The sequence below is a fragment of the Phyllobates terribilis genome, unplaced genomic scaffold (assembly GCF_046119375.1).
Source record: "Phyllobates terribilis strain yellow unplaced genomic scaffold, ASM4611937v1 Scaffold_12__6_contigs__length_324123572, whole genome shotgun sequence".
NCBI classification, from domain to species: domain Eukaryota; kingdom Metazoa; phylum Chordata; class Amphibia; order Anura; family Dendrobatidae; genus Phyllobates; species Phyllobates terribilis.
In genome coordinates, this window is record NW_027362772.1 from 115345308 (window position 1) to 115489486 (window position 144179).

The 144179-nt window shown below is 42.9% G+C and overlaps 1 protein-coding gene across 3 annotated transcripts; it reads left to right on the plus strand.

Moving 5' to 3' along the window:
* The first annotated feature begins 24554 nt into the window (after nucleotides 1–24554).
* LOC141172249 (myocardin-like) lies at nucleotides 24555–119896 on the plus strand. 3 transcript variants are annotated; one of them, XM_073656244.1, is made up of 14 exons: nucleotides 24556–25143; nucleotides 79438–79503; nucleotides 86773–86831; nucleotides 89600–89675; nucleotides 90317–90466; nucleotides 91493–91650; nucleotides 91978–92103; nucleotides 94162–94415; nucleotides 94528–94693; nucleotides 111109–111762; nucleotides 116017–116154; nucleotides 116316–116373; nucleotides 117855–117941; nucleotides 118080–119893. In XM_073656244.1, exons 1-14 carry the CDS (start codon nucleotides 25089–25091, stop codon nucleotides 118322–118324), a joined length of 2292 nt encoding a protein of 763 aa, XP_073512345.1. In that variant the 5' UTR covers nucleotides 24556–25088; the 3' UTR covers nucleotides 118325–119893. The 3 variants fall into 3 exon arrangements, with proteins under 3 accessions (XP_073512344.1, XP_073512345.1, XP_073512343.1); XM_073656243.1 differs by having other exon boundaries at nucleotides 24555–25143; nucleotides 116041–116154; nucleotides 117855–119896; XM_073656242.1 differs by having other exon boundaries at nucleotides 117855–119894.
* Nucleotides 119897–144179: the final 24283 nt, after the last annotated feature.

Below are 144179 nucleotides of genomic sequence, written 5' to 3' on the forward strand. Positions count from 1 at the left end.
ATTATTTCAAAAATGACCATTTTTCTGGTCTTTATTAAAATGAAAAGGTTGATCGAAAAGTTTGGGGGATCAAAGAGTGTGGCAACCCAGTAGTCATGATTACTTCGAATTCTGACAATATGAGGGTCATGTTGCAGGTAGTGCAGCAAGAAGGCACTTATGTGTCTTGCGCATCTCGGAGCCCCAAAATTATTTTCCGGCCTAGATGCAGCTAAAAATTATTATTAATTTTAAATCTGGTGGAGCTTAGTATAGATGGGCTAATAGGATCAGTGCTGCACACTGCTACAAAGCCCAAATTATTTTCCAGTCAAGATACAGATAAACATGATTAGTAATTTGAAAGCTTAAAACGGTTGGTAGGGTGATTTTAACCAATCATCAAGCTTTTACTCTCCCCAGGAAGACACAGGGGTAGAAAAGTCGTTTCGGATCCATGATTTGTTCATCTTTATGAACGTGAGTCTGTCTACATTATCAGTGGAGAGCCGCGTGCGCTTATCTGTCAGCACACCACCAGCAGCGCTGAACACACGTTCAGACAGAACGCTGGCTGCGGGGCATGACAAGATCTCCAAGGCGTAAGTGGCTAGCTCCGGCCATTTATCCAGATTGGAAGCCCAAAAAGAGCAAGGGTCCAGTGACACAGTCATGGCTTCAATGTTTACTTGGAGATACTCCTGTACCATCGTCTCTAGGCGTTGACTATATGTCAGACTTCTTGTCTCCTGTGGCCTTGCAAAGGATGGGCTAAAAAAGTGGTGAAATGATTCCGCAAAATTGATGTTACCAGCAGATACTGTGGTTCTGTTACGGTTTGAGTGCTGAACACTTGACGGTCCCACGGTTGGCAAGTTGGAACTGTGAGATTCACTACGTGCACCACTGGTGTTTTGTGGAAAAGCACATGTAAGATTCTGCAACAGTCTCTGCTGATACTCCTGCATGCGTGCATCCCTTTCTATGGCAGGAATAATTTCTGCAAATTTACTTTTGTACCGGGGATCTAACAGTGTGGCAACCCAGTAGTCAGGATTATTTCTAATTCTCACAATTCGAGGGTCATGTTGCAGGTAGTGCAGCAAGAAGGCACTCATGTGTGTTGCGCATCCAGGAGCACCAAGTCCCTGTTGTGTTGGTGGCGAGGTAACAATCATGCTTCCTTCCTCTGTCCTCTCCCCCCAACCTCGCACAACAGAAATGTGATCAAGGTCTCCCTCATCTGATGAGTCTTCCATCAGTTCGTCCTCCACTTCTTCCTGGGCTCCTGCACCTTCCTCACTAGTTTGGCTGCTACCATGCGCCCTGGTTAAACCATCTCCCCCACCCTCACATGCCTGCCGCCTTGGTGCTGCCGACCGTCTGGACCTTGCAGATGTTAGCCCTTCCGCATACAACTCCTCCTCCTCTACTTCCTCCACCTCCTCTTGTGCCACCACCTGACTCCGAATTCTGTTTAACATGTGCTCCAGCATGTAAATCACCGGAATAGTCATGCTGATAATGGCATCGTCAGCACTAAACATCTTCGTCGCCATTTCAAAACTGTGCAGAAGGGTGCATAGGTCCCTGATCTGAGACCACTCCTCCAGCGTGATTTGCCCCACCTCCGGATCTCGTTGGCCCAGGCTATACGTCAGAACGTATTGCACCAGGGCTTGTCGGTGCTGCCACAGTCGCTGCAACATGTGCAGAGTTGAATTCCACCGGGTAGGCACATCGCATTTTAGCCGGTGAAGTGGCAGGCCCAACGACTTCTGTAGAGATGTAAGTCGCTGAGCTGCGGGATGCGAACGGCGGAAGTGAGCACACAGCGACCGTGCCCTCTGCAGAAGGCCATCTAGTCTGGGATAGTGGGCTAAAAATTGCTGGACAACCAGGTTCAACACGTGAGCCATACAAGGCACGTGTGTGACATTGCCCCGGCGAAGGGCCGCACCCACCAAGTTTGCGGCATTGTCGCACACGGCCTTCCCTGGTTTCAGGTCCAGTGGAGACAACTATTCATGAAATTGGTTCTCCAGAGCTGACCACAACTCCTCAGCTGTGTGACTCACATTTCCCAGACATTTCAAAGTAAAAACCGCCTGATGACGTTGAGCCCTACTGCCAGCATAGTAAGGAGGTGTGCAGGATCCCTTCTGCGCAGTTAGAAAGCTTGTGGCATGACCAGACAGGCTTTGGGTGCAGGTGGAAGACCGAGAGGAGGTTGAGGAGGCAGAAGCAGTAGAGGAACTTTGACATAAAGAGGATTGACGCACAACTCGTGGGGACGGCAAGACTTGGACAGCAGCCCCTTGTCCTGCTGTCACCATAGTTACCCAGTGCCCAGTCAGCGACATGTAATGCCCCTGTCCATGCCTACTCGTCCAAGTGTCTGTGGTGAAATGCACCCTGTCACACACAGAGTTTCTCAAAGAAGCGGTGATGTTGTGTGCGACATGCTGATGGAGCGCAGGCACACCTTTCTTTGAGAAGTAGTGCCGACTGGGCATCTGGTACTGGGGCACTGCGACGGACATAAGGTCTCGAAAATCCTCTGTGTCCACCAGGCGGAAAGGCAGCATTTCTGTAGCCAAGAGCTTGCAGATGGTGAAATTCAACCTCTTAGCTTTCTCATGGCTAGGAGGAAATGGTCTTTTACTTGTCCACATCTGAGGGACCGAGGGCTGGCTATTGTGCTTAGACGGGGTTGATAAGGGTGTCCCCGGCAAACTGCCGGTCTGTGAGGAAGATGCAGGCGGACATGTTAGGTTGCCTTGATCCAAAGGAGGTGCTATCGATGTCGGACAGCGCTCAACACCAGCTGGTGTTACCACCTCCAAAGAAAATGATGACCTGCTAATCACGCTGGCTGTTGCGGGTAAAGAGGTGGCAGGTCTGCGCCCCAAAACAGGTGTGACTGCTGTCCCCCCAGTCACAGAGGATGAAGAGGCCGTGGATGCACAAGATATGGCAGACGGTGGTTGGCCCGGCCGGCTAGGCCGCATTGTAGCACACTGAGCTTCCCACTGCAACTTATGCTTCATGTCCATGTGCCGGTTCATGCATGAAGTACTCAAACTATGTATTTTTTGGCCTCTACTTAGCTTTTGCAGACAAATGTTACAGATAACACGAGTTGGGTCATCTTTATCGATCTGAAAAAATGCCCAGGCTATGCAAGGCTTAGCACCCATGGGACCTGAAGAGCCACCACGACTTGTGGTGAGAGGCAGAGTTGTGTTTGAGGATGCAGTTGTTGACGTGCTTCCAGTACTACGTCTCTGTCCAGGAAGGCGCAGCCTGACCTCGTCGTCACTAGCATCTTCCTCCACCTCCTCTGCTGACCTCATCTCTTGGCTGACTGTGGGTTGACAGTAAGTGGGATCTCCAACCTCATCATCATCACCCTGTGCGTTATCACACCCGTCGTCCTCAGAGCCAACCTGTTCCTGCCCTGACAAAAAACTAAAGTTGTCGCTCCAATCAGGTATTTGAGTCTCATCATCGTCTTCCTCATTGTCTCCACCAACAGGAGTTACAGTTTGGGAATGAGGGTCTACATTATGGTCAGAACCTTCTGCGTCTGGTCCTGGATCCGATTCATAAAGATTCTGGTCATCAGTGCAGATCATTTCCTCGTCTGGATTCACAGAAGCGCTGGAGTCGACCTCTGATTCCCAGGCTATAGTATGAGTAAACAGCTCTGCAGACTCAACCATCTGTTCTACCTCATACTCAGACGGGCAGCTGGAGATTTGGGAGCTGTGAGGAAGCAAGTGCGATTGGTGTGACACCTTTGAGGACTGGAGTATTTGTGATGTTGAAGTTGATGTGGAGGAGAGCCCACTTAAAGGAGCACTTGATATCCGTTGAAGCACCTGCTGTTTTTGTGCCTCATCTGGAATTTGTAGCGATTGGCGTGGCCGTAAGAAAGGGATCTTATCACATTGTCCGCTAAAAGAAGTAGACATTTTAGTTTGGCTAGAAGATGGTCTTTCTTCTGCAGATGTTACTGTTGCTTTAACACCTACCCCACGGACACAACCTTTTTTCCCCTTCCCAACATGCCTATTCCCCTTTCCACCAGCAGCAGGCCTTTTTCCACTCATTTTGAGGTTAACTAATTCACAACTCTGGAGTTGTTTGCACAAAAAAACAATGGATGGGAACCGAGCAGAGTTGAGTGGCCAAACTGTGGTATTAGGCCAAAACTATTGGCTGGGTTAGATGCAGAAAAAAATTATATTCAATTTGCAACCTGATGGAGGTCAGTATAGATGTACTAATAGAGAAAGTCCCACACACAGCTAGAAGCCCAAATATTTTTTCAGAGGTAGATGCAGAAAAAAAATATATTCAGTTTGCAACCTGATGGAGGTCAGTATAGATGGACTAATAGAGAAAGTCCCACACACTGCTAGAAGGCCAAATATTTTTTCAGAGCTAGATGCAGACAAAAAATTATTTTTAATTTGCAACCTGATAGAGGTCAGTATAGATGGACTAATAGAGAAAGTCCCACACACTGCTAGAAGGCCAAATATTTTTTTCAGAGCTGGATGCAGATAAAAATTATTTTCAGTTTGCAACCTGATGGAGGTCAGTATAGATGGACTAATAGAACAAGTCCCGCACACAGCTAGAAGCCCAAATATTATTTCAGAGGTAGATGCAGAAAAAAATTATATTCAGTTTGCAACCTGATGGAGGTCTGTATAGATGGATTAATAGAACAAGTCCCACACACAGCTAGAAGCCCAATATTTTTTCAGAGGTAGATGCAGAAAAAAAATATATTCAGTTTGCAACCTGATGGAGGTCAGTATAGATGGACTAATAGAGAAAGTCCCACACACTGCTAGAAGGCCAAATATTTTTTCAGAGCTAGATGCAGACAAAAAATTATTTTTAATTTGCAACCTGATGGAGGTCAGTATAGATGGACTAATAGAGAAAGTCCCACACACTGCTAGAAGGCCAAATATTTTTTCAGAGCTAGATGCAGACAAAAAATTATTTTTAATTTTCAACCTGATGGAGGTCAGTATAGATGGACTAATAGAGAAAGTCCCACACACTGCTAGAAGGCCAAATATTTTTTCAGAGCTGGATGCAGATAAAAATTATTTTTAATTTGCAACCTGATGGAGGTCAGTATATATGGACTAATAGAGAAAGTCCCACACACTGCTAGAAGGCCAAATATTTTTTCAGAGCTAGATGCAGAAAAAAATTATATTCAGTTTGCAACCTGATGGAGGTCAGTATAGATGGACTAATAGAACAAGTCCCACACACAGCTAGAAGCCCAAATATTTTTTCAGAGGTAGATGCAGATAAAAACTATTTTTAATTTGCAACCTGATGGAGGTCAGTATAGATGCACTAATAGAGAAAGTCCCACACACTGCTAGAAGGCCAAATATTTTTTCAGAGCTAGATGCAGACAAAAAATTATTTTCAGTTTGCAAGCTGATGGAGGACAGTATAGATGGACTAATAGAGAAAGTCCCACACACTACTAGAAGGCCAAGTATTTTTTCAGAGCTGGATGCAGATAAAAATTATTTTTAATTTGCAACCTGATGGAGGTCAGTATAGATGGACTAATAGAGAAAGTCCCACACACTGCTAGAAGGCCAAATATTTTTTCAGAGCTAGATGCAGACAAAAAATTATTTTTAATTTGCAACCTGATGGAGGTCAGTATAGATGGACTTATACAGAAAGTCCCACACACTGCTAGAAGGCCAAATATTTTTTCAGAGCTGGATGCAGATAAAATTTATTTTCAATTTGCAACCTGATGGAGGTCAGTATAGATGGGCTAATAGAACAAGTCCCGCACACAGCTAGAAGCCCAAATATTATTTCAGAGGTAGATGCAGAAAAAAATTATATTCAGTTTGCAACCTGATGGAGGTCTGTATAGATGGATTAATAGAACAAGTCCCACACACAACTAGAAGCCCAATATTTTTTCAGAGGTAGATGCAGAAAAAAAATATATTCAGTTTGCAACCTGATGGACGTCAGTATAGATGGACTAATAGAGAAAGTCCCACACACTGCTAGAAGGCCAAATATTTTTTCAGAGCTAGATGCAGACAAAAAATTATTTTTAATTTGCAACCTGATGGAGGTCAGTATAGATGGACTAATAGAGAAAGTCCCACACACTGCTAGAAGGCCAAATATTTTTTCAGAGCTAGATGCAGACAAAAAATTATTTTTAATTTGCAACCTGTTGGATGTCAGTATAGATGGACTAATAGAGAAAGTCCCACACACTGCTAGAAGGTCAAATATTTTTTCAGAGCTGGATGCAGATAAAAATTATTTTTAATTTGCAACCTGATGGAGGTCAGTATAGATGGACTAATAGAGAAAGTCCCACACACTGCTAGAAGGCCAAATATTTTTTCAGAGCTAGATGCAGACAAAAAATTATTTTTAATTTGCAACCTGATGGAGGTCAGTATAGATGGACTAATAGAGAAAGTCCCACACACTGCTAGAAGGCCAAATATTTTTTCAGAGCTGGATGCAGATAAAAATTATTTTTAATTTGCAACCTGATGGAGGTCAGTATAGATGGACTAATAGAGAAAGTCCCACACACTGCTAGAAGGCCAAATATTTTTTCAGAGCTAGATGCAGACAAAAAATTATATTCAGTTTGCAACCTGATGGAGGTCAGTATAGATGGACTAATAGAGCAAGTCCCACACACAGCTAGAAGCCCAAATATTTTTTCAGAGGTAGATGCAGATAAAAATTATTTTTAATTTGCAACCTGATGGAGGTCAGTATAGATGGACTAATAGAGAAAGTCCCACACACTGCTAGAAGGCCAAATATTTTTTCAGAGCTAGATGCAGACAAAAAATTATTTTCAATTTGCAACCTGATGGAGGTCAGTATAGATGGACTAATAGAACAAGTCCCAGACACAGCTAGAAGCCCAAATATTTTTTCAGAGGTAGATGCAGAAAAAAATTATATTCAGTTTCCAACCTGATGGAGGTCTGTATAGATGGATTAATAGAACAAGTCCCACACACAGCTAGAAGCACAATATTTTTTCAGAGGTAGATGCAGAAAAAAAATATATTCAGTTTGCAACCTGATGGAGATCAGTATAGATGGACTAATAGAGAAAGTTCCACACACTGCTAGAAGGCCAAATATTTTTTCAGAGCTGGATGCAGATAAAAATTATTTTTAATTTGCAACCTGATGGAGGTCAGTATAGATGGACTAATAGAGAAAGTCCCACGCACTGCTAGAAGGCCAAATATTTTTTCAGAGCTAGATGCAGACAAAAAATTATTTTTAATTTGCAACCTGATGGAGGTCAGTATAGATGGACTAATAGAGAAAGTCCCACACACTGCTAGAAGGCCAAATATTTTTTCAGAGCTGGATGCAGATAAAAATTATTTTTAATTTGCAACCTGATGGAGGTCAGTATAGATGGACTAATAGAGAAAGTCCCACACACTGCTAGAAGGCCAAATATTTTTTCAGAGCTAGATGCAGACAAAAAATTATATTCAGTTTGCAACCTGATGGAGGTCAGTATAGATGGACTAATAGAGCAAGTCCCACACACAGCTAGAAGCCCAAATATTTTTTCAGAGGTAGATGCAGATAAAAATTATTTTTAATTTGCAACCTGATGGAGGTCAGTATAGATGGACTAATAGAGAAAGTCCCACACACTGCTAGAAGGCCAAATATTTTTTCAGAGCTAGATGCAGACAAAAAATTATTTTCAATTTGCAACCTGATGGAGGTCAGTATAGATGGACTAATAGAACAAGTCCCACACACAGCTAGAAGCCCAAATATTTTTTCAGAGGTAGATGCAGAAAAAAATTATATTCAGTTTGCAACCTGATGGAGGTCTGTATAGATGGATTAATAGAACAAGTCCCACACACAGCTAGAAGCACAATATTTTTTCAGAGGTAGATGCAGAAAAAAAATATATTCAGTTTGCAACCTGATGGAGATCAGTATAGATGGACTAATAGAGAAAGTTCCACACACTGCTAGAAGGCCAAATATTTTTTCAGAGCTGGATGCAGATAAAAATTATTTTTAATTTGCAACCTGATGGAGGTCAGTATAGATGGACTAATAGAGAAAGTCCCACACACTGCTAGAAGGCCAAATATTTTTTCAGAGCTAGATGCAGACAAAAAATTATTTTTAATTTGCAACCTGATGGAGGTCAGTATAGATGGACTAATAGAGAAAGTCCCACACACTGCTAGAAGGCCAAATATTTTTTCAGAGCTGGATGCAGATAAAAATTATTTTTAATTTGCAACCTGATGGAGGTCAGTATAGATGGACTAATAGAGAAAGTCCCACACACTGCTAGAAGGCCAAATATTTTTTCAGAGCTAGATGCAGACAAAAAATTATATTCAGTTTGCAACCTGATGGAGGTCAGTATAGATGGACTAATAGAGCAAGTCCCACACACAGCTAGAAGCCCAAATATTTTTTCAGAGGTAGATGCAGATAAAAATTATTTTTAATTTGCAACCTGATGGAGGTCAGTATAGATGGACTAATAGAGAAAGTCCCACACACTGCTAGAAGGCCAAATATTTTTTCAGAGCTAGATGCAGACAAAAAATTATTTTCAGTTTGCAACCTGATGGAGGTCAGTATAGATGGACTAATAGAACAAGTCCCACACACAGCTAGAAGCCCAAATATTTTTTCAGAGGTAGATGCAGAAAAAAATTATATTCAGTTTGCAACCTGATGGAGGTCTGTATAGATGGATTAATAGAACAAGTCCCACACACAGCTAGAAGCACAATATTTTTTCAGAGGTAGATGCAGAAAAAAAATATATTCAGTTTGCAACCTGATGGAGATCAGTATAGATGGACTAATAGAGAAAGTTCCACACACTGCTAGAAGGCCAAATATTTTTTCAGAGCTAGATGCAGACAAAAAATTATTTTTAATTTGCAACCTGATGGAGGTCAGTATAGATGGACTAATAGAGAAAGTCCCACACACTGCTAGAAGGCCAAATATTTTTTCAGAGCTGGATGCAGATAAAAATTATTTTTAATTTGCAACCTGATGGAGGTCAGTATAGATGGACTAATAGAGATAGTCCCACACACTGCTAGAAGGCCAAATATTTTTTCAGAGCTGGATGCAGATAGAAATTATTTTTAATTTGCAACCTGATGGAGGTCAGTATAGATGGACTAATAGAGAAAGTCCCACACACTGCTAGAAGGCCAAATATTTTTTCAGAGCTAGATGCAGAAAAAAATTATATTCAGTTTGCAACCTTATGGAGTTCAGTATAGATGGACTAATAGAACAAGTCCCACACACAGCTAGAAGCCCAAATATTTTTTCAGAGGTAGATGCAGATAAAAATTATTTTTAATTTGCAACCTGATGGAGGTCAGTATAGATGGACTAATAGAGAAAGTCCCACACACTGCTAGAAGGCCAAATATTTTTTCAGAGCTAGATGCAGACAAAAAATTATTTTCAGTTTGCAACCTGATGGAGGTCAGTATAGATGGACTAATAGAACAAGTCCCACACACAGCTAGAAGCCCAAATATTTTTTCAGAGGTAGATGCAGAAAAAAATTATATTCAGTTTGCAACCTGATGGAGGTCTGTATAGATGGATTAATAGAACAAGTCCCACACACAGCTAGAAGCCCAATATTTTTTCAGAGGTAGATGCAGAAAAAAAATATATTCAGTTTGCAACCTGATGGAGGTCAGTATAGATGGACTAATAGAACAAGTCCCACACACTGCTAGAAGCCCAAATATTTTTTCAGGGGTAGATGCAAAAAAAAATTATATTCAGTTTGCAACCTGATGGAGGTCTGTATAGATGGATTAATAGAACAAGTCCCACACACAGCTAGAAGCCCAATATTTTTTCAGAGGTAGATGCAGAAAAAAAATATATTCAGTTTGAAACCTGATGGAGGTCAGTATAGATGGACTAATAGAGAAAGTCCCACACACTGCTAGAAGGCCAAATATTTTTTCAGAGCTAGATGCAGAAATAAATTATATTCAGTTTGCAACCTGATGGAGGTCAGTATAGATGGACTAATAGAACAAGTCCCACACACTGCTAGAAGCCCAAATATTTTTTCAGAGCTAGATGCAGAAAAAAATGATATTCAATTTGCAACCTGATGGAGGTCAGTATAGATGGACTAATAGAATGATGCTATGCCCAAAAGATTTTACTTCACTAGGTGCAGTAAAAAAATTGGTATTCTATACACAGGTGGTATATCTTGCAACACAGATATGCTACTCCACTGACTAACACACTCTGCAATAGGCCAAAAAGGATTAGCTTTGCTAGATTCAGCCAAATGCTGTGAAAAAAACTTGCACAGCACTGGCACAGACCTGCCTGGCAAAAACTGATAGGAACTGATGTAACCTAGTCCTGAAAAGGACTGCAATTACAATTAGTCTTTACTCCCACAATCTATCTATTTAAGAGCACAGACCTGCCTGATAAAAGTCGTAGTAAATGCTGTAACCTAGTCCTTAAAAGGACTGCAATCACAACTATTCCCTACTCCCAAGCTATCTGTAGATTTGTGCGAAAATTGGCTTGAAATTAACAAGGTATAGCGCACACAGCAACAGCGGTGCCGTCTAACACGCAGCTGCAGCAGTGAGAAAATGGTGGCGACGGGGAAAATGGCTTGGTCTTATAGGGCAAGGACATGTGACATACACTGCCAATGACACATGCCCTTGCTTGTGTGAAAAAAGCACTTCGCTCCGTGTGTGCGCTGCTGATAGGCTGACAGATTGCACCTCCCCACTGTAAATGCGGGAAAGAGAAAAAAAAATGGAGATCTTCATTATTCCTGCAGAGATCCATCCCCTGCCCCTCCCCCCATCCCGCTGTACACTCAAACTGCGTATTAACATTAATTTTCATCATTACTGAGAAAAAATCCAGTTATGATTTTGGTGCACGAACAGTTATCGAACATAACCTCGAACAGCCGAATTTTTCTCAAATCGTTCGTGTTCGCCGAACGGCTCGTACACCGCCCAAAACAGCTCGAATTTGAGATTGGCGAACAGTTCGAGTAGAACAATGCTCATCTCTACTCAGTAACGACATGTTTATACAAAGGAGCGTTTCTGCTATACAATTATAGTGTATGCATTGAGTACAATGGCTGCCAAAATTTGGGAAAAATCCCAAAAGCAAATTAAAGACACATAGAGGTGGGCCTTAGTAACAACATGTTACCATTAGAAATTAGTTGTTCTGTTACACAGTTATAGGGTATGCATTAAGTACAACGGCTGCTATTTAGAAAAAAAAACATTTCCAATTAAAAGACACATAGAGGTGTGCGTCAGTAACTACATATTCGTACAAAGAAGCGATTCTGCTATATACTTAAAGGGTATGCAGTGCGTACAATGGCTGCTAAAATTTAAGAAAAACCTCACTACTCACTACTCGGGATGCTCGGCAAGCACCGAGCATTTTCGAGTTACTCGGGCGGGAGCTTGGTTCTCCGCCCTGCATGTTTGGCGCTCTTTACAGAGCCAATGAACATGCAGGGATTGCCAGCCAGTCACTGTAATGCTGCAGCCATGTTGGTTGTGGGCATTACAGTGATTGGCTGGCTGCACAGCGTCACCTCGAGTATTTAAAACCAGGCGCCGCCATCTTGGACACAGTCACTCCGGATCAGACAGTGTAGGGAGAGTGCTGCTGAGCTAGGGAGAGATTTATACTGCGAATTAGGTAGTGTAGGGTCTCTAAAGCCTGCAAAATCAAGCAAACAGTCCTTCTGAGGACTAATATCCATCCCAGATATCAGGCAGGCAGGCAGTATAGGAGACACAGTGGTTATACCAACAAACACTGCATTACAGTCCTGTGTGCTGCTTCTCAAATTGCTAGACTTAACCCCAGGTCTCAGGGGCCAGGAAAAATCCTTTTTTTTTCATCTAAATCGTCTTTTTTTTTTTCCTCAGTCAGACTGTACAAATACCCGTCTTATTAACCTTTTGGTATTCCCTCACCCCCAAAATAAAAAATTGAGTGTGTCTGTGAGTGTTCAGACACAAATATATCTGTTTAAGAGATTCTGGTGCAGGCCAGAGAACTAGAACTGTGGTTTTCCTCTTCCACGGTTCAAATCTGGGTGTAATCCACCTTTTTGCCTTTTTTGCATAAAAAAAAACAGTTTGAGTGTCTCGCTGACTGTTCAGACACGAATATATCTGTTTAAAAGAGTCTGGTGTAGGCCAGAGAAATAGAACTGTGGTTTTCCTCTTCTACGGTTCTAATCTCCTTTGTATTACCCTTTTGCCATTGATAGTGCGAGTGTAAGCTATTTTACTTCATTTACAATGGGCAAGGTGCGTGGCAAGGGACGTGGAAATGGACGTTCTGGTGATGGTGCGTGCAGAGGATGGGGCCAAGGTGAAAATGTGCCACAACTAGTGTTGAGCGAACATGCTCGACACTGCTCGGTACTCGCTCGAGCATCACGCTACTCGGGATGTTCGGCGAGCACCGAGCATTTCCGGGTTACTCGGGCGGGAGCTCGGGTCTCCGCCCTGCATGTTTGGCGCTCTTTACAGAGCCAATGAACATGCAGGGATTGCCAGCCAGTCACTGTAATGCCGCAGCCATGTTGGTTGTGGGCATTACAGTGATTGACTGGCCCCACAGCGTCACCTCGAGTATTTAAAACCGGGCGCCGCCATCTTGGACACTGTCGCTCCGGATCAGACAGTGTAGGGACAGCGCTGCTGATTTAGGGAGAAATATAAACTGCAAAATAGTTAGTGTAGGGTTTGAAAAGGCTGCCAGATCAAACAAACAGTCCTTCTCAGGACTAATATCCATCCCAGATATCAGGCAGGCAGGCTGTATAGGAGACCCAGTGGTTATACCAGCAAACGCTGCATTACAGTCCTGTGTGCTGCTCCTGTTGCTGAAATTGCTGGACTTAGCTCCAGGTCTCAGGGGACAGGAAAAATCCTTTTTTTTTCATCTAAATCCTCTTTTTTTTTTCCTCCTTCACACTGTACAAATACCCGTCTTATTAACCTTTTGGTGTCCCCCCCCCCAAAAAAAAAGCGTGTCTCTGATTTTTCAGACACAAATATATCTGTTGAAAATAGTCAGGTGTAGGCTAGAGAAACAGAAGTGTTGTTTTGCACTTCCACGGTTCAAACCTCTGTATTATCCACTTTTGGGCCATTTGTATCTAAAAAAAAACAGTTTGAGTGTGTCGCTCACTGTTCAGCTGCAAATATATCTATTTAAAAAAGTCTGGTATACCCCAGTAAACAATAACTGTGGTTTTGCCATCCCACGGTAAAAAATCTCTATTATTCAGGTTTTGGTATATTTTCCGTAAAGAAAAACAGTAGTGTCTCCTGACTGTTGTGACACAAAAATATATCTTTTGAAAATAGTCTGGTGTAGGCCCGACAAATCACAGTGTGGTTTTGCAGTTCCATGGGTCAAATCTCTGTACTATCCAGTTTTGGGCCTTTGGTATCTAAAAAAAAAACAGCTTGAGTGTGTCGCTCACTGTTCAGCCGCAAATCTATATATTTAAAAAAGTCAGGTATACCCCAGTAAACAATAACTGTGGTTTTGCCATCCCACGGTAAAAAATCTCTATTATTCAGGTTTTGTTATTTTTTACGTAAAGGAAAACAGTAATAGTTTCTCCCTGATTTTTCAGATTGTTTAAAAGAGTCGGGTGTAGGCCAGAGAAATAGAACTGTGGTTTTCCTCTTCCACGGTTCTAATCTACTTTTTAATACCCTTTTTCCATTGATAGTGCAAGTGTAAGCTATTTTACTTCCTTTAACATGGGCAAGGCACGTGGCAAGGGACGTGGAAGTGGACGTTCTGGTGATGGTTCGTGCAGAGGACGGGGCAGTGGCCAAGGTGAAAATGTGCCACAACCAGCAGCCGCATCTTCTCGCTCCCACTTCTTGACCGAATTACTAGGGAAGCACAGAACAATACCAGTATTGAGAACTGATCAGTGTGAACAGGTTATTAATTGGATAGCAGATAATACTTCCAGTTAGCTGGGCACCACCACCTCCGGTCTGTCTTCCACACGGTCAACTCTTAGTAGCCGTGAGTCTCGACCGCATACTCCTCCTCACCCTGATGCTCCTTCCTCCCACCATGCCGAGTGTCGTCAGACAGCAATGGATCCCACAGTTGGACACTCTGAAGAGCTGTTCACTGGTCCATTTCCATATTTGTGCCCCTCGCCTTATACGCTTGAAGTGGTGGAAGAGGAGATCCCATGTAGCGATGCGCAAATATTTGAACAGCCATGGCCACAGGAGTCGATGCTGGCAATTTGTCACAAGAGGTGGACGATGACGAGACACAATTGCCAAGAAGTGAGGAGGAGCATCGTGGTGCGCAAGTGGAAGAGGAGGAGGTGGTGGATGATCTAGTAACTGACCCAACGTAGCAGGAGGACATGCAGAGTGAGGCCAGCAGCACACAGGGGGAGGGAGGCAGAGTACCCCAACAGGCAGGAAGAAGCTGTGTGGTGGCCGCAGACAGAAGGCGGGCAACCGTTCCCCGTAACACCAACACGAGGGACGTTGTCAGTACAAGCGGTAGGTCTTCCAGAGTCTGGAATTTTTTTAAAGACTCTGCTGATAACCCCAAAAAGGCCATATGTTCCACCTGCCATGCCAACATCAGCAGGGGTGACAAAACTACCAGCCTGACCACCACCAGCATGATCAGGCACATGGCAGCAAAGCACCCGACTTTGAGGGGCGAAACCCAGGGTCCACGACCAGTGTCAGCGGGTGTCACCACTGCTTCTTCCACTGTTGTGCATGCAATAGAACCCCCTGTTGTGTGTGCAAGGCAATCCCCTGTCCATACTGCATGTAAAGATGCTCCCTCCTCTCAGTCTTCACTTGTTATGGCAGTTTCTCAAGAAACAGCATCAACGTCCACGTCCACGTCCCACCGCAGCGTTCAATTGTCCATATCCCAGACCTTTGAATGAAAGCGGAAATTCGCAGCTAACGCCCCACAGGCCACAGTCCTAAATTCGCACATTTCACGACTGCTTGCATTGGAAATGCTGCCTTTTAGGCTGGTGGAGACGGAATCCTTCCACAATCTTATGGCGGTGGCCGTCCCTCGGTACTCGGTCCCCAGCCGACACTATTTTGCCCGGTGTGCCATCCCCGCACTACACAAGCACGTGTCCCAAAGCATCTTCTGTGCCCTCAACAACGCAGTTACTGGGAGAGTCCACCTGACAACGGACACGTGGACAAGTGCTTGTGGCCAGGGACGGTACATCTCTCTGACGGCACACTGGGTAAACATAGTGGAAGCCGAGACCCAGTCGGACCTTGGGACGGAACACGTCCTCCCCACACCGAGGATTGCGGGCCCTATGTCAGTCATAGTTGCCCCCACAGTGTATAGCTCCTGCGCATCATCCTCCTCCTCCTCCTCCTCATGTTCAGCCTCCATCTCAGATATCACCACATCAGTTACAAACTGGAAGCACTGCAGTACTGCCTCCGCCATGCGGCAACAGGCTGTGCTTCCACAATATTAACCCAGTGTGAAGGCATCAGTGAGATGGACCATACCTGGCCACATTCACTTGTCCACCTGTATGTGGTTAGGCTGTCCTTCCCACTAAATGCACTGGGGAGGGCACAGGTAATGTTTTGGTATGCGCGCTTGTGAATAAGGCACAACGGGACAAATAGGGGCGGCTGGGGACCGTTTATGGAGACCCGGCCGCCCCTAGGCGGCTGGGGACCGTTTGTGGGCAACTGGCCGCGGGGCAGCTGGGGACCGAGTATGGACACCCGGCCGCCCACTGGCAGCTTGGGACCGAGTGTGGACACCCGGCCACCGGGCGACTCGGGACTGAGTATGGATACCAGGCCGTCGTCGCAGCCATGACATGGTGGCCAGCGTCTGCCTCCACAAGCCTAAAAGGCCTCACTTCGAGTGCAAGCAAGCTAGCAGTATGGTATTGCTGCCTGGGGGTGGGTGGGTGGCAGGCTGCACACTTACGCTTGCATTCCAAGAAAGCAAAGCAGATGCTAACTTCTATCATCATCATCGTGCTCCTCACCTTGGCACTCTCAACTCCCCTGATGGAGAAGCCAGGGCCCACCGGAGAAGTCTGGTTGTCTGGTGGGCTCGGCCAATGTTGCCCTAAAGCAGGCCAGGCTAAGAAAAGTGTGGGGAAGGTTACCGGGACAAATAGGGGCGGCTGGGGACCGAGAGTGGACACCCGGCCGCCGGGCGGCTGGGACTGAGCATGGATACCAGGCCGCTGACGCAGCCAAGAGATGGTGGCCAGCGTCTGCCTCCACAAGCCTAAAAGGCCTCCTTTCAAGTGCAAGCAAGCTAGCAGTGTGGTATTGCAGCCTGCGAGTGGGTGGGTGGCTGGCTGCACACTTACGCTTGCATTCCAAGAAAACAAAGCAGATGCTAACTTCTATCATCATACTCCTCACCTTGGCACTCTCAAAACTCCCCTGATGGAGAAGCCAGGGTCCACCAGAGGAGTCTGGTTGTCTGGTGGGCTCGACCAATGCTGCCCTAAAGCAGGCCAGGCTTAGAAAAGTGTGGCGAAGGTTACCGGGATGAATAGGGGCGGCTGGGGACCGAGTATGGACACCCGGCCGCCCCCTGGCAGCTGGGGACCGAGTGTGGACACCCGGCCTCGGGGCGACTGGGGACCGAGTATGGAGACCCGGCCGCCCCCTGGCAGCTGGGAACCGACTGTGGACACTCGGCCTCGGGGCGACTGGGGACCGAGTATGGACACACGGCCATCCCCTGGCGGCTGGGGACCGAGTGTGGACACGCGGTTGCGAGGCGGCTGGGGACCGAATATGGACACCCGGCCGCGAGGCGGCTGGGGACTGAGTATGGACACCCGGCCGCCCCCTTGCGGCTGGGGACCGAGTGTGGACACCCGGCCGCCGGGTGGTTGGGGACTGAGTATGGATACCAGGCCACCGATGCAGCCTTGACATGGTGGCCGGGTCTGCCTCCACAAGCCTGAAAGGCCTCATTTCAAGTGCAAGCAGTATGGTTTTGCAGCCTGGGGGTGGGCGGGTGGCAGGCTGCACACTTACGCTTGCATTCCAAGAAAACAAAGCAGATGCTAACTTCTATCATCATCATCATGCTCCTCACCTTGGCACTCTCAACTCCCTTGATGAAGAAGCCAGGGCCCACCGGAGGAGTCTGGTTGTCTGGTGGGCTCGACCAATGCTGCCCTAAAGCAGGCCAGGCTAAGAAAAGTGTGGGGAAGGTTACCGGGACAAATACGGGCGGCTGAGGACCGAGTAAGGACACCCGGCCGCCCCCTGGCGGCAGGGGACCGAGTGTGGACACCCGGCCGCGGGGCGGCTGGGGACCGAGTATGGACACCCGGCCACCCCTTGGCGGCTGGGGACCAAGTGTGAACACCCGGCCGCCGGGCGGCTCGGGACTGAGTATGGATACCAGGCCGCTGACGCAGCCATGACATGGTGGCCGGTGTCTGCCTCCACAAGCCTAAAAGGCCTCCTTTCAAGTGCAAGCAAGCTAGCAGTATGGTATTTCAGCCTGGGAGTGGGTGGGTGGCAGGCTGCACACTTACACTTGCATTCCAAGAAAACAAAGCAGATGCTAGTGACTCGCCCCCTGGGCCGCGTGGGGAACCCGGAACCGGGCCTTTTGTGGGATGCTGGTGGTTGTAGTCACTGTGGCGATGACCCAGTCCCGTGGCTCAGGGTGGTCAAACCAGTGGCAGTCGATTGATATGGTTTTCATTATTTTCGAATGTCCGACTACGCCACCCGTGGATTGCGGTCAGGATGAACCGCCGCTGCAGGGCAGACCGCTGGGGCTGGTGTTGGGGAGCAGCACAGAAATGGTATATCTCCCCACGGGAAGAGTGTAGCCCCAGGGCAGTGTAGGTGAACGATGGGGGTGATGGTGAGCGGAAATAATAACTCAGAGTCTCTGTAATGCAGTCCAGGATCTTTACTCACAGTTCGTTACTCCACGTTACTCCGGCCGGCTGTAACTTCCCGCGACGCACCATGTTCACCAGGTGAGGGGGCTCGGCCAACTCTCAGATAATAATTTTGGAGCGCTTCGCAGGACCCCCTTCTCATGTCCTTCTTCTGGCCTGTCATACCCCACCAGTGACCACGCTTCTGTCCGGCTGCCTCGGGTCTTCTCTGGGTAAACTTCGGCGCCAGTTTCCCTGACCCTATGTGGTGCCTTCCTAGCGGGTGTAGCGAGGGGCTGCACCATGTAAAATGTCACAGCCTCCGGTTTCTAGTTGAGGGTAGTTCCCCACCTCCACTAGTTTCGGGGACCGGTCTCCCCCTTAGCTTGACCCCACTACTCAGGGAGATACGGGCGTATGGTGGCTATCAGCCGGTCCACACCCCTGGGGTCCCTTCTCTCCTCTGTGTTCCTGGAGCCTCCTTCTCTCTTCTTCATCTCTTCTTCCCTACTCTCTCTCTCTCCTTTCAGTGCTCACTGGGTCTCGCAGGTTAGACCCGCATCCGGAGCAGAGCTCCACAGAGTCCTGCTCTGTCACATCTTCTCTCTGACTCCACTGAACCGACTTCTCTCTGAACTAAGATGGTGCCCACCTTTTCTACCTCCCTCTAGGTGTACCCAGGAACTGCTTCCTCCCTGCTCCTGCACTACCGGGTTCCCCCTTTCCTAGGTGTTCCCTCCCCCCACTCCAGCCAGGGACCGGGACTGTCGTGCTCTACTTGGAGCATATCGGTCGCCCTGCCCCCCGGACATGTGGTGTAGTGCATGCAGGTGTCGGGGCCCTGGTCCACACTCCATCCTTATCTGAGAGTGAGATATCGCACGTCTGGAAGAGATGCAATACCTCTGCAGCAACCCAACCCCCAGGGTGCTACACTAACTTCTATCATCATCATCATGCTCCTCACCTTGGCACTCTCAACTCCCCTGATGGAGAAGCCAGGGCCCACCGGAGGAGTCTGGTTGTCTGGTGGGCTCGGCCATTGCTGCCCAAAAGCAGGCCAGGCTAAGAAAAGTGTGGGAAAGGTTACCGGGACAAATAGGGGCGGCTGGGGACTGAGTATGGATACCAGGCCGCCGATGCAGCCATGACTTGGTGGCCAGATTCCGCCTCCACATGCCTAAAAGGCCCAATTTCAAGTGCAAGCAAGCAAGCAGTATGGTATTGCAGCCTGGGGGTGGGTGGGTGGCAGGCTGCATACTTGCACTTGCATTGCAATGAATGGGGGAGGTACAATTGAACACTGCCCTGGGACAAGGACTTGAACGGGGATAGTTGCAAGTCTGCATCTTCTGATGCGGCAAGGATCACTTCTGATCACTTCTGATGGGCACACTTTTAGGCAGTGACCTGGGTGTCAGAGATGCTTCCAGGGGTCTTCCCCATGCTGTTCCCATGTCTTTTCAGCACTGTATGCATGTGTCACACAGCACATGGCCAGATAAGGTTGTAAAATGTTAAAATGGCATTTCCCGGTGAAGGCATTTGTCACGGTTGAAAGCAATACAAAAGTGCAAAAACACATAAAAAATGCTACTGGTGAACATAGCCCAAGGTATGGAGGAATATTTTTGTTTTTGGTTATTTATTTTACCTTATACACAAGTTTTACCATGGAAAGGATGTTCCTTAACATATTTCACAGGAAAACAGTTTCACTTTCGTTTTTATACGTAAAAGTGGCTTAATACCTCTGACCATGTTGATGACAGCAGTGACCTGGGGATCAGAAATGCTTCCTGGGGCGATCCCCATGCTGTCCCCATGTCTTTTGAGCAATGTCATTATCGTTTTGGGCACTTTTTAGGCTTTTTACAGACTGCCGGGGGTGCCGCCGCAAAAATGCTCGGGTCTCCCATAGACTAACATTGGGCTCGTTGCTCGGGTCGAGCACCCAAGTATCACGGTGAGCTCGGCCCGAGCTTCAAGCACCCAAGCATTTTAGTGCTCGCTCAACACTAGTGCTGAGACATCTAAAGTAGGAAATATGAACGATTCTTCCCAATGAACTTCCTGTAAAATTCTTATAAGATGGGCAGAGTCTTGTAGATGGCTTGGCAAGTTTTTAACATATCTCTGTAAGATATTGTCAAAATAATACGATAAATTGCTAGTGAGGGATCCATTTCCTGAAATTATAGGGCGGCCGGGGGGATTTGTTAAAGACTTGTGAACCTTTGGTAAATGATAAAGGAATGGCTTGATGGGGTCTGTAATGGTGAGGAACTTTTTTCCTTTTTATTTAATATGCCTTTGTCAAAGGCTATAGGGATAAAATTGGTATAATTCACTTGAGTAGATGGAAAAGGATCTCAGGGTGTCATGGAGTAGTGGTCAGGACTGGATAATAAGTTGTATGCTTCTTTCAAGTAGTCTTTTTGATTCTGTGCAACGATTCCGCCCCCCTTGTCAGCTTGTCTAATGACAATTTTTCTATTTCTTTTGAGAGGTAATATGGCTGATTTTTCTTTTGAGGTAAAGCTGTGTTTAAGATTCCTAGATGTACCTTTATTAATGTTTTTAAAATCATGGAGAACTATGTCGAGAAAAGTGGTAAGGAAATGTCCTTGGTTCTCCAATGGATAGAAGTAACATTTTGGATGTACGTCTACATGGAAACCTGATGTTGAATCATTAGGTTGGGATGGTTTACTTTTGTTTAACTGGAAATGTCTTTTGAGGGTTAATTTTCAGACAAAGGAGTGTAGGTCCAAAAAAAACATGAAATTGTCAGGTTCATTGGGTGGACAAGTCCTTTGGATAAAATTGCAGATTGTTCACTTAGGCTGTCAGTTGCTCAGATGTGATTTTGCCTTTTTTTGTCTTTGGTTTTGTTACTCCCCCATCTTGTTGCCCTTCTAGATTTTTTCTTTTGCTTGCTTTTGGGGCAAAGTAGTTTTTTATGGATGATGGTGGTAGATTAATTAGAGGGGTAGGGTTGGGAAGGATTGTGGGCAGAAAAGGAACTGAGTTTGTGTTGCCAGCTTTAGTGTTATCCAGTATTATAGTTTTATTAATGTTGTTATTAATATTGGGGGGGCTTTCAACTTGTAATTCAAGGAAAGTTGGTTAAAAAATCTATGGATGTTTCATGTATGGAAAAATCTAGCTCTTGGTCATTTTTTGTGTGCATTGATGGGGTGTAGGCTTGTGAAGTGACCCCTTGGTTAAGGGGGATTGGTGTAAGGGGGGTCAGAGGTATATCCTCCTGGATATTAGTGGATAGGAGGTCAGACGGAAGTTGATAAGAGGGAATATTTGTAGCTGGGATATGAATATTATACTCAGTGCATAACCTGTGTATTTTTTCCTTAATTTCCTGTAAATATCTCTCCGTGTCACAGAGCTGTGAGGAGACAAGTGGAGAAGGTGGAACAGGATGGGGATCAGATGGTAATATGGTACTTCCTGGTGTTAGTGTAATCTTATGATCTAAAGCGATGTCAGTATTGACAGAAGGAAATTTATTGGATTATAGGTTGAATACCTTAAAGCCTCATTGACTTAATGAGATCTCAGAAGTTTTTATATGAGGGAGGTTGGCAAGTCTATGGATTATTATTTTTATAAGAGGTTTTTTTTTTAATGTATTTTAATATTTTTACATATAATATTTTTCATTTATTATCATATTGTATTCTCTAATTGTCGTTCTTAATTTTTTTTATTTATGCTTACCAGTGCAGATTCTCTTTGGTTTTATGAGGGTACACAACTTTTAACAGAAATTTAGAGTAGCATTATTTTTACATATTTTTATATATTTTATATTGTTATTCTATATGCTAATTCTGTATGACTTTTTGATATTGAGCCACTTTGTCGCAATTTTCACTATGTATACAGTATATCTTCCTGTACTTTTATATTTTATTTACTTTCACCACATTTGCACTAACTTCATTTTTGTACACAGTCTTCACTATAACCCCATGCTAAAACTCTGGAGCACTTCCTCTGAAAACAAGCAGAGTTGTGTTTGTTTTTTTTGTTTTTTTCACTTTTCCTTTTCTCTTCTCAGCTTCACACTGGATTCTCATATAGCCACACACCTAAATCTCCTGACTTTGGTTAAATCTATCCCACTGTGAGACAAGATCTAATCTCGGTTGTCTCACTTTCTTGTATTTTTTAATTACTCTTTATGTTTATCTGCCCTCACAATTCATATCTTTTTATTACCCTTTTTTTTTTTTTTACATATCAGTCTGCTCGATCAAGGTTTAACCTTGTTCCCTGCACCCCTTTCCTATTTATTTATTTATTTATTTCTTCTCTGCTTTGTTAACCACTCTACCTCCCTTGTTCCTTGTGTCAATGCCTTTTTTTTTTTTCTCTTTCTCCTTGCTTCCTCCCCCATCCCTTTTAGGGGCGTTCCTTATGCTTTTTGGAGCCATTTTCTCCTACTTAAAGCCCTCAGTTGTTGTGTCCTGTTCATTTGGTTTTTATACCTTGAGAAAGGCACCGGTTCGGCGCAGAAACGCGTTGGTATTAATAAAAACCGTCTTGGAATCCCAAGCCTCTTCATTCCCGCAGCGCAGCCCGCCTAAACGTGCCAGCTTCCAATTTTTGTCACGAATACCTGAAGACACTCATTATTGAACCGCGCTCCAGCCCCAACAAATTGCCTTCTATTACAGCCAAATATTTAAAATTACAGTTTTATCTTGTTTCCATACTGAAGGTGCAACTTTTGGGCTTCAATTCATCCATGAAGACAACTGCTAGCCAGACTTCTTTGAGTAATAGATGGGTGAAGCTGGGTCTCACTGGTTTTTACCAGTTCTAAGCTGATCGCACGGCTGGATTTTTCTTATTTTAACAGGAAATAACTTGATTTTCAGTAGTAAGCATCATGTACTAAGTTCCTTCGGTCCTCAAAATTGCCCATTTCTTAGTGCTTCTTCTAAAAAGCTTGTACAGCACATCTTGAAACCACAATCTGCTTTTAAATTGCAACTTTTGGCGCAATTATTAGAAAATGGAAGAAACACAAGATGACTGTCAATCTTCCTCGGTCTGGGGCTCCATGCAAGATCTCTCCTTGTAGGGTAAGGATGATTCTGAGAAAGGTCAGGAATCAGCACAGAACTACATAGGAGGACCTGGTCAATGACCTGAACTGACCTGGGATCACAGTCTCAAACATTACCGTAGGTAACACACTATGCCATCATGGATTAAAATCCTGCAGGGCACGCAAGGTCCCCCTGCTCACACCAGAACATGTCATGGCCCGTTTGAAGTTCGCCAATGACCATCTGGATGATCCAGTGGAGGCATGGGAGAAGTTCATGTGGTCAGATGAGACCAAAATAGAACTTTTGGTATCAACTCCACTTGCCATGTTGGGAGGAAAAAGAAAGATGAGTACAACCTCTAGAACACCATCCCAATCGTAAAGCATGGTGGGAGAAACATCATACTTTTGGGGTGCTTTTCTGCTAAGGGGACAGGATGACTGTATTTAAGGGAGGATGAATGGGGACATGTATCTTGAGATTTTGTCCAAAACCTCCTTCCCTCAGTAAGAGCATTAAACATGGGCCATGGCTGGTTCTTCAAGCATGACAATGACCCGAAACACACAGCCAGGGCAACTAATGAGTGGCTCCGTAAGAAGTATTTCAATGTCCTGAAGTGGCCTGACCAGTCTCCAGACCTGAACCCAATAGAAAATCTTTGGAGGGAGTTGAAACTCAATGTTGCCCAGCGACAGCCTCGAAACCTGAAAGATCTGGAGAAGATCTGTATGCAGGAGTGGGCCAAAATCCCTGCTGAAGTATGTGCAAACTTGGTCAAGAACTATAGGAAATGTCTGACCTCTAAAATTGCAAACAAGGGTTTCTGTACCAAGTATTAACTTCTGTTTTTCTATTGTATCAAATATTTATTTCATGCAATAAAATGCAAATTAATTATGTAAAAATCATACAATGTGATTTCCTGGATATTTTTTAGATTCTGTCTCTTACAGTTGAAGTGTACTTACAATAAAAATTACAGACCTCTCCATTCTTTGTAGATGGGAAAACTTGCAAAATCGGCAGCGTATCAAGTACTTATTTTCCCCACTGTATATGTGTGTGAATATGTATGTATATGGTATATGGTTTTCTTCAGCTTTCATTCCACATCACATGAGAACACGCTTTTAGTTTTCCCTTTAATGTATATTGTAGTTTACTGAATATGATGGAGAGATGTAACAACTGAAACCTTTTTATTTCTCTAAGTAAGCCTTAGTGCAACAATAAACTCAGAAGAGAAATGTGTCAGTAAACTTGGGGCTAGACAGGGGTGTGTGAGCCTATGAGTATTGTATGAAAGAAGAACCCTGCTGATGCAGCACTGCATGCCAGCTGTAGAATTGTGGGGTGTCAAGTGTCAAAGCAGATGGCATTTTAGCACACATGGAGGGGACAGCTAGGCAAAAGGGGAGGGCAATAGGCCTTGGAGTACAGAGAAAACTTCTGTATCTCATAGTCAGTGAGAAGGGAGTTCTTTTCACTAATGACTACATCTTGCTCCATAAGCAAATATAGTTTGGGACTCTCTTTGGACTCACTCCCTTCACCTTTCATTAACTTTTCGTTTCTGCACATTTCCCGCGACAGGCCACTGATCGTTCCTGGAGACTTTGCAAGAAAAAAAATAGACACAATCAAGTAAGCCAAACACGAAGTTGAACAACTGAAGCAATTCCCTACAGGAAACAAAAGTCAAGCTTTTGAAAAAATAGATCTTATAAAGGATTTTTAGGGCCTTGTCAAAACATTCTTGAGAACAATATTTATTTTAATTTATTAGAAATCATAATATTATAGAACTATTTATTTTCCACCATACTTATTTATCTTTATTTTCCACTCTCGGAATTTTTTTTCTTTAGTAAGCTTGTTATTTAAAGGGAGCAATTACGTCTGTTTCTATACCTTTTATTCCGTCCATTGGGACAACCAGGGTTTCTCCACCAAAAATGACCTTGTTAGCGTCGGAGCGCTCGCTACTCATCAGAAGCAAATTCCGGTCAGGTAAAGTATTTTCTTTTTCTATACTAAAAACTTACCAATTCCAGAAACATAGCCTTTCTCTCTTATCATGAATTCTTTGTTTTTACAATGTAATCTGTTCTGACTTTTAAATAACAATTGATACCTACTGATTTTGCTATCAATATATTAAGTATATGTCATTTCAGCGTTTTCACCTCTTGTTAGAATTATTTGTAGAAAATTACATTTCAGAGCTGATAACTGCTGGCAACTGTTAAGTTCTTTTTTGCATGCAATTGCATAGGGTTTGGTGCAGCTGTCTGAAAACACAGTTGAGTAGGTTTGGGTTTTATGTTTGGCATGTATGCCGGAAGATTTTAAGTGTATAAATTGAATGCTCAGTGAGAGCGGTGCAGACAGATCTTAACTAGGAAGGAATAAATAAACATATATAGTCTATATGTAAATTAAAAAAAAAAGAAAAACTAATTCTATATCCAAATAAGAAATTATCTGCATGGAATTTGCTGAAACCACTATTAGGCTTAGTAGCTTTACTGAAGCAAATTTTAACAGCTGCTCTCTGTTGCTTATAGGAATGGCTTCTTTCCCTCTAGCTGCAGTTGTCTTAGTCTGAGGTCAGACAAGTGTATGAAAAAAAAATTGCCTTTTACTCACAGAACTCAGACAACAATTTTCATCCATATTTTCATCCTTTTTTCCATTTTACGTCTATGGGACTTCCATTTTGTACATCAACAGTTTAAAAATGTACCTGATGTAATACAGTATCTTAGGTTACAATAATGGCAATGTATCCGCAAAAAATGGATGCAATATGGATGGTTCATAATGGGATTTAATTTTTTTTTTGCACACCCATAGACTTGAATGGGTGAATCTCATCACATACATGGCAGAGAAAAACTGTCATCTGAACAGCCCTATTGCATTACATTGATCAGTGAGCTGTTCAATTTTTACTAATCCGTATTATGTGCTTGTCAGAACAAGCTCTTATAGACACGCTGGACCTGATTCATTTACGTCAGCTGATTTGTACGGTAGAGTTTAGAGGAGAGAGTAAAATATGCCAAATTCATTATGAGCCAATGTGCCGCCCTTAATGAATTTGGCTCATCTTTCACCTGCCAGGTGCACTGTGTATGAAACATACTGTAAGTTTCTTATGGTGGCAAGAAAACAGTAAATCTGCAGCATTTAAAAGCTGCCTTATTGTGATAATTGAGTGCATTGTTGCTGGACTCCTTCTGCGTTTTCATGACATACTAGGGATGAATAACCTTACAATTTTAATAATCTCTGATCGAAAAAAAGACAGTAAACTTAACTTCATGAATGATTTTGCACCTCTGGGCAATGAACAAGACGGGGAATGGTGTACAAGAGGCACTAGTAGCCCAAAAATGAATGAGAATATGAGACAGCTGGCATGCAAAAGTCAATGATAAACTTTATTAAATGATCATGGTGAACAATTAGGCATTAAAAACATTTAAAAAGCAACAAAAAGGGTGGGGGGAGATTTTCTATACATCAGATCTTCCATATTGCAATATATAGAGAGATCAAGACAAACTCCCTATAGCCCATGAATAAGGCTGAACATAATTCTAGATATGGATTAGGAGAAAAGATGGCTGAATATTGCAAACACTGCAAAAAACAAGTCTCCAATAACAATAAATAATGACTGTAAAATACTTACTGTACCAAATTCTGAATAAATCATAAAAACATCAGAATAGAAATGATGAAAAGCCAAAAGAAGCAATCATACAGTGTCCCATACGGTATAGACAGAATAAGCCAAAATATTGCAGGCACAGCAGCAATAATAATAGATGGCTATAGTATGCTAACAAGTCACAGAAAAAAACGAGTATAAAAAGGATTGAAAAGGTATAAGTGTTAAATCAACATGAAAAACTATATCAATACTTGATGAAAAGATGGACTTGTGACCTGTAAGGCATAAACCCTAATATGAATAAGAGGGAATGAGAAAGGACCCCACGCGTTACGCCACGGCTTCTTCAGGCGTTCTCTCAGCAATCTGTTTGCAGCACATAAACAATTAGAAGTAACTAAATAAATAAGTAAATGCATGCAGCAACATTCTTCATGGTAGATCCAGATTGAGTGTACAATTGTCATAACATAACAAAAATACAGAATAATACTAATATAACAGACTTTTCCTACAAAGAAAAGTATATTATAAAAAGATTTAACATGTAACACAATAGAAGACAAATTGAGACGGGCTACAAAAACTAACATTGCCCTATATCAATTTTGCATATATATATATATATATATATATATATATATATATATATATATATATGTATATATATATATATATATATATATATTTATTTATTTATATATACAGGGTGTGCCATTTATATGGATACACCTAAATAAAATGGGAATGGTTGGTGATATCAACTTCCTGTTTGTGGCACATTAGTATATGGGAGCCTGTCTAAAAGCCGTGCCTGCCTGTCTATCAGCCGTGCCCGCCTGCCTGTCTATCAGCCGTGTCCACCTGCCTGTCTATCTGCCGTGTCCGCCTGCTTGTCTACCCGCATCTTCTGCCTGTCTACCAGCCGTGCTCATCTGCTGTGCCTGTCGGCTTCAGCCATCAATCCCGTGGGAGTCGCCTGCTCTCACACAAAGTCAGTCCCAGAGTGGCACCTTGTCCACCTTCCCGATCCCTCCTTGGTTCACGGAGTCGACTAAGCTGCTGTGTGGCCAGGGTCGGTCTGGGTAGGCACTTAGTTACTCCCCTCTTGTCCCTCCTTGTATCACAGCACAGAGGTTCCACCACCCGGATCCATAACAGTTTGTGAACACCTTTCACCTTTGGTGTTCATGTGTAGGCATTAATATATTTAATAGTTGCAAATACAAAGTGTGGCACACTAAGCTACCTGCTTATAGGTATTACAAACCAGATTCATTCAACAGGGCCTGGAGGCTGTGTGATACTTTTCACGTCCACATAGAGTCTGTTGGCACGCAGAAAAACAGCTGTCTTTCACAGGTTGTTCCTTTTTAAAGGGAATGTGTCACCCCCCTGGGCGATATCAGACCTCTACTATGGGCATAGAGGTGATAGAAAAGTAAATCTATACATACCTGTATGGCTCATAGTAGAGGTCTGATTGCAGAGAAAAGCACTTTAATCAATTCTTTCTTCCACAGTCTTGGCGTCCGGGGTACGCCAAGCAATCTCCGCTTATCTGCTTATTATTCCTCTAAATCCCCACCTCTCTGTTTAATTATTATATCCCCCCTTACCGGCACGTCACAGGGTACTGTGACAGGCCCTGTGACGTGGACTGTGCTCTCTGACTTCCGGGCATGCGCAAAGCGCCGCTCACATAGAGCGCTCTTTGCTTCATGCCGGTCCCCTCTACCTGTGCTCTGCGCACAGGTTTCTATTGTGCAGGCACCGGAAAGTGACAGTGACCCCCTGGCGCCTGTGCAATAGAAACCTGCGATGCATACAGTAGGTAGACAGGGCTGGGATGAAGCAAAGCGCGCTCTATGTGAGCGGTGCTTTGCGCATGCCCGGAAGACAGGGAGCACAGTGCATGTCACAGGGCCTGTCACAGGGCCCTGTGACGTGCAGGGGAGGGGGGGGTATGAAAATTTAGCAGAGAGGCGGGGATTTAGGGGAATAATAAGCAGATAGGCGGGGATTGCTTGGCGTCCCACGGATGCCAAGCCTGTGGAAAAAAGAATTGATTAAAGTGCTTTTCTCCGCAATCAAACCTCTACTATGGGCCATACAGGTATGTATAGATTTACTTTTCTATACCCTGTATGGCCATAGTAGAGGTCTGATATCGCCCAGGGGGTGACACATTCCCTTTAAGCCAAACTCATTAACCTCAACCAGTCTTCCCTAAAACATGAAGGTTAATAACCCACTGTGCCACAGGAGTATGATCCCAGACTACCATGCATTTGCACAGGAAGATTCTAGTGCTTGCTTTTAAAAGACACCCACTGGTTTCAAGTAGTAGAACATAGTCAACAGTATACCACATGAATTACCTTTATCTCCAAGAGATGAGTATTAACAGACCAAATTAAAGTCATTACAGATTATATTCACCTTTTACTGCGAAAATGTTGTACCTTCACTATCCTCAGGAAAAAGGTTTCTTTCTATAATCCACTTTCACTTGCAAGGACGCCTTGCTCTTGTCACACAGTTCTCAGCCAACCTACTTCCTTACAGGACCAAAACAAACATAGGACACCTCTCAGGCCACTGGGTAATCATGACCGGGTACAGCCAGTACGGCTTCTTACCGTATTTACCTCATTTCGCCTTCTCCAACACTACACCTTACCTCCCCGAATAAAAACAATTCACCAATGGATTCTTTGGATAAATTTGGCCACAGCGGCCATTTTATTAACATACAAACATTAACATATTGACAATAATAATACCAGATAAAATAAGAGGGGAGGGTTTTTGGAGCTAATAATCCAGCCGCCATCTTACCCTCAGCCGTGCACCACCAGCTCGAGGGCACCATACTTCCTCAATACGTGAAAGATTAATCACCTAAGAGCTCCCAGGGTAAAGCCCCATCCCGAACCCTGACCAAAAATTGCCAGACCACCTCCCATGTAACTTCAAACTACCTGGAATTCTCGCAAATTTCTTGTCCTTTCCCTTTCAATCATTTGCTTGCTCTAAAGTTCTCACACAGTCGACTTGGTCCACTTTTCCTCACTGTGGCTTCAGTTAGGACTAAAGGTCTTAAACAACCCACAGAGTCCCACTAACACCCTCAGGTCTAAAGCATTACACAGCACACTGAGACACTTCCCTCATCTAACTCACCAACTGTATATTGGTGACCATACTTTCACCTTGCTACACCACTTCTCCATCTCTGAGTCTTTGTTAGAATTGTGATTGACCCAACACACAACTAATTGGGCACACTGTTGCTCATCCAGCATCAGTATGCAATCAACTGGTTGATTCTTCAGTAGAAAACGTCAAGACAACTTTCCCTCACAGGCCAACAACACATATTGTTGACACCTCATCCACTTTCTAACTATTTAGTGCTAAAAACTGCCCTCAAATAACCTTCCACCTGTCTTTTCCTTAAAGGTGCTGAGTTTTATAACATTCACTCTTACATCATAATCAAGCTCTACTTTGAACTATATTGAAACTGGTACCTCTCGCTGTTTGCTGGAACTTAGTAAACTACTATTCTTATTGCCCAAGTAGCCTGACAGGGCATGGCAGCTCTGTTGTGTATTTTATCTGATCAGCACACCTCATTGCAGATCTGCCATGGTGTGTGTATTTCATATGACCAGACTACCACATGGCAGCTCTGCAATGGTGTATACTTCATCTGACCAACCCACCACAATACAGTAAACAATGGACCGTACAGGAACACAAAAAAACAAAGCATATTCATGACTAGTGATGAATGAGCACTAAAATGCTCAGGTACTCGTTACTCGGGTCAAGCAAATCGTAATGCTCGGGTTCTCGACCCAAGTAACGAGTATAATGTAAGTCAATGAGAAACTTGAGCATTTTTCTGTCCCCACCCCAGAGGTCTGGAGGGGGTCTAAAAATTGGTCAAATCAATGGAAACAACATTGAAATGGCATGGGAACAGCATGGGTAAGACCCCTGGAAGCATCTCTGAATCCCAGGTCGCTGCTGTGAACAATGTTGTCAGAGTATTACGCCACTTTTACAGACTGACAATAAAGCATGTGAAAACAATGACAAAATGGATTTTCCTTGAAAAAATGTTAAGAAACATTCTTTCCAGGATAATGACTTGTATAAAAGGCAAAATAAACATGTAGTGTTTTTGCTGCATTTTTGCACGTTTGCAATGCTTTTAACGGTGAAAAATACATTCACCAGTAAATGTAATCTTAACATTTTACTGCCTTATCTGGCCATGTGGTGTGTGAGACATGATCAGACAAATTCTGTTTCATTTATGAAGGAGTGACTCTGAAACTCACAAATCCTGCGCCTGACAGGTTTTCTCCTGTCAGATACCTGCGCCTTCACCGAAATCCCACTGCCGCTCTCCGTTACACTCCCATCTTTTGAGGTTCACTGTGTGCACATCTACTTCCCCTCTAACCTCCAACTGGTCATCATTTACCGACACGTTCAATTCTCTCCTCCGTCCCCCAGCACCTCCTACCTCTCCTTTCATCTCAGCCGAAGACTTTGTCTCATTCTTCAAGCAGAAGATTGACACCATCAGACAAAGCTTTTCCCTAAAGTCCCCACAGCCCCTACTCATATATACTCAACTTTCCTCCTCCAAACCCCAATTCTCCACCATTACAGAAGTCCAAGTTTCTTCTTTACTCTCCAAGTCACACCTCACCAATTAAAAATCATTAAGGAGTTGGTCTCCTATACTGAGGAGGATCAGGGTGAGGAATATGTGGTCCACACTCACGGCTACTGAGACTGGACCGTGTGGAAGACAGGGTGGTGGTGGGAAACTGACTGGAAGCATTATCTGCTATCTAGCCAATAACCGTTTCACACTGGTCTGGCTTCAAGAGTGGTGTTCCGCGGCCCCCTAAGTTAGGTCGATATGATGTGGGTGCTTGGTCTTCAGGCACAGTTTCATCTTGCCAATGGCCTCGGCCTCTGCCAACACCATCCGCATCATGTTCACTTCCCTGTCTCATACCAGGCGCCTTGCCCATTTTACATGGAGTATAATATTTTTTTAGGTTCCAAAAAATGTCAGGATTATTACCGCAGTAATATTTGATCACCTCTGATGACTACGTTTTTAGGCAGTGGCAGTATAGCAATGCTATTGGTCAATGACCAAGTGTGGATATGTTTTGAATGCACAACTGACACACTTTAAATGGAGTATAAAATTTGGCAGCTTGCAAAAAAATTCAGGATTATTACAGAAGTAATATTTGATCACCTCTGATGACCAAGTATTTATGCATTGGCGGTATAGCGATTCTATTGATCAGCGACCAAGTGAGTATATGTTTTGAACGCACAACTGGCACACTTTAAATGGAGTATAATATTTGTCAGCTTGGTAAAAAATTTTGGGATTATTACCATATTAATATTTAATCACCTCTGATGACCAAGTTTGTCTGCAATAGGGGTAGAACGATGCTATTGGTCAGCGATCAATTCTGGATATGTTTTGAACGCACAACTGGCACACTTTAAATGGAGTATAATATTTGGCAGTTTCCAAAAAAATTCAGGATTATTACCCCAGTAATATTTGGACAAGTTTCTCTGCTTGCACAATACAGCAATGCTATTCAAATCAACCAAATCTGACTGTATACTGATATGGTGTATTATATTTCTTTTCACAAAAAATATCAGGATTAAGAGCAAAAAGAATATTATTAGCCCTGTTATCTAGGGATATTGATATGAGTTCCAGCAGCAGAAAAAAATGTGCAATGGACCATATTCTGTACTACTGTAATAGGTCTCCACAAACTCTGCTTAACTACTGCTATCAGCAGGATTAATATTCATCAGAATGAGCCCCTACAAGGACTGTTGGTGTATAATAACAATAGTGGTGTGGAATCTCTGTTTAAAATAAGCGCCAATTCTCTCCCTTGCTCAGCTGCAGATCTCCCTACTCTTTCTGTTTTACCGGTAGACTGTGACGAGCATAAAATCCCGGGTCTTATACAGACCCGATGACGCTATGTGGCCAGCCAATCACTGTAATGCCACAAACAACATGGCATTACAGTGACTGTCTGGCAATCCCTGCATATTAATTAGCTTAGGAGAAATATATCCAGCTCACCAAATGTCCAAAATGTAAAATTAAAAAAAATATATTTTATATATATATTATATTTATTATTATATATATTAAAAAATCCATCTTGATAGTGTGAACAATCAAAAATCCATATCTGGAATTAGGGAAACATGGGATACAATGCTGATTACCATATGCGTTTCGAACAACACTTGTAGATGGATAGATTTATACCAAGTTTAAGAACAAGTGCTGTTCGAAACGTGTATGGTAATCAGCATTGTATACCATGTTTACCTAATTCCATATAGGGATTTTTGATTGTTCACACTATCAAGATTGATTTTTTAATATATATAAAATACATTTTTTAGAATTTTAAATTTTGGATGTTTGGTGAGCTGGATCTATTTCTCCTATACTTCTGTATCCTAGTGCTGGCAGAGCGCTTGATTGCATGCTCCTGGACGGACTGAAGCCGCTGGAGGGTGAGCCGGTTAAACCCTTTTTTTTCTGTATATATTAATTGGCTGCCTAATAAGTGCCAAACATTCAGGGCGGGGAATCAAGCTCCCAAACAGTCAAAAAATACTCACCGAGTAACGAGCATCTTGAGCACTGTGATGCTCGGACAAGTAACGAGTAGTGATGGGCATGCTCGCTCATCACTATTCATGACACATCACAGCATATAAATATATTTACATACTGTACACATACAACAATTGCAGCAAAATATCCTTATACATCCCGAATGCATGTACCATAAGTGGGGAGGTCAATGTTTACCCATGTAACAAACATGGCTTATTGGTTTCCCATGGATGCCCTTTTTTTTTACATTCTTAATGCATACTGTTAAGGAAACTAACTTCCCATCAAATTGGTTTTAGTATGTTTAAGTGAGAATTGAGTGAGCCATACTGAAGAAAGTGACTAATAATAATAATACAAAAAAGAAATACAGGTAAACAAATCCTAAGGCATTATCTATTTTTAAATAAGATATTTTGTCTAGTTTTTATTTCTATTCTAGTTTCTTGTGCAATACAGCCATTCATAAAATGTTTTTTTTTCCGACAGAAAATAGAGGTCATAATGATATTTAAATCAGTAATTGCTCCAATCACCTCTTTATATTAATATTCCATATATTCAAAAAATGTGGCATTTATGCAATATTCTCCCAAGGTCCAAATACCTTTTGATCGATGAGATTAGGATGTCCAAATGTATTTAAATTCCAAGACTTTGTCAGGATTGCTTTCTGTCTGTTTTAGAACTTGATACAGATGCCGAAATTCAACTGCTGCTTGTGGGTGTCAAATCAAACGACTTAGCCTTAAATCCACCAGCTGGTGTAAACATTTGGTTACCCTGCAAATGTAAAGCGTTATTGGTATATGACAAATTACTCAGTTTTATTGGGGAATCTGAATGGTTATAGAGAGAAGAAATATAGAACTTTATTTAGTTTAAGCATCACCCCCACTAAATGTTTTTTACTAAACATGGGTATATGTGCATGTAATGTATTGTGAGTGTGTTAATATACTCACCTACTGCCTCTTTCTCTGGGATCCGGCGCCGCTCTCCTCTTCTCAGTAACGTCATCGCACTTCAGACTAGCTATGCTCTATGCATGAGTCAGAAGTCTCTTTTACAATATAAGCCTATGAGCCCTATGCTGAAACTCCATAGGCTTACATTGTAAAAGCCATTTCCTGGTGATGCAGAGCACCGTGTGGCCCAGAAACTCTGAAGAGCGATGACGTCACTCAGAAGAGGAGCAGAAGGGTGCTGAATACTGGAAAAGGCATCGGTAGGTGAGTATAACACATTAAGGCTATGTGCCCACTATGCGTTTTTCAAGCGTTTATGCTGCGGAATTTCCGCAGCAAAAACGCCTCAAAAATGCTTGGTAATCCGCCCCCCATGGTCCTCAATGACAAGCCGCACTGTCAATGCCCATGCTGCGCTCAAAAATCCACAGCATGTCCATTAATTTTGCGGACACGCAGCGTAATCGCCGCCATTAACTTGCATTGAGACGCATATAATCCGTGTCAGTACATTTGTACACACGGATTATATGCGTTTCAATGTACGGATGGTACCCAAGTCTGGAGGAGAGGAGACTCTCATCCAGACCTGGGTACCATAGAAACTGTAAAAAAAAAGAATTTAAAATAAAAAATAAAGTTAATACTTACCTTCTGATGTCCTCCCAGTGTTTTCTCCCCTTCGTCCGGTCTCTTGCAATGCTCGTGCTGTTGTGAAGGACCTGACATGACGTCTTTGAGTCATGTGACCCATCACATGACTCAATGACGTCACCGCAGGTCCTTAAACAGCACGAGCCGCCCAAGGGACCGGACACGGCAGAGATAACACGGGGAGGACATCGGAAGGTAAGTATAAACTTTATTTTTTTATTTTTTACCATTCTTATTCTTTTTTTAACTAACTTGGTCATGCTACTATAAATCCATGCAACCGCATTGTCAAGTTGTCAAGCACTTTTCTAAGTGATGCTAAAATCGCTTGGAAAAGCGCTTGATAACCCGCATGCAGAAATTCATGCAAAGACGCTTGACAAACGCTTCTACCTGGCGGGAAAAACGCATGTAAAAACCTGCCAGGGAGAAGCGTAAAAAATATGCAGCATTTCTGCATCGTGGGCACATAGCCTGACACTACAGTACATACACATACTGTATATGCAGATTTATTAATAAAAATCTTCAAGACAGTGCTTTTTTAAGAAAGCAATGTTTTTTTGTGCCATCAATGTAAGTAACTGTAATAATATTTAAAGACTATATTTAGGTGTAAACTACAGACAGTCTGAACACAGAACAACTGACATTAAAGTTACTTATTACTAGATTATTGTTATGAATTGATAGATTACCATATCTAACCTCTAACTAACAATTATGTGAAAACTTGAAAGATGTCCTGCATTTCTGGAAATAGGCACTGGTTTATCGTTTTGATAAAAGCCTTTATTTTATAACAGGTAATTCTACTCATAATAGAACATTTTCCACAAAAGTAGTCCGTGATGTGCTCTTTAATGGCTCGTCTTCTCACCACCTCTTTGTGCAAGACTTAGAGGCACACTTATGCCTCATTTAGAAATTCATGTTTCACGTACCTGTTCTCTCCATGTGTTATGCTAGTGTAGCAACTCAATCAGGATAATAAATAAAGCTAAAACTTGCAACAGATCCTGTCTGTTCCTGTACATATTAGAGATCCTGACCCCACAGTCCCTAGTGGTGCCTGTGTGAGCTGAGATAGCCCTAACCACAGTTTAGATAATGGCAATTTGGACCTATGCAGCCCAAAAGGCTGTCGAGTGCTTCACGTTCCTCCTAAAGAACCAGATGGCAGAGCAGAGTGTAAATTACCATATTTTTCAGACCATAAAACGCACCCCAAATTTAGAGCAGGAGAATAGGAAAAAACATTTTTTAATGTGAAAATGGGTGTCCATCTTATAGCACAAATTTAGCTTAAAGGGGGATGGGACGCTGGAGGGGGGTCACAGGAGGCAGGAGCAGGGTAGCTGCTGCAGGAAGCCGACAGCGGCAGGAGTGGGCAATTTTGCGGGTCCTGGGCTGGGAGGTGTACCGGCGGTGTGAGGCAGGAGCCATTGATCTCCCAGAAGTGGGCTGCCTCCTCAGTACTTGCACTAGGCATAACACAGTATATAGGTTTTTCTCAGAGTGTTTCTTTAATAGGTGATCTTAACCAAACGTTGTTGCTTGCTACATCATACAACTCTGAATGGTAATATACAGATAATATGCAGATGGGCTAAAAGTGGTAAAACTAATGCACAGTGAAGGCCCTAGTGAACTAGGAGAATCTTCTTAGAGGCCTCGCTTGTTTTATTAAAGGGGTTGTGCCAACATAAACAATACATTTAACCAAGCAGAAAAGATGGAAATAATTGGTTTTGTAATTTACAGTTATTAAAAATTAGGCTCCATTCAATAAATACCCAGCTTTTATTTTCTGAAGTATGCCCTCTGGCATTATTCCATTCAATCCTCCCAGTGGTGGATCAGCTGGTCGAGTTTGCATAGTTGCTGTCACTATAAAAGGTCCAACTCCGCCCCAAATCCCCACCCCCATGTGCACAACGCATTCTCCCGCACAGGTTTGACGGCGCAGGGAGCAGATTCTTGAAATCACAGAAATGAGTCTCCCCTTCCCCCTTGGGTGAGATTGTTCTGCTTCTCAGAGCTGTGGGTAAGCGTGGGAAGCATCTATCTGCAATCGCTATCACAGCTCTATGGAGCAGATGATCTCACCCATGGGGTGGGGGGGAACTCACTGACACGCTTCTGTGCTTTCAATAATCTGCTCCCTGCGCCGTCAAACCTGTGAGGGAGAATACATTGTGGACACTGGAGTTGAGGCGTTGGGGGCGGGGGTTGGACCTCTTATAATGGCAGGAACTGCGCAAACTCGGCCAGTTGATCGGCTACTGGGATAACAAAATGGTATAACGCCAGGGGGCATACTTCAGAAGATAAAAGCTTGGTATTTATTGAATAAAGCATAATTTTAATAACTGTAAATTACAAAACCATTTAATTCTACCTTTTCTGCTTGGTTAAAAGTATTCTATATGGTGGCACAACCCCTTTAAGTAAGCTAACAGTAAGCTAATAGTGAGGCAGATTTATTGAGATTGGCATTTTCATGCCAGTCTAAAAAAATATCTTTTGGCAAATTTAATAATAGGCATATATCTCTTAATAAATTTGAATTATTTTATGATTGTTCTACTGTTAGAAAATGATACAAAGGTCTGCTATATGCAGGTGCAGATTTACTGTTTGTCAAAATGTGTAAAAAATTTTGGCATAAAGCTTAATAAATCTGTGTAAACGTTGTTGGCCTTGCCTCCTCTTGGTACACCATCTCCACTTTTTCATCTTTTAGCTAAGGGTGCAAAAAGTGAAAATTTTGCACAGTTTGAGTTTTTGGGATGTAACCTGCTTAATAAATATGGGCCATTTTGTGCTATGCAAAACACTGCATTGGTACTTTGCAGATCTTGGCAAATTCAAACAATTAGTGATTCAATGTACGTGAATCACCAAAAAGATGCTCGCTGCCTTCTCACACATTGCAGAATATTGCATCAGTCACAGAAGGCTGGTTTAACCTGAGGTGTAAGAGTCCTTATAATTCCTTACAGCTATTAATTCACATGTTATACAGTACAGACCAAAAGTTTGGACACACCTTCTCATTTAAAGATTTTTCTGTATGTTCATGACTATGAAAATGGTACATTCACACTGAAGGCATCAAAACTATGAATTAACACATGTGGAATTATATAATTAACAAGAAAGTGTGAAACAACTGAAAATATGTCTTATATTCTTGGTTCTTCACTCTTAAAGCTCATCAAGAGAATGCCAAGAGTGTGCAAAGCAGTCATCGAAGCAAAAGGTGGCTACTTTGAAGAACCTAGAATATAAGACATATTTTCAGTTGTTTCACACTTTTTTGTTAAGTATATAATTCCACATGTGTTAATTCATAGTTTTGATGCCTTCAGTGTGAATGTACAATTTTCATAGTCATGAAAATACAGAAAAATCTTTAAATGAGAAGGTGTGTCCAAACTTTTGGTCTGTACTGTATATATCAGCCTATCAGGGGTGACTATCATAGCTTCTATAAAAGCAGAGGCAGGGAATGCAGTAGCTATTTTAGTGAGATTTTAGGATAATGAGAATGTGTCAGAGCTCACAACTAAGCAATAGAAATAGTAGAAGAAAGCCCTAAAACATTGGAAAAATATTCCAGACAATAATGTGTGGTATAACTGCAGCAGTGAAGAAGATGACTGAAGTAGTTTGGGCGTAATACGGAGATACAATTGATTAAGGTTAAGAGATAGGAGAGGTGCTGTAGGAGTGTGAATGATGAATCCTGGCATCTGTTAGTCTACATTTGAGTTTTAATTAGACTTTTTTGTTCTTCAGTCATATTTCACTAGAAAGGAAAAGCAAGACAGCTTAATATTTTTTTTACAGAAAAACAAATCTGATATCAATGTGGGAAGGGGTGCTTGCATGTCATAAGCAACTTGAGTTTTTTCATTTGTGCAATTTTGTGTTAGAGAGGAGGGAATAATTGTTTTTTAAATGTACAAAACGAAATTCCCAAAAATCCAGACATTTAACTTTGATTGTCCTACCTGACAAAGTTTTTTTTAACATATTTGCTTTACTAGCCAAATTCTATTCCCTGTTTCCATATTTGGCTTACTGTATAGTACATGTACCTACATACATAGCATTTCTTGTTACTTCCTTTTTGGCAAGAATTGAATAGTTATGGTTTAAAATATGTCAAAAGTTAACTATAGTGTTGTACAATCTGTATGGTAAAAAGTGGCAATAGTAATGGACAGAGTAGTGTAAAAGAAAAAACATACCACAGCTAAGAATGTGTGAGCTATCAGCAGCAGCATATGCATCAACACCACTGGCAGGAACCAACTGGGTAATAATACTACCAAACAGACCACAATTGGTATCATTTGCCCTCAGCAAGCATATTAGTGTGAAGAAAGTGAAGGTCATTATGGAATAAATGGCACATTAGTCTTCTCAATCGCAAAAGGATGATGTTACCTCTGACAGTGACATCATCAGTTTGAATCAGTGTTCTGCACAGAATGATCTGAATGCAACAAAAAAATTCAGCTCACCCTTGATGGATACCAGGTAAGTTTTTGGTGTGGAAAAGCCTGGAGTCTATGACAGACATTGGTATTGCTTGTGAAGGAAATGAGTCCATCTTCAATCTGTAAAATTAAATCCTTTATTTCATGATTAAAATAGATATGGTGCATTCCTTTTCCCCAATTATGCCTGTGCCCAGGCATATTTTAGTGCTGCCATATCTATTTTAATCATGAAATAAAGGATTTAATTTTATAAATTGAAGCTGGACTCACTTCCTTCACACACAGAATGATCTGCCTGAAAACAATGAGGGATAATTTTTGGACCGTTTTATAATTAAAAAGAACATGAGTCTTGCAGTGCACTATGTTGCTAAATGAGCTGTTGGTTAATAATTACTAGTGATGGGTGAGCACTAAAATGCTCGGGTGCTTGATGCTCAGGTCGAGCACATTGGAATACTTGGGAGCCCAATGTAAGTCTGTGGGAAATTCGAGCATTTTTTAGGCGGCCCCCCCGGCGGTCTGCAGAGGGCCTAAAAATTGCCCAAATTGATGGGAACAGTGCTCAAATGACATGGGAGCAGCATGCGGAACACCCCTGGAAGCATTTCTGACTTCCAGGCCACTGCTGTCAACAACGTTGTCAGAAGTATTACGCCACTTTTACGGACTCACAATAAAACATACAAAAACAAAAATAAAATGGATTTTCCTGGGAAATATGTTAAGGAACATTCTTTCCAGGGTAATGTCTTGTATGCAAGTCAAAATAAATATACAAAAACGAAAATGCTCCTCCACACCTTGGGCTATGTTCACATGTAGCGTTTTTTATTGTTTTCTGCACTTTTGCATTGCTTTCAACCAAGACAAATGCATTCACTGGGAAATGTCATTTTAACATTTTACAACCTTATCTGGCCATGTGGTGTGTGACACATCATCAGACACATGCATACAGTGCTGACAAGACATGGGAACAGCATGGGGAAGACCCCTGGAAGCATCTCTGACTCCCAGGTCACTGCCTAAAAGTGTGCCCATCATAAGTGATCCTCGGCACATGTGAAGATGCCTCCCGCCATGCACATGTTGTTGCAGACTTGCAACAATCACCGTCCACGTCCTTGTCCCAGTGCAGTGTTCAATTGTCCCTACCCCATTCCTTGGAATGCAAGCGCAAGTATGCAGCCAGCCACCCACCAACCCACAGGCTGCAATACTATACTGCCAAATTTTTAACAGCTGCTTGCACTTGAAATGTGGCCTTTTAGGCTCGTGGGGACCGAAGCTGTCCAAAACCTTAGGGCAGCGATGACTGATTATCCATACTTGGTCCTCAGCCGCCACTATTTGTCGCGGTGTCGTCTCCTCCTTCCACAAGCACAGGTCCCACAACAGTACCCGTGCCCTCCCCAGTGAACTTACTGGGAAGGACCGTCTACCCACAAACACGTGGTCAAGTGAATGTGGCCAGGGACATTACGGAGCCAGTCCACAGCTTGTCGGGGAGTTGAATTTCACCACAGCCATATTCTTTAGCTTGGAGAAAGGACTTGGGAAACCGTATCTAGTCCAGCTGTCATTTCTCCCAGGAAGTCCTCTAAAGCTGCTTGCACTTGAAATGTGGCCTTTTAGGCTCATGGAGGTGGAAGCATTTCACAACCTCATGCCGGCGGCGGTCGGGTGTCCATACTCGGTCTCCAGCCGCCACTATTTCTCCCTGTATCGTCTCCGCATTCCACACGCATGGGTCCCACAACATTACTCGTGCCCTCCCCAGTGCACTTACTGGGAAGGACCTCCTAACCACAAACACGTGGTCAAGTGAATGTGGCCAGGGACTGTACGGAGCCTGTCCACAGCTGGTCGGGGAGTTGAATTTCACCACAGCCTTATTCTTTAGCTTGGAGAAAGGACTTGGGAAACCGTATCTAGTCCAGCTGTCATTTCTCCCAGGAAGTCCTCTAAAGCTGCTTGCACTTGAAATGTGGCCTTTTAGGCTCATGGAGGTGGAAGCATTTCACAACCTCATGCCGTCGGCCGTCGGGTGTCCATACTCGGTCCCCAGCCACTACTATTTCTCCCGGTATCGTCTCCGTATTCCACACGCATGGGTCCCACAATATTACTCGTGCCCTCCCCAGTGCACTTACTGGGAAGGACCACCTAACCACAAACACGTGGTCAAGGGAATGTGGCCAGGGATGGTACGGATCCAGTCCACAGCTTGTCGGGGAGTTGTATTTCACCACAGCCATATTCTTTAGCTTGGTGAAAGGACTTGGGAAACCATATCTACTCCAGCTGTCATTTCTCCCAGGAAGTCCTCTATAGCTGCCTGCACTTGAAATGTGACCTTTTAGGCTCAAGGAGGAGGAAGCTTTTCACAAACTCATGCTGGCGGCGGCTGGGTGTCCATACTCAGTCCCCAGCCGCCACTATTTCTCCCGGTATCGTCTCCGCCTTCCACAAGCACGGGTCCCACAATATTACCCTTGCCCTCCCCAGTGCACTTACTGGGAAGGACCGCCTAACCACAAACATGTGGACAGGTGAATGTGGCTCGGGATGGTACAGAGCCAGTGCACATTAAAAATGCAGCCATAGAGTGTCCGGGAACTTTCCCACACACTTTTCTTAGCCAGGGCTGATTTCCAGCAGGGTTGGACGGGCCCACCAGATATTCCTCAGGTGGTCCCTGGCTTCTCCATCAGGAGAGTTCAGCTCCTATGGGGGCTCTTGTGCGGGGGAGAAAGGAGGGCCCTCAGAATCAAATCCTCTGGTGGGCCCAATGTTTTTCAGTCTGACACTGCTTCTCAGTGAGAGTTGTATTTCACCACAGCCATATTCTTTAGCTCGGTGAAAGGATTGGCATAGAGTTTAACAGTATCTACTCTGGGTGTTACTTCTCCCAGGAAGTACTCTAATGCAGCTTGTTGCAGAAGCAATGGTAGCCCGTCCAACATCAGCGTGCCTATAATTTCATGACTACAGAGTTGGGCAATGGCCTGATCTGCAATGCTGTTTGAGAAATGACATGCATAAGCACGTCATTAAAAAAGCAGTCATAGAGTTTCTGGAAACCTTACCACACACTTTTCTTAGCCAGGGCTGCTTCTCGGCAGGGTTGGACGGGCCCACCAGAGAATCGGAGACTCCTCCGGTGGGCCCTGGATTCTCCTTCAGGAGTTCAGGAGAGTTCATAGTGCCAAGGTGAGGCCATGATGATGATAGAGGCCACCATCTTTTTAGTTTTCTGTTACTTGGAATGCATGCGCAAGTATGCAGCCAGCCACCCACCCACAGGCCGCAATACTAAACGAACAGATTTCTGGGCAACTGCTTGCACTTGAAATGTGGCCTTTTATGCTCGTGGAGGTGGAAGCTGTCCACAACCTCATGGCGGCGGCCGGGTGTCCATACTCGATCCCCAGTCACCACTATTTCTCACGGTATTATCTCCGCCTTCTACAAGCGTGGGTCCATGAACATTACTTCTGGTACTTTTCTGTGGGAATCTGCTTGCCTCTTACCAGCCTGGAATATTTCCAGTAAACTATGGTACAACACCATGGTATTAGCACTGCCCGCAGTACAGGTAGCGAAACCATCCCCAATTTCCTTCTCAGGAATTTTATTTGGTAGACTGAGTGACTGCCCAAATACATTAGTTTCTCACAAATGAGCTGTAGATAGAGTGGCAGTAGGTGCAAGTTTCTCAAGCCTGTTAGATATCAGAGGGTGAACGGCAGCTCATTGGATCAGTGGTTAGCACTGAAGCCTTGCAGGCTTGGGATCCTGGGTTCAAATCCCAGCAAGGACATCTGCAAGGAATTTGTATGTTCTTCCCGTGTTTGCGTGGGTTTCAACCTCAGTAAAAAAGCAGCCATAGATTGTCCAGGAACCTTTTCACACACTTTTCTTAGCCAGGACTGCATCTCGGCAGGGTTGGACAGTCCTACCAGAGCGTACTCTGGTGTGCCCTGGCTTCTACATCAGGAGAGTTCATGATAGCGCAAATTTTCCAGCTGCTATGGGGCTCTTAAGTGGGGGAGAAAGGTGAGCCCTCAGAATCAAATCCTCTGGTGGGCCCAATGTTTTTAAATCTGAAACAGATTCTCAGTGGGAGTTGGATTTCACCACAGCCATGTTCTTTAGCTAGTGGAAAGGACTGGCATAGGGTGAAACCGTATCTACTCCGGCTGTCATTTCTCCGTCACCAGGTTCCGCCCATTGTCACACACGACCATGCCTGGCTGTATGTTCAGCGGTGAGAGCCACAGATCAGGCTGCTCTGTTACAGCTTTCAACAACTCTGCAGCGCTGTGCGGTTTGTCACCTAAGCATGTTATCTTCAGCACAGCCTGTTGGTGCTTGGCCAAGGCAGTGCTGCAGTGCTTTCAGCTTGTGACTGATATAGTCATTTCGGTGATGGAGGAGGAGGTGCAGGAGATGAACAACGTGATTACATTGAGGTTAGATTGGGGACTGTTTTTTATACTAAAGAAAGATCCTACTGTTTTTTTTTTTTTTTTTTTACACTATTTTTTTTAGACAAATGCATTCACCGGGAAATGTCATTTTAACATTTTACAACCTTATCTGGCCATGTGGTGTGTGACACATCATTAGACACATCCTGTTTCATTTATGATGGAGGGACTCTGAAAGTCACAAAGCCTATTTTTATAGGACCATCAGACGACCCTTACTATTCTTAAAGTGCCAGCAGTCGGCCCTCGCTATTGTTAGAGAGCCATCAGCTGTCTATGCTTTGTTGTTCCCATTATTACCGAGTGGGTCTCCTATACTGTTATTGCGTATGCAGTGACTGCCAGGGCTGCCAAAAATTCGGACGCAACCCAATACCCCTTTGAAGAGACATAGAGGAGGGTCTCAGTAAGAAAAAATGTTCCCATTATAAAGGAGCAGGTCTCCTATAGTGGTAATTCCCATGCAGTGACTGCAAGGGCTGCCAAAATTTGGGACAGACCCCACTAACATCTTAAAGACACATAGAGCAGGGCCACAGTAATGACATGTTTCCATTATAATGGAGCGGGTGTGCTATACAGCTATAAGGTATGCAGTGAGTCCAACGGCTGACAAAATTTAGGAAAAACCCAAATAACAAAACACATAGAGCAGGGCCACAGTAATGACATGTTTCCATTACAAAGGAGCGGGTATGCTATACAGTTATAGAGTATGCAGTGAGTCCAACGGCTGACAAAATTTAGGAAAAACCCCACTAAAAATTTAAAGACACAGAGCAGGGCCACAGTAATGACAAATTCCCATTAGAAAGGAGAGGGTCTCCCATACTGTTTGCCTGGGCAGTGAAGCAACAGCTGGCAAAAACTTGGAGGAACTCCAATGCCCCTCGCATGAGACTTAGAGGTCGGAAAGCCTCCTGAAAACAATGTTCCCATTATTAGTAAGTTGGTCTACCATAGTGTTTGCCTATGCAGTGAATGCAAAAGCTGCCAAAAATTGTGAGGCACTCCGATGCCCCTTGGAAGAGACGTAGAGGGCTTCATGAAAAAATGTTCCCAGTGTTAGGAAGTTGGTCTTGTATAGTGTTGTCCTATGCAGTGAATGCAAGTGTTGCCAAAAATTGGGATGCACTCCAATGTCCCTTGGAAGAGACGTGGAGGAGGGCCTCATGAAAAAATGTTCCCATTAGAAAGGAGCTGGTCTCCTATACTTGTAATGCCAATGCACTAAGTGTATGGGCTGACAAACATTTACCCCTGGTGGGTATACATGAACATGAATTTTTTTTTTTATGGCATCATAAAGACCCTTTAAAAAAATGATGTCGGTGTTGCATCACGGACCACGGTCACCCTAGTGATATGGTGGTGGAGGATGAGGATGAGGAGAAGGAGGAGGACAAGAGCAAATAGCCAAAATCAGGAAGTGTATACCCATGTGTGGGTGTGAAAAGGAGCATGGGAATACACCTCCCAAAAAAAGGCACTGGATTTGAGTTTATGTTACGCTGCTATCATTCGGTGGAGTTGAGAAATATGGCCCAATCCAGCCCTTGTTCATTTTTATAAAAGTCAGCCTGTCAGCATTTTCATTTAACAGGCGGATGCGCTTAGAAGTTATAAATCCACCAGCGGCACTAAAAACCGGCTCTGATAAAACGCTAGCGGCAGGGAAGGCCTGAACCTCCAAGGCGTAGAGAGCAAGTTCATTCCACGTATCCAGCTTGGATACCCAATAATTATAAGGCACAGAGGAATCACGGAGGACATTGGTACGGTCGGCAAGGTACTCCCTCAGCATCTTCCCAAACTTTGCACTCCTTGTGAGAGTACCCCGCACCTCAGGGCCTGTGCCATGGGAGGGGCTGAGAAAATTCTCCCAGAACTTTGACAGTGTTCCTCTGCCTCTGTTGGATTGGAGTTGTGTCCCTTGGTTGTCCAACGAACTATGACCTCTGCCGCCAGCGTTTTGGGAATTTTTTTAACAGTTCTGCAACAAGGGCCTTTTGGTACTGCCCCATTTTTATAGACCTTTCCACCTCAGGAATAAGAGATATAAAGTTCTCCTTGTAGCATGGGTCTAGAAGGGTCACCAACCAGTAATGACTGTCACCCAAAATTTTAAGAACGTGAGGGTCATGGGAAAGGCAACGTAACATAAACTCAGCCATGCGTGCCAGACTGCTAACAGGCAAGTCTTCTGTGTCCTCACCAAGAGGACGACTGACCATGCTCTCCTCCTCCTCCTCTCTGTCCTCTGGCCATCCATGCTGAACAGATAGTATGATAGTTGTGCAGGTAGTACCATCAATAGAGCATGAAACTAGCTCATTCTCTTCCTCCTCTTCTTCCTCATTGTCACCCAATATACGTTGGGATGAGATGAGGCTGGGCTGTGTGTAATCACCCTGTATGGTTCCTTGCTCCATTTCATCGTGCTCCGCCTGCAATGCATTCTCTTTGATTGTGAGCAGAGAACATTTTAGAAGACAGAGAAGCAGGATAGTGATGCCAATTATGGCGTCATCGCCGCTCACCATCTTGGTGGAGTCCTCAAAGTTTTGGAGGATGGTACATATGTCTGACATCCATCTCCACTCCTGAGGTCTTATGTGTGGAGTCTGAACTGAATACAGATGGCCTTGTTGATGTTGGTACTCAAAAACTGCCCTCTACTGCTCACAAATCCTTCCCAACATCTGTAGTGTAGAGTTTCAATGCATGGGGACATCACACACCAGTCTGTGAGCCGGAAGCTGCAAAACCTGCTGAAACACGGCAAGGGCAGCGAAAGCTGTAGGTGACTTTCTAAAATGGGCACACAAGCGGCGTACTATATCAAGTAGATCCGGCAGCTCGGGTCGGATTTGAGAAATCGCTGAACTGCGAGGTTAAGCACATGAGCCAGGCATGGTATGTGTAAGAGCAAGCCTCCCCTCCGAGCCGCAACCAGGTTCCGGCCATTGTCACACACATCCATGCCTGGCTGTAGGTTTAGCGGTGTGAGCTACAGAACTTCCTGCTCTTTCAGAGCTGTCCACAACTCTTCAGCATTGTGTGGTTTGTCACCTAAGCATATTAGCTTCAACACAGCCTGTTGCCGCTTGGCCGAGGCAGTGCTGCAGTGCTTCCAGCTTGTGACGGATGTGGTCATTTCGGAGATGGAGGTTGAAGAGGAGGAGGATTCTGATGAGGATGAGGTGCAGGAGCTGTAGACTGTGGGGGCAACCCTGATGGACCTGGGGCCTGCAATCCTTGGCGTCGGGAGGGAGTGTTCCGTCCCAAAGTCCGACTAGGTCCCAGCTTCCACTATGTTAACCCAGTGTGACGTCAGTGAGATGTACCGTCCTTGCCCACAAGCACTTGTCCACGTGTCCGTGGTTAGGTGGACTTTCCTGGTAACTGAATTGTTGAGCTCATGGCTAATGTTTTGGAACACGTGCTTGTGTAACACGGGGACGGCACACCGGGAGAAATAGTGGCGGCTGGAGACCGAGTACCAAGGAATGGCTGCCGCCATCAGGTTGCGGAATGCTTCCGTCTCCACGAGCCTAAAAGGCAATATTTCGAGCGCAAGCAGTCGCGAAATGTGGGAATTTAGTAGTGTGTTCTGTAGCGTTTTTGCTGCGTATTTGTGCTTGCGTTCCAAGGACTAGGGTATGGATAACTGAAAGCTGCACTGGGACAAGGACATGGACGTGCTTCCTGATGCTGCTATTGAGAGTGTGCAACGTCAGGTGCAGGACAGGAGGCATCTTCGCATGCACCATGGACTTTAGATTGGCTTGCTTGCACAACAGCTGAAGAAGCAGTGGTTCCACCCGCAGACACTGTTCCTGGACCCTGGGATTCGGCCCACAAAGTCGGGTACTTTGCTGCCATGTGCCTGATCATGCTGGTGGTGGTCAGGCTGGTAGTTTTGCCACTCATGCTGATGCTGGCCTGGCAGGTGGTGCAAATGGCCTTTTTGGGGTTATCGGCAGAGTATTAAAAAAACAATAAGTCTCGGGAAGAGCGAACAGTTGTACTGGCAACTTCCTTCATGTTGGTGTTACGGGGAACAGTTGCCTGCCTTCTGTCTGCGGCCACCACACTGCTTCTTGCTGCCTGTTTGGGTTCTCTGCCTCCCTCCCCCTGTGTGCTGCTGTCATCGCTCTGCATGTCCTCCTGCCAGGTTGGATCAGTTACTATATCATCCACCACCTCGTCTTCCACTTCCGCACCCTGGTCCTCCTCCTAACTTTCTGGCAATTGTTTCTCATCATCATCCACCTCTTGTGACACTTTCCCACCATCGCCTTTGTGTGACCGTGGCTGCTCCAATATTTGGGCATTGCTACATGTGATCTCCTCTTTCCCCGCTTCAGGTGGACCGGGCGAGAGGCCCAAATCTATGAATGGAAAAGTGAACAGGTCTTCGGAGTGTCCAAGTGTGGGATCAGTTGTCTCTGGGTACTCGGCATGGTGGGAGGAAGGAGGTTCAGGGTGAGGAATATGTGGTCCAGACTCACGGCTACTGAGACTTGACCGTGTGGAAGACAGGGTGGTGGTGGTGGCTAACTGACTGGAAGCATTATCTGCTATCCAACCAATAGCCTTTTCACACTGCTCTGTGTTGAATAGTAGTATTCTGCAGTCCCCTATTAATTGGGACAGGAAGGTTGAACGAGAAGATGTGGGTGTTTGTTATGGCACAATTTCAGCTTGCCCACGGCCTCAGCCTCTGCATGCACCATCACCATCACGTCCAGTTCCCCGTCCCTTGACACATGCCTTGCCCATTTTAAATGAAGGACAATATCTTCCACGCTCACTACAAATGGCTGAATTTGGATCGAACTTACATGTCATCCGTCTGAAGGACAAACCACAGTTTTAAATAGCTGGCCTGTAGGTAACTATTTTGAACAGCAAACTGGTGTCAATACCTTCACTGACACACTGAAACAAATTTTTAATGGACGCCAGAAATTGCAGTATTTTCTGAAAACGTATATGTGATCCGTGTGACGGAGAAAACACAGTATTAAATACCTGGCCTGTAGGTAACTACTTTGAACAGCAAACTGGTGTCAATTGCTTCACTGACACACTGAAACAAATTTTAATGGCGGCCAGAAATGGCAGTATTTTCTGAAAACGTATATGTGATCCTTGTGACGGAGAAAACACAGTTTTAAATACCTGACCTGTAGGTAACTATTTTGAACAGCAAACTGGTGTCAATAGCTTCACTGACAAACTGAAACAAATTTTATTGGAGGCCAAAAATGGCAGTATTTTCAGCGCAATTATATGTAATCTGTGTGACGGACAAACCACAGTTTTAAATAGCTGGATTTTTAGTGCTGTAATATGGAAAGGACCTGGCTGTATTCTGCAGTGCCAACAAGCAAATGGCGCAGAAACACTGTGTTCTCTGGATTGCTTTTTAAGCAAATAATGAGGAATAAGATCCAAAAAAAAATTATTCCTGGCCCCTCAGGCCTGGGCCTATGTCTAGAAGTATCTAACAGCAGCAGAAGGCAGAACTGGAATGGAGCCTCTTGTGCTATGTGCACTGCAGTATGCTATATACCCTGCCTGCCTATATACACTGCCTAGCACTGATATCTCTGCAGATGGATTAGTCCTCAGAAGGACTGTTTGTTGAGATGGATATGTGTCTGTAATATAGCCTGGTATACCTACACTACCTAATACACGATCAAATCTCTCCCTAGCTCAGCAGCACCTCTCCCTACACTGTCTGATTCCGGAATGACTGTGACGAGCATGGCGGCTCCAGGTCTGATATAGGCCTGATGATGCTGTGCGGCCAGCCAATCACTGTAATGCCACAACCAACATGGCTGCGGCATTACAGCGAGTGGCAGAGAATCCCTGCATGTTCATTGGCTTTGTACAGAGCACCAAACATGCAGGGAGGGGACCCGAGCTCCCGCCGAGCAACCCCAGAAATACTCAGCAAGCGCCGAGCATCTAGAGCAGTGAGATGCTCAGGCGACCACCGATAAGTAGTGAGCATGCTCGCTCATCACTAATAATTACCATCTGTTTTTATGGTGAGTTCACTTTGACGTTTGCTAAAGCTGGGTGTGCGTTAAAGAGATTGAAAAGTGTTGGATACAGTCATGAGAGAACTCAGAGTGTCATACACATTTTCACTGTAATTGAAGTATTGTTGAACCTAGCAAATTAGAATTTCAAAAGATTTGATCATCTCTAATTGTCAGTTTTAAAATAGGTCAATGGTAGTAAGTGAATCAAAAATTACAAATTAGGTGTTATTTATCTTTCAATCCCTATGCTGCACCAATGCTACCTCTCTTTTTACATGCATTTTTTATCACATTTTTAATGCTTCTTTTTTGTGTACTTTTGGCTTGTCATGTTTTATGTAAAGCTGCTTTGTTTTTGATAGTTCATGGCATTTGGCTCTGACAAAACTTTATTGATACAGTCATGTTTGGTTTCTGCAGCGGAAAGGTTCTAAAATGCATATGTGAGTTTCACCTGTGGATTTTCCGCATCAAATGCATGTCTATAGAGCAAATAAAACTCAGGGTTCTTGAAAGAGAAATTGATATGTTGTGGATTTCAAACACACACCTTAGTTCAGTTTATGTTGTGTAAAAACAATCACGGTGGGCTTAAGACTTCTATAAATCTCATCCTCTTGAATCTGTATGATGCTGCATTTTTTCACTGCAAAAACATGAAGCATCAAAAAGCTTTTTTTAGGTTAATATATTTTTGACATGACATTTTTCCAGACTTTTTTTTCCTTTTAGAGAAGTTCATGGGAATACACAAGAAAAAGTGGTATAACTATAGCCTGTTGTATGTAGAAAAGGTAAAACCCTCAGATATAACAGAAAAGTTGCATCTCATATTTTTACTTTTTAGCTGGCACCTAATTGCAGGATTCTTTTCACAGCTAAAATCTTAGGAAAAACAATGCAAAACCATGCTTTTTTGGGGGGGTAATGCTGTTTTTAACACTTAACCTAGAAATGAATAATAAAAGTTAGTGGGAAAGACACTTTCTCCCACTGTGTCACTCTGCGTGAGTTTCTGTATCCTCATTAAACAGTCTTGTAGAAATCCCACTTAGAACACAGGTGTTAATTTTCTCCTAATCCTTTCTATTTTGGACTGTCAGACATCTGAGGGGCGGCTCTTACCTAAGGACCTAATTCTTGTCATTCTTGACCTCCCATTGCAGACTGAGCAGTGGAGAAGCCTCATGCTGAAGCCAGTTGTGTTATTGCTAGACCCAGAAATGTTAGGAGCAGGTGGGGGGAAATGACTGACGCAGAAGAAATCATATATTTCTCATGGCTTTGATTGCAATGTGAGGCGAATATGATCGGAAGGAATGAGGTTATTAAGACAGAAATTGCTGGGAATGTCTTGCATTTTTGCATTAAGAGCTAAGGAACGTTTTTAATGCACAATAACACATACAAATATTTGGTATAATGTAATTTATAGTTGCAAATATCACACCTTCTAATTACTAGGAGGGCTTCACAAATTCAACTAATTTATTTATTGCTTCTCCTATATGTGAAAATGTCTCTTTTATTTGGAACACCGCATCTCTATACTTTTAAAATAATAACTTTAATTATTGATATACAGTTTTTCCTAATGTTTCTTCTGTGAAAGAAGCCACCATTGTCCACATATGTGTAGGCTATCCATTGTTTTTATTCCCCTCTCGTATAGTAGAAAAATGTCATCATTCCAGAATTGATCCTATAGATTTTTATAGGAGCATTCCTACACATCCATTGCATCAATTGTTGTGCCAGACTGATCACAAAGCCAGACGAAAAAGCAATGCATGCTGCATTTTATTTTGATCCAGATATTGGCATAATATAGGTGCACAAGCTGTATCAGACTTAGATGTAAAGCAACCAGGCGGACAATACTGATAATAGGGAACCTATAAGGCGATTCATTAAGTCCGGCAATTCTCTCTCCGGTCTTGATGAGGGGGCTTGTTGGAGCAGACGCTCCTGGTTCATTAAAAGGCACAAGTCTCTTAATGAATCAGGTGAGGTGCATAGTGGTGTGTGCTGCTATGTGCACCTTGCCAAAAATCTTACTCTAACTTCTGCTGGAGTAAGATTCATGGCATGCAGAATGCCACCGCTTGTCATGAATTTGACATGAATTAACCCCGTCATGTCCCGTCAAGCACCCATCCATCCACAGCTACACTCATTTTGTCAGAGCTGGCGTGAAAACATAAGAAGTCACATATTTTTGTGCAACCTCACTTTACGCAAAAAGATTGAACTTTTCAAAGCTTTTCAAAGATTTATATGTAAAAAAAGCTTTGATGAATGTCCCCCATTGTCTTAGGCCCAATCCACACGTCTTTTATTGTTGTATGTTTGCTACAAGGGCAGAAATACCATTGGTGTAACCTGTGCAGATGCACAGGGGCAAAAAATGTATGGTGGCCCACTTACTCATCCAAAGCATGTGGAATTGTGCATTATGAGTTTCGGACTGCAAAGGACCCATATATTGTTCTTGCACAGGGGCCCTCTTCTGTCTGTGTCCACTCATGGCATACTACTGTACACCCAGCATATTATTTTTGAATGCATATTTCACATGTAAATTTTTTGTAAAGACAGTTCCTGAATAGAAGAAACAGAGACATGTCCTACTTTTGTCACATCTGCGGGCCAAACTTGTATATTCTAAAAAATTGTACAGCACATGGATGATATCCACGTTGCAGCTGCGTGCTTGTCCATTTGAAACATGAAAGAGTGCATTAAGCCCACGTACCTCCTATGCACCTCATGGATGGTTACATTGCACAGATTTAGAGTTAATAAAGACTTCAAAGGATGCTTCAATTCTGGATTTCCGACAAAACTGGTTTGAAAAATATGACAAATCAAGACAATAGATCATAGTATACATACCTGATGGAACAAATCCTTAGCAGTAATTCTAAGATTTATAGTAATCATTAGTATCTATATTTTTATTGCCAGAATTATTATAAAGTTATCACTAAACATACAGTGCTCCAAAAAGTTTAATGAGGTCATATATGAAAATTGTTCTAATAGGTAGATAGTTCTCTAATAATAAATCACAGATTAAAGCAAATGTCACCAGATTTTTCAATACAAATTACATACATTAGATATCTAGATATCTTAGACTTGATGAGGTTAGTGTACTTACTTTGAAAATCCATGTCAGATTCTGATTCTTAAAATGAGCTCATTATGAATTCATTAACTGCTAAATATTAATTAGTGAAACTTTTAACAAGTACACCAGCCTTATCAAGATTAAGCTCTATTTATTAATGCATGCCGTTTGTATTGTGAAATCTGGTGACAAATCCACTTCAAGTTGGATAGCTAAAGAGATTTTTATGAGAAATAAAATTAGTGGTATAATTCCTAGATATGCCTTTTAATCTGATAGCAGCAGCCTGACAGTACAGAATCCTTCCCTAAATCTGAGAGTTGGTGCTCATTTCCTATGCACTCTCTATTAGAGATATTTTGAGACTGGGCATTCCTATTCCCTGGATCAGTTATTTTAGTTTGACTTTCATGGCATATCCAGTGGAAGTTCTAGAAAATGTATTAACAACACCTTTTTATTGATTTTCAGTAGATTGGGTACCTGCCTGGAGTAATGTTTAGCAAATCAGATGAAGAAGATACCAGTAATATGCAGATGTACAGTATTCACTTACAACCTAGTTAAGCCTACAAAACAAAATCATAAAATACAGTAACGTATAGGAACAACTTGTAGCAGTACAAAACGTCTTCCTGGCACATCCGGGTATGACGTAATAGTGTAATAGTACTCACTGCTAACTGGGATCCTAAAACAACCCACATACAAACTAATGTTCTAATGACAAGCCATCCTACAGTACTTACTGTCATATCTCACAAAAATAAATTAATGTTGGGGAAATTCAATTAATTTAGGACCTGGATCTAAAGCATGGGTGCTTATACTGTGGCCTAAAGGCCACATGTGGCCTGGAATGGCATGCAGTGAAGCATCCAGACATTTCCGGCACTCTCATATTTAGGAGACCTTTATGTTCTGTACTTTCGAGAGATAGTGATGGTGGTATATCAATGTGGCACTCTCCAATTAAATTCCACCCTATCCAAAAAAGTGAAAGTTCCATAAATGAAATCTCTAGTTATTATGTATTTATGGCATATACATTATTGTCAATATATAACTCAGATGAGGATACTCATTGAATTGTTAGTGCAAAACTTGGCAGCGATGCAATTTAATAATGTGTGGCTTTTGGACAAAAAAAAGTAGTGCAGCCATGGTCTAAAGAACTTGAATTTTTCAATGTGCATCACCAACACTGAGCTCGTGCCAGTTAACAATCAATGCTTGGGTCTTCACAACCTCACTGTCCCTGGAAGTCTAATGATGTCATATCTGAAAGGACGGTTGAAACTTGGGCTTGTCAATCAACCTCTGGCACCTGTGCCATTAGATCTGCGTAAATCCTGACTTGGCTGTAACCAAACACTGCAATATTACCTCGCTCACTGTAGATTTTCTTTTTTAAGTAGCCCTTTTTTTCTTTCTCTCTACTGCACCAGGATTAGTCAGGATTCCCCTGACATACCACAGCGATTTAATGTTTATCATGTAGAAAAAATACCTTGACAAGTGTTAGGCATCTGGAATGAGCAATAGAGAAGTTGCGTATTCTCCATTAAATGTAGCAACAGACAGCAAGTAAGTACAATTTAAGAACAGTTATAGTAAAATGACTCTGCATGAAACATAGAGGGGTACTATGTTTTGAAGATTATTATAGATATACTTAGTTACACTCCTTTAGTCATATGTCATATACAACAAAACTTGAATTTTATTTGTATAACTAAATGCACACACGTGGTATGAACCCAGCCTCGACTGACTATACACAGCATGACTAAATCTAACCCAACTTTAATGACTAATTTTATAAGGATACAATGGCAAAAAAAGGTGTGTGTGTGTGTAATATATGCCTACACACATATACATATATATATATATATATATATATATATATATACATACAGTGGCATGTAAAAGTTTTGGCACTCTGGTCAAATTTACTGTTATTGTGAACAGTTAAGCAAGTTGAAGATGAAATGATCTCTAAAATGCTTAAAGTTAAAGATGACACATTCCCTTTGTATTTTAGGCAAAAAAATATGTATTGTCATTTTTTTTTTCATTTTAAAAATTATAAAAAGGGAAATGGGTGGATGCAAAAGTTTGGGCACTTTTGGAGATTTGTGTGCTCAAATTAAGGTTTCAGACCTTAATTGGCCTGTTATGGTTATGGCTTGTTCACTATCATTGTTAGGAAAGGCCAGGTGATGCAAATTTCCCTGCTTTATAAAAACCTCCTCTAGCCTGCCAAAAAACTGCAGCCATACCCTCTTCTAAGCAGCTGCCTAGCACTCAGAAAATGAAAATAGTGGAGGCCCACAAAGCAGGAGAAGGCTATAATAAGACAGCAAAGCGTTTTCAAGTTGCCCTTTCCTCAGTTTGAAATGTAATTAAGAAATGTTAGTTAACAGTAACAGCAGAGGTCAACATAAGGTCTGGGAGACCAAGAAAAATTTTAGTGAGAGCTGTTTGCAGGATGGCTAGAGAGGCAAATCAGAACTCCCACTTGACTGCAAAAGACCTTCAGAAAGATTTAGCAGATTCTGGAGTTGTGGTACATTGTTCTACTGTTCAGAGACACCTACACAAATATGGCCTTCATTGAAGAGTCATCAGAAAAAAATCTCTCCTTCATCTTCACCATGAAATTCAGTGTCAGAAGTATGCAAAAGAACATCAAAAAAATCCTGATGCATTTTGGAAACAAGTTCTGTGGACCGATGAGGTTAAAACAGAACTCTTTGGCCACAATGATTAAAGGTATGTGTGGAGAAAAAAAGGGCACAGAATTTCAGTAAAAGAACATCTCCAACCATTAAGCATGGGGGTGGATCAAACATGCTTTGGGGTTGTGCTGCAGCCAATGGCGCGGGGAACATTTCACAGGTAGAGGGAAGAATGGATTTAATGAAATTTCAACAAATTCTTAATACAAACATAACACCATCTGTAAAAAAATCTGAAGTTGAAAAGAGGATGGCATCTACAAATAGATTACAATCCTAAACACACATAAAAATTCACAATAGACTACCTCAAATAGCGCAAGCTGAAGGTTTTACCATGGCTCTCACATCATTGAAAATATGTGGCTAGAACTCAAAATAGCAGTGCTTGCGAGATGTCCCAGAAATCTCAAAGAATCTGAATGAATTTTTGAAGGGAGAGTGGATGAAAATCCTTCAAACAAAAATTGAAAGACTCTTAGCAGGCTACAAAAAGCATTTACAAGCTGTGATACTTTCAAAAGGGGGTGCTACTAGTTACTAACCATGCATGGTGCCAAAACTTTTGCATCGGCTCATTTACCTTTTTGTAATTTTTAAAATGTAAAAGATGAAAATATATATTATTATTATTATTTATTATTATTATAGCGCCATTTATTCCATGACGCTTTACATGTGAAAAAGGGGTATACATTAGAGATGAGCGTTGTTCTACTCGAACTGTTCGCCAATCTCAAATTCGAGCTGTTTTGGGCGGTGTTCGAGCCGGTCGGCGAACACGAACAATTTGAGAAAAATTCGGCTGTTCGAGGTTATGTTCGATAACTGTTCGTGCACCAAAATCATAACTGGATTTTTTCTCAGTAATGATGAAAATTAATGTTAATACGCAGTTTGAGTGTACAGCGGGGCGGGGGGAGGGGCAGGGGATGGATCTCTGCAGGAACAATGAAGATCTCCATTTTTTTTTCTCTTTCCCGCATTTGCAGTGGGGAGGTGCAATCTGTCAGCCTATCAGCAGCGCACACACGGAGCGAAGTGCTTTTTTTCACACAAGCAAGGGCATGTGTGATTGGCAGTGTATGTCACATGTCCTTGCCCTATAAGACCAAGCCATTTTCCCCGTCGCCACCATTTTCTCACTGCTGCAGCTGCGTGTTAGACGGCACCGCTGTTGCTGTGTGCGCTATACCTTGTTAATTTCAAGCCAATTTTCGCACAAATCTACAGATAGCTTGGGAGTAGGGAATAGTTGTGATTGCAGTCCTTTTAAGGACTAGGTTACAGCATTTCCTACGACTTTTATCAGGCAGGTCTGTGCTCTTAAATAGATAGATTGTGGGAGTAAAGACTAATTGTAATTGGAGTCCTTTTCAGGACTAGGTTACATCAGTTCCTATCAGTTTTTGCCAGGCAGGTCTGTGCCAGTGCTGTGCAAGTTTTTTTCACAGCATTTGGCTGAATCTAGCAAAGCTAATCCTTTTTGGCCTATTGCAGAGTGTGTTAGTCAGTGGAGTAGCCTATCTGTGTTGCAAGATATACCACCTGTGTATAGAATACCAATTTTTTTACTGCACCTAGTGAAGTAAAATCTTTTGGGCATAGCATCATTCTATTAGTCCATCTATACTGACCTCCATCAGGTTGCAAACTGAATATAATTTTTTTCTGCATCTAGCTCTGAAAAAATATTTGGGCTTCTAGCGGTGTGTGGGACTTGGTCTATTAGTCCATCTATACTGACCTCCATCAGGTTGCAAATTAAAAATAATTTTTTTCTGCATCTAGCTCTGAAAAAATATTTGGGCTTCTAGCAGTGTGTGGGACTTGGTCTATTAGTCCATCTATACTGACCTCCATCAGGTTGCAAATTAAAAATAATTTTTTTCTGCATCTAGCTCTGAAAAAATATTTGGGCTTCTAGCAGTGTGTGGGACTTGGTCTATTAGTCCATCTATACTGACCTCCATCAGGTTGCAAATTAAAAATAATTTTTTTCTTCATTTATCTCTGAAAAAATATTTGGGCTTCTAGCAGCGTGTGGGACTTGTTCTATTAGTCCATCTATACTGACCTCCATCAGGTTGCAAATTAAAAATATTTTTTTTCTGCATCTAGCTCTGAAAAAATATTTGGGCTTCTAGCAGTGTGTGGGACTTGGTCTATTAGTCCATCTATACTGACCTCCATCAGGTTGCAAATTGAATAAAAAAAATTTCTGCATCTAGCTCTGAAAAAATATTTGGGCTTCTAGCGGTGTGTGGGACTTGGTCTATTAGTCCATCTATACTGACCTCCATCAGGTTGCAAATTAAAAATATTTTTTTTCTGCATCTAGCTCTGAAAAAATATTTGGGCTTCTAGCAGTGTGTGGGACTTGGTCTATTAGTCCATCTATACTGACCTCCATCAGGTTGCAAATTAAAAATAATTTTTTTCTTCATTTATCTCTGAAAAAATATTTGGGCTTCTAGCAGCGTGTGGGACTTGTTCTATTAGTCCATCTATACTGACCTCCATCAGGTTGCAAATTAAAAATAATTTTTTTCTGTATCTAGCTCTGAAAAAATATTTGGGCTTCTAGCAGTGTGTGGGACTTGGTCTATTAGTCCATCTATACTGACCTCCATCAGGTTGCAAATTAAAAATAATTTTTTTCTGCATCTAGCTCTGAAAAAATATTTGGGCTTCTAGCAGTGTGTGGGACTTGGTCTATTAGTCCATCTATACTGACCTCCATCAGGTTGCAAATTAAAAATAATTTTTTTCTTCATTTATCTCTGAAAAAATATTTGGGCTTCTAGCAGTGTGTGGGACTTGTTCTATTAGTCCATCTATACTGACCTCCATCAGGTTGCAAATTAAAAATAATTTTTTTCTGCATCTAGCTCTGAAAAAATATTTGGGCTTCTAGCAGTGTGTGGGACTTGGTCTATTAGTCCATCTATACTGACCTCCATCAGGTTGCAAATTGAATAAAAAAAATTTCTGCATCTAGCTCTGAAAAAATATTTGGGCTTCTAGCAGTGTGTGGGACTTGGTCTATTAGTCCATCTATACTGACCTCCATCAGGTTGCAAATTGAATAAAAAAATTTTCTGCATCTAGCTCTGAAAAAATATTTGGGCTTCTAGCGGTGTGTGGGACTTGGTCTATTAGTCCATCTATACTGACCTCCATCAGGTTGCAAATTAAAAATAATTTTTTTCTGCATCTAGCTCTGAAAAAATATTTGGGCTTCTAGCAGTGTGTGGGACTTGGTCTATTAGTCCATCTATACTGACCTCCATCAGGTTGCAAATTAAAAATAATTTTTTTCTTCATTTATCTCTGAAAAAATATTTGGGCTTCTAGCAGCGTGTGGGACTTGTTCTATTAGTCCATCTATACTGACCTCCATCAGGTTGCAAATTAAAAATAATTTTTTTCTTCATTTATCTCTGAAAAAATATTTGGGCTTCTAGCAGCGTGTGGGACTTGTTCTATTAGTCCATCTATACTGACCTCCATCAGGTTGCAAATTAAAAATAATTTTTTTCTGCATCTAGCTCTGAAAAAATATTTGGGCTTCTAGCAGTGTGTGGGACTTGGTCTATTAGTCCATCTATACTGACCTCCATCAGGTTGCAAATTAAAAATAATTTTTTTCTGCATCTAGCTCTGAAAAAATATTTGGGCTTCTAGCAGTGTGTGGGACTTGGTCTATTAGTCCATCTATACTGACCTCCATCAGGTTGCAAATTAAAAATAATTTTTTTCTTCATTTATCCCTGAAAAAATATTTGGGCTTCTAGCAGCGTGTGGGACTTGTTCTATTAGTCCATCTATACTGACCTCCATCAGGTTGCAAATTAAAAATAATTTTTTTCTGCATCTAGCCCAGCCAATAGTTTTGGCCTAATACCACAGTTTGGCAACTCAGCTCTGCTCGGTTACCATCCATTGTTTTTTTGTGCAAACAACTCCAGAGTTGTGAATTAGTTAACCACCAAAATGAGTGGAAAAAGGCCTGCTGCTGGTGGAAAGGGGAATAGGCGTGTTGGGAAGGGGAAAAAAGGTTGTGTCCGTGGGGTAAGTGCATAAGAAAGACCATCTTCCAGCCAAACTAAAATGTCTACTTCTTTTAGCGGACAATGTGATAAGATCCCTTTCTTACGGCCACGCCAATCGCTACAAATTCCAGATGAGGCACAAAAACAGCAGGTGCTTCAACGGATATCAAGTGCTCCTTTAAGTGGGCTCTCCTCCACATCAACTTCAACATCACAAATACTCCAGTCCTCAAAGGTGTCACCCAAATCGCACTTGCTTCCTCACAGCTCCCAAATCTCCAGCTGCCCGTCTGAGTATGAGGTAGAACAGATGGTTGAGTCTGCAGAGCTGTTTACTCATACTATAGCCTGGGAATCAGAGGTCGACTCCAGCGCTTCTGTGAATCCAGACGAGGAAATGATCTGCACTGATGCCCAGAATCTTTATGAGTCGGATCCAGGACCAGACGCAGAAGGTTCTGACCATAATGTAGACCCTCATTCCCAAACTGTAACTCCTGTTGGTGGAGACAATGAGGAAGACGATGATAAGACTCAAATACCTGATTGGAGCGACAACTTTAGTTTTTTGTCAGGGCAGGAACAGGTTGGCTCTGAGGACGACGGGTGTGATAACGCACAGGGTGATGATGATGAGGTCGGAGATCCCACTTACTGTCAACCCACAGTCAGCCAAGAGATGAGGTCAGCAGAGGAGGTGGAGGAAGATGCTAGTGACGACGAGGTCAGGTTGCGCCTTCCTGGACAGAGACGTAGTACTGGAAGCACGTCAACAACTGCATCCTCAAACACAACTCTGCCTCTCACCACAAGTCGTGGTGGCTCTTCAGGTCGCATGGGTGCTAAGCCTTGCATAGCCTGGGCATTTTTTCAGATCGATAAAGATGACCCAACTCGTGTTATCTGTAACATTTGTCAGCAAAAGCTAAGTAGAGGCCAAAAAATACATAGTTTGAGTACTTCATGCATGAACCGGCACATGGACATGAAGCATAAGTTGCAGTGGAAAGCTCAGTGTGCTACAATGCGGCCTAGCCGGCCGGGCCAATCACCGTCTGCCATATCTTGTGCATCCGCGGCCTCTTCATCCTCTGTGACTGGGGGGACAGCAGTCACACCTGTTTTGGGGCGCAGACCTGCCACCTCTTTACCCGCAACAGCCAGCGTGATTGGCAGGTCATCATTTTCTTTGGAGGTGGTAACACCAGCTGGTGTTGAGCGCTGTCCGACATCGATAGCACCACCTTTGGATCAAGGCAACCTAACATGTCCGCCTGCATCTTCCTCACAGACCGGCAGTTTGCCGGGGACACCCTTATCAACCCCGTCTAAGCACAATAGCCAGCCCTCGGTCCCTCAGATGTGGACAAGTAAAAGACCATTTCCTCCTAGCCATGAGAAAGCTAAGAGGTTGAATTTCACCATCTGCAAGCTCTTGGCTACAGAAATGCTGCCTTTCCGCCTGGTGGACACAGAGGATTTTCGAGACCTTATGTCCGTCGCAGTGCCCCAGTACCAGATGCCCAGTCGGCACTACTTCTCAAAGAAAGGTGTGCCTGCGCTCCACCAGCATGTCGCACACAACATCACCGCTTCTTTGAGAAACTCTGTGTGTGACAGGGTGCATTTCACCACAGACACTTGGACGAGTAGGCATGGACAGGGGCGTTACATGTCGCTGACTGGGCACTGGGTAACTATGGTGACAGCAGGACAAGGGGCTGCTGTCCAAGTCTTGCCGTCCCCACGAGTTGTGCGTCAATCCTCTTTATGTCAAAGTTCCTCCACTGCTTCTGCCTCCTCAACCTCCTCTCGGTCTTCCACCTGCACCCAAAGCCTGTCTGGTCATGCCACAAGCTTTCTAACTGCGCAGAAGGGATCCTGCACACCTCCTTACTATGCTGGCAGTAGGGCTCAACGTCATCAGGCGGTTTTTACATTGAAATGTCTGGGAAATGTGAGTCACACAGCTGAGGAGTTGTGGTCAGCTCTGGAGAACCAATTTCATGAATGGTTGTCTCCACTGGACCTGAAACCAGGGAAGGCCGTGTGCGACAATGCTGCAAACCTGGGTGCGGCCCTTCGCCGGGGCAATGTCACACACGTGCCTTGTATGGCTCACGTGTTGAACCTGGTTGTCCAGCAATTTTTAGCCCACTATCCCAGACTAGATGGCCTTCTGCAGAGGGCACGGTCGCTGTGTGCTCACTTCCGCCGTTCGCATCCCGCAGCTCAGCGACTTACATCTCTACAGAAGTCGTTGGGCCTGCCACTTCACCGGCTAAAATGCGATGTGCCTACCCGGTGGAATTCAACTCTGCACATGTTGCAGCGACTGTGGCAGCACCGACAAGCCCTGGTGCAATACATTCTGATGTATAGCCTGGGCCAACGAGATTCAGAGGTGGGGCAAATCACGCTGGAGGAGTGGTCTCAGATCAGGAACCTATGCACCCTTCTGCACAGTTTTGAAATGGCGACGAAGATGTTTAGTGCTGACGATGCCATTATCAGCATGACTATTCCGGTGATTTACATGCTGGAGCACATGTTAAACAGAATTCGGAGTCAGGTGGTGGCACAAGAGGAGGTGGAGGAAGTAGAGGAGGAGGAGTTGTATGCGGAAGGGCTAACATCTGCAAGGTCCAGACGGTCGGCACCACCAAGGCGGCAGGCATGTGAGGGTGGGGGAGATGGTTTTACCAGGGCGCATGGTAGCAGCCAAACTAGTGAGGAAGGTGCAGGAGCCCAGGAAGAAGTGGAGGACGAACTGATGGAAGACTCATCAGATGAGGGAGACCTTGATCACATTTCTGTTGTGCGAGGTTGGGGGGAGAGGACAGAGGAAGGAAGCATGATTGTTACCTCGCCACCAACACAACAGGGACTTGGTGCTCCTGGATGCGCAACACACATGAGTGCCTTCTTGCTGCACTACCTGCAACATGACCCTCGAATTGTGAGAATTAGAAATAATCCTGACTACTGGGTTGCCACACTGTTAGATCCCCGGTACAAAAGTAAATTTGCAGAAATTATTCCTGCCATAGAAAGGGATGCACGCATGCAGGAGTATCAGCAGAGACTGTTGCAGAATCTTACATGTGCTTTTCCACAAAATACCAGTGGTGCACGTAGTGAATCTCACAGTTCCAACTTGCCAACCGTGGGACCGTCAAGTGTTCAGCACTCAAACCGTAACAGAACCACAGTATCTGCTGGTAACATCAATTTTGCGGAATCATTTCACCACTTTTTTAGCCCATCCTTTGCAAGGCCACAGGAGACAAGAAGTCTGACACATAGTCAACGCCTAGAGACGATGGTACAGGAGTATCTCCAAGTAAACATTGAAGCCACGACTGTGTCACTGGACCCTTGCTCTTTTTGGGCTTCCAATCTGGATAAATGGCCGGAGCTAGCCACTTACGCCTTGGAGATCTTGTCATGCCCCGCAGCCAGCGTTCTGTCTGAACGTGTGTTCAGCGCTGCTGGTGGTGTGCTGACAGATAAGCGCACGCGGCTCTCCACTGATAATGTAGACAGACTCACGTTCATAAAGATGAACAAATCATGGATCCGAAACGACTTTTCTACCCCTGTGTCATCCTGGGGAGAGTAAAAGCTTGATGATTGGTTAAAATCACCCTACCAACCGTTTTAAGCTTTCAAATTACTAATCATGTTTATCTGTATCTTGACTGGAAAATAATTTGGGCTTTGTAGCAGTGTGCAGCACTGATCCTATTAGGCCATCTATAATAAGCTTCACCAGATTTAAAATTAAAAATAATTTTTAGCTGCATCTAGCCCGGAAAATAATTTTGGGGCTCCGAGATGCGCAAGACACATAAGTGCCTTCTTGCTGCACTACCTGCAGCATGACCCTCATATTGTCAGAATTCGAAGTAATCATGACTACTGGGTTGCCACACTCTTAGATCCCCCAAACTTTTCGATCAACCTTTTCATTTTAATAAAGACCAAAAAAATGGTCATTTTTGAAATTATAAGCATTAGCAGGTTGTTAGAAACTGAAATCAAACAGTTTTCAACTCAAAACTTTATTCTAGGTGATGTTACATTTTCACATAGGACCCCTTGTTCGAAAGGAGCTTCTGAACTCTCTCGTCCATTGAATTTGTCAGGTTTTGGATGGTTTCTGCTTCAATTGTTTTGCATGAGGACAGAATACCCTCCCAGAGCTGTTGCTTAGATGTGAACTGCCTCCCGCCATCATAGACACTCCTTTTAATGATGCTCCAAAGGTTCTGAATGGGGTAGAGGTCAGGGGAGCATGGGGGTCACACCATAAGTTTGTCCCCTTTTATGCCCATATCAGCCAGAGATGCAGATGTTTTATGTGCAGCATGAGATGGTGCATTATCATGCAGAAAAATGATCTTGCTGTGAAATACACGGTTCTTCTTCTTGAACCATGGCAGGAAGTCCTGTTTGAGAAAATCCACATACATTATGGAGTTCATCTTTAGCGCCTTCAGGGATCCTAAAGGGGCCGACAATCTCTCTCCCCATGATTCCAGCCCAAAACATTACTCCACCTCCTCCTTGTTGGCGCTGTAGCCGTGTTTGCGTGGGGTGTCCATCAACCAGCCATCCTCCACTCCATTCATCTGGACCATCGAGCGCTGCACGGCACTCATCCGTGAACAAAACAGTTTTGAAATCAGTCTTCATGTAATGTTTGGCCCACTGGAGCCGTTTCTGCTTGTGTGAAGTGGATAGAGGAGGTCGACAGGATGGCATATGCACAGCTGCAAACCTCTGAAGGACCCTGCATCTTGTTGTTCGGGGGACGTTGGAGGCACAAGCAGCTTCAAAAACTTGTCTGCTGCTATGACAAGGCTTTTTTGCCGCTGCTGTTTCAACTTGACGTAATTGCCTGTAGGAAAGAGTCCTCAATTTGCCCTTATCAGCACGCACACGTGTGTACTGTGAATCAGCTACATACTTCTTGATTGCCAAGACACTTCATCCTGATCATCGCACAATGTTGATTGTAGTCATGCCTTGACCTAAACACTCCACAATTTGTTGCTTCTCAGCAGCCGACACATCCTTTTTCTTTCCCATTTTGGCAGAAAATGTAGGCTGCTTAATAATGTGAGAGAGCCTTCTTAAGTAGTCTTGCCTTTCATTGGACACACCTGCCAAACTAATTAGCACAGGTGTCTGCAATTGCTTACAGTGATATAAAGAGCCCTGACACACATCACCATCAATGAGTTTAACTGACAAACAAACAAATTCTTCCCTTATCACTCCTAAACACTTTTTGCATAATAATTTGGAACGCGGTGTACATGTGCTTTTCCACAAAACACCAGCGGTTCACGTAGTGAATCTTACAGTTCTAACTTGCCAACCGTGGTCTGTATGGAATTGTTCAATAAAGGGCCCAAAATTAAGATAACATAGATGGGAGAGGTCTCTATGAATAGGAATTCCTAAGTATTTGATACCCTGTGAGGGCCAGGCAAAGGGAAAGTTGGACTGGATGGAATCCTATATGGATTTAGGGAGGGAGACATCGAGGGCCTCAGACTTCGCTGCATTGATTTTAAAATTTTACCATGTAACAAAGTGATCTATTTCAGCCATAACAGCAGGGATGGATATATGTGATTGAGTGATATATACTAGGACATCATCAGCAAATAGAGAGCACTTGTACTCGGTGCCTCCCACCTCAATCCACCTAATATTGGGGTTATGGCGAATTGATGAGAGCAGGTGCTCCGTCACTAGGATGTATAAGAGAGGGGACAGAGGACATCCCTGCCTTGTCCCATTGGTGATTGTGAAAGGTGATGAAAATGTTCTGACGCACCCCCTGGGCCTTGGGACACCCGGAGCCGGACACTTTTTGGTGGATGCTGGTGGTTGTAGTCTTCGTGGCGGCGATCCGGTTCCGTGGCTCAGGGCGGTCAAACCAGTGGCGGAACTATTTATGTGGTTTTGATGTTTAAATGTCCGACTACGCCACCCGTGGATTGCGGTCAGAGTGAACCGCCGCTACAGGGCAGACCGCTAAGGCTGGTGTTGTGGGTGCAGCAGAGCGTAGCATAACTCCCCACGGGAGGAGTATAGCCTCAGGGCAGTGTATGCGGAGGATGGGGGTGATGGTGCAGGGCAGCAGCAGTAACGACACGGAGTCAGTGATGCAGTTCAGGGCCTTTACTCACAGTTCTTATTATCCAGACCACGTCTGCAGGTAACGGCTGCCCACGTCGTACTGTGCTCACCAGGTGAGGGGCTCAGACAACTCCCAGATAACTTTGGAGCGCTTCACAGGACCCCCTTTGTGTGTCCTTTGTCTGGCCTTTCTTACCAACACTTCTGTCCGGCTGCCTCGGGCCTCCTCTTGGTAAACTTGGCGCCAGTTTCCCTGACCCTATGTGGTGCCTTCCTAGCGGGTGGAGCAAGGGGCTGCGCCACATAAAATGTCAGAGCCTCCGGTTTCTAGCTGAGGGTCGTTTCCTGCCTCCACTAGTTCGGGGACCGGTCTCCCCCTTTGGCCTGACCCCTCCACGCAGGTGGATTCGGGCGTGCGGTGGCGACTCGCCCGTCCGCACCCCTGGGATCCCTTCATTCCTCGTTCCTGGAGCCTTCTCCGCTCCTCTTCCTTCCTTCTCCCTCTTGCAGGCCTGGGCCTCTGTTACTAGGCCCGCCTCCGGAGCAGATCTCATGCAGAGCCCCTGCTCCCTGCCACTTCTGCTCAGACTTCTCTGCACTGAACTAAGATGGTGCCCACCTTTTATACTCCCTTCTCAATGCACCCAGGAACTGCTTCCTCCCTGCTCCTGCACTGCAGGGTTCCCCTTCCTCAGTGTTCCCTCCCCCCACTCCAGCCAGGGACAGGGACTGTCGTGCCCATCTCAGGGGCATATTGGTCGCCCTGCCCCACGGCAATGTGGTGTAATGCATGCAGGTGTCGGGTCCTGATCCACACTCCATCCTTATCTGAGAGTGAGATATCACACCTCTGGGTGAGGTGCAATACGTCTGTAGCAACCGAGCCCTCGGTGCTACAGTTCCATTTATCTTCAGCCTAGGTGACGTATTGCGATACAGGGCCGTGATTTTGGCTATAAAAGGGTCCCCTAGACCCCTACCCCAAGCTTTTTAAGAGAATCATATATGGCGTGCCAGGAGACTCTATGGAATGCTTTCTCAGCATCCAACGAGAGTATCTACTTACAAATTTTTAACTGCATCTAGCCCAGGAAATACTTTGTGCCTAGTAGCAGTGTCTGCTAGTCAGCGGATTATCCCGGCTGTTAAGCAAGCTACACCACCTGTAGTTTGGACACTTAATTTTTTCAAAGGAAATGCTTCGGGACCACGGGATACTTAGTGAAGAGCATCAGGAGGCACCCCAAGGCATAGGGGCTGGGACTGGCACTAGGATACCTTGCGGTGGACAGCCGAGCTCGATCCTTATAAAAGCTTTTTAACTGCAGCAGCTTTAGTGGACGCTACTGGAGCTGGAATTACGCGGCTGCTGGCATGAGACTTGCCCTCCAATAGATCCTTGTAAATGGATTTAAAGTGTATTCATTCAAATTAGAGGGACAATTTAAATTAAAAAGCTTAGAGCTGCCTCCACCACAGGGGGGCTCTCTCGACCCACCAGCGGACAGGCACCAGTATTGGGAGAGGGGGGCTGGCCGTCAGGGTTCACCGCGGCTCTGGCACAAACCCGGCGACACGGAGGTGGCACGGGCAGGAGCGGACTGGCCGTCTCGGCTTCTCACTTTTTGGATTTTAGAAGGGCATGACATGCCTATATCTGTGTCTCCCCCTCCTTTTACTCCTCCACCTCTTTTCTTTTCGCATGACTATATGTACTTGTCACTTTTCCATGTGTTAGTTGTGTCTTCTGAGCAGTTTGTCAGCTTTTGGACACCTTTGAAGGTGTTTTCTATGTGTTTCTATGTGTTTTTGTTTGCCTGCCATTGGTTTTAACGGTGTTCGAAGGTGTTCGACGAACAGTTCGACGAACAGTTCGGCGAACACACGGGTGTTCGACGAACCGAACCGAACTCGAACACTACGGGGGTGGCTCAACACTAGTATACATAAATGAACTATTACAAGGATCTTTAACAAAACGTGATGACTGGTACAGGAGGAGCGAGGACCCTGCCCGCGAGGGCTCGCAATCTACAAGGGATAAGTGAGTATACAGTAGGTGAGGGTAGAGCTGGTCGTGCAGCAGTATGGTGGAGCAATGGTTACTGCAGGTTGTAGGCTTGTCGGAAGAGTCTTCAGGTTAGTTTCGAAGGTTTCCATGGTAGGCGAGAGTCTGATATGTTGGGGTAGAGAGTTCTAGAGTAGGGGGGATGCACGGGAGAAATCTTGTATGCCATTGTGGGAAGAGGAGATAAAAGGGGAGTGGAGAAGGAGGTCTTGTGAGGATCGAAGGTTGCGTGCAGGTATGTACTGGGAGACTAGGCCAGAGATATAAGGAGGAGACAGGTTGTGGATGGGTTAGGGTTTTGAATTGGATTCTCTGGGCAATGGGGAGCCAGTGAAGGGATTGACAGAGGGGAGAGGCCGGGGAATAGCGTGGGGACAGGTGGATTTGTCGGGCAGCAGAGTTTAGGATAGATTGTAGGGGTGCGAGAGTGTTGGAGGGGAGACCACAGAACAGGAGGTTGCAATAGTTGAGGCGGGAGATGATGAAGGTGTGCACTATTGTTTTTGCAGATTCGTGGTTGAGGAATGTGCAGATCCGGGCGATATTTTTGAGTTGGAGTCAGCAGGAAGTGGAAAGGGCTTGGATATGTGGCTTAAAGAAGAGATCAGAGTCCAGGGTTACCCCAAGGTAGCGAGCTTGAGGGACTGGGGAGAGTGGACAGCCATTGACGTTGATAGATAGGTCAGGTGGAGGGGATAAATGAGATGGTGGAAAGACGATGAATTCTGTTTTATCCATGTTCATTTTTATCTGTCAGAGAAGAAGGATGAGATAGCGGACAGACATTGTGGGATTTTGGTTAGTAGAGAGGAGATATTGGGTCCAGAAAGGTAGATCTGTGTGTCGTCAGCATAGAGGTGGTACTGAAAGCCATGAGACTCTATGAGTTATCCAAGGCCAAAGGTGTAGATGGAGAAGAGCAGCAGTCCTAGGACTGAACCTTGGGGAACACCGACAGATAGGGGGTGAGATGAGGAGGTGATGTGTGAGTGGGAGACACTGAATGTCCTGTCTGTTAAGTATGAGGAGATCCAAGATAGGGCCAAGTCTTTGATGCCAAGAGATGAGAGAATCTGTAGTAAGAGGGAATGGTCCACTGTGTCGAAGGCAGATGACAGGTTTAGGAGGAGGAGGACAGAGTAGTGTCGCTTGGATTTGGCGGTTAGTAGGTCGTTGGTGACTTTAGTCAGGGCAGTTTCAGTAGAATTGTGTGGTCGGAAGCCAGATTGGAGGTGGTCAAAGAGAGAGCAGGAGGAGAGGTGGGAAGACAGTTCAGAATGGACGCGTTGTTCCATTAGTTTTGAGGCATAAGGGAGAAGTGATATGGGGTGACAGCTAGTCAGAGAGGATGGGTCAAGGGAGGGCTTTTTCAGGATTGGTGTGATCGAGACATGTTTGAAGCATGAGGGGAAGACACCAGTTGTTATTGGCAGGTTGAAAAGGTGAGTAAGGGTTGGGATGAAGACTGTGGTAAGGTTGGGGTTGAGATTGGACAGGATTGAGTCAAGTTCACAGGTGGTGAGGTGTGATTTGGAGAGTAAAGAGGAAAATTGGTCTTCCGTAATGGTGGAGAAGCTGTTTTTTTTGCCTTAAATACAAAGGAAATGTGTCATCTTTAACTTTAGGCCTTTTAGCAATCATTTCATCTTCAACTTGCTTAACTGTTTACTAACCAGGGGTGTCCAAACTTTTACATGTCACTATATACATACAGTTTTTGAAGGAACACAGCAGGAAGGTTGTCCTAAATGTCTTGGAAAACTAATCACAGATCTGTGGATGTAAGCTTGGGCATATCTTTCAGTCTACTCATTGAATCCCTCACAGAATTGATAATGCTCTTTGGGGGCAATATCATAATTTCCATGAATCCTTGTTCTACTTTATACTGAAGATGATTCTTAATGACATTATATGTAGCTCTGGGGTCAATGTCCTTCTGCAGGATAAATTTGGAGCCAATCAGACGCCTTTCTGATAGTATTGAATGATGGATAAGTATCTTTCTGTATTTCTCAGCATTGAGGACACCATTAATTCGGACCAAATTTTCAACTCCATTAGCAGAAATGCATCCTCTGAAGATCTGTGGCTATTTCTCCAAGATGTTTGGAACAAACTCCCTGCTTCAAAAACTGCATGCAAGTGTGTGTTATCTATGTATGTTATGTTATCCAAGAGGGCATTTAGGCACACACAGTTACAAGGGGCCTAGGTGCCACTTAAACCTTATAACCCACTAATCTGAGCTATACTAGGTAGAAGTATAGCATTTTTGCCACTTTTCCCCAGATTTTAATTACATGACTATAACGAGCATTTGAAGCATCATTTTGAAATTATGAAAGCAAATTAGACAGTCATGCAACATTCAAATAACAAATCCAGCACTTTTTTCTATGTACAAACAGACGAAGGCTCTGGTGTAAAACACTTTGACAAGTCGCAAAATTTTTGCAACCTCAAGTCACAAAAAATATGACTTTTGGTATTTTTTTCACACTTTCTAATTCATGTCGAGCTGTGGCGCATTTTAAGCTAGATAAATTTGTGGCACAGCGCATGGAGGAGCATGCCACTTTTCAGACGCGCCTGATTTATTAGGAGGCATGGATCTCTTAATGAATCAGATGCCTCATACGTTAGCACACTCCCTCATCATGGGTTGAACAACTTGATGAATCTGGGCACTCCAAAAGTATGTCTTTTTCTTAAAAGTAGCGGTATGAGAGTAAATTTATAGTAAATACAAGACAAAATAAAAACATAAAATTGTGGGCATGTGTTATTCATCTGTCTAGACAAATACAATATAATTGTACAGATATCCAAAGTTCTGACATTTGAGACGTAATACATTGTATCATCTGTTTTCCATTCTGTGTTTTGGAGGAGAGCGAGAGAAAAGGGAGTGGGTGTCTGATTGAATTACTGGAATAAATAGAAGTCCCCGTCACTAAAAATCATTCAGCTGCTCAGCACAAACGTTGGCCAGGGACAACTGCAGGGGGCATGAAACTGCTGCAAATAGAACATGACCCAGTCTTAGTATGTCCCCTTGGTCTTCCATGTCATCCCAGATCTAAAGAAATATGCTGGCATGAAATTTAACACACTGGTGGCAATGTGGCCAATTTAAGAACCAGTAATTTGTTTCTTTACATTAGGGAGTGATTCTAATTCATATAGTGTATATATTAATATATAAAACACAATGTATTACTAAAATAAAAACATCGTGACCACAGGTTTATGACAATTAAAATAATATCTACATTCTTTGAAAAAAAAAAGAACAAAATGAATGCCTAAAATACATACAATTCTTATTCTGAATGTTGGTTCTGCCAGATCGACATTCAGAATTATGAAGAAAACGTGTCATTTTAGTGCAAATTAGTTTATGCCTTTTTGCCATCTATATATAGATTAATTGGAGGGACCAGATTTTTTAATTATTTACCCTAAATTTGCTTCTTATTAAATCAAGCTTAAAAGAGTAGAGTTGAGCGAATCGATGTGATGCACATTTTTAGGACATTTGAAGTTCCCAGTGACGTCAAGCAATTTACACGAATCTTCAAAAATAAAATTTCTGGCATCATTTTACACACTAAATAAGCCACAGAAAGCTCACATGAACTCTGGCATGGCCTTCCCAATAATGCCTTACAGCTAGCACATAGTGTAGTGCAGCTGAGGCAGAAAAATGAACAGCCATTTTGCTGGTCTACTTCCAGAGAGAGGACCTCAGAGCCCTTAGTTCAGCATATATGGTAGGGAGAGAAAGTCCTAAAACAATGAATATACAGGCCAGAAAGACTGTGTTGTAGAACTGCAACACTGAAGATGATTAGGGGTGTAGTCAGTCTGTGTCTAATATAGAGATTCAATTGATAGGGAGAGACATAGGAGAACTGAAATCTGCAGCAGCGTGTGGTTAATCAGCGATAGGCCAGGATCACAGGAGTGATGATTCTGCCATGCAAGAGAATCGGCTTGATAATGCTAATGACACTCACCTCAAACCCTGGCAGAGTTTGAACCAAGTGTCATCTTAGTGTGATCCGATTCTCTCACATGTGAGAATCGTTTCACAGGTGTGGAGAAGATGGAGAACTTAATTTCTCAAGCAACTCCATTGTCTGAGTCCATGGAAGTCAGACTTCACACGGATGACATCTGTGTGCAATCCGATGCTTCATACAGACCCATCCGATTAAACATCGCATAGCGCTGGGCCGTATTATACGCTCATGTAAACGATCTCATATGGGAAGCTGTCGTATGTCCTGCTGCATTTGAATTACACAATTTTTTTTATCGTTCTTCATGCATTAGAAAGCAGCAAGCTAACACCTCAATATTTCTTTACAGAAAAAAAAAATCAGAAATCTTTATTAATCATAGAAATTGTACTGTTGTCACAAGAGACTGTACTGAGTTTTTAAAAAAATTTAAAACAGAGATGCATTGACAAGGGAGAGGCAGGATAATTATTTATTTAAAAAAAAACAGAAGAAAATGTGCCCAAATTCAGACATTTAAATGGGACGGTCTATCTGACAAAGTGTGTGTGTCATAGACTTTTTTATGCACATTTGTTTTGTTAGTCAAATTTTACATTTATACATGCTACATTGATACAGTATTCTTTTGCAAGGTCTGTCATTTGAGACATGAAATTCCCAAGCATTTCTAGATATGTCCTTTCTGGAAAAGGAGTGTTGAATTTTGCTGAAAAAAAAGAATTAAAAAAAAACATACACATTTAACTTTTTGCATGCCTATTTTACTAGTCTATTTTGACAACCGTACGTGCAATGAAAATCACTGCGGCCTGTTGCTTTCTGGGTGTGTACCTATCGATGCAACATCTTGGTCACAGTTTTTTGTCGAAGAGTGGAGCGGGAAATAGTGTTTTAAATAAAGAACAATATTTTTTAAAAAACTACACTTTTTGCATACCTGCTTTAATAGTCTAAACTGACTGTGGTCTGCTACCACATTTTGCTGAATCTTTGCATTATTTGGTGAATGTGGATTTTTGCTCATCTCTAATGATAATTAATTACCAGATTGGTGTGTCGAGGAAGTGATGTCGTCAGATGAGGAGGGTGTTTTTGTTTTGGCTATACATAGTGGAGGCAACGTCCAGCCAAAAGATCTTGTAGTGACGGATCTGCTTTTTTTGTGGTCTGTTTGGGAGCAGGTGCTGCAGCACATGTTGTTGGTGAAAGAGGCGCCTGAAAACTCTTATTATGGTGATGGAGATGGCCAGTCCTAGGTATGGATATCTTGATTGTGGGATTCTTTTGTATAGAAAATAAGCCATGTATGTCCTGACTTGAATAGACTAGGAACTACAGCTTTTCATGACTTCATAAAGCAACATCACCTGCTCATTTAGGAAAAGCAAAATGGCCATCAATTTGAGTTAACTAATGTCTATTTTATTGTTGATTGCGCAGTTTGCCATATCACTTAGTGGAGTCTGCTGCCTTTTGAGAAATTCTAGCATGCTCTCAACCTTACTGAAAGATGCCCAATTGCTATTATTTCTCTTAGAAAGGGCTGCACGCTCTGTGCTCTCACAAGCAGGAGAACGTGGGATGCTCTCTCAACTTGTCTATGAGCTTCAAAGTGCAGAGCTCAGTAAACTACTAGAGCAGCAACTATGGACCAGTGGGTGACTGTTTACAGTGGCAGCAATACACCCTGCAACCAGGACAGGTGGCGAGGCCTACAGAGATGTCTGATTTCAAAAACAGGCATTGGTTATCCACCCTCTGCTCTCATTCTGTTTGTTCGTGCAAGGTAAAATGATGCCAAACAGTTTTACTGCTTGAGAAAATGGACAACAAAAGCCATACTGCGGAGGAGTTGCTGCTGTAAATCATGCAGCAAGTTTCATGCTGGATGACTTCCTATCAACTGCACCTCAGCATTGTCATGCACAGCAATGCCCAGAACATTCTGGCTGCATTACAATTGGACAAAGTAACTCGGGTTCCCTGCATGACTCATGTCCTGAACATAATTGAGTGAGATTTCTTTAAGAAATTTACCCACTTGTTGAATGGGGTGGCCATGGGCAAGGAAGTGTTTGGTCATGTCAACCATATTTATTTGGTGAAGCACTCTCTCTTGGCTTTGCAAAAACAAAACACTCTGCCTGATTTTTGACTCTGTACCTGCTGGAATTCAATGCTGCATATGTTGGAGCATCTCAATGAGCAAGGTAAAGAGGCAACAAATTATATCATGCAGCAGGTAAACTGGAGCTTGGGCTACTTTGAATCACAATAAAGACTCTATTAAATTTCTCTGTGGGGATAACTGTGGCATAAATTCATATTTATCTTGGAAAAAGCACTCACAATGATATAACAGAGGATGAAGGAGGAACATGATAGCATTCTTACTCAATCCCGTGTTCATGGCCACCCTCGGGCTGTTGGGGATGGGGACTACTCAGCGCCCGGGCCTTAATGCCTGGTCTTGGGGGGGATGTCGCGGTGGTCGGCTCCCGGGCCCGTACCCTGGGGTCTCTCTTAAAAAGGGAAAAAGGAAAATGAAATGTCGAAGTTCGTGACGCCACCTGTGGTGTCTGGTGAGGACCACCAGCGCTGCGGCAGTCCACTGAGGCCGGTGTTATGGCAGCTATGATGGTGTAGCTCCCCACAGGTGGAGCTAGGCCTCAGGGCAGCGGTGTTTGGTAAGGTGCACGATATGGCGGTGACCCAGCCGGGTCCAAGGAAAAATGGGAGACACACTCACGTTTGGCTTCAGTACCTTTTTACTGGTGGAGTTGCGGTACCGCCCAGAGCACTGTAGGGTGAGGGGTGCATATCAGGATCCTCCCCAATGAGCGGGTGTAGGGCCTCCTGTTTCTTGTCTCTGCGTAGTAAGTTTCTGACCTGCCTGGAGCTAGGCCTAACTTTGTCTCTGTTCTGCACCTGCTGACCTTGTGGTAGGGCCTTCTGTTGGAGATCACTCTCCCTATTCTTTAGGGTCTCTGTGATTCCTGACCCTGGTATGTATCAGCTTTTGGTGATCCTGGGACATGTAGTTCGCCAGGGGTTTCGGTTGTTTTCTACTGGTCATGTTATTTAATATCTATATTAACGACATAGTCAACGGGATAAATAGTAAAATATCAAATTTGCAGATGACACAAAGTTATGTAAAACAATTAATACAAAAGAGGACAGTGCAGACCTACAGAGGGATTTGGCTGGGTATGTGGAGCATTAAATGGCAAATGAGGTTTAACGAGGAGAAATGTAAGGTCATACATATGGGAAGGAAAAATGGAAGTCACCAGTACTCACTGAATGGGAAATCATTGGGGAATTCAGAGATGGAGAAGGACTTGGGCATCTTGATTGATAGCAAACTAAATTGGAGTGCCCAAAGTCAGGCCGCTGCTGTAAGGGCAAACAGGGTAATGGGATGTATCAGAAGAGGTATAGCTGCAAAGGATGAGAAAATTGTTCTTCCACTGTACAAAGCACTGGTCAGACCACACTTGGAATACTGTGCTCAGTTATGGGCCCCAATATATAGAAAGGATATAAATGAGCTTGAAAAGGTACAAAGGAGGGCAACAAAATTAATAAAGGGAATGGAGGGACTGCAATACCCAGAGAGGTTGGCAAAACTAGAAATATTCAGCCTGGAAAAGAGAAGGTTGAGGGGGAACATAATAAATGTGTACAAATATGTTAGGGGACAGTATAGAGACCTTGCCAGGGATTTGTTCAAAAGGAGGGATATTACGGTAACAAGAGGGCATTCACTAAGACTGGAAGAGAAAAGGTTTCAGCACCAGCATAGGAAGGGGTTCTTTACGGTAAGAGCAGTGAGAATATGGAATTCACTGAGTGAGGAGACAGTAATGTCGGATTCACTACACCAGTTCAAGCGGGGACTGGATGCATTTCTAGATACCAGGCAGATTTCAGCGTATACTTAAAAATAAAATAAAATAGTAGGTTGATACAGGGATTTATTCTGACTGCTGGTTTCAGAGTCGGGAGGGAATTTTTCCTCAGGTGAAGATTGGCCAAATCATTTGGGGTTTTTGCCCTCCTCTGGATCAACTTTAGCAATTACAGAACTAACAGGTCGAACTTGATGGACGCAAGTCTTTATTCGGCTTTACAAACTATGTTACTATGTTACTATGTTAAGATCCACGTAGACTCGGACCCGGTGTCCGGTAAATTCTTCGGGGTGAGCTGGTTAAGCTCCTCTGCCCCCTATGTACTCACTCTCCACTCGCCTTCGGCCCCGTTCGGGGCCCTCAATAGGCTACACACACTGCAGCCGGGACACTGCTCTTCTTCGCCGCTCTCACAGCGTCTGCACACTCCTAGCTCTCTATCCTGAGCTCTGTGAGTTCTAGTCTGGATTCACTCTACAGACTGTACTGAACTCTTTCTGCAGGAACTGCTGAATCGCTCTCTGGGCTGCCTGGCTCCACCTTCCCTTTACATATCCCTAACGGGCTCCCTCTGGTGGTCTGAGGTGGAAGGTGGAGCTGTGTATATGCTCTGGGGGCCTCTTGTGGAGAAAACCTGAAATGCGGCCCCCTTGGGTCTGTGACTCCATGCACAGCAGGGCGTCATATATTGCTTCCCTAGTTTTCATCTCAATTCAATCTCTTTGGTATTGTTTCTAGATCACAGGTATAATCTGCTCTCCTCCCTGTTGTTGTTATGTCAACACTTCATAGGTAACTGCAATGATCAATATACTGTCCTAGGTATCACCTCTCACCCCTCAAAGGTATCATGTCTCCTCTTTTTCTTTTACATATAACCTCTCACCCAATTGCTCTTTCAGGTATCATGTTTATATGTTAAACCCTTGTCATGGCTCGGTTTGGGGAATCGATCTGGTGACCTGTGGCTTTATGGTAATTTCTTCTGCCTGTTTAGCTATGGCTTTTTTCCTTCCCTGTCCAAATGCTGATTCTTCCTTTGTCCTTACTCTCCCTTCTTGGTTTACCTTTTTCCAGATGTTTTCCATTTTCCCATTTTGGTTTACCCCATCACGTTCTGGGTGGGGTTTTCTTTAGTATCCCTTCTCTGCACTTCCTTGCTAGCTATATTTCCTGGTAGATGTATATTTAGGAGCTCCAGCTCTTTGTCTTAGAGGTTAACCTTGTTGGTTAAACTCTAGTTGTGTTCTTGCTGCAAGTTGGTTTGCTTTCTCTCCTAGCATCTTTTCCTTTTACCAATGTTAGGATCTTGAGGTATTTCTAGATCCTTTTATTTTTGGTACTCCTTAACCTTATTTGAATGTATATTAGTTTCTCACCTTGGGTTCTCTTATTTCTCATCACACTTTCCTTTCCCCTTGTTGGTAATGTGTCAAGGCTTCCCCTTTGCTTCCTCAGCAGGTACGAGAAACCCCTTGATGACCTTTTAGGGAGCTAGGTCCATGGTGGTGTTTTTTAGTTATGTGTCTAGGTCCTTTCTAGTCTGTTCAGGGACCAGGTGGGTGTAGGTGTAGAGTTTCACCGATGTGAGTAAACACGTTCATAACAACCCTGTTTTGTTTTGGGGTTTTTTTTGAGCTAGAAGCAAACATTTAAGAAGGGTGGCCTAAGACTACATGCACATAGGACATATTTCCATAGGGCAAAACCATTTTGCATTTTGCCACAAAGCCACAGGTAATTTATTTGCGGATTTGCCACAGATTTTTACTCTTTGCATAGAAAAGGTGAAATCAATGCTGAATTCTGAATTTCCACAATATGTAGTTGAGAATTTAACAAATCTGATTTACTTAACTACTATTGTATACTGCTTTGGATTTCCAACACACAAAATCTGCAGCAGATATGCTACATATGAATGCACTCTTAGGTTTGCTTCATACACAGGGCTTTTTAAAAAAAAAAAAAATCATGCCATGGTGTTCATTGTGATTCTCATGGAGGTTTTAATAGCATTTCCTGGGGTCTAAAACACAGCTGTTACTCCTGTACAATATAGTGATATTGTTGATATCACTGTTACTATATTATTAGTATAAGGCCATGGCCGCACTATCAGTACTTAGTCAATATTCCGTCAGTATTTTTTCTCAGTGGAGTGGGAGGGGTGGGAGCCAATACCAGGTGAGGAACAATCTGATAAAAGGTATAATAGAAACAAGTGCAGCAATTCTGCATTTATCACCCACTCCTGAGAGAAAATACTGACCGACTACTGACATATATTGATAGTGGGCCCATGGCCTAAATCTATTAATCTTTATTGAAGAATAAGACAGACTGCACACAATGCGCTTTTGTTTGTGGTTATTTGGAAGCATTTTTAGCATTTCTTTTCAAAATGCAGCATGCGCTGGGTATACAGTTTTATTTTTTGTTTATAATTCTGAAAAAAATTGAAATAAAAACACAATGGTAATGAGTAAATACACTTCTAGAAAAATAACATTTAAACATTTCATTTAGCATTTAAATTAGCAGAAAATCAGTGTTAAGGAGGTCTAGATCTGTAAACTTGTTCAGTTATAATTTCTATGTTTCAATTGGATTCTATCAATACCACCTAATACATTTCTAGGGAACATATAACCTTGCACTGAAAATGGAAGAGCAGATGGAAAATCCTATGATATTCACAAAAATGATTAAGAGAGAGGTTAGCAATTAATGCAAAAGTACAACTACCTGAAAGCCCTGACCACACACTTAGATATATTCACTCATTGTAGTCAAATTTAGCATTTTGCAGTGAACAATGCAGAATGTGATGGTTTAGCAAAAAAGGGCAAATCTTTCCATGACTTTACAGACATTAGTGTAAAAAAACACAATCTGATCATAAATGTGTGAGTGCATTCTTAAAAAGTGCTGTGGATTTGAGCCAAAGGATTTATGTTTATTGTAACTCAGAGACACATTTACAAAGTGTAACAAAATGGTAAAATCCATGAAAAAAGGTCCATGATAATCAAAGGATTACGGATTTATAAAATGTTTAATATTATCAGCTAATCTTATTCATTAATATTTTTTTCAGTTCTTCAATTACGAATGCAGCATCGTCGCTCACAAGAACAAATGTCTGAACGGAACCTGATACCATGTAGGTTGCTGGTAACCTTGTTAGTTATAATTAAAATTAAATAATTAATTTAGTAGAATTTTTATATGTGCCAATGATGACCATATTCAGTATATATCATAAATGCTCTAATGAAATCAACTAACAGTATATTAGACTTAGTTTGGGTGATTAAACCCACTGTCAGGACAGAAATTCCTGCCATAGTGATGGAGTGGAAATAGGATTGTATTACACTCCTGTAAAACTGGCTTTGAAGAGACCATGTCACCAGGTTTATACTACCTTATCAGAGAACACCATAATGTAGGACAGAGAATCTGATTCCCATGGGGTATCACTTACTCGGCTGTTTGCTTTAATTTTGATAAAACAGTGTTTAATTAGCAGGAGATTTTCACTGAAAGGACTAGTAAACCTACAGCTATGTAGTCATCCATATTCAAATGCTCTGTCTATCCTCATATTGGAAACGTGTTGACAAATTCTCTTTAAAGGGAACCTGTCATGTAAAATAATACTAGTAACCTGTAGATATGGGGTTAATCTGCAGGATAATAGCGTTCTGACACTGTGTGGAACCAGTACTGATCTCCCCACTGCTGGAGGAAATTACATTTATTCTTTCCGGCAGGCTTGCTCTTTCAGTCACAGAGGTGGTGCCGGCATGGCTTCAGTTACTGCTCAGTGTATTGAGAACTGTGACTGTAACCGCGCCCCGGCTTTGACTGACAGTAGGCTCAGCATTAGAGCTCAGCTGCCATGATTCTGTTGTCAGCTTACTCGGGACCAGGGGATCTTTCCCTGTCCTTAACGCTAGGGACTACTGTTGAGCAAATTTGTTTGGCATTTCAAATTCGGGTTCGTGTTCAGGGTTCTGGCTTTTTCGTGCCAAAAAATCGGCTCCACCCACGAACATCCCTGATTTGCCACGCTGTCATGCAGATAGCATCTGCGTGACAGCGTGGCAAATCAGGAATGTTCGTGGGCGGAGCCGATATTTTGGAGCGAACAAGCCGTAAACCCGAACACGAACCCAAATTTGAAATGCCAAACAAATTCGCTCAACACCACTAGGGACCACCTAGCTATCCCTGTTCCCCAGATTACTTCTGATTGTGAAGATGCTGGAGACATGTACCTTGCTGGACTCCTGAAGCAGCCCAATATATATCCACCTCCCCCACCCAGGAAATTGGGGAGGAATAGTGTATATACCCAAACTAGACAAACAAGTAAGGACATACAGGGATAACTGAAAATATCTATCATGCAAATATGCAATCACAGACAACAAAAAGGAACACCGGGGAGAAAAGGAAGGGAAACTAAATAGGAGAGGATGAGGAATTGTACACAGCCAAAACACCAAGCAACAGTCACAAATAAACACTCCAAACACCTCTACCAACTACCGACTCCTCCACTCCTCACAAGGCAGTTCAAGATTTATTACTGGCACTCTAGATTACTTGCCAGAGGTGATTATATATTGGAGAGGAGAGTGGCCAATACTGAACAGCTGAGATCAGCCAAGCTGGGAAGCTTCAGAGACTTTAAGCTCAACAGATTAGCCCTTGCACTGCTAACATAAACCTGCACTGTTCAATATGAAGTATAAATGCTCTCATCATTGCAGGAGTATGTGAAATCAGATGCTGCAATCTTCTGGCCCCTCTCTGTCATGGTAAACCCATAACATCAGCATTAGAGCCAGCTCTCAATCAGTGCTGGGGGCTTGGTTACAGTCACCGCTCTCCATGCACAGGGCGGTGATTGAAACTGGCAGTGGAGCTCTCAGTGTGGGCGCCACATGGTGTCAGAACATTATTAACCTACAGATTAAACCCATACTTGCAGGTTAATAGCGTTATTTTACATTACAGGTTACCTTTAAGGCTTTATGGCAATCTGGCATATTTGTATGGCAGAGATGGCAAAACATTAAGTGATTTTCACATATAGTAACCTGATGACAACTACATTATTACAGTGTATAAGCACCAAAGAAGATGTTTTTTTGTTTAGCTTTGACTGTCACATAGATTTTTATGCTGAACATATGAGGACAACATTTAACCCCTTCACCCCCGAAGGTGGTTTGCACTTTAATTATCAGGCCAATTGTTACAATTCTGACCAATTTCAATTTATGAGGTAATAACTCTGGAACGCTTCAACGGATCGCACTGATTCTGAAAATGTTTTTTCTTGACATATTGTACTTCATGATAGTGGTAAAATTTCTTTGATATGACTTGCGTTTATTTGTGAAAAAATCAGAAATTTGGCTAAAATGTATAAAATTTTGCAATTTTCAAAATTTTAATTTTTATGCCCTTAAGTCAGAGAAATATATCACACAAAATAGTTAAGAAATAACATTTCCCACATGTCTACTTTACATTAGCACAATATTGGAACCGAAATTTTTTTTGTTAGGAAGTTCTAAGGGTTAAAAGTTGATCAGCGATCTCATTTTTACAACAAAATTTACAAAAACATTTTTTTAGGGACCACATCGCATTTTAAGTGACTTTGAGGGGCCTTTATGATAGAAAATACCCAAAAGTGACACCTTTCTAAAAACTGCACCCCTCAAGGTGCTCAAGCACATTTAAGTAGTTATTTTAACCCTTCAAGTGCTTCACAGGAATGTTTGGAATGTGGAAGAAAAAAATGACCAATTGTTTTTCACAAAAATGTTAATGTAGACCCAATTTGTTTTATTTTAGCAACGTTAACAGGAAAAATGGACCCCAGAATTTGTTGTGCAATTTTTCATAAACATGCAGATACCCCATGTGTGGGGAAAAATAACCGTTTGGGCACATGGCAGGGTTCGGAAAGGGAAGGCGCCCCACTTGACTTTTTGAATGTAAAATTTGTTTGAACAATTAGCGGACGCCATGTCGAGTTTGGGGAGCCCCTGATGTGCCTAAACAGTGGAAACCCCCCAAAAGAAACACCATTTTGGAAGATAGACCCTTAGGGAACTTATCTAGATGTGTGGTGAATACCTTGAACCCCCAGGTGCTTTACAGAAGTTTATAACATTGAGCCATAAAAATTAAATTTTCACATTTTTCCCACAAAAATGTTTTTCAGCACCCAATTTTGCATTTTCAAAAGTAAAACAGCAGAAATTTCACCACACAGTTTGCTGTGCAATTTCTCCTGAGTAAGCCGATACCCCATATGTGGGAGAAAACCACAGTTTGGGCGCACGGCAGGGTTTGGAAGGAAAGGAGCACCATTTGACTTTTTGAAAGTAAAATTTGCTCGAATAATTAGCGGATGCCATGTCGTGTTTGAAGACCCCCTGATGTGCCTAAACAGTGGAAACCGCTCACAACTGACCATATTTTGGAAACTAGCCCCCTCGGGATACTCAGGTGAGCACCCTGTACCCCAAGATGCTTCACAGAAGTTTACAACATAGAGCCGTGAAAATAAGAAATCATACTTTTTCCACAAAAATGATCTTTTAGCCCCAATTTTTTTTATTTCACAAGGGTAAGAGGAGAAAATGAACCCCAAAAACTATTGTGCAATTTCTGAGTAGTCTGATACCCCATACATGGGTAAAATGAACTGTTTGGGCACTCGGCAGGGTTCAGAAGGGAATGAGCACTGTGTGAATTTTTTACCGCAAAATTGGCTGGAATCGAGACACCATGTCGCATTTGGAGAGCCCCTCATGAACTTAAACAGTGGAAACCCCCCATAAGTGATTTTGGAAACTATACACCTCAAAGATTTTATCAAGGGGTATAGTGAACATTTTGAACCCAGAGGTATCACACAGAATTTGATAACATTAGGTCATCACATTGAATAAGTTGTCATTAGTCTTGAGCGTAAGTGCTCGCTACTGGAGTTTGCATCGGGTAGTCGAGTATGCACCATGTATCGCGGATGCTCGAGTCCCCTCCCGGCATGTTTCACGGTTATTAGACACCCCAAAAACAACATACAGGGATCGCTCGTGCATGGGAGGCAATCCCTGCAAGGTTTTTTTGGCTGTACAAAACAAATGGGGCGGAGACTCGAGAATGTCACTTGAGTACCCACGATACTCGGTGCCTACCAGGGCACCCGATGCAAACTCAAGAAGCGAGCACTTGCACGCAACACTAGTCGCCATATCGTCATATTTTTTCTTTACTTTTGAAAAAGTCCCAACCCCAACACAAGCCTAACCCTAGCACAACCCTAACCCTACCACAACCCTAACCCTAGCACAACACTAACCCTAACCCTAGCACAACCTTAACCCTAGCACAACCCTAACCCTAGCACAACCGTAACCCTAGTACAACCCTAACCGTAACCCTAGCACAACTGTAACCCTAGCACAAGCCTTTCCCTAGCACAAGCCTAACCCTAGAACAACAATAACCCTAACACAACCTTAGCTCTTACCCTAGCACTACCCTAACCATAGAGTTTATTTTTTACACCTTTCCTCGTGTGGTATAATTGATTACATGACTTTATTCTTCGGGTCGGTGCGATTACAGCGATACCAGATTCATATCGGGTTTTTATGATTGACAGCTGTCACACAGTGAAAAAAACTTTTTTTTCCCCAAGACTAGTTTTTGCATCGTCATATTTTGAGAGCTATAATTTTTCCATATTTTGTCCGACAGAGACATGTGACGGCTTTTTTTTTGTGGGACAAGTTGACGTTTTTATTGGTACAATTTTCGAGCACGTAACATTTTTTACCACTTTCTATTTCGATTTTTGGCAGGCAGAATAAACAAAAACCAACAATTCAGGAATTGTAATTTTTTTATGCCGTTCCGTGTGTGGTGAAATTGATAAGGCAGCTTTATTCTTAGGGTCAGTACGTTTAGGCTGTGTGCCCACTATGCATTTTTCAAACTTTTTTGCCGCGGAATTTTCGCAGTGAAAATGCTTAAAAAACGCTTGGTAATATATGCCCCATGGTCCCAATGATAATCCGCATTTTCGCTGCGGATTATCATTGCGGAAAAATACGCAGCATGTCCATTAATTTTGCGGACACGCAGTGTATTCATCGCCATTGACTTGCATTGGACCACGTGACATCCGCATCACTGCATCTGTACATGCGGATATCACACGGTTCAATGTGCGGATGGTACCCGGGTCTGGAGGAGAGGAGACTCTCATCCAGACCTGGGTACCATAGAACCTGTTTAAAAAAGAATTAAAAATAAAAAATAAAGATTATACTTACCTTCCGATGACCTCCCGATGTTTTCTCCCCTCCATCTGGTCTGCTGTATGGGTCGCGGTGTTGTGAAGGACCTGCCATGACGTCATTGACTCAATTACATCACCGCAGGTCCTTCCCACCACCGGCATCTGCTCAAGACACCGGACGCAGCGGGGAAAACACCGGGAGGACGTCGGAAGGTGAGTATAATCTTTTTTTATTATTTTTTACCATTCTTATTCTTTTTTTTTTTTAACTAACTTGGTCACACTACTATAAATCCATGCCGGTTGCATGGATTTATACAGAGTGAACAAGTTGTCAAGCACTTTTCCAAGTGATGCTAAAATCGCTTGGAAAAGCGCTTGATAAACTGCATGCAGAAATGCATGCAAAAACGCTTGACAAACGCTTCTACCTGGCGGGAAAAACGCATGTAAAAACCGCATGCATTTTTCCTGCCAGGGAGAAACGGAAAAAATATGCAGCATTTCTGCATCGTTGTCACATAGCCTCACAGCGATACCACATTTATATTGTTTTTTTATGTTTTGGTGCTTTTACACAACAAAAACTATTTTATAGAAAAAAGATTTTTTTGTATCACTTTATTCTGAGAGCTATAACTTTTTTATTTTTCAGCTGCATGGCTGCTTGTTTTTTGCGGGACAAGATGAAGTTTTCAGCGGTACTATTTTTATTTACATTCGTCTTTTTGATTGCGTTTTATTCCATATTTGCTTGGCGGTATGATGATAAAGCATAATTTTTGGCTTAATTTTTAATTTATTTTTTTACCATGTTCACTAAAGGGGTCAACTAGTGTGACAGTTTTATAGCTCAGGCCGTTCCGGACGTGGAGATTCCAATTATGTGTACTTTTACTGTTTTTTTTTATAATAATATTTATTTATGGGTACAGTATATTTTTATTTTTAGGGGATTATTTTTTCTATTTTTACAATTTTTTTTCTTTTTTTTCTTGTGTCTGGCACTTTTTTTAATTTTATACTTTGTCCCACTATGGGAGTTTCACTTTTTGAAGGCTGATCGCTTTTATAGCATAGGGATGGAGCAGGTTCTCAGCCTGCATGCAGAAGTTACTTTGATCGTGCACTGCGCATGATCAAAGTAAGTTTCTGATGCCTGGTGACCCGGATGTCGTCATGACATAGGGTCACCATGGGGCGCCGATGAGCTGAACTAGTGACGCACTTCCGACACGGCCATGTTAAATACCGCTGAAGGAGTTTGACAGTGGCTTTCAAATTGTTAAGAGCCAGGGGTGGATCGCGATTCCACCCTCGGCTGTTATAGGGCACATGTCAGCTGATGAAATCTGCTGTTATGTACCGGAGAAGACGCGGGCTCATTGCCGGAGCCCGCATCAAACAGGGGGAGGTGACCTATGATGTAGCTATCCTTCATAGGTCTTAAAGGGGTTAAGGTGCATTTACAGGTGACAAATAGCTTGAATTGAAAGATCAAAGGAAAACTTGTTTCTCTATTATAGGCATGTCTAACAGGCTGCAAATCACCCAACAAACAAAACTTTTGTTCATGAGGTGAAATGATTTTTAAGTTTGCTCAAAAATCATCATTCTTGGCAGCACATTGTCCTGTGTTAAAGATAGAGACTTCTCAATCACCTGGAGTAGGGCAGGGAAAAGCCGACCAGGGACAGCATCGGATAAGTCAGGTTCGTACTCATGGTCCCCGGCTGGATTTTTAAGCTAAATTTTCTCTGAGAGGTCTCAAAGTTTTAGGGTAGAACTTATCCTGCGCAATCACAGGTTCTGCTTTATACTGCCTATAGTTTGGACAGTATGAATCTAATGACAAGTTCCCATTAATTATGATTCTATGTGCATAGCAATGCAGTCGGCCTGTCTAAACAGGCTATTAAATGTCCGCCGATCGGCCCGCATGTAGCTGTTTGACGGTCATTTAACTTCTGAAATAGGTTACTGTAAATGCTTATTGCTTTTATTAAATACATTATCATTCATTTTTGTGCAACTAAAGTTTTGTAATATATTGTGAAATGAAACAATTAACACATTTTATTATTTTCCTAGCTGTCAGTAAAACATATACAAATTTGGCAGAACAAAATGGAACTTTGGGACAAAATAAAGTAAGTGTCATTTTTATGTCAGTTTGTAGTCTGTCCTATGAATTTTAGACACTTGTTTTCTTAAAATGAAAAGATTGTTGTTTCTGGAATATGATCAGATGGGTGGATGAAGGTTCAGACATCGTGGATGTGTGACATGAGGGATTAGCAGAGAATTTCCCCATTTGCAGTAAAACTGCAACAATCATTCTGCAATAGGCATCTACAATAAGCATGATATGAATCTGAAAATCCATGGCATATCTGAAAATGTAGACACCAGAAAAATGTGCTATGAATGGATAGGGTTCTAAAAACTACAATAAATCTTTTGCTTATTGTGGTGGCTTCAGATATACTGATTGTTTGTCAATGTTTGATGAGATACAGAGTAGGGGACGCAAAAGAAAGCGGATGTATATGTCATGTTTAGTTACTTTTGGATATACTACTCTCTTTGAGATGCATGTGTGAACGTAGCCTACAAGATAAATAATCATTACATAATAAGCTCCTACAAATTGTTCCTTAGTATTATTACAGTGAGCAATGGTACATGAAATATTATTTATACACCCTTATGACCTCTCAGGTTTTTTTTGTTCCTGATAGGTTTAATCCCATGGTGATGTCAGCAACTCTGTCTCCAAACACAGTATATAGCGCAATTTGCCATATGGCCAATGGCCAGTCAATTCTGACTCGATATTTGCAGCAAGTTAGGGCTAAATCTTTTCATTTTTGCCACAAAGCACAATAATAATTTCCTGTTCAGACCTAATAATCACAGTTCAAGAAACCATTTCAAATTAATGATTACTGCTATGGCCCCATTATTCTATTTAGGAGAGATGAGCTTAGTGGGTGCTTTGTTAACGGAGACATAGAGAGCCATCATAGATAGTAAAAAAAATAGTATAATACAGGATGAATTCAAAATGGATGGTGCATAATAAAGGCCTATATTTAAAGTAACATCATTGGCATGTGGTTAGTGACTGAAAATCAATGGGAAACTAGCTAATATGCTAATGACAACCAATCACAGCGCAGTTTTCATTTTTCAAGAGCCAAACTTGAAGTTAAATTTGCTTACAAAGTGTAATATAAGATAGCAATATTGAAGCAAGAAAAAACTTTCTAGTGGTCTGGCATTTGTAAGAACGCGATAATTTGTGATAGTACTGGGAAACCATCAGAATTAATTTGGTAAATGTGGTCTGCATAGAAACTGCATTTTGCGCTATGTGAAGCAATTCCAAAACATTGGTTGTTTATGTCATGTGGAAGAACTGAGGCACCTAAAGACTCTGGAAGAGATAGGGAACAAGATTCGAGCCATATACGAGTGTAGTCCTAGAAAGTCGACCGGGCAGACTAGTATGGAATTATCGATGCAGCAAACCATAAGCATGGTGTATCTTCCAAAAATGGCAGCATTAAAGCCATACAGATTAGATTGTCTTCAGGAACCAGATGACAAACTGAAATGGCATGACTTTTGCACTGACTCGCAAGACTGGAAGAGGATGAATTCACTGACAGGCTGGTCTTCAGCAATGAGGCTAGCTTTCCCCTCATTGGATATGCCAGTCACTATACTGTTAGAATTTGACACTCAGAAAATCCATGTGCCATTGCCTGCAATGAGCAGAAGCATAGTCTATGGTCTCCTCTTTTTTGCAATGGATACTTTCACTGGCCACTCTTACCTCGAGATGTTAAAAGAATGGCTTATGTCACAAATAGAGGAAGATGTGACAAACATACTCTATCAACAGGATGGTGCACCTCCACATTTCCATTTGCATGTTTGATGATATGTGAATAAAATTCTACCAGACCATTGGAGCTGAAAGCAATTCATCAATATTGCACTGGCCTCAATGATAGGTAGGTCTTATATCCTGCAACTTCTTCTGTGGGGCAGCATCAAAGACTCAGTATATCTGTCCCTCTTCCAGCGCCCCACCCACCCCAGCTACAGATCTGAATAACCTGAAGCAAAGCATCACTGAAACAGTAGCATCCATATGTGAGGATATGTTTTTACGCTTTTGGACAGAACTGTACTACCAATTAGACATGCTACCAATAGAAATAACTTTGAACAATTGTAGTATATAGATGAATTGAGGATAGATAGTGTGTCTTTTCATTTGAATACATTTCTGTTATGTTTTCTTGGTTTGGAATACCGAGGCTATAAATTTGCCCCATCCTTTTTGATTTACCCAGTATTAAACAAAAGTCCAAATGTAGGCATTGCCGTAACTACAGTTTGTGTTAGGTAGGTTCGCTTACAGGGTAGCATTAGGGACGTTTGACACCCACACACCCACACACATACCCACAAACCCACACACACACACACACACACCAACAAACCCACACACCCACACACACACACCCACACACACACCCACAAACCCACACCCACAAACCCACACACACACACACACACACCCACAAACACACAAACCCACACCCACAAACCCACACACCCACACACACACGCACACACACCCACAAATACCCACAAACACACACACACCCACAAACCCGCACACACACACACACACACACACACAAGTCCATAATGCTGGTATGTGCTTTAAAGATATTAATACTTAGCAAACCTAACATAATTGAAATTTGATATGGATGTGTACAGGTTAGTAAAAGGAATATTGAGTCACTGGACTGATTGGAGATAAATCTTCCAGTCTATGGCAAGCATTATTTAAAAATAAAATCTTTACATTCATTACATCTAACTTGTTTTACAGACAGAAGATGTCATAAAGTATAAAACTCAGAACAAAGTCCACAAAGTGGCTGCTATGAAGATGCCTTTTTCTGAAGGTTGGATTTATTTTTGTCACGCTTGGGAGGTGGGTGTGTGATTGTCATGATTACTGAGCTCTGAAGTGGAACATGCAAGGTAGAAACATGGCTGTATTGCTAAATAATTTCTCTAAAAGTTTTAAGATCCATATGTACTGCCCTAAGCTAGTAAGAGTTTCAGAAAATTGTAATTTTTTAAATAATTTTATGTATTTTTCTATTATATGTTTAGTGGTATCCAGAATTAATTCTTATTATTTTAATTTTTTCTGAAATAAGACCAACATTTGATGTCCATGTAATCTAAAATCAATTCACAATTATAGTTAATAACAGAAACTAGGATACCACAATTCTATCTGACAAAGAAGTCATGATTTATTTCACACTTTTAACTTGCAATTCTTTGCTCAATAATAGATATTCGTCAACATACCATGGAAAACCAGTGGTTCAGCTCAAGCGTTCTATATACCAAGATGTAGATTGCCAAGCCATGCATGTTGTATTTCATAAAATTGTTATCGATTGCAACTTTTCACAAAGATTACTCTGCATGATAATAATGATTAACATTGGGCTTTCTATTCATTAATTTGTCACTCAGTGGTTCCTTTAAAAGAAGCCACATTAAATGTACAATAAATACTACGTTTTAGATGGTGCAGTTGAATCTGATGAGCTTAAAGAGAAGAAAGCTCGCTTGGCTGAAGATTTGAATGAAAAAATTTTGCATCGACCTGGACCTTTAGAACTTGTAAAGAAAAACATCCTGCCTCTGGCAAATGGGATGAAGAATGAAGTAAAAGGTGAATAAGGTTTTTAAAATTCTAAGTAGCATTTTTCCATTAAGTGGATCTGTCACCAGATTCTACAATACAAACTGCATACATTATCGAATACATCTCTTTAGTCTTTGTCAGGCTGGTACATTTATTTTGAAAATCCATGCCAGAATAGCGGTATAATCCAGAAATTGAAATGAACATTTCACACTTATTACAATATTTTGTGGGCAGGGAAATTTTTAGAAATGATTTTACAGACATTCTGACATTCATTTTCAAAGTAATAACACTAGCTTCTTCAGGTCCAAGACGTGAGCTACTTTAGAACTTTTTGTAGCACTACTAATTGATTTTAAAGGGAAACTGTCGTGTAAAAAAACACTATTAACCTGTAGATATGGTGTTAATCTGCAGGTTAATAGAACTCTGAAGCTGCCCTGCTCCCACATTGAGAGCTCCACTGCAAGGGGAAATTGACTTTATTCTTCCCGGCAGCCTTCGGCTTTCAGTCATAAGGGTGTGGCCGGCGTGGCTTCAGTGACTACTCAGTACATACTGAGCGGCATCTGCCAACATGCCCCGGCAATGACTGACTGACAGCCGACTCAGCATTAGAGGCAATGAGCAGAAACAAAAGGCAAATTCTGCTATTTGTGAAATCTTCACATTTATCTGAATAGTGCGTCTAGCCAGGAGTAGTTAAGAGGGAGAGAGGGAGCCCTTCTTAGAAGAAGAAGCAAATGCTCCTGGAAATGTACTGTAGTTTTAGCTAATAATACTGCTCATTGAGCAATGTGAAGCTGGATGCACAGAGGATCATATATAGATGAAACAAAGGTACAAGAAAGAAACATTATGTTGGGCTTTGTCTCTAAATTAACAATTAGTATTAATTTATTGTGCTTTGTGAAAAATATTATGATTGTGGCAATAGCACTTTTAATATTCAGCCAAACAGGTATCATCATTATTTATAAAAAAACAAACAAACATGAAGGGAACCCCCATCTAATTTTCATTTAGATAATACATATTTTCTTTTTAAAGATCAGATCCAGATCTCTTCAACTTCTGATACTTTTTCTTTCGATGATGACATCACCAACTCTTCTTCTTCTTCATCCACTTCTTCTTCACCTCGCTTTGCTCCTTCTCCTGGTCTTTCAGTTAACCTGTCCCCAACACCCACAAGCAATGCATTTCAGGTATGACTGTGGTTCATAACCAAAAAATTTGTACACTGGATGTGTTACAGTTTGAAAACGGTTTGACAAACCGAATATGAAATGAATACATCTTGCATTAAAATATTCTGCATGCAATGCTGTTGAAAAGCTACATTTCATGATTTTATTAGGGATCAGGAGCACCATTAATGACAACAGAAAATGTACTCTTATACGTAATTTATTGATACGATCTCAGCTGAAACTATACAGATGTGATATTTTGATCAAATACATTTTTGTTAAAGTTTTACATGTTATACAGTAGTAGTAATTATTAATAATTTTTCTTCCATTTTCTTATAGTTGGATCTTCCTCAAATAATTGAGGTGACCCAGCCAATTGCAGGATCTATTGTAGAGGCTGACCCATTGGCAACCAATAGGGCAGTTATCCATCATTCAGCACAGGCTTCATCTGGAGTTCCTAAGGTATGTGTTAAAGAAAACTCAAGTTTTTCTGGAGTCAACATGTTATACAGTGGGGAAAAAGAGTATTTAGTCAGCCACCAATTGTGCAAGTTCTCCCACTTAAAAAGATGAGACTCCCACTTAAAAAGACGAGAAAGGCCTGTAATTGACATCATAGGTAGACCTCAACTATGATAGACAAAATGATAAAACAAATCCTGAAAATCACATTGTCTGATTTGGAAAGACTTTTTTTTTCAAATTTTGGTGGAAAATAAGTATTTGGTCAATTACAAACAAGCAAGATTTCTGGCTCTCACAGACCTGTAACTTCTTCTTTGTCCTCCACTCCTTTGTCCTCCACTCATTACCTGTAGTACTGGCACCTGTTTGAACTTGTTATCAGTATAAAAGACACCTGTCTGCAACCTCAAACAATCACACTCCAAACTCCACTATGGTGAAGACCAAAGAGCTGTCGAAAGACACCAGAAACAAAATTGTAGCCCTGCACCAGGCTGTGAAGACTGAATCTGCAATAGGTGATCAGCTTGGTGTGAACAAACTGTGGGAGCAATAATTAGAAAATTGAAGACATAGAAGACCACTGATAATCTCCCTCGATCGGGGGCTCCAGACAAGACCTCACCCCGTGGGGTCAAAATGATCTCAAGAACGGTGAGCAAAAATCCCAGAATCACACGGGGAGACCTAGTCAATGACCTGCAGAGAGCTGGGACCAACGTTACACAGGCTACCGTCAATAACACACTACGCTGCCAGGGACTCAGATCCTGCAGTGCCAGACATGTCCCCCTGCTTAAGCCAATACATGTCCGGGCCCATTTGAAGTTTGCTAGAGAGCATTTGGATGATCCAGGAGAGTATTGGGAGAATGTCATATGGTCAGATGAAACCAAAGTAGAACTGTTTGGTAAAAACACAACTCGTCGTGTTTGGAGGAGGAAGAATGCTGAGTTGCATCCAAAGAACACCATACCTACTGTGAAGCATGGGGGTGGCAACATCATGCTTTGGGTCTGTTTCTCTGCCAAGGAACCAGGACAACTGATCTGTGTACATGAAAGACTGAATGGGGCCATGTATCGTGAGATTTTGAGTGCAAACCTCCTTCAATCAGCAAGGGCATTGAAGATAAAATGTTGCTGGGTCTTTCAGCATGACAATGATCCCAAGCACACCGCCAGGGCAACAAAGTAGTGGCTTCGTAAGAAGTATTTCAGGGTCCCGGAGTGGCCTAGCCAGTCTCCAGATCTAAACCTATAGAAAACCTTTGGAGGGAGTTGAAGGGAGTAGAGGAGATCTGCATGGAGGAATGGGCCAAGATACCAGCAACAGTGTGTGCCAACCTTGTGAAGACTTACAGAAAACATTTAACCTCTGTCTTTGCCAACAAAGTATATATAACAAAGTATTGAGATGAACTTTTGTAATTGACCAAATACTTATTTTCCACCAAAATTTGAAAAAAAAATTCTTTCCAAATCAGACAATGTGATTTTCAGGATTTGTTTTCTCATTTTGTCTCTCATAGTTGAGGTCTACCTATGATGTCAATTACAGGCCTCTCTCATCTTTTTAAGTGGGAGAACTTGCACAATTTGTGGCTGACTAAATACTTTTTTTCCCCACTGTATATTTTGGTTTTATATTACAAATGTAATATACTTATGTAGTCAATATGTGACTTGAGGAATTGTGATTTATTCAAGCTTTGGAAATTAAAGTGACTATATAGTGATTGGATAATGTATGTACAGTATGTACATTATAATACACTCCTCAACATTGAAATTGCAACATAAGACGGAAAAGTCCTGGAATTATGAAAATTAAAGGAATTATAGACGCATAAATGATTATGAAATTATGAAAAAAAGACACAAAATTTCCAAAACATCTCGATTTATTCAGTATCAAATGCATGCCACGTGCAAAAGTACATACACTTACATGCCTTGGCTGCTATCAGTGACATTATTAATAGCTGTCTTAGGAGAACTAAAATAAGAACTATGCTTTCTCAAAAATAATTACATTATCATATTGTTAATTAAGGTTCCAGTGAAGTCATCTGACATGGGAAAAAGCCAAAGGCAAAAAAAGCCAAAAGATTCTAAACCCAAGGTGAAGAAACTCAAGTATCATCAATACATTCCACCAGACCAGAAGGCAGACAGATCCCCGGTTGCAATGGATGCAGCCTATTCTCGGTTGCTGCAACAGCAACAGATATTCCTCCAGTTGCAGATCCTCAACCAGCAACAAAACCAAACCTTTTGTGTTCAAACAGTTCACCCTCTGACAACTAGGTATATCCTAATTGAAAAATAAGGACATTTCTGAATGGCTCAGAATGTGTGTTTACAATAATTTCCTATACACAATTTAATTCAAATATTTTTTTTTCTCAATTTGCTTTAGTATCTCAGCTGAACAGGTGATCAGCTTTACAGGCACTACGCAAGCTGGTGCACCCACCATAAATCTCTCATCTGCACCTAGCACGGCCATGACACCAGTGTCCAATTCATCCACAAACTCTACTTTGAAACCAGAGGTGTTGCCAGCAAACTTGGATGATCTCACAGTAAGTGTGAAGACATTTTTTCTTTCTGCTTTAAATTATCTATTATCTTATGCAATATTAAACAATTTACTCACTTGTACATTGATATCTAGTGGATAAATGGTCACAGATCCCAAACTGTGGTTATACAGTGTCTGCTAGTTTAAATTTTATTTTTGGCACCGGATGTTGTTGAATTTGTCTACTGACATATCCAACCATTGTAAGTTTATGTTAAGAAAGGAAACTGATATGAAATAAATACACCAACATTGTACAAAAAAGACAAATACCTTGCAATAATATGATGAATAGTAAATCTATTGCAGCTTAACTTTTTCTATAAAATGAAAATGGGGTTCATAGTATACATTATTAATATGATTAAACTGTATAACCTACTGCCACAGTATTGTGCCATCTATTAAAAAGGTCTCTAATGGTAATGAGTGAGCATGCTCGCTACTGCTTAGTGCTCGCCCGAGCATCTCACGGCTCAAGATGCTCGGCGCTTGCCGAGTATTTCCGGGGTTGCTCGGCGGGAGCTCGGGTCCCCTCGCTGCATGTCGGGTCCCCTCCCTGCTGGGATTGCATGCCACTCATTGTAATGCCGCAGCCATGGTGGTTGTGGCATTACAGTGATTGGCTGGCCGCACAGCGTCATCAGGTCTATATCAGACTTGGTGCCGCTGTGCTCGTCACAGTCACTCTGGAATCAGGCAGAGTAGGGAGAGGTGCTGCTGCGTCAGGGAGAGATTTGCTTGTGTATTAGGTAGTGTAAGGAGAAAAACCATACAATACACATATCCATCTTAACAAACAGTCCTTTTGAGGACTAACTAATCCATCTGAGATATCAGGCAGGCAGTGTATATAGGCATGCAGGCAGTGTATATAGCAGACCGCAGTGCATATAGTACAAGAGGCTCCATTCCAATTCTGCCTTCTGCTGCTGTTAGATATTTCTATACAAAGGCCCAGGTCTCAGGGGCCAGGAATACTCTTTTTTGGATCTTAATCCTCATTATTTGCTTAAAAAGCAATCCAGAGAACACTGTTTTTCTGCGCCATTTGTTTGTTGGCACTGCAGAATACAGCCAGGTCCTTTCCATATTACAGTGCTAGAAATCCAGCTATTCAAAACAGTGTTTTCTCCGTCAAACGGATCACATATACGTTTTCAGAAAATACTGCCATTTCTGGCCTCCATTAAAAATTTCCTTTAGTGTGTCAGTGAAGCAATTCACACCAGTTTGCTGTTCAAACTACTTACCTACAGGCCAGGTATTTAAAACTCTGTTTTCTCCGTCACATGGATCACATATGCGTTGTCAGAAAATACTGCCATTTCTGGCCTCCATTAAAAAATTCTTTCAGTGTGTCAGTGAAGCAATTCACACCAGTTTGCTGTTCAAACTACTTACCTACAGGCCAGGTATTTAAAACTCTGTTTTCTCCATCACACGGATCACATATATGTTTGCTCCAAACTCAGTCATTTGTAGTGAGTGTGGAAGATACTGTCCTCCATTTAAAATGGGCAAGGCACGTGGCAAGGGACGGGGAACTGCATGCAGATGGTGCATGCAGAGGCTGAGGACAAGGCCATGGGCAAGCTGAAATTGTGCCACAACAAACACCCACATCTTCTAGCTTCACCTTCCTGTCCCAATTCCTAGGGGACCGCAGCACACCACAATTGAACCCAGAGCAGTGTCAAAAGGTTGTTGGTTGGATAGCGGATAATGCTTCCAGTCACTTAGCCACCACCACCACACTGTCTTCCACACTGTCAAGTCTCAGTAGCCATGAGTCTGGATCGCATATTCCTCACCCTGATCCTCTTTCCTCCCACCATGCCAAGTGCCCCGAGACAACTGATCCCACACTTGGACACTCTGAAGAGCTGTTCACTTTTCCATTTATAGATTTGGGCCTCTCGCCTGGTCCACTTGAAGCGGGACAAGAGGAGATCGTGTGTAGTGATGCCCAAATATTTGAGCCGCCATGGTCACACGAAGGCGACGGTGGGAAAGCGTCAAAAGAGGTGGACGATGATGAGACACAATTGTCAGAAAGTCACGAGGAGGACCAGGGTGCGGAAGTGGAAGACGGGGTGGTGGATGATATAGTAACTGACCCAACCTGGCAGGAGGATATGCAGAGTGAGGACAGAAGCACACAGGGGAGGGAGGCAGAGGACCCCAACAGGCAGGAAGAAGCAATGTGGTGGCTGCAGACAGAAGGCAGGCAACCGTTCCCAAGTAACACCAACACAAAGGAAGTTGCCAGTACAACTGTTAGGTCTTCCTGAGTCTGGTTGTTTTTTAAAGACTCTGCCGATAACCCCAAAATGGCCATTTGCACCACCTGCCAGGCCAGCATCAGCAGGGGTGGCAAAACTACCAGCCTGACAACCACCAGCATGATCAGGCACATGGCAGCAAATCACCCAACTTTGTGGGCCGAACCCCAGGGTCCAGGAACAGTGTCTGCAGGTGGCACCATTGCTTCTTCCGCTGTTGTGCATGCAAGCCAATCCCCTGTCCATGGTGCATGCGAAGAAGCCTCCTGTCCTGCACCTGTCTTTGTGCACTCTCAAGTAGCAGCATCAGGAAGCACATCCATGTCCTTGTCCCAGCACAGCATTCAGTTGTCCATACTCCAGTCCTTGGAACGCAAGCGCAAATATGCAGCCAACGCCCCACAAGCCACACTACTAAATTCTCACATTTCACGACTGCTTGCTCTCAAAATGTTGCCTTTTGGGCTTGTGGAGACGGAAGCATTCTACAACCTGATGGTGGCGGCCGTCCCTCGGTTCTCGGTCCCCAGCTGCCACTATTTCTCCCGGTGTGCCGTCCCCACATTACACAAGCATGTGTCTCAAAGCATTAGCCATGCCCTCAAGAACGCAGTTACCGGGAAAGTCCACCTAACCACGGACATATGGACAAGTGCTTGTGGGCAGGGATGGTACATCTCACTGACGGCACACTGGGTTAACATAGTGGAAGCCGGGACCCAGTCGGACCTTGGGACGGAACACTTCCTCCCGACGCCAAGGATTGCAGGCCCTAGGTCAATCAGGGTTGCCCCCACGGTCTGCAGCTCCTGCGCCTCATCCTCCTCAGCCTCCTCCTCCCCTTCAGCCTGCATCTCCAAAATGACCACATCAGTCACAAGCTGGAAGCACTGCAGCACTTCCTCGGCTAAACGGCAACAGGCTGTGCTGAAGCTAATATGCTTAGGTAACAAACCACACAATGCTGAAGAGTTGTGGATAGCTCTGAAAGAGCAGGCAGATATGTGTCTCACACTGCTGAACCTAAAGCCAGGCATAGTCGCATGTGACAATGGCTGGAACCTGGTGGCGGCTCTGAGGGCTGTGTGGCGAGGTGAGTTCACACACGTACCATGCCTGGCCCATGTGCTTAACCTCATGGTTCAGCAGTTTCTCAAAGCCTACCCGGAGCTGCCGGATCTGCTTCTTAAAGTACACCACCTGTGCACCCATTTTAGAAAGTCAGCTAGAGCTTCCGCCACCCTTGTCGTGTTTCAACAGCATTTTCAGCTTCCGGCTCACAGACTGGTGTGTGATGTCCCCACACGTTGAAACTCTACACTGCAAATATTGGGAAGGATTTGTGAGCAGAAGAGGGCAGTTGTTGAGTACCAGCATCAACAAGGCCGTCGGTATTCAGTTTAGACTCCACACATAAGACATCAGGAGTGGACATGGATGTCAGACATATGTACCATCCTCCAAAACTTTGAGGACTCCACCAAGATGGTGAGCGGCGATGACGCCATAATTAGCGTCACCATTCCGCTTCTCTGTCTTTTGAAATGCTCTCTGTTCACAATCAAAGAGGATGCATTGCAGGCGGAGCAGGATGAGATGGAGCAAGGTACCATACAGAGTGATTACACACAGCCAAGCCTCATCTCAACCCAACTTGGATTGGGTGACAATGAGGAAGAGGAGGAGGAGGAAGGACAGGAGCTAGTTTCATGCACTATAGATGGTACGACCTGCACAGCTGTCATACCGTCTGTTCAGCGTGGATGGCAAGAGGAGAGAGAGGAGGAAGGAGGAGGAGAGCATGGTCAGCCATCCTCTTGGTGAGGACACGGAAATCTTGCCTGTTACCAGTCTGGCACGCATGGCTGAGTTTATGTTACGCTGCCTTTCCCATGACCCTCGCGTTCTCAAAATTTTGGGTGACAGTCATTACTGGTTGGTGACACTTCTAGACCCACGCTACAAGGAAAACTTTATATCTCTTATTCCTGAGGCGGACAGGTCTACAAAAATGGGGCTGTACCAGAAGGCCCTTGTTGCAGAACTATTAAAAAAATTCCCATCTGAAAACGCTGGCGGCAGAGGGCACACTTTGTTGGACAACCAAGGAGTACAGGCAAGAGAAACACAACTTCAATCCAGCAGAGGCAGGGGAACACTGTCAAAGTTCTGGGAGAGTTTTCTCAGACCCTCCCATTTCACAGGCCGTGAGGCGCGGGGTACTCTCACAAGGAGTGCAAAGTTTGGGAAGATGCTGAGGGAGTACCTTGCTGACCGTACCAATGTCCTCTGTGATTCCGCTGTGCTTTATAATTATTGGAATGAAATGGCTCTCTATGCCTTGGAGGTCCTGGCCTGCCCTGCCACCAGAGTTTAATCAGAGCGGGTTTTTAGTGCAGCTAGTGGAATTATAACTGATAATCGCATCCGCCTGTCAACTGAAAATGCTGACAGGCTGACTTATAAAAATGAACAAGGGCTGGATTGGGACAGACTTTTCAACACCACCGAATGACAGCAGCGTAACATAAACTCAAATCCAGTGTCTTTTCTTGGGAGGTGTATTCCCATGCAACTTTTCACACCCACACATGGGTATACGCTTCCTGATTTTGGCTATTTGACCTTGTCTTCCTCCTTCTTCTCATCCTCCACCACCATATCACCAGGGTGACCGTGGTCCGTGATGCAACACCCACATAATTTTTTATAGGGTGTTTATGATGCCCGTAAAAAAAATTTTTATATAGTATATTCATGTATACCTACCCATGGGTAAATGTTTGTCAGCCCATACACTTAGTGCATGGGTATTACAAGTATAGGAGGCCCGCTTTGTCATTACTGTGGCCATGCTCTATGTGTCTTCAATTTCTTAGTGCGGATTTTCCTAAATTTGGTCAGCCGTTGGACTCACTGCATACCCTATAACTGTATAGCAGACTCTTTCCTTTCTAATGGGAATTTGTTGTTACTGTGGCCCTGCTCTATGTGTCTTTAATTTCTTAGTGGAGTTTCTCCTAAATTTGGTCAGCCGTTGGACTCACTGCATACCCTATAACTGTATAGCAGACTCTCGCCTTTCTAATGCGAACATGTCATACTCGTTACTGTGGCCCTGCTCTATGTGTCTTTCAGAGTCCCTCTGACTCGCCCCCTGGGCCGCGGGGCACTCGGGAGAGTAGTAGTGGCGACCCGGTCCCGTGGCTCAGGGTGGTCAGACCAGTGGCAGTCTTTTATATGTTTTAGGTAATGTCCGACTACGTCACCTGTGGATTGCGGCTATTATGAACCGCTGCTGCAAGGCAGTCCCCTGAGGCTGATGGTGTGTGCAGCTGAGATCGGATAACTCCCCACGGGAAGAGTGTAGCCCCAGGGTAGTGTAGTAGATGGTGGGGGTGATGGTGCAGGGAGTCCTAGTACCGTTAGTGCTGGCGAAGTAAAAAGCACAAAGACAGCATGTTGCAGTCCAGGGTCTTTTACTCACAGTTCGTATACTCCAAGCCACTTCTGTACAGGTAGTGACTGCCCAAGCTGTGCTGCGTCCACCAGGTGAGGGGCTCAGTAAACCCCCAGGCAATTCTGGAGTATGGCACAGGACTCCCTTCTATCCTTCCTCTGGCTCGTGCCCCACCAGTGACCAAGCTTTTGTCCAGCTGCCGCGGATCTATGCGGGTAAACGTGGGCCCCGTTTCCCGCTATCCTATATGGTGCCTTCCTAGCAAGGTTTAGCAGGGGGTCGCACCAAGTGATGATCACGACCTCCGGTTCTTGGCTGAGAATTATTTGCCTCCACCAATTTGGGATCTGGTACCCTTTTCTTGCCTGACCCGTCACCCATAATTTCCTGGGTCCTTAGGGTCCCTTCTGCCTTGCTGTTTCTGAGCCCTTCTGTTTCTCTGTCACTCCTCCTCCTTTCCTGTTCCTTCTTCTCCTTCTTCCTTCGGCCTCTTCTCCAGGCCTACTTCTCCTTCTCCTCCCAGGCTCCGGCCTTCACCCTAGGCCCGCCTTTGAGCAGAGCTCCTACAGAGCCTCCGCTCCCTGTCTTCTCCTCTCACTGTACTTCACCCCGGGAGTGGAATGCCACACCTCTGGCAGAGGTGCAATACCCCTGTAGCGGCCGAACCCTCGGGGCGCTACACCTCCATCATTAATGAAACAAGATGTGTCTGATGATGTGTCACACACCACATTGCCAGATAAGATTGTAAAATGTTAAAATGACATTTCCCGGTGAATGCAATTGCCTTAAAAAATAACGTAAAAAAAAAAAACAGTAGGATCTTTCTTTTGTATAAAAACAAAGTCGCCAATGTAACATCAAAGTAATCATATTGTTCAGCTCCTGCACCTCCTCCTCCATCTCCGAAATGACCACATCAGTCACAAGCTGAAAGCACTGCAGCACTGCGCTGGCCAAGCGGCAACTGGCTATGCTGAAGATAACATGCTTTATGCTTAGGTGACAAACCGCCCAGCTCTGCAGAGTTGTTGCAAGCTCTAACACAGCAGCTTGATTTGTGGCTCTCACCACTGAACATACAGCCAGGCATGGTCGTGTGTGACAATGGGTGGAACCTGGTGACGGAGAAATGACAGCACGAGTAGTTACGATTTCCCTCTATGCCTGTCCTTTCACCGAGCTGAAGAATATGGCTGTGGGGAAATACAAGTCCCACTGAGAAGCTGTTTCAGATTGAAAAACATTGGGCCCACCAGAGGAATTGATTCTGAGGGCTCACCTTTCTCCCCCGCTCAAGAGCCCCATAGTAACTGCAAAGTTAGCGCTATCATGAACTCTCCTGATGTAGAAGCCAGGGCATATGAGAGGATTCTCTGGTGGGACTGTCCAACCCTGCCGAGAAGCAGTCCTGGCTAAGAAAAGTGTGTGGGAAGGTTCCCCGACACTCTATGGCTGCTTTTTTACTGAGGTGGAAACCCACGCAAACACGGAGAGAACATACAAAATCCTTTCAGATGTTGTCCTTGCTGGGATTTGAACTCAGGATCCCAGCGCAGCAAGGCTTCAGTGCTAACCTCTGATCCAATGTGCTGCTGTTCACCCTCTGATATTTAACTGTCAGGAGAAACTTTCACCTACTGCCACTCTATCTTCAGCTCCTTTGTGAAAAACTAATGTATTTGGGCAGCCACTCAGTCTACCAAATAAAATTCCTGAGAAGGAAATTGGGGAAGGCTTCGCTACTGGTACTGGGGGCAGTGCTAATACCATGACGTCGTACCATAGTTTACTGGAAATATTCCAGGCTGGTAGGTGGCAAGCATATTCCCACAGAAAAGTACCAGCAGTAATGTTCAGGGACCCACGCTTGTAGAAGCCCGAGACAACACCGCGAGAAATAGTGGAGGCTGGGTACCGAGCATGGACACAAGGCATGAGGTTGTGAAAAGCTTCTGCCTCCACGAGCCTAAAAGGCCACATTTCAAGTGAAAGCAGCTTTAGAGGACTTCCTGGGAGAAATCACAGCTGAAGTAGATATTGTTTCCCAAGTCCTTTCACAAAGCTAAAGAATATGGCTGTGGTGAAATACAACTCAGCAAAAAAAGCTGTGGACTTCCTCCGTACCGTCCCTGGCCACATTTACTTGACCACGTGTTTGTGGGTAGGCGTTCCTTCCCAGTAAGTTCACTGGGGAGGGCACGGGTAATGTTGTGGGACCCGTGCTTGTGGAAGGCGGAGAAGATACCGGGAGAAATAGTGGCAGCTGGGGACAAAGTATTGACACTCGGCCGCCGCCGGCATGAGGCTGTGAAAAGCTTCCGCCTCCATGAGCCTAAAAGGCCCCATTTCAAGTGCAAGCTGCTGCCCATAAATCTGGCAGTTTAGTATTGCAGCCTTTGGGTGGGTGGGTGGCTGGCTGCATACTTGCGCTTGCATTCCAAGTAACAGAAAACTAAACAGATGGTGGCCTCTATCATCATCATGGCCCCACCTCGGCACTGTGAACTCTCCAGAAGGAGAAGCCAGGGCCCACCGGAGGAGTCTCCGGTTTTCTGGTGGGTCCGTCCAACCCTGCCGAAAAGCAGCCCTGGCTAAGAAAAGTATGGAGGAAGGTTCCCGGACACTCTATGGCTGTTATTTTAATGTACATCGGACGTGCTTGTGTATGTTATTTCTCCAACCGGATTGCATATCAGGCCATTGCACAACTCTGTAGTCATGAAAATAAATGCGCAAAGAAAGATGTTTGTGGGGTCAAAGCACTACCGAAAAGTGCGAGCTGATGTTGGTCGGGCTGCCATTGCTTCTGCAAAAGCTGCTTTAGGGGACTTCCTGGAAGAAATGACACCCAGAGTAGATACGGTTTCCCTCTATGCCAGTCCTTTCACCGAGCTAAAGAATATGGTTGTGGTGAAATAGCAGTGGACTGGCTCCAAACCATCCCTGGCCACATTCACCTGTCCATGTGTTTGTGGTTAGGCGGTCCTTCCCAGTAAGTGCACTGAGGAGGGCACGGGTAATGTTGTGGGACCCGTGCTTGTGTAAGGCGGAGACAACAATGGGAGAAACAGTGGCGGCTGGGGACCAAGTATGGACACCCGACCGCCGCCAGCATGAGGTTATGAAAAGCTTCCGCCTCCACGAGCCTAAAAGGCCACATTTCAAAAGAAAGCAGCTTTAGAGGATTTACTGGGAGAAGTGACAGCTGGGTAGATATGGTTTCCCAAGTCCTTTCACCAAGCTAAAGAATATGGCTGTGGTGAAATACAACTCAGCAAATAAAGCTGTGGACTGGCTCCATACCATCCCTGGCCACATTCACCTATCCACGTGTTTGTGGTTAGGCGGTCATTCCCAGTAAGTGCACTGGAGAGGGCACGGGTAATGTTGTGGGACCCGTACTTGTGGAAGGCGGAGACGACACCGGGAGAAACAGTGGCGGCTTGGGACCAAGTATGGACACCCGGCCGCCACCGGCATGAGGCTATGAAAATCTTCCGCTTCCATGAGCCTAAAAGGCCACATTTCAAGTGCAAGCAGTTGTCAAAAATTTGGCAGTATAGTATTGCAGCCTGCGAGTTGGTGGGTGGCTGGCTGCATACTTGCGCTTGCATTCCAAGGAATGGGGTAGTGACAACTGAATGCTGCACTGGGACAAGGATGTGGACGGTGATTGTTGCAAGTCTGCAACAACATGTGCATGGCGGGAGGCATCTTCGCATGCGTCAAGGATAACTTATGATGGGCACACTTTTAGGCAGTGACCTGGGAGTCAGAGATGCTTCCAGAGGTCTTCCCTATGCTGTTCCCATGTCTTTTCAACACTGTTTGCATGTGTCTGATGATGTGTCACACACCACATGGCCAGATAAGGTTGTAAAATGTTAAAATGACATTTCCCAGTGAATGTATTTGTCTTGGTTGAAAGCAATGAAAAAGTGCAAAAACGCATCAAAAACACTATGTGTGAACATAGCCCGAGTTGTGGAGGAATATTTTTGTTTTTGGTTATTTATTTTGCCTTATATACAAGTCATTACCCTGGAAAGGATGTTCCTTAACATATTTCCCAGGAAAATCCATTTTGGTTTCATTTTTGTATGTTTTATTGTGAGTCCGTAAAAATGGCATAATACTCTGACAACGTTGTTGACAGCAGTGATCTAGGAGTCAGAGATGCTTCCAGAGGTCTTCCCCATGCTGTTCCCCTGTCATTTGAGCACTGTTCCCATCGATTAGGGCAATTTTTAGGCCCTCTGCAGACCGCCGGGGGGAGCCGCCTGAAAAATGCTCGAGTTTACCATAGACTTACATTGGGCTCGTTGCTCAGGTCGAGCACCCGAGTATTCCAATGTCCTCGACCCGAGCAAAAAGTACCTGAGCATTTTAGTGCTCGCTCATCACTAGTCTCTAATTTAACTGATTTAATATATAATTGCACTGAAACTGCCATCCCTATAACACTGCAAATACACTACAGACCAAAAGTTTGGACACACCTCATTTAAAGATTTTTCTGTATTTTAATGACTTTGAAAATTGTACATTCACACTGGAGGCATCAAAACTATGAATAAACACATGTGGAATTATATACTTAACAAAAAAGTGTGAAACAACTGAAAACATGTCTTATATTCTAGGTTCTTCAAAGCTGCCACCTTTTGCTTTGATGACTGCTTTGCACACTCTTGGCATTCTCTTGATGAGCTTCAAGAGGTAGTCACCGAAAATGGTCTTCCAATGATCTTGAAGGAGTTCCCAGAGATGCTTAGCGCTTGTTGGCCCTTTTGCCTTCACTCTGCGGTCCTGCTCACCCCAAACCAACTCGAATGGGTTTAGGTCTGGTGACTGTGGAGGCCAGGTCATCTGGGGGAGCACCCCATCACTCTCCTTCTTGGTCAAATAGCCCTTACACAGCCTGGAGGTGTGTTTGGGGTCATTTTCCTGTTGAAAAATAAATGATGGTCCAACTAAACGCAAACTGGATGGAATAGCATGCCGCTGCAATATGCTGTAGCAGTCATGCTGGTTCAGTATGCCTTCAATTTTGAATAAATCCCCAACAGCGTCACCAGCAAAGCACCCCCACACCATCACACCTCCTCCTCCTTGCTTCACAGTGGGAACCAGGCATGTAGAGTCCATCCGTTCACCTTTGTAGTGTCGCACAAAGACACGTGGTTGATACCAGAGATTTCAAATTTGGACTCGTCAGACCAAAGCACAGATTTCCACTGGTCTAATGTCCATTCCTTGTGTTCTTTAGCCCAAACAAGTCTCTTCTGCTTGTTGCCTGTCCCTAGCAGTGGTTTCCTAGCAGCTATTTTACCATGAAGGCCTGCTGCACAAAGTCTCCTCTTTACAGTTGTTGTAGAGATGTGTCTGCTGCTAGAACTCTGTGTGGCATTGACCTGGTCTCTAATCTGAGCTGCTGTTAACCTGCGATTTCTGAGGCTGGTGACTCGGATAAGCTTATCCTCAGAAGCAGAGGTGACTCTTGGTCTTCCTTTCCTGGGGCGGTCCTTATGTGAGCCAGTTTCTTTGTAGCGCTTGATGGTTTTTGCAACTGCACTTGGGGACACTTTCAAAGTTTTCCCAATTTTCTGCACTGACTGACCTTCATTTCTTAAAGTAATGATGGCCACTCGTTTTTCTTTACTTAGCTGCTTTTTTCTTGCCATAATACAAATTCTAACAGTCTATTCAGTAGGACTATCAGCTGTATATCCACCTGACTTCTGCACAACACAACTTATGGTCCCAACCCCATTTATAAGGCAAAAAAATCCCACTCATTAAACGTGACAGGGCACACCTGTGAAGTGAAAACCATTTCCGGTGACTACCTCTTGAAGCTCATCAAGAGAATGCCAAGAGTGTGCAAAGCAGTCATCAAAGCAAAAGGTGGCTACTTTGAAGAACCTAGAATATAAGACATATTTTCAGTTGTTTCACACTTTTTTGTTAAGTATATAATTCCACATGTGTTAATTCATAGTTTTGATGCCTTCAGTGTGAATGCACAATTTTCAAAGTCATGAAAATACAGAAAAATCTTTAAATGAGAAGGTGTGTCCAAACTTTTGGTCTGTACTGTAGATGGGCAACCCAGCAGCCCAAAATACCCTTACTTCCAGGCTAAGACCCCTTAACTCTAGTCTACATACCTCCACCAGAATGGCACCCACAGTGAACAGACAAGATAGTAGTCCCCTGCTAAATAAAAATGCCAGGGCCAAATGGGTACCAAGTTACAATCAAAAAGAGGGGACATGATATACAGTACACTAACATTGTAGAAAAAAACATATGGACTACTTCCTTATTATTTACATTGATCTATATATGCAAAGCAAAATGTATAAAAATTTACAGTTTGACTAGTTTTGATTAATCTGTATAAGTCCACTTGCAGTAAGCTTCCTTGATATGAATAAAAAAATATACTTTCAACAAATTTGACATAAATTAAACTTATAGTGCAAGCAAATATAAGAAGCTTTATCATATATTTTATCAGAGAAATTAACTTCTCTCTCCACTCATGAGCCCATTTTCCCCCTTTCCCTGCCTCCTGAACTCATTATTCACTCTAAAAAAAATAGATGAAATCTGTTTTTCTCAAGACAAGAAGACTGCCAGATTACTGATCATATTGATTGAAGTCAATGGAAAGGGCACAGGTGGTAAGAAGGAGAGAAGAGCCAGAACAGTCAGACACAGATCCTGCTGCAGTTTACCGTATCCCAGTGCTGGATTCACAGTTGATCAGTTACATTCCTGTGCTGCTTTTTTATGTGTGTGCTACCTAAGAAAAGAAGAGTAGCAATCTGGCAGTCATTCTGTGTGTGTTGTTTATGGGAGGAGACATTATAGCTGCTGGTCTGCACTCAATAGTAGAGATGAGCGGTGTTTGACTAGAACTGTTCGCCAATCTCAAATTCGAGCTGTTTTGGGCGATGTTCGAGTTGTTCGACGAACCCGAACGATTTGCAAAAAATTCGGCTGTTTGAGGTTATGTTCGATAACTGTTCGTGCACCAAAAGCGTGTCCTGCATGTCTGGCGCTATTTAGAGCACCAATCATGCAGGGATTGTCTGCCACTCACTGTAATGCCACAGCCATGGTGGTTGTGGCATTAGAGTGATTGCCCAAATCGATGGGAACTGTGCTCACAGTGAAACATGAAAAGCCGGCAATTCAGCAGCGGCTTACACCGGTACCCGACAAATTAGAACCGAAAGAATAGAGCTTTACACATAGATTAGATAGATAGAAATATGTCAGTCACATATATAAGAAGTACAGTGACAGTGTTGCTTACTGTACTTGTCATTTAGTGTAAAGGATTTATTAAAAAAATATATTAGTGTTTTCATGCACCGTCTCTTTAAAAAAGCCGGCCGGCAATTCAGCAGCGGTACCCGACAATTTAGAATGGAAGGAATAGAGAATCACACATAGATTAGATAGATAGAAACATGTCAGTCACATATATAAGAAGGACAGTGACAGTGTTGATTACTGTACTTGCCATTTAGTGTAAAGGATTTATTTAAAAAAATATTAGTGTTTTCATGCACCGTCTCTTTAAAAAAGCCGGCCGGCAATTCAGCAGCGGTACCCGACAATTTAGAACAGAAAGAATAGAGAATCACACATAGATTAGATAGATAGAAACATGTCAGTCACATATATATGAAGTACAGTGACAGTGTTGATTACTGTACTTGTCATTTAGTGTTAAAATAAAGGATTTATTTAAAAAAAATTGGCGTGGGGTTCCTCGTAATTTTAGGCTCTAGCGGAGGTTAAGCAGACAGCTGGGGCAGATGTTTGAAGCCTGGGAAGGGATAATACCCACGGAGCTTCCCAGGTTACTAATAACCGCCCCCAGCTGAATGCCTAGCCTTTACTAGCTATTTAAATGGGGGACCCCAAAAAAATTGACGTGGGGTCCCCCCTATTTTAATAGCTAGCAAAGGCCAGGCAGACAGCTGGGGGCTGATATTAATAGCCCAGGAAGGGTGCCATGAATATTGGCCCCCTCCCAGGCTAGAAACACCAGCCGTCCCAGAAATGGCACGTCCATAGGATGCGCCAATTCTGGCACTTAGCCTCGCTCTTCCCACTGCCCTGTAGCGGTGGCAGTGGGGTAATAGGGCTGGGGTTGATGTCAGCTTATAATGCCAGCTGACATCAAGCCCAGGTTAGTAATGGAGAGGCGTCTATAAGACACCCCCATTACTAACCCCATAGTCAAAGTTAAAAAAAAACACAAAAACCCAGAATAAAGTCCTTTAATTGAAATAAAGACACAATTCTTTATTGTTCTAAATTAAACCATAGTTACAATCCCGCCCTTTCCAGCTGAAGCCAACGATACCCTGCAATAAAAGAAAAATAATAAAGCAACATAATCCTTACCTTTCCATGGTTCCCACGACAGCTTCAGCTCTGCTACATCGAGATGACAGGCTGGACCGCAGCAGAAAGCTGCCATCCAGCCTGTCATCCCGCAGACACTGAGAAGCGCAGGCTTGCTTGCGCTCCTCAGCGTCTCTCTGTGACGGCATCCAGATGAGCCGAGCTCATGTCCAATGAACTCAGGAGAATTCTCCCACGCTGTCAGTGACGTGCATGAGGTGAGCTCATGTCCAATGATCTCAGCTCACCTCATGCACGTCACTGACAGCGTGGGAAAATTCTCACGCTGAAGCGCTGAGTGCATGAGAATTTTCCCACGCTGTCAGTGACGTGCATGAGGTGAGCCGAGTTCATTGGACATGACCTCGGCTCATCTGGATGCCGTCACAGCGAGACACTGAGGAGCGCAAGCAAGCCTGCTCTTCTCAGTGTCTGCGGGTTGACAGGCTGTATTTCAGCGTTCTGCTGCGGTCCAGCCTGTCATCTCGATGTAGCAGAGCTGGAGCTGTCCTCGGAACCATCGAAAGGTAAGGATGATGTTGGTTTATTATTTTATTTTTATTGCAGGAGATCGTTGGCTTCAGCTGGAATGGGCTTGACGGTAAGTATGGTTTAATTTAGAACAATAAAGAATTGTGTGTTTATTTCAATTAAAGGACTTTTTTCTGGGTGTTTGTGTTTTTTTTAACTTTCACTATGGGGTTAGTAATGGGGATGTCTTATAGACGCCTCTCCATTACTAACCTGGGCTTGATGTCAGCTGGCATTATAAGCTGACATCAACCCCAGCCCTATTACCCCACTGCCACCTCTACAGGGCAGTGGGAAGAGCGAGGCTAAGTGCCAGAATTGGCGCATCCTATGGATGCGCCATTTCTGGGGCGGCTGACGGCTGGTGTTTCTAGCCTGGGAGGGGGCCAATATTCATGGCACCCTTCCTGAGCTATTAATATCAGCCCCCAGCTGTCTGCCTAGCCTTTGCTAGCTATTAAAATAGGGGGGACCGCACGTCATTTTTTTGGGGGGACCCCATTTTAATAGCTAGTAAAGGCTAGGTATTCAGCTGGGGGCTGATATGGGTAGCTCCGTGGGTATTACCCCCTTCCCAGGCTTCAAACATCTGCCCCAGCCGTCTGCTTAACCTCCGTTAGAGACTAAAATTACGGGGAACCCCACGCTAATTTTTTTTTTAATAAATCCTTTATTTTAACACTAAATGACAAGTACAGTAATCAACAATATCACTGTACTTATTATATATCTGACTGACATGTTTCTATCTATCTAATCTATGTGTGATGCTCTATCTTTCTGTTCTAAATTGTCGGGTACAGATGCTGAATTGCCGGCCGGCTTTTTTAAAGAGACGGTGCATGAAAACACTATTATTTTTTTAAATAAATCCTTTACACTAAATGACAAGTACAGTAAGCAACACTGTCACTGTACTTATTATATATGTTACTGACATGTTTCTATCTATCTAATCTATGTGTGAAGCTCTATTCTTTCTGTTCTAAATTGTCGGGTACCGCTGCTGAATTGCCGGCCGGCTTTTTCAAAGAGACGGTGCATGAAAACACTAATATTTTTTTTAATAAATCCTTTACACTAAATGACAAGTGCAGTAACCAACACTGTCACTGTGCTTCTTATATGTGTGACTGACATGTTTCTATCTATCTAATCTATGTATGATGCTCTATTCCTTCTTGTCTAAATTGTCGGGTAGCGGTGTATGCCGCTGCTGAATTTGCCGGCCGGCTTTTTTAAAGAGAGTGTCTTCTGAGCAGTTTGTCAGCTTTTGGACACCTTTGAAGTTGTTTTCTATGTGTTTTTGTTTGCCTGCCATTGGTTTTAACGGTGTTCGACGGTGTTCTAAGGTGTTCCACGAACAGTTCGACGAACAGTTCCTCGAACATCCCGGTGTTCGACGAACCGAACCGAACCCGAACACTACGGAGGTGGCTCAACACTACTCACTAGCTCAGAGTCTATTTCAAATGGTAGAGCATGCAGAGAGTAACACTAGTTAAATATGTAGGATGCATGTCATGACCAGAAATAGTATGATTTCTCACAAACACATATGACATTGTATTCTGATAAGCTATATGAAAGCATAGATACCCTAAAAGATAATAAATATTTATCTTTATTTATCACCTAATTACTAAATTAACTATAAGAGAGACAAGATTAATGTTTAAAATTTGTTTGTATAATTAACTTTGAAAGGTTTCCGAATTACGCCAACATCTAAGAAAGAGAGGACTACCTGTGTCAGGAACAAAGCCAGCTTTACTGGAACGCCTTAGGCCGTACCAGATCCCCCGAACAAAGACCATTCCAGCCCCCATTCAAAGTGCGGGCTTGTTAACTCCAGTAATTGAAATACCTTCACTACAAAATCAATCAATACGAGAGACTAGCTCCACCGCCCTTTGCACATTTCAAAACTCCCCATCATCATCTTATACTGAGAATCTGACATCTGAAACAATTTGCACTGTTATGGAGAGTTCTGATACACAGACAATAATTCAAGACAAAGAAATGGCAATGCAGGGAATTGATGATGACCAAGTTCTTCTTGAGAAGCAGAAAGTGATTGAAAATCTGACGTGGAAATTACTCCAAGAACAAAAGCAGGCAGAAGACCTTCGAGTAGAATTAGAAATGCACAAACGATTAAAAAACAGAAGAAAGAATGACAAGTTGAATGCCAGGATATCTATTAAAACAGAAATAGATGAATCTGTGACACTTTGTTGTGCTAAAGCAAAAACCGAAGACTCACAATATCTATATGGTCTCAACAGTGACAGCCCTGAATTAGGGCCCCCTGTGCAGGAGCAACTGATGAGTGCGGATGTTAATGAAAGCTATATGGTAAGTACAGTTTTAATAGTCCTGTAGAAAATCATTTACATACAGTAATTATATATATGTAATATTGAGTAGTAGAAAAGCATGAAATGAATAAAAATAGACGACATCGTTTTTTTTTCTCAGTGCAGTCAAGTTTTTTATGACGTTAAATGGCATCAAATTTTATCTCAAAAAATTTTCAGTAAAATTTTTTTAAAGGGAACTTGTCATCAGGAAATTAGATCCCTTATTAAAGCCATGTAGAGGCTCTTTAATACTTATTAAATGCATACCTTTCTTTTAGTATGTAGTTTTGAAATAGTAGAGCAATCCACCTCTGAAATTGTAATCGCAGGTGCAGTGGGTGGACAGTGAAATTCCAGCTCTCATACCTGTCTCCTATTTCCCTGCCCATTGTCAGCCTTCAATCCTTGACTGATAGGTCACTCTTCCTTATTCCAAGATTCTCCGTAGGCCCTAAATCACTGTCCTTTATCATCTCATCAGGCGAGGCGGCACACCCACAGTAAGCTCCTGATGACATTGAGGCAGCCGGTCTAACAATCTGCACATGCACCACCTTCCCTATTGATAAAGGCCAGGGCTACAGTGTCCATTTTAGGACATGATCAGATATCAAAATCAAACATCAGAATGCTGTCAGTTTGAGGCTAAATACCCTGTCTGAGAACTGATTTTGATAAGTGATTCAGACAAGTGATTTTGATGAGTGATTCTGACAAGTGATTTTGACGAGTGATTCTGACGAGTGATTCTGACAAGTGATTTTGAAGAGTGATTTTAATGAGTGATTCTGACAAGTGATTCTGACAAGTGATTTTGATGAGTGATTTTGACGAGTGATTTTGATAAGTGATTCTGACAAGAGATTTTGATGAGTGATTTTGATGAGTGATTCTGACAAGTGATTCTGACAAGTGATTTTGATGAGTGATTTTGATGAGTGATTTTGATTATTGATTCTGACAAGTGATTTTGTTGAGTGATTTTGTTGAGCGATTCTGACAAGTGATTTTGACGAGTTTTAATGAGTGATTCTGACAGTGATTTTGACGAGTGATTCTGACGAATGACTTTAACAAGTGACTTTTACAACTGTAATAAAAAAAAAAGTAACTGTTCGCTGATATGACTTGAGCCCAAAATTCTGCGTCCCATAGCCAGTGCCCTAACCACTAAGCTATAAACTCAGTTATTAAAACCTAGGAGTTCTATTTGGTTATATGATTTTCAGTGCAAACTTGTCTAAAACTCGTTGGGACTTATGAACAGACTGCAAGCAAGCCAAATTCAAATAATGTTTGATTTTGATGTGTGAGTCTGATGTGTGACTTTCTTCAAACATCAGAATCAGAATCACAATTACTTTTAGTCACCCTGAGTATTTTCATGGTTGATCTCATAAGACAAGAAATGCTATCAGTTAGTATGACTTGACTGGGTGGCGCAATGGTAAGGCATCAGTCTCTAAAACTATGTTGTTAAGAGTTCAAATCCTGATAGGAGTAAGATTATTATTTTTTTTATTATGGCTATTTAGCACACAAACTACAGGGGTGTTTTACTTTTAATATCTGACACTCTGATTGTCATCCTGATGTGTTAAGAGTTTCAGACACGCTGTCTATTTGCATGGTAAATTACATAGCAAAAGTAAATTGGGAGTTTGCTGCCAGTACTAGGGTGCATGGAAATAAAAGTTTACAATAAAGACATTTTATCATTAGACCCCTTTAAGAAATTATGCAAATATAAAGTCACTTGGAAATAGATATGTAGTAAATTATTGCCTCCCAATTTACTTTGGCTATGTAATTTACCATGCAAATAGACAGCATGTCTGAAACTCTTAACACATCAGGATGACAATCAGAGTGTCAGATATTAAAAGTAAAACACCCCTATAGCTTGTGTGCTAAATAGTCATAATTTAAAAAAAAAAAAAAAAAATCTTATTCCTATCAGGATTTGAACTTTTAACACTGCAGTTTCAGAGGCTGCTGCCTTACCATTGTGCTATCCAATCAAGTGATGCTTATAGCTTTTCTTGTCTTATGAGATCAACCATGAAAATACTCCGGGTGACTAAAAGTCATTGTGATTCTGATTCTGATGTTTGAAGAAAGTCACACATCAGACTCACACATCAAATCAAACATCATTTGAATTTGGCTTGCTTGCAGTCTGTGCATACCTTCCAATGAGTTTTAGATGAGTTTGCACTGAAAATCGTATAACCAAATAGAGCTCCTAGGCTTTCACAACTCAGTTTATAGCTCAGTGGTTAGTGCACGTCCCAATGAGTTTTAGACGAGTTTGCACTGAAAATCATATAACCAAATAGAGCTCCTAGGCTTTCATAGCTCAGTGGTTAGTGCACTGGTTTTGGGGCACAGAGTTTTGGGTTCAAGTCCCATCAGTGAACAGTTACTTTTTTTTTATTATTACTGTTGTAAAAGTCACTTGTCAGAATCGCTTGTCAGAATCACTTGTCAAAATCACTCGTCAAAATCATTTGTCAGAATCACTCACCAAAATCACTCGTCAGAATCACTCGTCAAAATCACTCGTCAGAATCACTTGTCAGAATCGCTCATCAAAATCACTCATCAAATCATTTGTCAAAATCACTTGTCAGAATCACTTATCAAAATCAGTTCTCAAACAGGGTATTTAGCCTCATCATTCTGATGTTTGATTTTGATATCTGATCATGTCCTAAAATCGACACTGTACAGGGCAATGATTCAGGGCCTGTGCAGCTGCCTGGCTCATTAGAGGGGTTGCACATGTGCAAATCAAAAGGCTGACTCTCGCTAGCAATCTACATGTGCATCGCCCCATCTGATGAGACAAACCTGCTCAATAATTCGGAGACAGACATGAGAGCTGGGAATACAGTGCCAGCCCACTGCACTTGCAAATTATAATTTCAGATATGGATTACTCTATAATTTCCAAACAGAATACTACATGATAGTTATGCATTTAGTAAGCATTAAAGGGGTTTTACAAACATATGTTTATTTTGGAGTCTAATTTACTGATGACAGATTCCCTTTAACTGTAAGAATGACCTCTTTAAACAGCAAAGAAGCATGTCCCCTGTAACCAAAGGTAAGGGGGTTCAATCAATAGATAGGTAACTAGCAAGGAGTAGATATATAAGGTAGGACAAAACCTATCTTTTCTTGATAATATTAATAAAATGGTGGCTATGCCTTAGAGTACGAACAGGTCTAGAAAAAATATAGCACTATCAATCATCACGCATAAATAAAAGGTGCGCAATATACCAATGCAAATAATAAAAATGGTTCAGTCTCACCCTTTTTTGTATCTGGAAGGAGCCATCCATGAATTTAGGAAATTACAATAATGACACAGGTATTAATAAACTCCCTCTTGTGCCCCATGTGAGGTCTCCCAATCTGACAAGAACAGTACCCAAGTTTGATCCTGTCCCACTAAATATGTCACAAATTTTTCCCACCCAACGCATTTTGCCCCACAGTACCAGGGGACTTTTCAGGGGAGTAAAATAGTAGTGATGGAAACAATGGAATAGGGGTCCTCTAAGAATAGTCCACCCTATAATTTATAAAAATGAGGACAATAATTAGAAAGTACCTACCATCAAAATTCACCCCTTCTTTTTATGTGATCAAAATATTTTTCTAAATATAATTAACTAAAAAATTATTTGTTTATGTGATTTACGTACATAGCACATGGTATGCAAATTGCCAACTTTCTGCTAAAAATCTCCATTAGAGACAGCCGAAACAGAAGCTCCCAGCATGCATAATGGCACCGTCACTCCACAGTACTCAAGTGACTTATCTGCCCAGTTTACAGCAAAGAGAACATATTGAGTACTGTGGCATGATTATCGCATTGTTTTACTTTACTAGGAAAGTTTAGTATAGTTACTATACTATAAGTTACTATAAGTAAAACTATAGTCCTGACAGCAGTATGCATGTTATCATTCACTCCATATGGGTGAACTGGATATCCATTAAAAAGTAGTTATACACATCAAAGCAGACAGTATATATTTAAAGCAAGTAAACAAATATACATAATTATGTACATATTTTATATTTTACTAAAAGTAGATTTTTTCTAATAGGTCTTCTGTAAACTTCCCATGCAGATCACAGAAAGCTTAGCAATTCTAAAGCGTCTGCATGCAACAAATTATTATTTTTTTCTTAATGAAAACATGTTATTAATATAATAATATCCCAGGTTTTGCATCTTCCCACTTGTGAGGTAATTGGCCAAGACTTTGAGCTTCCAATGCAGATCACACAAAGTCCAGAAAGTCCTGTTCAGAAGCCTCGGTCCTTTGAGGAAGAACTTCAAGAGGCCATACAGAAAGCACAGGTATGTTAATTAATATTAATTTATATGACACAGTGTTAATTAACATGATAATTGATGTAACACAATATCAATTAGCATAATATTTATTTATGTAACCCAATTACCGGTAATGCATAATCCAATGGTATGCTCTAAATGTTAAATATATTCTTTTTCTATAGATGGCCATTTCTCAGTCAATTGATGACATATTAGAAGATGAGCCATTATTATGTACAGGTTGGTATCTATAATAATTACATATGCAAAATAAAAGCCACAAAACACTTATGCCCTGATTCATCAAGACTGGCGGTATTCACGTCATTACTGACGAGGAGGCGTGTTGGAGTCAGAGGCACCTGATTCTTTAAAATTTGCATGCCTCTTAATGAGTCAGGTGTATCTAAAAAGTGTCAAGTCAGAGACTGGAGTAAGATTTCTGACAGTAAACATGAATTAGAAGAGCTATGGTTTCACTTCCTATCCCGCCCAAGCTCTGCTCATTTTAGCGGAGCTGGCCATAAATGGTGAGAAAACCAAACTTTTTGTGCAATCTCAATTTGCATAAAAATATATATAAGTATATGTAAGAAGGAAAAGTTGTGAAAGTATGAAAATCACAGGAACGATAAACATGTTAATAGTATTCAAATGCTGAAAAAATGGAAGCTAAATTTTCAAAACATCTCATCTCGTGCAACAATTCATGCAGTATCAAGTATCCCCGCACTTATATGCATTGGAATGCTATTAATGAGGTTATTAATGCTTGTCTGAGGAATGTTCTGCCACATTGAGTGCACTTGGTCATGCAAATCATTTAGATCTGCAGCTGTCAGCTTCTTTTGCAATTTCCGACCAATTATGTCCCAGATGGGCACGATGGGAGACAAGTCCAGATACATACACAAGCAACGCCATGACTTTTCCTTCTTCATGTTGCAATTTCAATGTTGAGGAGTGTACACACATACAGTAGTATCATCATTTTTGGGATCACCATCTTTTTGGTACTATGGTTAGCACAGAAAGACCTTTCACTCCAAGACTATACATTATTGCTTAATCCAGCCTCAACCAGCTTTATTATCTTCATGCATAGAATGAAGCAATACATCACAAAGTAAACATCGCATCCCTCTCTGTGTCCAGTTTCTAAGACTATTGAACAGTAACATTATATGTGAATTGGAAGTGTAAGTAAATAAATAATGCAAAAAAAATTGACAATAGAAAACCCTTCCATCAACAGAACATTTAAAAAACATCCTTGGGAGTTTAGGAAGTAGGCAGTAGGGATTTCCATCTGCTTGTAGGCTTGTAGATAGATTCTCATGACTGCCCAATAGAGGGCTTGATAAAAGCTCAAAATGACAATACACTGCAATACAGAAGTATTGCAGTGTAATGTCCCTGTAATCCAGTGATTTCAATAAAAGTAAATAAAATTATTTCTATTCACCCCCTCATTTTATATTTTTTACCCAAAATAACAAGAGCACTTTTTGAAAAAATGCCATCCCATGTGTGAATGCATTTATGGCATAAAAATCTTCAATATATCTACCAAATATGAAGAGCTATCAAAGTAATACAGAGGAGCAAGGCTTTCAAGGTTGAGCTGTCCAAATAACATCTTTAAATGTATCTATGTTTTGCAGTCTTTAATGATGGATATCTTTTGACAAATTTAAATGTTTTTCCTTTTCATTTTGCAGATGAATTAATGCATGTTGATGGTATCTCAATGGAAAACATACATACTGATATCAATCATCAAAATACATCACCTGCAGCCCAAAATGGTAATTTTGTGAAGCAGATTCAGTGTTGCATGGAGCCACCTTCAATTATGCCCAGTTCTGGAATCCTAGAATTTCCTGTGTCTGGGAATTATGATTTTCTTTCTGGTCAAGATAGTCTTTCATCTGTCTTTTCTCCAGATCAAATTGAAATGCCATCTTCACCAGATCATCAGGAAAACAATATGTCACCATCATCATCTTCATCTTCTTCATCTAGTACTGCTTTTGATCCAGCTGACTGGCTAGAAGCATTAACATCAGGATCTGCTTCCAATTTCGGTCCTAATAGTCCTATTGGTTCTAGTATTTTCTCCACTGAGATTTTCGACTCACCAGACTTAAGTATCAACAGAATGATTGATTTAATGGTTGAGCAATGGTAATATGAAAATAAAAACGAAACCAGACACTAAATATCACTCTGTTACACCTAATAAAAGAAAAACAATCTTTCTTTTACCCGTAGCTTTTGCTAGCCTCGGTAAGAAGGTGCAGTGTGTAGTCAAATGTAAGGACACGTGATGATGAGAATGGGATGGCCATGGTCAAAGCTGCTTTCTTTAGACAGTATCTTGGCTGCACTAACACTAAACAAAAATGTTTAGCATCTGTGGTTACCTTACTTGATGCCCAAAATGGTAATTTTTTGTGAAACAGATTCAGTGTTGCATTGATTCTCATTCACCCTCAGTTATTCCAAGTTCTGGAATTCAGAATTTTTTATGCCTGGAAACTATGATTTACTTTCAAGCCAGGATAGTTTTTTGCCTGTCTTTTCTCCAGATCAAATTGAAATGCCATCTTTTCCAGATCATCAGGAAAACAATATGTCACCATCATCATCATCTTCTTCATCCAGTGCTGCTTTTGCTCCACTAGACTGGCTAGAAGCACTACATCAGGATCTGCTTCCAATTTTGGTCCTAGGAGTCCCAATGGTTCTAGTATTTTATCTACCAACATTTTTGACTCATCAGACTTAAATATTAACAGATTGATTAACTTAATGGTTGAGCAGTGGTAATATAAACAATAAAAAGAACACCAGACACCAAATTTGACTCTGTCACATCTAATAAAAGATCGATCATCTTTCTTTTTCCATTAGCTTTGGTTAGTAGGTACAATGAGTAGTCAAATCTAAAGATGTGATAATGAGAATGGGATGGCCTTGGTCACAGCTGCTTCCTCTAGACAGTATTTTGGCTGCACTAACACCAAACAGAAATGTTTAGCAATTAAGAATCCACTGTTATTATAGGTTTATCTACAAACCATGGCTGATTGTTTCATGCATTTTAATTCAAACAGGAAAAAAATAACTAAACATTTTAAGAACATCATTTAATTTTGAAAAAGTTCTACCTACAATTGAACCTGAATGAAAACATGACTGCCTAACAAACTGAAAATTTTTCATACCATCTACTTTCTAAAGGGTCTGAAATTACATTACTATTTGTTCCTCTATGAGAGATTGTGCAATACCCTTTTATATATGTTTTTGTTTTATATGAAGGTTCTAAGTATGACTTCTTAATTAGAATGATAAAACACAAAAGATGTCAGATCATCAGTAAACTGATGGCATGTAGCTTCAGTTCCAAATCTGATTGATAAATCCCATAGGTGTATCTTCACGACAAGTGTTTAGAGATGAAACATGAAAAACGTGAAAATGTATGTGTTTCAAAATCATATAGGGGGATAACTCCTTAAAGGGAAATGCTTCAAGAAAGCACTGTACTTTTGCTGCCAAAGGTGGCAAACATATCTTTTAGAGTACCTGAATAACTTTTGATAAAACAAGTACCTTTTTTGTTGACTTACTCTTAGGCTGTGTGCCCAAAATGCGCTTTTTATGTTTTTCCGCAGAGGTAAAAACGCTGCAGAAACGCTTAAAAAATGCATGGTAGAAGGCCTGCCATGTTCCCCAATGATAATCCGCATGTGCTGTGCACATGCTGCGGAAATTTCCGCTGCGTATTATCATTGCGGAAAAAAACGCAGCACTACGAATTATTTTGCGGAAGTGCTGCGTTTTCGCCGCCATTGACTTGCATTAGAAAGCGCTAATTCCACAAGACTGCATCTGTACTTGCGTAATTGGCCCGTTCTAATCTGCGGATGGTACCCGGGTGTAGAGGAGAGGAGATTCTCATTCACACCCAGGTACCATTAAAAGCTGTAAAAAAAAGAATAAAATAAAAAATAAATATATACTTACCTTCTGGCGACCCATGGTGCGCTCCTCCTTGCTTGGCAGCAGTTCGCAATGGAATGAAGGACCTGCGCTGCCGTCAGAGTCATGTGACGGGTCACGCGACGCTGACGTCGGCAGGTCCTTCACTCTACCGCTGCCGGCAGCCGGGACGGAGGAAATTAAGACAGCGCGGGCCATCGGAGGGTAAGTATATATTTATTTTTTTATTTTTTGACATTCTCTCGGGTCACAGTATATAAATCCATGCCGTCTGCATGGATTTATATAGTGTGACCAAGTTGACAAGCACTTTCCAAGTGATTCTAAAAACGCTTATCAACCCGCATTCGGAAATGCATGTGAAGAACGCTTCACATCCGCAAGTCCCTGGCAGGAAAACGCATGTACAGTCCGCATGTACAATCTGCATGTACAATCCGCATGCGTTTTTTTCTGCCAGGGAGATGCAGAAACGCTCAGGAAAAAATCCTGAGCATTTCTGCATCGTGGGCACATAGCCTTAGTCAGCAAGCTATATAATATAGCTTTACTGGACTTTAGAAAAAACATCAACATCAAAAGTGTGCATGTATGTAACAAGAACATTTTGAGGCAGTCTGGTAATTTTTAATTCCACTAATCTGGGCACATGTAGGTCTAAAATTGTCTCAGAAGTCTGCACAATTTTAATCATACAGGTGACTTATTTTTTGAGACTCCTAACAACACCTGGGATATATCTGGACTTTATATTACAAATATTTTATATTTCAAAAAAGTTACATGGGAGTGGCAGGGACTTGGCCTGTCAGTCAAATTCGTGAGAATTACCGTATATTCCGGCGTATAAGACGACTTTTGAAGACTGAAAAATCTTCTGTCTAGTCTGGGGTCGTCTTATACGCCGGTAATGCTTTTGAACTTTCAGAAATTGACATGCGGGGATACTCTGGGGGTGTTAATAAGCTGCCGTGGCCGTATCCCTGCCATGTCGGAGTTAATATAAGGTGGAGGGAGTTAAAATACGGCGGCGGTAGGTCCAGACAGTCAGCGCTTCTGTGCTGAAACTGACACATCGCTGCGTATTCCCAGCTCCGGACACAGCGCAGGACTTCTGTGCCGACAGTTTTCACTTGTCACAGAAGCGGTGCGCTGTGTCCGGAGCAGGGAAGTTCGCATCGCTTCTGTGACAATATATGAAAAGCCGGCAATTCAGCAGCGGCATAAGCCGGCACCCGACAATTTAGAATAGAAAGAATAGAGAATCACACATAGATTAGATAGATAGAAACATGTCAGTCACATATATATGAAGTACAGTGACAGTATTGCTTACTGTACTTGTCATTTAGTGTAAAGGATTTATTAAAACAAATATTAGTGTTTTCATGCACCGTCTCTTTAAAAAAGCCGGCCGGCAATTCAGCATCTGTACCCGACAATTTATAACAGAAAGATAGAGCATCACACATAGATTAGATAGATAGAAACATGTCAGTGACATATATATGAAGTACAGTGATAGTGCTGGTTACTGTACTTGTCATCTAGTGTTAAAATAAAGGATTTATTTAAAAAAAAATTGGCGTGGGGTTCCCCTTAATTTTAGTCTCTAGCGGAGGTTAAGCAGACAGCTGGGGCAGATGTTTGAAGCCTGGGAAGGGGGTAATACCCACGGAGCTTCCCAGGCTACTAATATCAGCCCCCAGCTGAATACTTAGCCTTTACTAGCTATTAAAATGGGGGACCCCCCCAAAAAAATGACGTGGGGTCCCCCCTAATTTAATAGCTAGCAAAGGCTAGGCAGACAGCTGGGGGCTGATATTAATAGCCCAGGAAGGGAGCCATGAATATTGGCCCCCTCCCAGGCTAGAAACACCAGCCGTCAGCCGCCCCAGAAATGGCGCATCCATAGGATGCGCCAATTCTGGCACTTAGCCTCGCTCTTCCACGCTGCCCTGGTGCGGTGGCAGGGGGTAATAGGGCTGGGGTTGATGTCAGCTTATAATGCCAGCTGACATCAAGCCCAGGTTAGTAATGGAGAGGCGTCTATAAGACACCCCCATTACTAACCCCATAGTCAAAGTTAAAAAAAACACAAACACCCAGAATAAAGTCCTTTAATTGAAATAAACACACAATTCTTTATTGTTCTAAATTAAACCATACTTACCATCACGCCCATTCCAGCTGAAGCCAACGATCTCCTGCAATAAAAGTAAAATAATAAAGCAACCTCATCCTTACCTCTCCATGGTTCCCAGGACCGGTCCAGCTCTGCTACATTCACATGACAGGCTGGACCGCAGCAGAACGCTGCCATCCAGCCTGTCATCCCGCAGACACTGAGAAGCGCAGGCATGCTTGCGCTCTGCAGTGTCTGGCTGTGACGGCATCCAGATGAGCCGACAATGAACTCAGCTCACCTCCTGGACGTCCGTCACTGACAGCGTGGGAAACTTCTACTGCGCATGCGGGGAGCAGGAGAATTTTCCCACGCTGTCAGTGACGTGCATGAGGTGAGCCGAGTTCATTGGACATGATCTCGGCTCATCTGGATGCCGTCACAGTCAGACACTGAGGAGCACAAGCATGCCTGCGCTTCTCAGTGTCTGCCGCATGGCAAGCTGAACGGCAGCGTTCTGCTGCGGTCCAGCCTGTCATGTGAATGTAGCAGAGCTGGACCGGTCCTGGGAACCATGGAGAGGTAAGGATGAGGTTGCTTTATTATTTTACTTTTATTGCAGGAGATCGTTGGCTTCAGCTGGAATGGGCGTGATGGTAAGTATGGTTTAATTTAGAACATTAAAAAATTGTGTCTTTATTTCAATTAAAGGACTTTATTCTGGGTGTTTGTGTTTTTTTTAATTACTTTACTAGAAATTCATGGCGGTCATGTCTAATATTGGCGTGACCCCATGAATTTCGGGCTTAGGGCCAGCTGATAATGCCAAGCTGGCCTTAACCCCTTTATTACCCAGTGAGCCACCGCACCAGGGCCCTGGATGAGTTGGGTACAGCGCCAGAAGATGGCGCTTCTATGAACGCGCCATTTTCCGGGGTGGCTGCGGACTGCAATTTGCAGCGGGGGGGGGCCAGAAAGCTTGGGCCTCCCTGCGCTGCAGATTCCAGCCCCCAGCTGCCTAGTTGTACCTGGCTGGACACAAAAATAGCGCGAAGCCCCACGTCTTTTTTTTTTAATTTATTTCATGAAATAATTTAAAAAAAAAGGGCTTCCCTATATTGTTGTGTCCGGCCAGGTACAAATAGGCAGCTGGTGGTTGGGGGCAGCCCGTTCCTGCCTGCTGTACCTGGCTGGACACAAAAATATGGCGAAGCCCACGTCAACATTTTGGGAAAAATTAATTACAAAATTAATAATAATTTAGGGACTGCATCTTTATTAACCCCTCAATTGTCATTTAGTGTTAAAATAAAGGATTTTTTAAAAAGAAAATTGGCGTGGGATCCACCATCATTATAGTCTCTAGCGGAGGTTAAGCAGACGGCTGGGGCAGATGTTTGAAGTCTGGGAAGGGGGTAATACCCACGGAGCTTCCCAGGCTACTAATATCAGCCCCCAGCTGAATACCTAGCCTTTACTAGCTATTAGAATGGGGGACCCCCCCAAAAAATGACGTGGGGTCCCCCCTATTTTAATATGTTTATGAGTGACAGTTTTCCTGCTATATACCTGCATGTCATAAGAATTTAAATTAAAAAAAGGACCATGTTAAATTCAAATCTGTTTTTTTTTAATTTTTACCGGTGTTTGGTATGCGTTGGAAAAGGGGTAGTCTTATACGGTGAATATATCCTAAACTCTATATTTTAACAGGAAAGTAGGGGGGTCGTCTTATACACCAGGTCGTCTTATACGCCGGAATATACGGTATTTATCAACAAATAATTTGCCTTACAAAGTAAAGAATGCATCCAACATGGTAGACATGGTCTAGAGCTTTTGTTTGTCTAAGAACAGCATTTACTATTTAGGTATATTTATAGCAGATAGATTATTTTCAGCTACAAAATGTCTACATTTTTTTCCATTGTGTGCTGTACAGATATTGATGGGATAAAACAAAACAATGGCTTAGTTTAAAATAAGCATGTAGGAAAATCAGGCACATAGCCAAATTGTGCTATTAGAATATTAAGCCTTAATTTTCTTATAATTGCGTTTCAAATCTTCACCACCTATTGAATAAGCGAATACATTTTGATTAAGGTTAAATCATCACTATATTCATTAATAATAATAATTATATGTATTTATATAGCACCATTTTATTCCATTAAGGTTTTCAAAAAGGAGAAATGATAAATATGGTAGCATGATTAAAAAAATGACCATAACACTGGCACAGTAATGTGCTCACAAAGTGGCAAGTGTTAGAACAAGCAGAACAGTTAACATTGTGGGAAACAAAACATTTTTATAATATTATTTATAAAACAACCGTCTTTCCATGTGGTAAGGTAAAAGCCTACAACTGCAAATGAAAGAAATGCTCATAATAATCAGGCAACATTAGAAGCTTCTTATTTCATAAAAAGTAAATAAAATAGTCAAATGATGTAGTCAAAATGTTAAACGAAGAATATTTGTCAAAAATTGTATAAAAAGAACAAATCAGATACACAAAATTTCACTTATCTATGGAGCTTAACAATTGTGAATTTATACAGCAAATCTAGTTTTTAAATGACTAAAAAACAGAACTCACTTCTTCAATCCCTCACTGATCTGTTGTAGATGATCAGACCAGTATGGAATCAATTCAGCCAATCAATGGCATCAGTTGTTATGTTCCAAACTTATTGGTTTTACTCATCAGCTACCAAATACTTAGCAACTTTGGAATGAATGGAAAATTAATCTGCAAACAATTTTGGATTTGTGCAAGAGAAAAGAAAATAGAATTTAAGGGCTGAAATTAAAGTAATGTATACAATTTTTAGTGGAGCATCATAAGATCATATCATCTAACTGATGAGAAAAATACAATGAATTTCCATACATGAAGGAACATCTAAATACTTCAGGTTTTGTTTTAATGCAACTTGTCACTTATTCCCCAATATATATAATTCAGTTAGTATTACATTGTTTTGGTGTCCCTTGCTATCTTGAAATTCTTCTTTTTGATTAGCTAATATGATCTTATGGAGACCCCATGAGAATTATATACCTTCATGCTCTCTAAAAAGGTTCACTATCTCATTCACCAGACCTTCTTGAATGAAGATATTGCTAAGACCATATCACTAAAGTTCTTCACTGGGGTTGGTTTGAAGCTCAAAACAAGCAGAAAAAAGAACCTAAAATGTAACTTTTAATATATAGGTTAAAACCAATCCTATTATAAAAACCACACATATCCATCAAAAATGGACAAAAAGGTAAATAGACACCAGGTTACACCTGAACTAGCAACCAGCAAGCAACAATTGTATTGAAATGACAGCTTATTGATAGCAGTTACTTAATAAATTAGACAGAAAAAAGTAACAACCTCACCCAGTGGTCCCACATATGGATGAGTAGACGTGGCATTCAGCAGTAGGATATATCCAATCCGTATGGGTCAGCATGGGGTAGAGGTGGGGTGGCTTACACCCACTACTACCTTCTTGCCACCGCTAGGGAACTGGGGTGGTCTAGTAATACATAATGCACTTTAGCTCCCCTGAGTAACCTGGAGGAGAAACGCATTGGGAGATGCATGCTGGGTGACTGTAGGATTTACCACTGATTAGGGATGGTTGTGGACTGCCCTTGTTAGGGCGGGAGCTTGGCGTTGAGGGATAGATACCCCTATAGGGCACAACAGGCTCCCTCCTTCTGCTCTACCCCATGCTGACCCATATGGATTGGATATATCCTACTGCTGAATGCCGGGACTACTCATCCATATGTGGGACGACTGGGTGAGATTGTTCCTTTTTTCTGTCTAATTTATTAAGTAACTGCTATCAATAAGCGGTCGTTTCAATACGATTGTTGCTTGCTTGTTGCTAGTTCAGGTGTAATCTGGTGGCTATTTACCTTTTTGTCCATTTTTGATGGATATGTGTGGTTTTTATAATATGGTTGGTTTTAATCTATATATTAAAAGTTAAATTTTAGGTTCTCTTTTCTGCTTGTTTTGATTTATATGAGAATACGGAGTGACTCGTTGGTATTTAACATTGAGTTTATTTTTTTGCTGTATCTTGGCTAGAAGCTCCTATCACATATAATGATGATGACTTCACAACTCTTGTCACACAATTACAAAAAAAGGAGATCATAGCATAACCTTCTGACTGCATACTTATATTCGCTCACTCAGGAAAATATAGAAGGAAAAATAATCGCAGTGTCATTCCAGCAGACATATATGTTACTGGCTCCAGCTGGTTATGTGATGCTGTACTGATGCTTTATGAGATTTATAGCACAGCAGAGAAGAAAATGCAAGATGAGATGTTGGAATCAAGATGGTGCCTGAAGGAAGGAAAACTAGAGTCTGAAGAACATGGAAGTAAGCTGATCGCGTATAAGAGAAGTGCATAGTGTGATAAACAATCAAGTAGAGGTAGCAAAAACAGAAAAAATCTGTGAGTGCTTATTTTTTTTGTTATTGCTTCCCACAACTATTGATAATGTAGTCTCAGGATAGGTAATCAATATCAGATCAATGGGGGCATGATACCTGGCACCCCCACAGATCAGCTGTTTTCTGTCTTGGCAGTGGCTGGATGTAAACAGTGAAGGAAGCAGAACAGCACAGCTCTGTTCATTTTCTAGTGGCTGTTCTCAGGTATTGCAGCCCAGCTCATATTGAAGTGAATGTTTTTCATTTTACAGTAAAGATTAGCTGATACAATGCAGTGGCAGTTTAAATATGGCATAAGCGCCCAATATTACATAACCTGAAAATGCTGAATGAACAGCTTCTCATAGCAAAAATTCAAATATTATTAAATACCCTGGAAATATCCAGAAAAGATAGCCTATTAGTATTTACATGGCATTTTGTTTGGGTTTCTGCTGTGGATTTGTCTCCAAGAGAACAAAGTAACAACATTGACAACATGAGCACATATGAAGGCAACCTTATCTAGACAAGTGACATCAATTTAACAAATATAACAATGTAATAAAATAAAGTATAACCACGGAAAGTGCCACTGATCTTTGATTTTTAAAGTTTCTTAAAATACTATACATATCATTATCATGATTATGGCTAACATTTTTTTTGTTATGTACTGAACCAATGTTGGTATATAAAGCTGCTGTTAGTCATAATATGTACACTGATATATACCGGCCAAATCTCATATAATATATAACAGACATAGAGGGAACCACTAATGGGGACTCATGGTCCACCAATTGATAGTAATTTATGCCTAAGGCATGATCATCATGTATTTTTGTGAAGCTAAATGCTAATTAATAAAGTGCTGTGAATTTCTGAACATTGGTATGTTCTTGTAAAACTATGAATAAATGTATGGCTGTATTTTGTCTCCTTCTAAAAGAAATGATGAATATTGCTACATGTACTCAGACTAGCTTGTGGTTTTCATAGGTCACATAAATTTAAAAAATGAAATTAAAATAATGATTATGTAAATACTACTGAAATATAATGTTAACAAGGGGGTGCTAAAAAGCAAGAAAAAATGATCAAATGGTCCATCATAGTGAAAAAAGATGAAAAAACGTTATTATAAATACTGCACAGGGTGTATGGGGAGGAGGGGAAAAAATACATACATATATATAAAAAAAAATTTAAAAGCAGATACACAACATGTCAAAGTTACGTATAGGGCCCCTCTATATTAATACTAAGCCATAGCTATAGATAGAATGGAATATAGTGGTGCTGGAACATAGAGGAGGGAGACACATCACATGATAAATAACGTACTGGTGTACATATACATCAATGTCCCTCACATCATATATGGTCACCATAGGCCATAATTACCTTAGTAGGAATGGAAAAACACCACATCAACCTGCATCAGCACGTGTTTCCCCGACGCGCGTTTTGACGCTTTTGTCTTTCTCAATGGGACTACTCTGGATGAAAGCTGATGCCTTAAATACATTTATACATGTGCCGCCTCCAACAGAAGTGACACCATGTGTGTCATCGTTGCCATGGTAGCAACAGGTGCTACCCAGTACACCACCGCGACTGCCCGGAAATGATGCAAGGCGCATCACCGTAACTAGGATACCCGATAGCGTCGGTATTGCGGCGGCAACACCACCCAGGGATGCCGAAAGGAACCGGGTATGTAAGGACGGTGACACCCCTGCGTACTGAATCATGGGGTGGTATATGCAGGAATATCTAGATCTTAACACCAATCTCTAGGGCACAATATGTAAAGTGAATGGAAATAACCATCATGCAAAATATAAAAGGATCAGGGAATAGCGTATTCAGAACATAGGAAGCACTGATGTTACTTTTACTGATGGACAACTGTATCTGAACAAAACTATGAAGAGAAAAAAACAAGTACTACATAGGTCACCCCGGATATACATATATATATGGAATAATATATGGGACAGTATAAATACAACTGTTCATAAAACGCGGTCAACATACAAAATATCATTAAATAGGCATATAATTACCAGATCACAGAGATTAATAGAACATTGCCACCAATATTAATCCCATAACACTGTGTTACATGTACATTCAGGGGTGATCCCAGAAGGGCCCCTAGCTGAAATATGGACATGTATCACCAAAATACTCCCCATGATCCCTAGAACAAACACAATAGATACATATAAACAGTCGCTGCATAAAAAACCATCACAGATTAGTCATATATTATGTGAGGTATTACCAAAAAAGGGGGGGACCAAGAAGTATATCTCCACGATGAAGAATGGTAGACATCCCACTGGATATACATTTTCCGAATGGCAGCCGGCAAAGATGAATCCGTTCAGATGACACAAAGATGACCTTATATTCAGCCAGAGTATAGAAGTCATTAAACTTGCTAAGATGAATGCAATTAAAATCACAAAAACACATAATACTTAAAAAATAATATGTATATTACCCCAATAGCACAAAACACGCACCCACAGGGCTAGATCATAGAAATGGGGCAAAACTGTTGTTCTCATTTAAACCACTCGGATGTAATGTTTTCAAGGTCCATATCCACCTTGTTTCAATCTGAGCAAGTCTCTGGGATATAGGGCCACCATATATCCCTGTTACAACCATGTCTATCCCTTTTACCCTCAACAACTTTGCATTATAATTATGGTATAATTTAAAGTGCTTCGGGATGGTTTTTAACATGGATATATCACTTTGGTCCACAGCTGCCAAAATCCCTGACACATGTTCTCTAATGTGTGTTTTGAGACATTGGGTGGTCATTCAAACGTAAATAAGTCCATACGGGCACATTGCGTGATGTACATGTAATATGTTTTTTAATATCAAAAGTTCTCCTGCCCGTAGAGTCAATAAATGTGGTGCTTCTCGCCACGTTGGGACAGGCCACGCACCATCCACACGGCGTGCATCCATGTCTGGCCTTAGCCTTATCCATAAATGTGTGTGTCAAACCTCCCTCATAGTGGCCACGGACCAAATGGTCACGAAGGTTCTTAGCACAGCGAAATACAATTGTAGGTTTATCCGAGATGTATTTAGCCAATATCGGATCTGCTCTCAAGGTGGGCCAAGCTTTTGTAAGGGCCTTTCTTACTGCTGGAATTTGGGTATGGAATGTCATGATAAATCTCACCGCATCATTCTGCTTCTTTTCCTGTGATTTATAAAGTAAAACCTGAATTATAAAGTTAAGAAGTACATTTTTGTAGCAAAAAAATCATTGTAAAACACAAATCAGATAAAGCAAGGTTTTTATAAAACTTTTGGGACCCAAAATATGTGAGATGAGCCATAGCATGTCCCACTGTCCTCAATCAGTTCTCTACGCAAATAGTGATCTTAAATGTGATTATTGACTCAGATAACCTTTAGTGGTAGCTAAGTCAATAAGGGACCACATACACAAGTGCATATTTTTGAAAACATGTTATATATTTTGTTTAGTTAAGATCAGCATGAATTAATCATCAAAGGACTCATACTGAGTTTGTTCTTCATTACTGTTAAGTAATGCTCTAACCCTTCTTACCATACATATTGTCAGTACTGCTGCACGCTTGAAAGATTACCTTTTTGGGGGTTTCTGAAGGTAGTCAATAGAGTTGAGATGCCCACGGCAGCATATTAACCTGCCTAACCACTTCTTCTTCAAGCCAGTTTCCTCCTTCTTGACAAGGTCAAATTTTTCAAATTCGACATATTAAATTTTAGCTGGTAATAACTATGAAATGCTTCTGCATGTCCAAATAACTTGTGTTCTTGTGTTACATTGTACCTTACATTTACTTTAAATTTAGGTTGATATGATTTGAGTTTATTTACTGTATGAAAATAATATTAGAAAAAGTCTTAATTTTCAAAATCTTTATTTTTATGCCCTTACAACCGTCATATCACACAAAATAGTTAATAAATAACATTTACCTTTAGAGATGAATGAGTTTTCTGAAATTCAAATTTGCTGGCTTCACCGAATATAATAATAAAAATTTTGATTTAGAAGGAGAAAAACCGGCACACTCTCCTTTTGAAAGAATTGTTTGCTTGAGGAAAGGACTCGTGGTCCAGATTATTGAGGTTGAAACCTCAGGACCACAAAATAAAATGAAATGAGACTGGGTCTGTCACAGGCGTGTCAGATGTGACAGACAGTCATCCTGCAGTTGGTTCCAGAAGATCTCTTTGTTTGCCATTACAGACACCTTCTTAGCTGTTTCACTCTAGGACCCAGCGGCTACCTCCCTCCTGCTTTAATTGACACCCTTGCCTGGGTGTTTAAATAGTTTCACTTTGCTATAGGGTGGTGTCGGTGATATTCACATGTTTCCTTATGAAAGGTTGGAGCGAGTGCAGTCTGTTCAATTACACTCTGGTCCTAAGAGGAAGTGTGAGTTATCTCTCTGAAGTCGGCTCAAGCTCAGTTATCTTTCCCCCATGTCTGTCTACCTTGTTGTCTTTACTTGTTAGTGGGGATCGACTAGTGCTCATCCCTCTCTTCCTTATCAGGGCCAAGCGCTAGGAAAATACAGGGATAGGCTCCTGTGTGGCGATTGGTGAAGAACCAATATAGGGATGGTAGGGGAGACAGGGTGATATCACATCAGCCTAAGAGGTCTCCACTCCCCCCATTCCCTAGAATCTGCGCTCCTTTCCCCTCTTCCCTTTGTGTTGCACTTAGTCTTTCCCAAACTTATATTTAGGTTTACTCACCTGATTTTGAGACACATCGGCGGCATGTTAAACAGGTGCTCCAGATATTAAGGGATAACAAACTACATGCCAAACTAGAAAAATGTGTTTTCGCTGTTCAGGAGGTGCAGTTCTTGGGGCACTTGCTGTCATCTTCTGGTTTTCGGATGGATTTGAAGAAGATCCATGCAGTCCTTGATTGGTACCGTCCCGAGAACCTGAAGGCTCTACAATGTTTTCTGGCATTTACTAATTTTTACCGGAAATTCATCCAAAATTACTCAGTAATTGTGAAACCCCTTACTGACATGACTAAGAAGGGGTCTGATTTTTCCAAATGGTCGGATGCCTTCCTCCAGGCTTTTTCTTCCTTAAATAATTATTTTGCCACTGCTCTTATACTCAGTCAACCTCTATGTTTCAAACCCTTTATTGTGGAAGTTGATGCATCGAATGTGGGGTTGGGGCTTAGTTGTCTCAGGGTCCATCCCCTGTTAAATGGCGTCCATGCGCCTTCTTTTCTAAAAAATTGTCTTCGGCTGAGAGAAATTATGACGTGGGTGATAGGGAACTTTTGGCAATCAAATTGTCGTTCGAAGAATGGCAACATTGGTTGGCTGGGGCTGTCCATCCTATTACTGTTATTACTGACCATAAGAACCTGTCATATCTTCAGTCAGCTTAACGTCTCAAGCCTAGGCAAGCCAGATGGTCCCTGTTTTTTACTAGGTTCAATTTTGTTGTCACTTTTCATCCAGGGGTTAAAAATGTAAAGGCTGATGCACTGTTCCAAAGCTTCCCTGTTGGTGGTGACCATGAGAACCCTGCCACGATATTACAGAAAGGGGTAGTCATTTCGGCATTATATCCTGAACTGGAGGGTGAGGTGTTTGAGGCTCAGGGGGACACTCCTGCTTCCTGCCCCCCAGGAAGGTTATTTTCACCATCCAATCTGTGCCACAAAGTAATTAAGGAACATCATAACTCTGTGCTTGCTGGGCAACTGTGGACCTCCTCTCTTGTCGCTTTTGGTGGCCGGGGATGCATCGGGATTTGATTGCACGTTCTAAGGTTACGTATACCTGTCTGTCTGGTACTCTTCTTCTGCTACCTATCCCTAGTAGGCCATGGACATACTTGTCCATGGATTTTATTACTGACCTATTGGTTTCTGCAGGCAAAATAGTGATTTTGGTGGTTGTTGATAGGTACAGTAAAATGGTTCTCTTCGTCGCATTACTTGCACTTCCAAATGCCAAAACACTTGCTCAGGTGTTTATAAATAAGATTGTGAAGCTTCATGGGGTTCCCTCTGATGTGGTGTCAGATCCAGGCATTCTGTTCTCGACGGGGGGTGCAGTTGTCCTTTTCCTCTGCCTTCCACCCTCAGTCAAATGGACAGACCGAACGTGTCAATCAGAATTTGGAGACCTACCTCAGGTGTTTCGTCTCCGAAACCAGGAGAATTGGGCATCCTACGTACCGCTGGCAGAATTTGCCATTAATAATCATCATCAAGAATCCACTGGAAGGTCATCGTTCTTTGGTGCATTCAGTTAGCATCCACAGTTTGGTACCTTTAGTGAGGGAGGAGCTTCGGGAGTTCCTGATGAGGAACTTTTTGCTTTGTCGCTCTCCTCAGTGTGTTGGAGAGTACTGAGTAATTTAAAGATCATGGGAGACAGGTATAAACGCATGGCTGACAGAAAACGCTTGGCAAGTCCGGAACTGAATGTGAATGACTTTGTGTGGTTGTCTACCATGAATATTAAGTTGAAAGGCCCTTACTGGAAGCTGGAACCTAGGTTTATTGGTCCTTATTAGTGATGAGTAAGCACTAAAATGCTCGGGTGCTCGAAGCTCGGGTCGAGCACATTGGAATACTCGGGTGCTCGACCCGAGCAATGAGCCCAATGTAAGTCTATGGGAAACTAGAGCATTTTTCTGGCGGTTCCCCCCCGGCGGTCTGCAGAAGGTCAAAAATTGCCCAAATCGATGGGAACAGTGCTCAATTAAACGTCAGGCAGGCAGAATATATAGGCAGACAGGCAGGCAGGGTATATAGGCGGGTGCATGAAAAACATAGCAGGGCACTTGGAACACACTAGTGCCCTCCGATTTTCATGCACCCTTCTCTTTAAAAAAGCCGTCAATTTAGCAGCGGCATACACCGGTACCCGACAATTTAGAACAGAAAGAATAGAGCATCACACATAGATTAGATAGATAGAAACATGTCAGTCACATATATAATAAGTACAGTGACAGTGTTGGTTACTGTACTTGTCATTTAGTGTTAAAATAAAGGATTTATAAAAAAAAATAGTGTTTTCATGCACCCGTCTCTTTAAAAAAGCCGGCTGGCAATTCATCATCGGTACCCGACAATTTAGAACAGAAAGAATAGAGCATCACACATAGGTTAAATAGAAAGAAACATGACAGTCACATATATAATAAGTATAGTGACAGTGTTGGTTACTGTACTTGTCATTTAGTGTTAAAATAAAGGATTTATTAAAAAAAAAATTGGCGTAGGGTTCCCCGTAATTTTAGTCTCTAGCGGAGGTTAAGCAGACGGCTGGGGCAGATGTTTGAAGCCTGGGATGGGGATAATACCCACGGAGCTTCCCAGGCTACTAATATCAGCCCCCAGCTGAATACCTAGCCTTTACTAACTACTAAAATGGGGGACCCAAAAAAAAATTACGTGGGGTCCCCCCTACTTTACTAGCTAGCAAAGGCTAGGCAGACAGCTGGGGGCTGATATTAATAGCCCAGGAAGGGTGCCATGAATATTGGCCCCCTCCCAGGCTAGAAACACCAGCCGTCAGCCGCCCCAGAAATAACGCATCCATAGAATGTGCCAATTCTGGCACTTAGCCTCGCTCTTCCAACTGCCCTGTAGCGGTGGCAGTGGGGTAATAGGTTTGGGGTTGATGTCAGCTTATAATGCCAGCTGACATCAAGCCCAGGTTAGTAATGGAGAGGCGTCTATAAGACACCCCCATTACTAACCCCATAGTCAAAGTTAAAAAAAAAACACCCAGAATAAAGTCCTTTAATTGAAATAAAGACACATTCCTTTAATGTTCTAAATTAAACCCTACTTACCGTATCGTCCATTGCAGCTGAAGCCAACGATCTCCTGCAATAAAAATAAAATAATAAACCAACCTCATCCTTACCTTTCCATGGTTCCCAGGACAGCTTCAGCTCTGCTACCTTGACTTGACAGGCTGGAGCGCAGCAGTATGCTGCCATCCAGCTTGCCATACCGCAGACACTGAGAAGCTCCTCGGTGAAGCTCCTCAGTGTCTGGCTGTGATGGCATCCAGATGAGCCGAGTTCATGTCCAATGAACTCAGCTCACCTCATGCACATCGCTGACAGCGTGGGAGAATTCTCCTGCGCATGCGGTGCCGGCAAATGACATCACCGCTTGAGCAGGAGAATTCTCCCACGCTGGGATGGCATTGAGATGACAGGCTGGATCGCAGGAGAGCACTACAATCCAGCTTGTCATCCTTCAGAGACACTGCAGAGCGAAAGCATGCCTGCGCTCTGCAGTGTCTCTGAAGGATGAGGAGCTTCACTGAGGAGCTTCTCAGTGTCTGCGGAATGGCAAGCTGGATGGCAGCGTTCTGCTGCGCTCCAGCCTGTCATGTCAATGTAGCAGAGCTGAAGCTGTCCTGGGAACCATGGAAAGGTAAGGATGAGGTTGGTTTATTATTTTATTTTTATTGCAGGAGATCGTTGGCTTCAGCTGGAATAGGCAATACGGTAAGTAGTGTTGAGCCACCCCCGTAGTGTTCGAGTTCGGTTCGGTTCGTCGAACACCCGTGTGTTCGCCGAACTGTTCGTCGAACTGTTCGTCGAACACCTTCGAACACCGTTAAAACCAATGGCAGGCAAACAAAAACACATAGAAACACATAGAAAACACCTTCAAAGGTGTCCAAAAGCTGACAAACTGCTCAGAAGACACAACTAACACATGGAAAAGTGACAAGTACATATAGTCATGCGAAAAGAAAAGAGGTGGAGGAGTAAAAGGAGGGGGAGACACAGATATAGGCATGTCATGCCCTTCTAAAATCCAAAAAGTGAGAAGCCGACACGTTCAGTCCGCTCCTGCCCGTGCCACCTCCGCGTCGCCGGGTTTGTGCCAGAGCCGCGGTGAACCCTGACGGCCAGCCCCCCTCTCCCAATACTGGTGCCTGTCCGCTGGTGGGTCGAGCGAGCCCCCCTGTGGTGGAGGCAGCTCTAAGCTTTTTAATTTAAATTGTCTCTTTAATTTGAATGAATACACTTTAAATCCATTTACAAGGATCTATTGGAGGGCAAGTCTCATGCCAGCAGCCGCGTAATTCCAGCTCCAGTAGCGTCCACTAAAGCTGCTGCAGTTAAAAAGCTTTTATAAGGATCGAGCTCGGCTGTCCACCGCAAGGCATCCTACTGCCAGTCCCAGCCCCTATGCCTTGGGGTGCCTCCTGATGCTCTTCACTGAGTATCCCGTGGTCCCGAAGCATTTCCTTTGAAAAAATTAAGTGTCCAAACTACAGGTGGTGTCGCTTGCTTAACAGCCGGGATAATCCGCTGACTAGCAGACACTGCTACTAGGCACAAAGTATTTCCTGGGCTAGATGCAGTTAAAAATTTGTAATTAGATACTCTCGTTGGATGCTGAGAAAGCATTCCATAGTGTCTCCTGGCACGCCATATATGATTCTCTTAAAAAGCTTGGGGTAGGGGTCTAGGGGACCCTTTTATAGCCAAAATCACGGCCCTGTATCGCAATACGTCACCTAGGCTGAAGATAAATGGAACTGTAGCACCCTGAGGGCTCGGTTGCTACAGAGGTATTGCACCTCACCCAGAGGTGTGATATCTCACTCTCAGGTAAGGATGTAGTGTGGATCAGGACCCGACACCTGCATGCATTACACCACATTGCCGTGGGGCAGGGCGACCAATATGCCCCTGAGATGGGCACGACAGTCCCTGTCCCTGGCTGGAGTGGGGGGAGGGAACACTGAGGAAGGGGAACCCTGTAGTGCAGGAGCAGGGAGGAAGCAGTTCCTGGGTGCATTGAGAAGGGAGTATAAAAGGTGGGCACCATCTTAGTTCAGTGCAGAGAAGTCTGAGCAGAAGTGGCAGGGAGCAGGGGCTCTGCATGAGCTCTGCTCCGGAGGCGGGCCTAGTAACAGAGGCCCAGGCGTGGAAGAGGGAGAAGGAAGGAAGAGGAGCGGAGAAGGCTCCAGGAACGAGGAACGAAGGGATCCCAGGGGTGCGGACGGGCGAGTCGCCACCGCACGCCCGAATCCACCTGCGTGGAGGGGTCAGGCCAAAGGGGGAGACCGGTCCCCGAAACTAGTGGAGGCAGGAAACGACCCTCAGCTAGAAACAGGAGGCTGTGCCATTTTATGTGGCGCAGCCCCTCGCTACACCCGCTAGGAAGGCACCACATAGTGTCAGGGAAACTGGCGCCAAGTTTACCAAGAGGAGGCCCGAGGCAGCCGGACAGAAGGGTTGGTAAGAAAGGCCAGACAAAGGACACACAAAGGGGGTCCTGTGAAGCGCTCCAAAGTTATCTGGGAGTTGTCTGAGCCTCTCACCTGGTGAGCACAGTACGACGTGGGCAGCCGTTACCTGCAGACGTGGTCTGGATAATAAGAACTGTGAGTAAATGCCCTGGACTGCATCACTGACTCCGTGTCGTTACTGCTGCTGCCCTGCACCATCACCCCCATCCTCCGCATACACTGCCCTGAGGCTATACTCCTCCCGTGGGGAGTTATGCTACGCTCTGCTGCACCCACAACACCAGCCTCAGCGGTCTGCCCTGGAGCGGCGGTTCACTCTGACCGCAATCCACGGGTGGCGTAGTCGGACATTTAAACATCAAAACCACATAAATAGTTCCGCCACTGGTTTGACCGCCCTGAGCCACGGAACCGGGTCGCTGCCACGGAGACTACAACCACCAGCATCCACCAAAAAGGGTCCGGCTCCGGGTGTCCCAAGGCCCAGGGGGCGCGTCAGAACATTTTCATCACCTTTCACAATCACCAATGGGACAAGGCAGGGATGTTCTCTGTCCCCTCTCTTATACATCCTAGTGACGGAGCACCTGCTCTCATCAATTCGCCATAACCCCAATATTAGGTGGATTGAGGTGGGAGGCACCGAGTACAAGTGCTCTCTATTTGCTGATGATGTCCTAGTATATATCACTCAATCACATATATCCATCCATGCTGTTATGGCTGAAATAGATCACTTTGTTACATGGTCAAATTTTAAAATCAATGCAGCGAAGTCTGAGGCCCTCGATGTCTCCCTCCCCAAATCCATATAGGATTCCATCCAGTCCAACTTTCCCTTTGCCTGGCCCTCACAGGGTATCAAATACTTAGGAATTCCTATTCATAGAGACCTCTCCCATCTATGTTATCTTAATTTTGGGCCCTTTATTGAACAACTCCATACAGACCACGGTTGGCAAGTTAGAACTTTAAGATTCACTACGTGAACCACTGGTGTTTTGTGGAAAAGCACATGTACACTGTGTTCCAAATTATTATGCAAAAAGTGTTTAGGAGTGATAAGGGAAGAATTTGTTTGTTTGTCAGTTAAACTCATTGATGGTGATGTGTGTCAGGGCTCTTTATATCACTGTAAGCAATTGCAGACACCTGTGCTAATTAGTTTGGCAGGTGTGTCCGATGAAAGGCAAGACTACTTAAGAAGGCTGTCTCACATTATTAAGCAGCCTACATTTTCTGCCAAAATGGGAAAGAAAAAGGATGTGTCGGCTGCTGAGAAGCAACAAATTGTGGAGTGTTTAGGTCAAGGCATGACTACAATCAACATTGTGCGATGATCAGGATGAAGTGTCTTGGCAATCAAGAAGTATGTAGCTGATTCACAGTACACACGTGTGCGTGCTGATAAGGGCAAATTGAGGACTCTTTCCTACAGGCAATTACGTCAGGTTGAAAGAGCAGCGGCAAAAAAGCCTTGTCATAGCAGCAGACAAGTTTTTGAAGCTGCTGGTGCCTCCAACGTCCCACGAACAACAAGATGCAGGGTCCTTCAGAGGTTTGCAGCTGTGCATACGCCATCCTGTCGACCTCCTCTATCCACTTCACACAAGCAGAAACGGCTCCAGTGGGCCAAACATTACATGAAGACTGATTTCAAAACTGTTTTGTTCACGGATGAGTGCCGTGCAGCGCTCGATGGTCCAGATGGATGGAGTGGAGGATGGCTGGTTGATGGACACCCCACGCAAACACGGCTACAGCGCCAACAAGGAGGAGGTGGAGTAATGTTTTGGGCTGGAATCATGGGGAGAGAGATTGTCGGCCCCTTTAGGATCCCTGAAGGCGCTAAAGATGAACTCCATAATGTATGTGGATTTTCTCAAACAGTACTTCCTGCCATGGTTCAAGAAGAAGAACCGTGTATTTCACAGCAAGATCATTTTTTTGCATGATAATGCACCATCTCATGCTGCACATAAAACATCTGCATCTCTGGCTGATATGGGCATAAAAGGGGACAAACTTATGGTGTGACCCCCATGCTCCCCTGACCTCTACCCCATTCAGAACCTTTGGAGCATCATTAAAAGGAGTGTCTATGATGGCGGGAGGCAGTTCACATCTAAGCAACAGCTCTGGGAGGGTATTCTGTCCTCATGCAAAACAATTGAAGCAGAAACCATCCAAAACCTGACAAATTCAATGAACGAGAGAGTTCAGAAGCTCCTTTCGAACAAGGGGTCCTATGTGAAAATGTAACATCACCTAGAATAAAGTTTTGAGTTGAAAACTGTTTGATTTCAGTTTCTAACAACCTGCTAATGCTTATAATATCAAAAATGACCATTTTTTTGGTCTTTATTAAAATGAAAAGGTTGATCGAAAAGTTTGGGGGATCTAAGAGTGTGGCAACCCAGTAGTCATGATTACTTCGAATTCTGACAATATGAGGGTCATGCTGCAGGTAGTGCAGCAAGAAGGCACTTATGTGTCTTGCGCATCTCGGAGCCCCAAAATTATTTTCCGGGCTAGATGCAGCTAAAAATTATTATTAATTTTAAATCTGGTGAAGCTTTAGTATAGATGGCCTAATAGGATCAGTGCTGCACACTGCTACAAAGCCCAAATTATTTTCCAGTCAAGATACAGATAAACATGATTAGTAATTTTAAATCTGGTGGAGCTTATTATAGATGGCCTAATAGAATCAGTGCTGCACACTGCTACAAAGCCCAAATTATTTTCCAGCCAAGATACAGATAAACATGATTAGTAATTTGAAAGCTTAAAACGGTTGGTAGGGTGATTTTAACCAATCATCAAGCTTTTACTCTCCCCAGGATGACACAGGGGTAGAAAAGTCATTTCGGATCCATGATTTGTTCATCTTTATGAACGTGAGTCTGTCTACATTATCAGTGGAGAGCCGCGTGCGCTTATCTGTCAGCACACCACCAGCAGCGCTGAACACACGTTCAGACAGAACGCTGGCTGCGGGGCATGACAAGATCTCCAAGGCGTAAGTGGCTAGCTCCGGCCATTTATCCAGATTGGAAGCCCAAAAAGAGCAAGGGTCCAGTGACACAGTCATGGCTTCAATGTTTACTTGGAGATACTCCTGTACCATCGTCTCTAGGCGTTGACTATGTGTCAGACTTCTTGTCTCCTGTGGCCTTGCAAAGGATGGGCTAAAAAAGTGGTGAAATGATTCCGCAAAATTGATGTTACCAGCAGATACTGTGGTTCTGTTACGGTTTGAGTGCTGAACACTTGACGGTCCCACGGTTGGCAAGTTGGAACTGTGAGATTCACTACGTGCACCACTGGTATTTTGTGGAAAAGCACATGTAAGATTCTGCAACAGTCTCTGCTGATACTCCTGCATGCGTGCATCCCTTTCTATGGCAGGAATAATTTCTGCAAATTTACTTTTGTACCGGGGATCTAACAGTGTGGCAACCCAGTAGTCAGGATTATTTCTAATTCTCACAATTCGAGGGTCATGTTGCAGGTAGTCCAGCAAGAAGGCACTCATGTGTGTTGCGCATCCAGGAGCACCAAGTCCCTGTTGTGTTGGTGGCGAGGTAACAATCATGCTTCCTTCCTCTGTCCTCTCCCCCCAACCTCGCACAACAGAAATGTGATCAAGGTCTCCCTCATCTGATGAGTCTTCCATCAGTTCGTCCTCCACTTCTTCCTGGGCTCCTGCACCTTCCTCACTAGTTTGGCTGCTACCATGCGCCCTGGTAAAACCATCTCCCCCACCCTCACATGCCTGCCGCCTTGGTGCTGCTGACCGTCTGGATCTTGCAGATGTTAGCCCTTCCGCATACAACTCCTCCTCCTCTACTTCCTCCACCTCCTCTTGTGCCACCACCTGACTCCGAATTCTGTTTAACATGTGCTCCAGCATGTAAATCACCGGAATAGTCATGCTGATAATGGCATCGTCAGCACTAAACATCTTCGTCGCCATTTCAAAACTGTGCAGAAGGGTGCATAGGTCCCTGATCTGAGACCACTCCTCCAGCGTGATTTGCCCCACCTCTGGATCTCGTTGGCCCAGGCTATACGTCAGAACGTATTGCACCAGGGCTTGTCGGTGCTGCCACAGTCGCTGCAACATGTGCAGAGTTGAATTCCACCAGGTAGGCACATCGCATTTTAGCCGGTGAAGTGGCAGGCCCAACGACTTCTGTAGAGATGTAAGTCGCTGAGCTGCGGGATGCGAACGGCGGAAGTGAGCACACAGCGACCGTGCCCTCTGCAGAAGGCCATCTAGTCTGGGATAGTGGGCTAAAAATTGCTGGACAACCAGGTTCAACACGTGAGCCATACAAGGCACGTGTGTGACATTGCCCCGGCGAAGGGCCGCACCCAGGATTGCAGCATTGTCGCACACGGCCTTCCCTGGTTTCAGGTCCAGTGGAGACAACCATTCATGAAATTGGTTCTCCAGAGCTGACCACAACTCCTCAGCTGTGTGACTCACATTTCCCAGACATTTCAATGTAAAAACCGCCTGATGACGTTGAGCCCTACTGCCAGCATAGTAAGGAGGTGTGCAGGATCCCTTCTGCGCAGTTAGAAAGCTTGTGGCATGACCAGACAGGCTTTGGGTGCAGGTGGAAGACCGAGAGGAGGTTGAGGAGGCAGAAGCAGTGGAGGAACTTTGACATAAAGAGGATTGACGCACAACTCGTGGGGACGGCAAGACTTGGACAGCAGCCCCTTGTCCTGCTGTCACCATAGTTACCCAGTGCCCAGTCAGCGACATGTAACGCCCCTGTCCATGCATACTCGTCCAAGTGTCTGTGGTGAAATGCACCCTGTCACACACAGAGTTTCTCAAAGAAGCGGTGATGTTGTGTGCGACGTGCTGGTGGAGCGCAGGCACACCTTTCTTTGAGAAGTAGTGCCGACTGGGCATCTGGTACTGGGGCACTGCGACGGACATAAGGTCTCGAAAATCCTCTGTGTCCACCAGGCGGAAAGGCAGCATTTCTGTAGCCAGAAATTCAATTCTTGCAGATGGTGAAATTCAACCTCTTAGCTTTCTCATGGCTAGGAGGAAATGGTCTTTTACTTGTCCACATCTGAGGGACCGAGGGCTGGCTATTGTGCTTAGACGGGGTTGATAAGGGTGTCCCCGGCAAACTGTGAGGAAGATGCAGGCGGACATGTTAGGTTGCCTTGATCTAAAGGTGGTGCTATCGATGTCGGACAGCGCTCAACACCAGCTGGTGTTACCACCTCCAAAGAAAATGATGACCTGCCAATCACGCTGGCTGTTGCGGGTAAAGAGGTGGCAGGTCTGCGCCCCAAAACAGGTGTGACTGCTGTCCCCCCAGTCACAGAGGATGAAGAGGCCGCGGATGCACAAGATATGGCACACGGTGGTTGGCCCGGCCGGCTAGGCCGCATTGTAGCACACTGAGCTTCCCACTGCAACTTATGCTTCATGTCCATGTGCCGGTTCATGCATGAAGTACTCAAACTATGTATTTTTTGGCCTCTACTTAGCTTTTGCTGACAAATGTTACAGATAACACGAGTTGGGTCATCTTTATCGATCTGAAAAAATGCCCAGGCTAAGCAAGGCTTAGCAACCATGCGACCTGAAGAGCCACCACGACTTGTGGTGAGAGGCAGAGTTGTGTTTGAGGATGCAGTTGTTGACGTGCTTCCAGTACTACGTCTCTGTCCAGGAAGGCGCAACCTGACCTCGTCGTCACTAGCATCTTCCTCCACCTCCTCTGCTGACCTCATCTCTTGGCTGACTGTGGGTTGACAGTAAGTGGGATCTCCAACCTCATCATAATCACCCTGTGTGTTATCACACCCGTCGTCCTCAGAGCCAACCTGTTCCTGCCCTGACAAAAAACTAAAGTTGTCGCTCCAATCAGGTATTTGAGTCTTATCATCGTCTTCCTCATTGTCTCCACCAACAGGAGTTACAGTTTGGGAATGAGGGTCTACATTATGGTCAGAACCTTCTGCGTCTGGTCCTGGATCCGACTCATAAAGATTCTGGGCATCAGTGCAAATCATTTCCTCGTCTGGATTCACAGAAGCGCTGGAGTCGACCTCTGATTCCCAGGCTATAGTATGAGTAAACAGCTCTGCAGACTCAACCATCTGTTCTACCTCATACTCAGACGGGCAGCTGGAGATTTGGGAGCTGTGAGGAAGCAAGTGCGATTGGGGTGACACCTTTGAGGACTTTAGTATTTGTGATGTTGAAGTTGATGTGGAGGAGAGCCCACTTAAAGGAGCACTTGATATCCTTTGAAGCACCTGCTGTTTTTGTGCCTCATCTGGAATTTGTAGCGATTGGCGTGGCCGTAAGAAAGGGATCTTATCACATTGTCCGCTAAAAGAAGTAGACATTTTAGTTTGGCTGGAAGATGGTCTTTCTTCTGCAGATGTTACTGTTGCTTTAACACCTACCCCACGGACACAACCTTTTTTCCCCTTCCCAACACGCCTATTCCCCTTTCCACCAGCAGCAGGCCTTTTTCCACTCATTTTGGTGGTTAACTAATTCACAACTCTGGAGTTGTTTGCACAAAAAAACAATGGATGGGAACCGAGCAGAGCTGAGTGGCCAAACTGTGGTATTAGGCCAAAACTATTGGCTGGGTTAGATGCAGAAAAAAATTATATTCAATTTGCAACCTGATGGAGGTCAGTATAGATGGACTAATAGAACAAGTCCCACACACAGCTAGAAGCCCAAATATTTTTTCAGAGGTAGATGCAGAAAAAAAATTTATTCAGTTTGCAACCTGATAGAGGTCTGTATAGATGGACTAATAGAACAAGTCCCACACACAGCTTCAAGCCCAATATTTTTTCAGAGGTAGATGCAGAAAAAAAATATATTCAGTTTGCAACCTGATGGAGGTCAGTATAGATGGACTAATAGAGAAAGTCCCACACACTGCTAGAAGGCCAAATATTTTTTCAGAGCTAGATGCAGACAAAAAATTATTTTGAATTTGCAACCTGATGGAGGTCAGTATAGGTGGACTAATAGAACAAGTCCCACACACTGCTAGAAGGCCAAATATTTTTTCAGAGCTAGATGCAGAAAAAAATTATATTCAGTTTGCAACCTGATGGAGGT

Bases quoted from the DNA above. Each gene is read 5' to 3' on its own strand.
- LOC141172249 (XM_073656242.1), top strand. From the start codon at position 25,089: ATGACCTTGTTAGCGTCGGAGCGCTCGCTACTCATCAGAAGCAAATTC. The intron at 94,694-111,108 runs GTAAGTGTGAAG...TAACTTTGAAAG, and splicing joins CAAACTTGGATGATCTCACA to GTTTCCGAATTACGCCAACA. The intron at 111,763-116,016 runs GTAAGTACAGTT...ATAATATCCCAG, and splicing joins ATGTTAATGAAAGCTATATG to GTTTTGCATCTTCCCACTTG.